The 144,179-nt window shown below is 39.1% G+C and overlaps 2 protein-coding genes across 3 annotated transcripts; one reads left to right on the forward strand and one right to left on the reverse strand.

Annotated features, from left to right (window-relative positions):
* The first annotated feature begins 2,162 nt into the window (after positions 1 to 2,162).
* Positions 2,163 to 17,274, forward strand: dnajc15 (DnaJ (Hsp40) homolog, subfamily C, member 15). The gene is made up of 6 exons (XM_036565413.1): positions 2,163 to 2,300; positions 2,804 to 2,855; positions 8,712 to 8,785; positions 10,017 to 10,093; positions 11,748 to 11,818; positions 16,572 to 17,274. The coding sequence occupies exons 1-6, from the start codon at positions 2,199 to 2,201 to the stop codon at positions 16,640 to 16,642; spliced, it is 447 nt and encodes a 148-aa protein (XP_036421306.1). The 5' UTR covers positions 2,163 to 2,198; the 3' UTR covers positions 16,643 to 17,274.
* A 5,227-nt stretch (positions 17,275 to 22,501) lies between these two features.
* Positions 22,502 to 94,419, reverse strand: enox1 (ecto-NOX disulfide-thiol exchanger 1). Of its 2 annotated transcripts, none has more exons than XM_036565432.1 (15): positions 94,366 to 94,419; positions 53,059 to 53,190; positions 52,038 to 52,172; positions 47,034 to 47,201; positions 46,695 to 46,901; positions 45,430 to 45,663; positions 41,359 to 41,571; positions 39,993 to 40,099; positions 38,315 to 38,432; positions 36,348 to 36,532; positions 34,368 to 34,475; positions 31,390 to 31,455; positions 27,889 to 27,988; positions 24,761 to 24,846; positions 22,502 to 23,433 (listed from the first exon to the last, which is right to left on the reverse strand). In XM_036565432.1, the coding sequence occupies exons 2-15, from the start codon at positions 53,066 to 53,068 to the stop codon at positions 23,302 to 23,304; spliced, it is 1,869 nt and encodes a 622-aa protein (XP_036421325.1). In that variant the 5' UTR covers positions 53,069 to 53,190; positions 94,366 to 94,419; the 3' UTR covers positions 22,502 to 23,301. The 2 variants fall into 2 exon arrangements, with proteins under 2 accessions (XP_036421325.1, XP_036421318.1); XM_036565425.1 differs by lacking the exon at positions 94,366 to 94,419 and adding an exon at positions 86,652 to 86,711 and having other exon boundaries at positions 31,396 to 31,455; positions 52,038 to 52,175.
* Positions 94,420 to 144,179: the final 49,760 nt, after the last annotated feature.

Genomic DNA, 144,179 nt, shown 5'->3' on the forward strand with positions numbered 1-144,179 from the left:
TGCACCCATTTCCTATTTTCACTTAATAGGTATCACTAACTCTCTGCCTCCATCGTCCTGACCCAGATTAATGGTTTTAATGCCAATAACTCATTAAATTACCTATAGCCATAAATATTACTGTTATTTTCTAAATGCATAAGTAGCTTATTTCAGATGTCCATTGTAGAAAATTGTATCTGTTGTATATAACTAACAATACTATCTTAAAAGTAAATTCCCCTGATTTTGATTATGATTTCTGCATAGTTCAGTCAGTACGATGTAAACAAAGTCATTGAGAGCAGTTTGATACGATAGGTGCATCATAAAGAAATCAGCTGTCACGATTTCTTAACAATGGCGATGATAGCAACCAGAGATTTTATTTGTTATCCAAAACAACCTACACAAGTCATCTTTTTTCAGTTTTACATGTAATGTTGATAATGGTAGAATAGTGATAAAACCTAAAAAAAATCTTTTGGGACTGTTTTGCCTTACAAAGCCCTACATGTTCCTCTCCACCATTAATGTATTAAAAATATACATTTTAGGCCTTATCTCAAAATTACATGTATGTCTCGGGGTTCAGGAAGCTTATTTGTATGAATTTCTATCATTTTCTGTGAGGTAGCTCTTAGTGGCATTAAAGTCTTTGGATGTCTCCTATTAGTACTGCTATGAACAATTCTGCATTGGTAAGCTTCTCTAGAATGGAACATTTCAGACCAAACCACTTTGAATTGTGCAGAAAATTGGAAAATCTACTGAATTCCTCTTTAGTGTGTGATAATATTATACATAAAGAAAAAAGCATACCATATTTTTTCTTTCATTTTTTCTTTATGTTTTACATTTATATGTTTGTATAAGGTCTGTGACATTAGATATTTACTTTTCTTTTAACCTAAATGAATAGCAGGGCTGCAGATACTAAAGGCCATGCTATCTCTTCCTAGTTCAGCCCAAATATGGACCAGACTGCAGTTCAGCCTGTGTAACTTTATAAGGCACTTTCTGTGAATAGAGTTCATTTTAGGCCTCTAAGCTCTTTAACAATTTTCCTAGCAAGTTGGTTTTGTTTCCTGTTTCATATATATAGTGCTTCACTTTCTCTCTAAACAGAAGTACTGCAATTTTTCTTTTATTATTAATTTAAACTAATGACTATTGTTACCAAATTGAAACTTGTGGTGACATAACCTACTAAATTAAATGTTTTAAGAGTATTTTTAACACAAATGACTGAATAACAGGGTTCAAACCTCAGTATCAGGGTTTAACACAGAGGTCATTCCACATTAAACTGCTATTAATGCAGTAAAAAGACATAAAGTATATGATATGGAGTAGAGGGGAAAGTTGAAAAATTCTTTTAATCAAAATGTTTCCATTAAATATTTGTTTCACACCAAATTAGCTAGCATGGTTCATTTTGGTAACAGAGTTGAATGATAAAGCTTTACTAATGCAGCCAAATATGTTTGTGAACTGAGAAAATAGAATGAATAGAAAGTGCTTGCTTGTCTCAAGGTTATTCAGCAGAAAAGAACAACATGCAACTTCCTCTATATACCTTAAAAATGAAGTGTTCATTTTTTTTGCAGGTTTGAGGAAAAAGAACAGAAAAAGAAAGGAACAGGTTTTGGTAACAGAGTTGGGCCTAAAATGCAGGACCCAGGATAAATGATTTTTTTTGTGTGTGTTAAATTAATTACATTAATCGAGAGTTGTTTGTTTTTTTTTGTTTTTTTTTGTTTTTTTTTACATTCAGTTAGATGTTAATAAATATATTTCATAGAGAAGTTCAATTTCAGTGATGGGACAGCCCAAAATCACCATATTAATGATGGATACAGACATTTTATGTGTTTTTGTGATAATTCAAAAGCTAATTGTAATACTTTTAAGTTAAAGTACAGATTCCTTCACTTTTCACAGAAAAAAACAGGTCACTTTATTGGTTTTAAATGGGACATGAACAGAACTCATGGAAATCATGGAAGGTGTCATATTAACTTAGCAACACGCTGTATTATACGTCAGTTATAAGTAAATAAATCCACTTAGTGTTATTGAAATTAATTTACATCAAAAATCAAAATATTACTACATTTACAAACTGTGTTTTGGATGACCACGAGGACAGCGAGTCTCGACGTCACGTATGTAGTTTGTCCCACTGACGGACCTGTAGATTTTCCCTGGTGTGAAACATGGCGAGTCCGGGCAGTGGCGTGGCGGTGGATGATTTAAGATATGCTGAATATGCACCCAAATCTAACACGCGGAGTGAAACAGACATCGACAGGCGCCTTGTGAGTAGATGTTTCTGTGTGACGCTCTTAAGTCGTGACCCCTACCAGCTCCTAAAACCTGTGAAGCTAATACAAGTTAGCCAGTCAACCAGCCTCAGCCTGACAGGTGTTATCCGACCGGTGACCTTCCAGGACATTTCGTCTTATCCGTTAAACTCTGGATATGAGCCTGAATCCGCTCTCTGAGTGTACACTGCTGAGGGGCTCTGATTTCCTAGCACTGTTTGTTAGTCAGATGAACTCATAATACTGTAGCATGATTAACGCTGCTGTTATGCGAGGTTACACATGTTAGCTAGCATGCTGGTACGTTAGCTTGAAGTTACCTAACCTAGCCTCTTGAAGTGAAGAGCAGGCAGTACCTTCAGCCTTCACATCATATTCCTATAACGTATTACAGAACACATTCAAAGCACATCTAATCACAGTATTACAATGAAGTACAGTTTCTGTAGTTTTGTGTCCTGTTTCATCGCTGGTTGTTTTGGTCTGTCTTTTTTCAGGGAGGAACACTCATTGCAGTGGGGCTCGGTGTTGCTGCAGCAGGCTTTGCAGGTGAGCAAAGCTGGTTTATGTTTACTGCAGCATTTCAAGTTTAACATGAATGTAAATATTCAGACTTTCTGTAACATTGTAGGGTTACAAAACGATATGATCTGCAGTAGTATTTGCCATTCACTTAACAATAAGAAGTCTGCATTAACAAGTCCTGAGTAGGTCTGCTACACTCACTGTCCTACCTTGTATCTGCACTAAATGTGCATTTTATCAGGTCCACTTAGCATGTAGTTACATATTGTCATTCTAGAAATATAGATTCTAGTCAGTCTATTTCTCTGTTTCTGTATACTTTGTTATTCCCTTTACCTCATTCATCAATGGTGAGGACCCTACAGGACCACCACTGAGCAGATATGATGGATCTTTCTCAGCACTGCAGTGATACTGAGATGGTAGTGACATGTCAGTGTGTGTTTGTGCTGCCAACGACTTTAAACACTAACGTGTCACTCCTGGACTGAGATTTAAAAATATCCAGCCTGTGAATAACAGCGTCCTGTGAGCAAAAACTGACTACTGATAAGTACTAGAGCAGTGGTTTTCAACTTGTGGGCTGTGGCCTCTGAGTGGGCTGTGGCCTCTGAGTGGGCTGTGGCCTCTGAGTGGGCTGTGGCCTCTGAGTGGGCTGTGGTGATACTGCTAGGGGGCTGTCAGTTATTATTATTATGTTTTTTCTGCAAAAATTTGTTACACTGTAGTCATTTAACCAAACCTAATTTTAAATATAACACGTAACATATTTATATAGATTTCTCAAACTGACAAAACCAAGCCTAAACCGAACTGAAGAAAATACAGCAGTGAAAACCTGGAGCCAGTGGAAACTGAAAACGATCAACTACCGCTCTGTGCTGTATACAGAGGTCTTTTCAAATGCTGATTTGATTACACTGATTACATCTGCCATTTATAACAATTACAACACCTGCCATTTCTTTAATATTCACACACTTAATAATATGAGGTGGAAAATGAACGTCCAGTGTTTTTCGGAGGACACTTCTTGGGCTTTAATTGCCCTGAATCTGCAGTGGAGCTATATTTTAAAAATGTGACTGTAGCCCTATAGCGAACCATCTTTGTATAGAAAATCAAAGGTGTAGAGAAAATAAATGTAGACCTAGTAAAAGCAAAACTGGAATAAACTTTTGTGTATTACGAGTCATATTAATGGAAAAATATATAGACAAACCTTAGTGGCAACAGGTGCAACAAAATAAAGATGAAAATATTTACAATTATTAATTGTAATTCAGTCATTTTACAGTTTAGAAAAAACAATCTGATATGAGCACATCGAGAAAGCGTAATGTATAATACAAATATGTGGAACTTATTTGCTGCAATAGATGATTCTGTTACCCAAAAATTCAACATGCTGAAGGTCAGAGCTCAATTGGGATTCATATTTTAGGTAATATTACTTTTCATGGGTTTCATTAGAGGTTCATTTTCTTGTTCATTAATAATACAGTAAGTTTAACTTTATCTGGGCTAGGCTACTGTTCATAGGCATTTTTAGACTGCAAATTCCATTACAGACACAGGTCAAACCACTGTTGTTCAAACTAAGGTAGTTCTAACTAATGAGGTTCAGACTACTGAGTTGCAATGTGTGTGTGGGCCGAAAGTTGCAAAAGGTTGGAAATCCCTGGACCAGAAGATGACCAATGCAAAGTATGAAGCAAAAGAGGAGCTGTTGAACTTTCATATTTATGAGGTTGACCATAAGGTAGATGTGTCTAATAGAGTGGACAGTGAGTGATCACAGTGTTTAAAACTCGAGCAGCACTGCTGTGTCCACTTGCACCAATACAACACCCACTAATACACCATCACCATGTCAGTGTCAATGCAGACCCAGATAGTACCTGGTGGTCCTGTTGGGGTCTTCACCATTGATGAACAGGATAAAAAAGAGCGAGGGGGTCTAAAATGTTATGTAGATAAACATATGTATTACAATCTTTAATTGAAGAACTAAAAAGTGAACCTGATTCAATTAAACTGTGATTGTAGCTGTGTACCTAATGAAGTGCTGTTGTTTTAGCACTCTTCTTTTTATGTAGTTTTATGTAGTTTGTATAAATCAACATTTATGCAGTATAGTATTTTAATGGACATACTCTGGTTTTACATATTTTAGAAATTTGGTTTTACACTAACTTGTTTATTTAGATGGATGCATAAAGGCTTACATTTAACAGTATTTATGGCACCAGAATTGTTGGCCATTTATGCCTAACTGCAGCCTAGCTCTGGAAATGGCAGATGCTGTTTTTGCAGCCTGAATTTTGATTTGCTGTATCCTGAAATTGTTCATTGATTTTTTTTTATTTTTTTTTTTTATTTGCTTTGGTTTGTTTCTTCAACTGGAAAGGTGTGCACAGTGGAGGAGAAGGAGCATGCATTCCTGTAATGAGTGTCTTTTAGAATCATACAGAGAGGCTAAAACAAACATTACAGATTTGATTAAATCTTTGTTACACACTTAAAGCCCCTATCAGGAATCTTTGCAACTTCCTGTCCGGTCGTCAGTGCTTAAGCAACAAAAGATTGCGAATGACAAGAGGGTAGCGCTTTTAATGCTGAGATGGTCGAGATACTTTTTAGTGACTGCAGACATCATGTCTACTGAGAACATTTTTGCAAAAGCTCTGTAAATACTGAGCAGGTTTCAGCTTGATGTAGGTAAAAGACACAGGGCTTAGTGCCCAAGACAAAACTTGGACATGCATTTTAATTGTAAAACATCAGGAGAAGTCACTATTTTGACTGGAAAAGCCAAGCTTAATAAATTTGGATATTTTAAAATTATTTATAATAAATTAGTTATCTATTTATAACAAATAATACAAATTTTCCTCATAATGGCAAGAACTGACAAGATCAGACAGGAGTGCATTTGTTCTGCCATGCGGTTGGGTTGGAAAGACTTAATATTGTGGAGACACTGATGAAAATGATGGTTAAGCCTCTCTTACCGAAAGTGTTTGTTCAAGTCCTCAAATGATCCTTTCCCTGGTTAATGAGGTTAAGGCTGCCATTAGAGCAAAAAAAAATCAAAGCGTCTTTACCATAAAATGAATGACTGCAACATTTGAAAGGATGAGTGTGGCTGAATAATTGAACCCAACTCTGCCATCACACTGTTTACTTTTGTTCTGTTCTGGCAGGTGTCTGTGTCCCACTCCCTACCCTCATGTAGTAGGTAATCGTTGTTAATCGTTGCTAGTCTTCCACCCATGATTGTATGAGGTCAGCATGGAATAGCTCTTGTGGTTGCTTTGAGCAAGGGACGTAATTCCTCTCCCAGTACAGTGAGGGAGCAGCTCTCTTGCCAAAAACCCAAGCAGTGTGTGGTCTGTTTGGGGGAAAGGATTTGGCTTAGAGGGGAGCAAGCCTTATACTTTGAGGTGGAAAGTAAAATAACTCTGCCCACTCAATTATATATCTTTCATCACATAGAATGTGATAAAATATTCCAAAACAATTCACATCGTATACTTCTGTAATTCTCCTTATGAAAACCTATTTCTCTTAAGGAGTTTATGTTAACAGCTCTCTTTATAGGTTTTTGTAACCTTTCTAAATATTCAGACTCATTTTACTGTGCTGTATTTGCAGTGTTTTTGTATTTGAGTGTTGGTACTGTGAAAACAGTTTTTACTTTTGATCCACTGTTAAGGTTTAGTTCAATATAAAAATGATATAAAGAGTTATTAAATAAATCGCAGAATGTGACTTTTTGTTTTGATTGTATTTCTGGATGTAAGTGTTACTATTTTTGAGTTTTCACACTTTTTTTTTCTTACATTTTAAATGTGCGTAAGAAATGTTTCTAACGTGAAAAGTGCCTTAATTGAATATGTAGGTTTGAGAGCTGTCCTTGATATAAAGTGTCTGGATCCTAAAAGAAAAGAATTCCTATCCAAAAACTGGTTATTTCAAACCCATCAATATTATGTAGCTGCACAATCGTATGAAAAAAATAATTGTGGTTGAATACAGCTAGAAAATATCCCAGAAAACTATGTTTGTTGTAGAGATGCAATTTGCAAAGCTTTAAAGCTACCCATTTCAAAACCTGACAAAAGAAGCTAAAAGAAGAGAGAGGAGTGTAAAGCCTCTTTTCCACTGTAGAGCCAGATGGTTCTCAGGGTCGTGCTGTGCCGTTCTGTGGTGGTGCAGGCTCGTGAGACCGGTTACAGTTTCTTTTTCCATCTGCTGTGCTGCTAAATCAGGACTAGGAAATACTGAAGAAAAATGACACAAAAGAGTGGCTAACTGCTAACATCCTAAACCTACACACACAATACCCACCATGAAACAAGTTTGGTTCCAGCTGTTACTCCATCGCAGTCTCTCTGCGTACACTTTTAGCATAGCTGGCTATGACTCAAAGCAGCACAGAGCAATTTTATTTTAATCTTTGTCACCAGTTATTTGAATTTGTGCTCTCAAATATGAGTCTTTAGTCCAGCAGGCTACAACAATAAAACACTACGGAACAGGTTCGATTTCGGCTTTCTTTCTCTCCAACAATAATCCACTGACTTTGCTCTTGCTGATAGAAGTTTTTATTGTCTGTACTTGTGATAACAGAGCACCAGGTAGTCAAACCAAACCTTGTGGATTTCGTTAGCTAAGTTAGCTGGGGGAGGGGAGTCGGCTAGCATTAACTTAGCTAGGAGGCTACATTTCCAAAAAACACGGGTTTAATTTCAGCTTTCTGTACCTCTGTAATCGGCCACTCAACTCCACTTCCTCAGATTTGCGTTATTATCGTCTAAACTTACATCACTGAAGCTTTTGTTGGTCAGAATTGTATCTGTCCTGTGGTGAGCACAGCTTACAGCATGCTATCTAATATTAACCAGCTGGTCTCTCTTGGTTAGCAGCACTGTTTAACATTTAGAAATTGGTGTTCGATTGAAGCTTTGTTTATTAAAAGGTGGATTTAAAATCATTAACTGCTTTCACTTATTTGGCGTCCGTGAGCGAACAGAACTTATTTGTTTTCAAGTTTGAGATAAAGCAGCAGGATGTAGTGGCACAATATCGACATAAATGAAGAACCAATCGGCAAATAACTGTCTCATTACGTCATCCCACTGAGCAGTTCTGTGGCCTTGAACACTGTGAGCTAACCGTGTCAAGAAAACCTCGCTGAGCCCGGTTTTTAAGCATTCTGTGTCGAACCATGTCCCTGCAGTGGAAAAACGGCTAATTTTTTGGGGTTTGAAGTTTTTATGGACAGATTAGTTGAGAGTGAAAAATGAGAGGAAAAGGGGGAACAAAGTCTTCAGACAGTCTAAACTATACTGCCTGGTCTTCGGAGACTTTGTAGAAACAGCATTATATTTTGCCATAAACAGAATGACAACATAATGGTCTTAAATGGAGGGATTGAACAGAGAAAGTGCAATTATGCCATAATCATAAAACGGAAATGCACATAAATAAAGTGAGAAAAACATTACTTTTATCTCAGTTTTTCATCTTGAATGAACCCTTTTGGAGTACACCACAAAAAATAACAATTTTGACTTCATAGTCCTAAGAAAGACTCTGTTTGCCCTTTCTGTTGAGTGTTGATTTGCCCTCATTTTGTTCTGGAGAGAACCGCAGACCATGGCAGTTTACCAGCACTGTGGCCGAGAAAATACTGAGGGAAGCTGAACGGAGCTCTCACCTTACTATGTATTTAGCTAGACTGCAGCGTGGTGTTGTATTTAGTTTGTCCTTTTTGCCAACTGTATTAATCCTTGAAATCAAGTTGTTAAATGGCTAGATTGGTCATTTTTTTTAATACATCCTTTTTTCTTTCCTTTTTGCATTCACTTTTAGGCCGCTACGCATTCCACTTATGGAAACCCCTTGGACAGGCCATTACAGAAACTGCCAAGAAGTTTCCCTCCACAGTAAGTAACAGGGCAAAAATCGTTAAAAGGTTTTAACTCAATATTTTTACAGATGCTTCTGTGTCCAGTGTGCATAACAGCTTTCAATTCCACACCTTTACGATTCTTGAAAATTCCTCCATGTTGGGTTCGTCCATCATGCACAGTTTCAGTTTCACGCAGTGATGATTTGTGGGTAGTGAGGATTTTTGGATTTTCCCATGCTAACCTCCATGCCTTGAGCTGTGTGGTTGTGTGTGGTATTGGTGTGTTAATCCTCCGCTGTGGGGTGAAAGGCTGCAGTGACTCATTGCAGTTTCACCCCAGGCTTGAGTTCAAACTGAGCTCCCTCAGTGCTGCAAGACAGAGTTGGTTAATCCAGGTTTTTAGGGCGCTGACTCACAGGCTCTACCGCTAACCTGGGCTAAACCCCGTCACCTGTGAGGTCATCATATTAACCGTGAGCATACAATGGTTTTACTTTCGAGTGAATCTTTTATATATATATATATATATATATATATATATATATATATATATATATATCTATATATATTTGTGTGTGTATGTATGTATGTGTGTGTGTATATATATATATATATATATATATATATATATATATATATATATATATAAGTAAAAGACGGTCACCCCTTGACCTGTGAGTTGTGTTTCATTTGAGTTTTAAATGATGATAGCTTTTTAAACAGTTGACCCACTCCTTACTTTCAGTGGGGCCACTGATTGATTTTTGTGAGCAAATTGTTTTTCTTTTTATATGTTTGATGAAAGCTTGAGGACGTGCTGAAACCATTAAAATGTTTTAATGAAGAACTTGTTGAACTAGATGGGGAAAAGTCCCAAAATGAAAAACCTGGAACGCCCATACAAGAATAAACATGACCTCCCCTCTAGGGGGCTATACTTTAACCAAACGTCTTTGGAGGCTGGTATTAACAGCAAAAGCAGCGTTCGAGTCAAGCATCCAAACTAAACCTAAAGTTCTCAAGAAATGCCACTGAAACTTTCATGGTCTTAACACATCTTTGCCTTGGGCCCACTGGACTTTGTTTTTGGCGTTCGTACTGATGTCTGGTAAATCTGTTAAAATCCCTAAATAGTGTTATTTTTCACACTGTAATACAATAGGGTGCTAGATCCAGAACCTTGAACAAAAGCAGCCTGTTGCTAAGTGTTACTGTGTCATACATTAAGGTATAGAATCTGATTTGTTCCCTTTACGTTTTGGCAGGCTTTCTCAGCATATTACAAAGGTGGATTTGAGCAGAAGATGACTAAGCGGGAAGCAAGTCTCATCTTGGGTATCAGGTAAGCATGAGAGACTTGCGTGTTCTCCGCAGCCAGAGAAGTCCACTCTCGCAGTGGTGTCTCTTTCGAATGCTTCCTTTGTCAGTTTGTCTATATGAACAAAGGCAAAATCTTTCACAACTTGTGCAGATGCTGATTCACCAAAATTCCCAGCAGGGCCTGTGGTCACATCCAAAGGCTATCTTTTTGGTTTCTTGTTGATAGTCACTCTGTGTGTCTTAGCTTTGATCCCAGTGGGGGTGACAACTGTAAACCGCAATCACGTCTTTAGCTTGTAATCTGCTCAGTCAGGGACCACCCCAATTTCTCCAGTGTAGAGGGAGGAGTAAGGAGGTCTCGTCAGGGTCCCACACTAGGTGTGACTCACCCTGACAGCGTCACACACTGTGTGGTAGGCCTTACGTCATACAACTGTGGCTCACTTAATCCTCCTGTCTGTCGCGTTGTATTTTGACTGCGTTCAACCACAATGTTACCAATATTCCTTGGCTGTGTTCCCTCAGCTTCTTCAAGCAAATCCGTCCTGGTTGGATGCTGTTGACAGTATTGATTTGTGTCTGTTTTAGTTATGGTTTGTGTTTTTGAAGAGGTTTTTGGTGCATTGTAACAGTTAAATGATTCATTCTCTGCATGTTGCCATCTTGTTTTCATTAGCCAGACTTTGGCTTTTAGATAACTGTACCTCCTAGAGAAACACTATATAATCAGCACTGTGGAAATGGCTGCGGAATCAGGCTTCCTATTTGCGGAAGGAGGCCTTCTAGAGAATCAGATATCCACAGAGACATGACACTGCAGAATTGTATTGTTTTCTTTCTTCATTCATGGTGCTAGCAGTCAGTCAGTGTTTGGCTTTCTTGTATTTTGTGGATGTCATTGCCGATCCTGTGTGGGACTTGTTAAGAATATGCTTTAGCTTTCAATGTTCTCTCTACACTTTCTCTCTCTGTGCTCTCAAAAGGCTTGGACTGTTGTTTACATCAGCACCTCTTTCTTTATGTCTTCCTCATATTTGACTTTCCATTCTACAGCATTTCACTGTTAAAAAGGTTGTGAGAAAAAGACTGGATTGATTTTGTCTCCCATCCGCCAGAGCATATAAAGCCATCTGGTGTGCTTTAGCACATAGGAGCCCTCAGCCTGTAGTACTGGGGCCTCAAACTTGTGCAGTTGGACCTGATAGTTACCACATCACATTCTGGAAAGTTCCTCTTGCGTGGTGATTAGTGGTCCAAGCCTCTAAACTCCTCAGGTCTTGGGTGCGTGTTAGGACTAATGATCTGTCATTTCTAATCATAATAACTGACTTTTTCGGTTATGACTCGCGTCCACCTTTAACCTTGGATAAATTGAGGCTTTAGTCAGGAAAGAGGTGGTTTGTTTTTCTGCATGGGTCCAGTATGCAGCGGCTAAAATATTACAGCCAACTCTTTCTGGAACCTTTTGACAGCATATGGTCTGCAGAAGTCCCTTTGATTAAGCTGATGATTTGTGTGGGGGAAAAATTAATATGGCCTGGGATACAAACGCTGAAAATTGAGTCTGAGGAATAGTTGGCGTGTGTGGCCTGCTACAGCGTGTGACGTTGCATGTTGTGACCACTAGATGGAGGTATGGGGCTTTTTAAATATTTCCATGTTTTTTCTTTCCACAGTCCAACTAGCACCAGGACAAAGGTACGAGAGGCCCACAGGAGGATCATGGTCCTAAATCACCCTGACAAAGGTTAGTACTTTTTATTTTACAATATTGTACTTTATTTACCATTTTGCTATGTTTCTTGATCATAAGATTTGGTTCTGTTTTCATGTTAAAGAAACTTTAGGGGAAAAAAATATAGTTATCAGTAATGTCAGTCCCTGTAAAGTTTGTAAAGATACAGAAGCTGGATTAATTTGTTTACAAATATTGAAATAGTCAAATAAGTAGCTTCTCTCTAACATCATACATTCTCATAAGAATCATGAGCTGTCTGAACTCTGTGCTCCACCAGATGGCAGTGTAGGGGCAGCATCTTGTGTTTTGAGTTATTTCTTACATTGAGTTTCTTACCTGTTTAATCCAAAGGAGAAAGCATAGAAAGTGTACTGCAGCCGTCTAAAGGCTACTGCATGCTAGACAAGGTGCTCTTGTAGCACATAATACACAGCACAGCTATAGCGCTTAGGAAGCCAAAAAGTGCCCTACCCAACTAAAGATTTAATGGAATAGAAGTATTTAGTGAATTTATCACATCTGGTATCAGCTAATTTTTCATATACTCACTGTTTCTGAGGTGTAAGGTATGAAGGAAAATACGGCTAGTAGCTTTAGCTGAGGTGAACTCGGACAATGAGTGTTTGTCTTAAAGACTTAAGATCGACTCCTTTTTCTGTAAAACACTTTGTTTTTGTTTTTTTTCTTTTCTTTTTTCATGGAGCGGGGTTGATATTAGTTGTGTATTTATTTTTTGAATAAAGCCTTACAAAGTCGAATATCAGTTTTGACTGACTGCACCTCCCTAAGCCTCAGCCCCCCTGAATTTATTGCATCTGTTTTGTGTGGTCATATATTAGACTAGTCCAAATGCTTCAAACACAGACAGCAAGACAGTTCATTTTTCTCTTTAAAGCATTCAACCCACAGCTGGCCAGTGATCTTGCTTTGTTTTTCTTGCTCAAGGTTAATGGCCTCCCCTCACATCTCTTTGGCTTTTCCCTCTCCTGCCTGCATTTTTCACAGTCCTGATGTATGTGTGTGTGTGAGAGAGAGTAAGTGTGTGTGCCTTCCAGCCGGTGCAGTGCTGCTCCAGGCCACTTTTACTCTGTGTGAAATGAGCAATGTGCTCCGTGATGCCTATCTGTGGCTGAAAGATAAGGCCAGTAACTGAGGGGAAGATGCCCTGCAGAGAGAGAACGAGCAACAGAGGGAAGGAGAGAGAGAGAGAGAGAGAGAGAGAGAGAGAGAGAGAGAGAGAGGGAGAGAGAGAGCTATGCGTCCGTTTACTTGTTCTGCAGAGAAATATTGCTTATTAAAACAGTACCTCTTATACCCGCATTGTAGTATCATCCTTTTTGTTATGCAGAGGGAGAAGGCGAACAAGGCATGTATCGAATTCTGTTGCAGAAGCGAACACTTACCCAATTATGCGCATCTACAAGATTTCCTGCCATGAGATGTTGGCAGCTGAGACCTCTGTGTTGGCGGTCTCAGGCCTGATAAATTATCATAAATGGTGATTGTATGCAGTCTATTGTCTTAATCAGCTGACCCTGATGTCAAACACAATTTCAATTGAAAATTACTCCATTACTTTGACTAGATCAATAGATTTTCTATATTTTGCTATGTTCTCATAGTATCACTCTTTGTTATGGTGACTGTGACTTTACACAAGCGATGATGTGAAGATCGATATTAGTAGCCATGTCACTTTTTCTTCATGCATGAGTCCGGTAATGGTTTTCTGTGCTGTAATGATGACTAACTCTAATGGCCAGAGTAATGACGTGGCATGATTGTTGAATTAGGCTTCATTAGCTTGCTAGCAGTGAGCCAATGAGGAAGTGTGAACATGACTTGGATGCCTGTCTGTGCCGAGTATAGCTGTAAAGAGCCTATATTCTGTACTATTTACTATCCAGTTCTTATTTGCAAATTAAGCTGCAAAAACAATGTTCATTGTTTCTGTGATATCATGAAAACTGGCAAATTTGCATATATTTGCCTGTTTAGTTTACAGCAGTTTAGCACACTATTATGCTGACCTAGACCTCTGAAGTCGTGCATCATTCTGTAGTCAGTGTCACGCCCATATCAGGAATTCCAGGTCTAAGCTAGTTTTCTCCGACAGAATTGAGTGGTGCTTTGCTGCTGCTGCGTCATTGGTAAACTAAAAAGCTGATACGTTTTGTCCTGTGTACATTTTTTTTCTTGGGTGTCACTGGGTCCTCTATATTACCAGGTTGTTCGATACAAATATGGCAACATACAGACTACAAGCATGATATTGCTATTGTGCACTGAAATAACATTGTATGAAAATATGTCTACTATTAAACTTCAGCACCGTTATACACCAACACAGGCTATCCAAACTGCAGCCTACAACTGCTAAAGCGTCTAAACCACCACATTTGACAAACCTTGCTGGTTTGTGTTGGGCGTATTTGGGTGAGGTTTCCAGTCTTATGATGTCAGCTTGCATGCAGTAATAGTCATATTTCTGCTCCTTAACACTCTGATAATTCAGAGGATCCACAGACGTTCAGAGGTAAAATCTGTACGGCAAAATGTATCAGCTTTGGATAGGAATAATATCAAAACAAGGAAAATGTTGGATATGTGCAATTTAAATGTTATTTGATTCCATCCTTACGAAGTATTAAGGTAATGGTTTAATATCTAATGAGCAGCCAACAGCCATGGGTCAGTTATTACATAATCACCTGATCACAGTTATTTAAGCTGACAGCAGTTACTTTGTACAGTTGTTAGCTTTCACATTCATGTTCATGGGGAATTACACTGATTTATTTCTACATAATTCAAATATTGAGATGTAAACGAAATCATTTAGAGTTGTGTTGTGTAAAAGGCCCATTCTAGAGAAGCATACCAACTCAAAGTTTCTTTGCAGTGTTTGTGCAGCCCTGGGTTGCCATGTCTGCAGTGCAAATATAGCCAGTTTATGTACAATGACCAGTGAATCTACACGTGAGTTTTTAATATGTAGTGTTAATAATGAAGACATACTGGTAAACATGAACATTTCTGACCAATTAAATTGTTGACTGCAGTTATTTATATGGCAATTAAATATGAGCTACAATTTCATGATCGTGACAGTCCTAGCTGTGGGAGCCGACCATGTTTAGTTTCCTTTATAAGGCTCTGAAAGCCACATCTGAAGATGGAACCTGAGCCTTTATACTTAAGCCGTCCTAGGCTGTGCTGTGATCTGTGCGTGTGTGTGTTTGTTTATGTGTGTTTGCGGCTTTGCCAGAGCTGTGTGTAATTAAGTCTGTCACTGCAGGCTGCGTTGCTCTGTGCCGCTCCCCCTCTGGCACACAGACAGATTAGCAGCCGCTGTCGGCCCTGCTCCCTGCTACCTGCTCACTCTCCAGCATGTTCTCCAATTTATAACCGCCACCACTCCTGACACACTCGTTGGTGAGAGCGGTGTGCAAACTAAAGCAATATGTGTGTGTGTGTTTGGGTGGGTGTTCTTGTCCACATTGTGTGCCCTACATGCTGAACAAGGTCACTGTGACACAGCACTGAGCACTCTTCCATATTGACCTGTGTGGATAAATGAGACGTCTAAATCTGAAGCTTCTCTCTCAGCTTTTGCTGCCCAAAAGCACTTCTGCTTCATGACCTGAACCTGTACTCTCCAAAAGCCCTTAATTCTCTCTGCTGTACTGTGCACTAGGAGGCACTGTAGCAGGCCATTTTGAGAATTCACACAAGGCAAATTTAACCCCTTTTCACGTTAGCCATTAAATGCACTTTCTATCTTTTTAGGGGAGCCAAGCTGAACTATACATGTTTTAAAATGGAAAATTTGGATGAAATATATGTGTACAATGGAAATATGAATGAGTTTTTGATAACCGTCCTTGTAGGTGAGCAGCAATTATACGTGTTTTAGTGTGGCAGTTGTACGTGATTTTATTTTTTAATATCAAGAAAGCTGCAGTTGTGCTGTCCATTTTCATATTATAGCTGTTTTTGTGAAAAAGCGTGCACTGCTTTTCACAGCAGGGGTTCTCACCCCTCCCCCTTAACCCCTCATTGCTCACTTGCAGCTCAACCCAGAGTCATAACATTTCACACACAGATAGCCAGCAGTATTCTAGTTAGTCTGATAAGAGTTATGGGGAAAATGGTGTATGAGTATATTAATTAATCATATCCATGTTGATTTCAATTCTACTGGTGTAGTGGCCGCTAAGGGGCCTACAGAAAGAGGCTACAGCTGTTTACTCACAGTGCACTATTATGAAATGTTTATCTCTTTGATGTTATGGCCCATTATCTTTGCACTCAAGTATATGAAATCATTTTTGAGATAATGAAACTGTTAGTAACAATGTGTGCAAGCAGACCAGCGTTAAAGGAAGAATTAGAATTAAATGGCACCGGACCTCTGAACTCAGGGCAGCTAATGACTTAAGATTGCTGCACTTAATCTACAGCAGACCGTCAGGTTCTCTTGCTGTGTCACAAAGTTGAACATTTCCATTAGGTGAGTGTTACCCTGAATACTGTATGCCATGTAATTATGAGCATGGATTAAGCTCAGTGTTTGTAGTCAGATCACACACCTCAGGGAGCTCAGTGTTCGCTTTCATGTGAACGCCTGCATTTTGCATGCTGTGTAAAGCTCCAGCTCCCACACCTTCTGCAGAATTACTAGAGGGATTGGAGGAGGGGGTGGGGTTAAAGAGAAAACACACACAAACGCATTGATGGGAAATGGTTGCTTCTCCTGCAGGTGGATCTCCATATTTGGCAGCGAAGATCAATGAAGCAAAAGATCTGCTTGAGTCTGGCCCTCGGCGTTGACCTAACTGTCTGTGCTCTTCAAAGCTCCATCCACTCAGCTGTTTCCTTTTTGCTCTCGTCCTCCGTCTCTCTCACACACCCCTTCTCTACATGAGCTCTCACTGGCCAGCATCTTCCTCTTTATGCACCCAGCCAACTCAGAGGCTCTGCATCGCTGACCTGTCAACTACTACATGGACTACTACCTCCATCAGTGTGGATCATCAGACATCAAAGGCAGATCTTTCATGTTGAAGGACCTTTGTGTTGTAGATATGACATTAAGTTATATTGAAAGTATGAGATTGTATTAAAGTAGTTAATTAATCGTTTTAAATTGCTGAAAAGATGTGCTCTGTCTGTTGTAATACAATGTTAATATTATCATCTGTTTGTCATTTTGAAGAAGTGTAAGGATGCAAAAGTGCTCGAAGTGAGCCAGATGGACCTGTGTGTGTGAGCGCTCATTAAGTTATTTTAAGGCACTAAATAAACCGTTACACATTTATCTTAAAAACAAATGCCTCATTATTGTTTTAATGATGTATGCTCTAGGGATGCCCCGTCATGTTACAGAGAAATGTAACCTATAATGATATATTATTTGTAAAGTGTTACAAATGCAATAAAATAATATGGAGACAGCCATTAGACACAGTAGCCAAGCGTCGCCTAAATATTTTGCTCTTCTGAAGTACAATACATACATACCATGATAAAATACATCAAATATTGTTTGAAATAATGGTCAAATTGAAATATATATCGGATGCAGACAGTGATTATTTTTTGAAGTAAATATTTGCTGATACTGATATAACTATCATTGTGCATCCCTAGTAATTTCTTAATTTACTGTTTGTGTGCTTGTGTATCTGTTTACTATGCAAAAGTCAGAGACCACACTTTATTTAATTTTCAGTCAAAACAGCCTTTAAGTATGAATAATTAATATTTCAGGAGATTTTTCTTAGGTGATTAGATATAAGAAAATAATCCATTTGCATAAGAAATGATAGTCAATAGAAAATAAGTGAAAAAATAGAGAGAAAATTGAATGCACCAAAACTGTCACCATCAGATAAACAGCACTGTGTTTTTTTACTGCAAGCAATACTAATGCATGGGAGTCATCTGTGATGTGGTGTACACAGTGTCCCAGGCTGATAGATGGACACAGTAAGGGGACGGTCATTTGCTGTTTGTCAGTCCCCTGTAGATTGATGTGAAGGTCTGGGCACTATACACGGCCATTGCTCAGATGTTCTTAAGCTTTGCTGCCAGTAAGCTGTTTATTGCAATATAAAAAGGGTGGATGTAAAGAAAAGAAGCAGCTGAGCTTTTGAAATAAGTATAAGGGTGTATTCATTTTAATTGAACAACAATAGTGGAACACGTTTACAATTTTTATGAGCACACTGCATGAGTGATTTAAGCACATCAAAAGAGTGATCATCCAGATGGACCAGCAAGCATTCCTCATGTTTACAGAGCCAGACCATTGCTGACTGAATATGTAATGGAAAGATTCCGATCAAGTTCTAGTCGTCCTCTGTATATCCCACTTTGATAATTACGAGCAAGTGTTTAATAAGTTAAAGCCTGCGTCAGACACCCAGTAAAATGATTGGTATGTAAAGCACAAGCCAAAACGAGCATGATCCTTCTTCAGCCTCCCTCTCAGTCTAGCGCTGATAGGTGGATTATAGCAGCTTTCCCCTCTTGGCCCAGCCCTGTTTGGGTGCTGCAGTTGATATTGATTACTTGTATGTGTACAGTAAGTATATCAGAGGTGAATGTTTTGTGCTAGTTCTGACTAAAGCCCTGTTGTTGGCTTGTGTCGCTCTGACCCCCCTGTGACTGCAGCTATTTTCAGCCTCTGCTCAAGCTGTGAAAGCTGCATGGAGTTCCTGAACAAGGCTGCTCTCTGCAGGTCCCCCTCCACCACCGTGACCTTCCATTAAGCGCTGCAAAATAAGAACAGAATCCGAACAAGGCTTTGTTTCTGACGCACACTGTCCAGTAGAGCTATTTTTCACCTTGTAAAGCCCTGGAAACAGATGTGAATGAAATATTGATGCTTCATAAAGCTCATTTTAATGACTCGTACCTTGGACATTTGTAAAATCCCACTGTACGCTGCACGTAAAACTTAATCCTTCATATATATTATAGGAACAAAAGTATCAAGATACTTTAAAATGCACCCATTGCTGACACATATTCAGTTGCTCACATAATCTCCATAAAATCTCCATGAAAAGTATTGCCAATAGAATGGTGCGCGCTGGAGCAGCTGCACATGAGCTAATCCTGAACTAATCATCCAACATCAGTAGCTGACCTTACTAAAGCTCTTGTGGCTGAATGCAACCAAATCCTCACAGCAATGTTCCAACACCCAGTGTAAAGTCTTCTTAGTGGAATGGGAGGGGGGGTCAGAAACACTGGATGAGCAGGTGCCTACAAACCTTTGGACTTTCTCAGTAGTTCTAGAATGGTTTGTCTTCTAAAGTGACAAAACAGTTATGTGTCTAGTGGCTTTTTACACTAAAGGTCAGTTTGTATGAGGCTCCGAGCACATAGGACTCTTTTGGCATCTCCACAGCTGCTGTCCATGCTGCATGTCTGATGGATCTTTGATCCCCAGATTCTGTTCTTCTCATCTTGACATTTTTCCTCATTCATCTGTGGAAGGATGTAATATTTTAAGCCTTCATGTGGTTTCAGTTACTGCGATAATGCCGTAATGGTTGAGCCTGAGTTCTGAATAAATAGCTGTAGGAAAGAGACTTCTGTTTTGGGGGTTAAACTAGTGTGGTAGAGTATGTGTAGATTGTTTAGCACTCTCTTCCACTTCCCATTCAGTCCATGCCGTTCCTCACTTTTGTCTTTAAACTCCACACAGCTGTCAGGTCAAACATCACAAGTCTCAGTTCACTGTCAGAAGCTCAAGACTTCTGAAGCAGAAGAGCAGAGCCAAAGAGCTACAAAAATCAGACTTTGTAACCTATATATCCCGCTTTGCTCAGCAGGGTGCTTGGCGTAGGGCGTTTGAGTTGAAGAAAAGGAGTTGTGTAGGCATGACTGATGTGGGGAGAAGGTCTTATGAGAAGCGGAATGTAACTGCTGGAATGAGAGTTGTCTGTTGCGTCAGCTGTAATATTGGAAACAATGCAAGCATAAGCAAGGTCTGTGTGGAGTTACACATTTAAAAGCACAACACTGGTGTCCTGCAAAAAGATGCTTTTTATACCGACTGCATAACATTTAGAATTATATAGACAGCTTGAACGTTGTTTTTCATAAAAAGCAAATAAATGCCAGAACTAATTAAGCACTGTGTAGCTTCATTAGCAGAAATCCACAACAGTTAATGCTGCTGTATTCCCAGCCTTTCCCAGTTTATTTATAGACCTCTTCAATAAACCTTATTTACAAACTGAGCTCTTTCCACAGGCTTCCTTAGAAGACCTAATGCAGTCTGTTTCCAGGCAAAAAAAAAACATGTTCCCATTGAATCACTCATCTTTATGCAAAACATGCAATTGATTGATGATGAAAATTCACTGGAATGAGTGAATATCTTTCTACAAAATTTATAGCTGATGGCGTTTAGTATGACCGTGGGGATCTGCAGTGCAGTGTACAATTCTCTGAGCTTTCACAGCCAGGCAAGGTCCCCTTGACCAATCACTGGGAGTATTTGTCTGTGTCCCGTCACCTACATCCCATTAATATGGAGACAATAGGCAGGCTGATGGCACCCACATGACAAATACAGCCTCTCCGTCTCCTTTCACGTGATGTAAGCAACAGACTGCACGGAACAATAGAACGAGCCCTGGCTAAAAGATTGGGGAGGGATCCAAAATGGAAGAGAAAGACAGGCGCTCAATCTGGGCTTGTAAACAGCCTGCTGTGTCTGTTAGCGTCTCACTGGTCATCCATCATGCTACGGATATTCAGACGCATTAGAACCTGCCTGGACGGGAAACCAAATGACCAGAGAAGAAAAATGGAAAATATGGATGTGCTTAAAGCAGCCACTGCATGACTAAAACAACAAGACTATGTGCATTTTCTTCAGCTCCAGGGGCATTTAAAATAAAGCTTATCTGTCACAGAGGAAAATCATGCTAGAGGAATAAGTGCTGGTCTGGCAATCCTCGTTTTTGTGTCCTGTGTTATTGCAGAAACACTATTTTTATTCACTGCTTTGGCCAGTTAAGAATAGCTTAGGCAAGCTGTATTTCTGTCCAACACGCCAACAACACAATGAATTCCTTTCCATGTTTTTTTGCACACTCAGTAAGTCTATGATAGGAAATTATTTGTGCAAGGTGTAGTAAATTGTTAAATGCAATTACACAGACTACAAGTTGTTTAAAAAGAATACATAGCAAAACATATATTTTGATAAGTTAAAATAGCTTAAATCTAATCAATATATCCTAATATTTTTTTCATTTTGATTTGTAAGAATATATGTAAGAAGTAGCTTATTCAACTTATTTCTAGTCCCTATTGGCAGATAATTTAGCATGTTACAAGAAATAATGCTTGAAACAAGCAAAAATATCTGCCAGTAAAATAAGACAATTTCACTTGATAAAATGACTTAAAATAATGAAAAGTCTACAAATATAAAAAAATCTTAATTTCTTACAATAATCTCAAAGTGAGGAGTGTTAGATACATTCATTAGATTTAAGATGATTTCATTTGCCAACGTATCATTGCTTGCTACATATGAAGCATTTTTACATACAAAAGTAGAGTGTAGGCCTCTTCACGTTGAAATGTGATTCATATTCGTTGTGGTTGTTGTGAAATAATGCACACTTTCATCAACTTCATGTACGAGAGCTGTCAACCTCAGAAAACAACAGAAAAATGAGCAGATGAGACATTGTGTTACTTTACAATGTGAGTATCTGCAGCTGGACATACATCCCGATTCCCTCAGATCTAATCCCAGACAGATGGGAGCTATTGTCTAAAGAGAAATCAGATGCACCAGAATTCTGGAACACAGCATTTTCACTATTGGAGCATGTTGCGTCTCACTTGCCAGTAAAACACTACCACCTAGGAGCCTCGATCTCTAATCCAAAACTAAGACTTAAGGTGAAGACACAGCGGTATCAGAGGAAGTGGTATCATGAGAGCTCAACTTGTCTGCAGTCTTTTCTTAGAAAATATGGTTTTGACCTGCTGCAGGAAATCTAAATATACCTTAGAAGATAACTCCATTATCTTATTGTTCTATTTCTGTTATTTGTTGTTGAGTGGCAATCTCTCTCTATACTCTTCAGTATGAGCACTAACATCGACCTACATCAGTTGATGTATGTCTGCTCTTTTCCTAAACTGCATTTGTATGTGATATTTTGAATATCCTAGTGCATAATTTGGGTGCAGCTAAACTATTCCCTCCTCACTGGTTTAGATTAAATACACTTTAATGCTTTTCAACACTTAGAACTGACCACTTTCTAGGCAAAGATTCAGAGTGAACAAGCATAAATGTTGGATAGCTGCTCTTTAAATGCAAGCATTAATCTGTTCTAGGAAAAACAAACCATGGTGGAGGATGGAAATATCAGGACGTGTATGTAACATAGAGACAGATCAACCTTCTCCTCCTCTTTTCAATTAATAATTAACAGCTTGTTATAATCAGAGTGATTGGGGAACCCTCTGCTTTACCCTGTCCTCATCCAGCCTGCCTGCTGAGCACTTCTGGATCAAACATAAGTCAAAATAAACATGTCAAATATGATGCAAGCGAACAGCTGTGGAGCGCTCCAAGACATTGATGGGACATAGCTTTCATCTCAGGAAGTCTAACAGCATCAGATAAAAAGTCTAATAGCATCAGATAAAAAGCTTTTAATAGATTTTTATAAAGTCATAATTTACATGAGAAGATTACAACGGTGCATTATGACACAAAGAGAATGCACGTTACATACATTGTCTACACAACGATAAAAGAAAAAAGTCCCCTCTCACACAGTGGTGAAAGGAATCTCTTCACAGGTCAGTATTGGCTGCTGCACATTAGCCATGAAGGAGCACTGGCCGGGGCTGAGGTCCCTAAAAGACCATTACGAAGACGCGCACTGATAGACTGTAGAAAAAGTATCACTTTGAACACTCTCTGTAACAGTGACCTTAAGCCTACGATACTTTGGAGAAACTGAGGCTCAAGTTTTAAAGAAAAGTCCAGTACAGTGAACGTCCCCACACACTGGTTTCTGATGGGTGCACAGGGGCCACTATCACACGCCTGTGTGTCAGTGTAGATTACCATATTCCACATTCCATATTTATAATTGAGCAGTGCTGTATTCCTAGATATCTTCCAGAGTCTTCAGGGACTCCGCCGTTGACAGGAAAAGTTATGCAACAGGGCTCAAAGTCTGAAAAGAGCTTCTTCAAGTAAATACATCTGTCCTGATTCTGTGCTGCATGTAGTGCCTCGCTCTTTCCTTTGCCATCATCAGTGTCTGTAAAGCAGAGCAGCAGGCGTGACAGCTCAAACGGATCCAGCAGGGAGCGAGAACCCTCTACTGAGTTCTTCTAAGGCTCTGGCCAGTCTCGCTGTGTCTGGATGTGTCACCGAGGCTCAGTGCCCGCAGGTCCGGCAGCCTCAGTGCCTGTGGCTCTGTTCGTCATGCTGAGTTGAGAGCCTCAAAGCCGCAGAACTTCCAGCGTTTCTCCAGTGTGGCACCCACGCCGCTGAACTCTTGCTTGAACATGTTGGGCAGCCGCACCATGAGCCTCTCCAGCTCATTGGCTGAGATCTAAGGAGGGAAGGTTCAAGTGTTTATATAAGGGATGGAAATGATTAAATGATTAACCATTATCTGCCAACTAAACAACTGTTAGACATGTGATGATGTATTGGTTAGAAAAAACGATTTCATTTAATGTTATTTTCAGTAAACAATGGTTCTTCAATAGGCAGGTTTATAATTTAAGTTGAACTTTTTGAATTGTACGCATGGGGGGTGCAATAGGCCAATGGTTCTGCTAGATAGGCCTACTAAAAAATTAAGTTCATGGCTACAAACAGTGGTGTCTGGGAACACTTCTCGAGAGGATGACAGCATAATTAGATCAGGCAACCTGTTCTGTCCATGTTCTATATTCTCTGAGAAAAAGTGTGTTGCACAGTGGTGTGAGGAAATCACGTGTGTGCAAAAAGAAGAACGTGATGAACAGTGACGGCTTTCCAGAATTACTGCCAAGCTAGCTTTGGTTATGCCATTCATGTTTGTTTTAACTTGGACTAGTAATGAGTGGTGAATATAAATTAAGAAGTTTAAAATATAAAATTTTCAGTATCCCATCATTGTATGTTGCAGTCATTTCGTTGCCTTATTATTTGATGGTCATATAATTATGAACGTGTTCTCAGCCCCACATTTTAATAAGTTCTTATGTATGGTGTGTTTAATATGGTTTTGGTTAATGCCTGGCCCCACCTATCAGTACTACTCTCCATGGTCCATACAAGGAACATGTATTAATATCTCGGTGCATAAATACAGAATCCAGTGGATGTGAGCGCTCATGAGTTTGGTATATTCTATCAAGTATTTTACAATGACTTTGAACATTGCTCAATCAGATTTGAATTATCTTTTATTTAACTGATATTTTGATGGGTTGCTTCCTTGATTTTAGGCTTGCCAGTTAACGATTAATTGACAAGTAGTGACGGTCGGGTTTTGGTCAAAAAAAAAACTGACCAACATTTGCATTCTGAATAAAAACACAATAAAAGACTAAGATTGACTCGTGTTTGATTCCCAATTGCCTATTTGCAGAATCAAAACAAATAGTCAAACTCAGTCAAATGTATTTTGATCAAGTGGCTCTGTTCAGCCTACAATTAAACTAAGCAAAGCTAATTTGAGGTCACAGGTCATGGCCTTACAGATACTCATTAGTAGGACCACCTGAGCTCAAAGGTTGTCTGGTACTGGACGACTACACTCATTTAGCTACACAGCATTCAGTCTCATGGCAATAAAACTACATTTACACATCCTCAAATCCTTTAACCAGAGCATTATATGAAATCCCAAGGTTTATTTTACTAAAGAAACCATATAATGGGTTTACCTTTGCATCGAGCCTCTGGATGTAAGACCACAGATACTCAATGTTGGCTCCAAAAGGGTGGACATGGAGGAAGGTTGATATGACTCCTGCAGAGAGAGAGCACAGAAGGTGACTGAACATTACGGTGACCAAATTTGAATGTAACAGACAGACTAGGCAATAAATGCAGCCCGCACAATCGTCAAGCTCCAGCTCAGAGCAGAACCGCCACCCCACCCCCTCTTAAGTTGATTACTTTGAAGAGGTCCTGCAAAGGTAACGTGCTGATGCAGAGGCAGAGAATATAGTGCCTTCCCTGGAGGGCCCCAAGCCAATATTTATTTCCTTGATTTATATGGCATAACACTGCCAATTACAGAGGAGCCTAATTCAATTCCCTCCGCAAGCCCTACTTTCACGGCGGCTCACTCTGGAGTGGGGAGGGGAGTTGCTGGGGTGCTTCATGATGTCTGCTCAGATTCTGAAATGAGAGGCAGAGCAGCTGTGCAGGAGCTGATAGAGCGTTTGCTGGAAGCCTATGACTCTCTCACTTCCCTGTTGTGTTACACTCTGCTGCTCCCACATAGCTAAAAATGAAAAAATCTATTTCTTAATCAATCGGTATGAAAAGAAGCAAATTTGACAGCAATCATTTTAAATAAAGGGAAGTAATATTAGCAAACAGTGCAGTGGAAAATTGACTAGAAATAATGCATGCTTGCAACAAAGAGATGTTAAGAAGCAAAGGAAGCCAGTCCAAATCAGTGAATTATTAGGAAGGGCTTCCTCTCCAGAGTTAACACTCCAGTGCGGCTGGCTGAGTGGTGCGGGAGTCTGGAGATTTAAGCAATTTGTGTTTCACTGTCAGTCTTTTCTCTCCCTCCTGCTGGAACAAGTTGAGCTTTTCTGCCGTTCTGGCTGAAGGCCTCCTAGATCAGGCTTTCTCCTCCCCAGCCCCATCTGTAGAGTATGTTTCTTCTCTGTGAACAGGGCAATATGGTGCATGTTGTGCAACCATTAGATGTGTATCTAGGTGTGTATGTTTGTGCAAGTGTGTGGAGAATTAGTGGGGGCTGTGTGGGTCAGAGCCAGCAGAGCGCCTGGCAGAGAAAGGAACAGCTCCCCTGAGTCCTCCTGACCTCACTGCTCTTCAGGATCTTCATCCAGAAACATGACAGACAGAGGCTGTGACTCCGTCCCCTAGCAACAGCATTCTCTCTCTCTGTCTGTCTGTCTGTCTCTCTCTCTCTCTCTCTCTCTCTCTCACTGACAAGATTGAGTAAAAAGACTTGATGGAAATGCAATAAATTATGATGAAAAGCAACATTCCAGAATGCAGCAGGTAACCGTTTACTAATGAAGAAATGAAAACATACCTCATCAAACAACATACTCAGTGATATTAGAAGGTAAACAGATATAAGGTACCTGTAGCAGATCTTGAGTTATGATATAGGGAATGTGATGTCATGACACAGTGTCTTTTGGGTGATCTGCCATTGTGGCAGGATATTTGGCTAGATCTGCATCTGAATAGTTAAATGAATCTTTCTTTTCTACCTACTTTCCTGTAGCACATGGACTCACTAAATATGCTGGCAGAGCTGACTAGCATGTGGAGCTACAAGGCAACCAAAAGTCAAAAGTCAGAGCAAAATCGAGGAAAGCAGACAGGAAAGAAAGTTTCATTCAACTATTCAGATGTGGATCTAGTCAAATATCTTATAGGAAGCATCACAGTGAGGGTACAGATAAATATCAAACTCAAGCTGAGTAAAATCCATCAGTACTGGAGTTAAATCTGCCATTGGCTACGTGGAATCACCCTTTGTATACTGTACATGGCCTTTGAGTGACTGAGCTACACACCAGGTAGAAAAAAATCTATGAATGAAAGATAAGGTAACAATAGCATATCCAGATCATCAGTCCATTCTGTTTGGGAGTTTGTATGGAGCCATACCATCAATCAGGCTAATTGTCTGCATATTCTATTGTTTGGAATTCTCTAGAGTTGGTACAGATGTACTGCTTCTTTATTTGATTCACTTTTTTAAGCAGGACAAGCCTAAAAAACACAATAAAACAGCACTGTCTTTATACTCTCACAGTGTATTTGTAGCATGTAAACAAAAAACAAACTCTGCTAATATAGTGGAACAGTCTTATAATACAGCGCAATGTGACGTTGTTCTCAAGCCATATTTTCCAGTACATTTTGTCCCTGCACTCTTACGATGTAAAATATAGCCATAAAATTTACCAATACAGTAAGACAAAGTTGCTCAACAGTAAAGATTTGTCTGTAAATGTGTCCTATATTTATCAGAAATATTTTACAAAAGTAGAGTTTCATTCTCTTGTTCAGAGCTGATGGAAACACAGCCTTGTTCATATAATATTTTGCAACATTTCTGTTATTCATTTGAATTTAATTTGACACATGGAAACCTGGCTGCGGTCAACTGCTATGTTCATAATTTTACTGCCTTAGAAAGAGAGGTCTGATTTTTTTTTTTGGATGTTTTAGATGTAAAAACAGTAGTCACTGAATATGACATTGTCAATTCAAATATGAATCATTTTCATATGTGGTTCTAAATTCTCATGCATATCTGATGTGTTGACCTCCCTGCCTGAACAGTCAGAGCAGAATTAATAAAAAAAATTTGTCAATCCAGCTCAATATTTCAGTTCTGTGCTGGCAGGAATTAATTGTAGGCAAAGATGGAGGACAGCTGTGACTGTGTGTGCTGCCTCCATTCTGTCGGAGCACTTCTGGATGAGCATGCTGGACGGATCGCTGTTCTTTTGCACTTGGTCAGTTTAGTAGCATGACCACTTCAGAGTAGTTGGCTATCAGACCACATCAGAAAAATCAGATTTGAACAGTAAATCTTAGCACTTTAATCTAGTACTTAACACTTCAAAAAGGTTAGTGATAGTGTAAGGCCTAAGGCATAGCACTCATAGTAAATTACATACTGTTCTCTGCCTACTATATGCTTTTAACTTTGACTCTAAGAGGAGACAGACCAAGACTCTGTCTTCCGGGCTGATCCGATATTCTACCCAATCCACCCACTGCTGCTGATGTTTTAAACATCAAGACTGTACAGCTTTATAGAGCAGAGATAGCATGTAATTACCCAGCAACAGAGCTTCTTTCTCTGATCTCAGAGGACCTCGCATGACCGCCTCATTGTTCTTCTCCCGATGGTGATAAAGCGCTGCAGTGCCATTCAAACCCTGTTCACACATACATACACACACATGTGCAGACACACAAGGATCAGGCACAGAATAAGAATTAGAATGCAGTGAACCTCCAGATAGAATTCAAAACAGAATGCAGTGAACATCCAGATGAGGCTTACAGACTAAGCAACAGCCACATTCATGCTGACCAATCTGTACTAAAAATGCAAAGCGTTCTGCTCTGCTTTCAGAGAAATCAATGTTTATTGACATTTACCAGCCTTTCCTTTGCAGAGGCTGCTCAAGATGTCAGGCCATAAGTCACACAAAAGATGAATCAAAGCATGGATCATAGCAATTGGCACAGCATACACACTGAGCTATCTATTCAGATGCCCTTTAAGACCACCTCATAAATAGAGGCAGTGGTGCATAAGGCATGTATATCTAGTCAAATTTTCATTGTAAAATTTTTCCACTTTTATGTGCAGCTGCAGCCGCATTGAAAACTCAGCTTAGGCTTATTCTTTATCAATTATTTTTGACATTGAGTATTAGCTCTTAACAAACTGCATTAACCCCACTCAACTAAGCTGGCCAGAATCAAAAGCCAAAACCATGTTGGCTTTTGTTGAGAACATGTCTTGGTGAGTGCACACAGTGCATGTATAACATGTAATAAACTAGACCAGACAAATACATTTGACCAAAAAGATATTCAAGAGAAAATATGACATACAGTACTGTACACTCAGAGACCACCCTTCAATTTCTGGTTATTCATTTTTCAGCACCATGAAAAAAGCAGAAAACATATTTAACAGAAAATTACATAGAATCCTCAACAAATAAATATAATATCAATTCTTCATTATTTAGTGTTCAGGTGTTCTGCTTTGGAGACTTGCTTTTGTTTTTTTCCACACCACACCAAAGTTCAGTCTTTTTTTTTTTTGCTTCTCGTGCTTTAAGTAATCCCAAACACATTAAATGATGTTGAGGTCTGGGCAGCCTTTTTTTTTTGATTTGCAAATTGCAAATCTTCTTCAGCTCCTCCCCCACCAGTGAAGTTATGTTCCACATGCCAAGAGCCAGTTTCTGCCAAATGGTCCCTCCACATTGCCTTTTTCGGACTAAGCCCGGCTCAGCCACCAGGTGTTCGCCAAGGAACACTACCCAGGTCTCCAGGGGTAGGTCACGGTAACCCTCACCCAGGCAGGGTACATACATATTGTGTCCATTGTTCATAGGGGATTTGTGAGGAGTCCTATTTTCTTTATTCTTAATATTTTTTGGTTCTGGAAAATTTTCACTTATTTTCTACTTTGACTTTCTCTTATTTTCTTATTTATGACTTTCTCTTATTTCTCTCCTTATGCAAGTGAATTATCTTATACCTAATCTCCTCAGAAATACACTATATTGCCAAAAACATGTGAACACCTGATCTTCACACCTTTATGACCTTATTGGACATCCCATTCCAAAAACATATACTTTACAGGATGGTAGATCTCCAGGACCAGGGTTGGTGACTTCTGGTCTACATGTTTAGACCAGACGTGTGTGGACCTAAGAGCATGAAACCGTCGAACAGGGAACATGAGTTCATAGGCAGTAAGTAAGGCAAGGCATGGTCTTAGTGAGTCAGCCTCAGCAAAGCATAATGGAGGTAAAAAAAAAATGTTTTTTTCTGTGCTGGGTTCTCCCCTCCAGACACAGCAGTTCAGATCCATCATGTTATGAAAGTTTTAAGACAGACTTTTCTATTTAGAACAGTGTGTAGGGTTGTGTGTGTGGAGCTCTGCTGCTGCCATATGTAGCTGCTCTCCCAGAGAGAGGGTGAGGACACTGAGTGACCCCAGGCTGCACATTGGCCTCCTGCTGTCACCCATGAAGAGAGACAGAGAGAGGCATTGGTGCCAAACTGGAAAATCTCCCAACAGAAACGTGCTCTAAAGACGGTTTATATCAGTAAAAGTGAATTATAATCTTATACCTAATCTCCTCAGAAATACACTATATTGCCAAAAACATGTGAACACCTGATCTTCACACATTTATGACCTTATTGGACGTCCCATTCCAAAAACATGTACATTCATGTGGAATTGGCCCTCTCTTTGTATCAGCCTCCACTCTTCTGGGAAGGCTTTCTACAAGATTTTGGAGTGTATCTGAGGGAATTTGTGGTCATTCCATCAAAAGAACATTTGTGATGTCAGGCACTGATGTTGGACGAGAAGGCCTAACTGACAATCGATGCTACAATTCATCCAAAAGGTGTTCAGTGTAGTTAAAGTCAGGGGTCTGTGCAGACAACTGAAGTACCTCCACACCAAGCTTGTCAAACAATAACTATGGACCTCACTTTGTGCACAGGGGCACAGTCATGCTGGAACTGTTACCACAAAGTTGGAAGCATATAATTGTCTAAAATGTCTTTGTATGCTCTAGCATTAACATTAAGGGGCCTTGCCCACAGCTTGAGAAATAGTCCCAGCACATTATCCCTCCTCCACCAAACTTTGTTGTTGGCACTATGCATTCAGGTCTTTAGTGTTCTCCTGGCATCCGCCAGCCAAGATTCATCCATTAGACTGCCAGACAGTGAAGCGTCACTTCATAGTACGTTTCTACTGAGTCCAGAGTCCAGCGGGGACGTGCTTTACACCACTCCAGCCGATGCTCGGCATTGCGCAGTGATCTTAGGCTTATGTGCAGCTGCTCAACCATGGAACCCTTTTTCATGAAGCTCCCAACACTCACTTCTTCTGCTCATGTTACTTCCAGGGGCAGTTTCGAACTCTATAATAAGTGATGCAGCAGAAAACAGGCAATTTTTACACGCTACACGCTTCAGCACGTGGCATCCCCACTTAGTGTCTACAGCTTCAAGACTAGTAGCAACAACAGCTCAGATGCTTCCATTTCACAGTAATAACATTTACAGTTGACCAGAGCAGTAGGGAAGAAAAAGCTTAAAAAGCTGACCTGTGGCAAAGGTGGCATCCTGTGACAGTGCCACCTTTAAAGTCACTGAGCTCTTCAGCATGACTCATTCTGCTGCCAGTGTTTGTATATGGGGATTACATGGCTATGTACTTGTGTTTATACATCTGTTAGTGATACATGTGGCTGAAACACCTGAACTCAATAATTAGGAGGTGTGTCCACATACTTTTGGCCATATGGTGTCTCCTGAATACTGAATTTGTACTTAATGGTCGTTTTAACTAGAAATAAAATATATGAAGGGTGGTCTGTGACTTTTGCACAGTACTGTCTAGAAAAATAAAATAAAAGAGCATTTCAGTAACTCAGTTTTAAGCAACTCAAGGCACATAAGCAAATCTGGTCTACATTCTCACATTTATCACTCCACAGCAGGTCTGCATTACATAAAAACAGCAAACCCAGCATGTGGTGGTGTAGTGACAGCTGAGTAATACCTTTACCTTTTCAGGGGCTTCAGCGGTGTGGTTTGTCCCCTCCACTGAGTCTGAACTGTTCAGAAGCTGTCAGGAGAAATAGACAAAAATTCACTCAATTGGTGTGCTGTAGAAGGAAGAAAATGCCAAGGAGGAAATGGTACGGGAACTTTGTGAACACTGTGACTTAACATCTTTGAAACTTTGACACTGAGTTTGTGTAGCACTTGCATAGTCATGTATATGCTTAATATTTAATGGATTTTCAGGGAACTGGAGTCTAAAAACCTTTACCCTGTTGTAGCTACACACATAATTCTTTCCATAAAATAGTACTGACAGACTCAGAGCATCTTCTCAAGGTCATAACAGTTTCTGATGTTTAGAATGTATAAAAACAGGTCCATGTTAGAGCTGAAGCAGTATATATCACCTGGCTGTTATCTCTTTGGTTAGGAGCACGATACACCACAGACTCTGCAGGAACTCCGCTACATATTGATGTTCCTATTATCTCAGTCAAATAACATTCATGCCAACCAATGTCTGCAGTCAGAGTAAACAAGCATGGCTTTTATTGTATGCTCCTGAGTAAACCACCGTGCTCACACAAATGTTGAGGTATCATGTTGAGCAGCGCAGCAGTACGGAAGCCATAACAGTGGCTTCATTTGTAGTAGCTCTGTGTGGGCTACATGAATGCACGCAACGTATAGTAAGGTATGATTTCTATATGGTCTACAACAGTGGTCGGTCACCAACTCTGGTTCGGGAGATCTACTTTCCTGCAGAGTTTCTAGTTCCAACCTTCATCTAACATGCTCATCAAGGACTTCTCAAGCAGCTAATCTGCTGGAGCAGGTGTGACAGATTTTGGTTCAAACTAGACTTTACAGGATGGTAAATCTCCAGGACCAGGGTTGGTGACGTCTGGTCTACATGTTTAGACCAGACGTGTGTGGACCTAAGAGCATGAAACCGTCGAACAGGGAACATGAGTTCATAGGCAGTAAGTAAGGCAAGGCATGGTCTTAGTGAGTCAGCCTCAGCAAAGCATAATGGAGGTAAAAAAAAAAATGTTTTTTTCTGTGCTGGGTTCTCCCCTCCAGACACAGCAGTTCAGATCCATCATGTTATGAAAGTTTTAAGACAGACTTTTCTATTTAGAACAGTGTGTAGGGTTGTGTGTGTGGAGCTCTGCTGCTGCCATATGTAGCTGCTCTCCCAGAGAGAGGGTGAGGACACTGAGTGACCCCAGGCTGCACACTGGCCTCCTACTGTCACCCATGAAGAGAGGCAGAGAGAGGCATTGGTGCCAAACTGGAAAATCTCTCACCAGAAACGTGCTCTAAAGACGGTTTATATCAGTAAAAGATAATGAAAAAGACAACTGTAAGTAGGTTAAATGGTTGCATTTCGTAAACAAGCCTCCTAGAGGACTGGGATGTAACAGATTACAAGTACTGGGAATGCATATTCAGAATACAGAAATGAAGTGTCTGTACTCAGTTCTAGTTAGATTTTGAAAAAGTGCTATTCAGAAAACAGTTACGTTTTAAACTTCTAAGAGAAAACGTTAGAATACTTACTCACTAACTAATAAAACATACCATCTTTAAATGAAACACCATCAGTTCTTGATTATTAACTATTTTAAAAGCAAACATGCTCAACAGACTCTAAAGAGGAACTCAACAAACGTCTTTTTAACAAGCACTGAAGTTCCTGTTAAAGCCTGAGTAGACTGGTAAATCAAAGTAATGAGCCCATTATTAATCCTAGTGTTACTAAGCTCTTTTGAGGGATGACTGATTTCCGTAGAGTCATAAGCTTAGCATCAGTGTTGTACTGCATGCATTTTGTGGCATGATGTTACATACATGTTATTAACTGAAAATCACATAGCCAACATTATAGTCAAAGTCACAAGATTTTGTTATTGGGACATGGTGAATTGTCTAAAGAAAATATTTAGCTATTTATTACATTTTTCTTTTATTTGTCAAAAAGTGCCCCACTTTTGCTTTATGAGACAGATGTCTGTCCTTGTGAGAGCAGCAATGGACTGAATACTGAGAATTTCAGAACTTTTTCATGAAAAGTATTAACGCTATCAAACCGAGAGTCACACTGGCAAACCACTCTGAGAATTTGCCAATGGCCTCCTTCGCTTGTTTAAATCTGCCAGAGGACTTATGGTGTGAGTATGCACACAATGGCTACAGTGAAGCATATCAGCGTGTAGAATCTGAGCTTTCTGTGTGCTACATGTTTTCTGCCACTTTACTGTTGGAGGTGCTGATTTTTTCTGTGCACACCAGCTCAGTCAGATCACAGTTCAAATTGCTAAGTGCTTTTTACTGTCTTGTTTAATCAGAGAAATTATTAAATGCTACTGGTCTGTGACATATTCCTATTCATGTGCTTTCTTTGTCAAAAATATAGTTTCTGAGACAAACTAAATATAAATCCTGTTCTTTATACATCAAATAAAAGCAACAACAATGGAGAGGAGCAGATTAAACTGCAGAAATAGCCATGTTTTTGCACCTGCCTTAAAGAGTTAACAAAAGAATTACACAAAGAAAACTGCCAACCAGTAACAGTGAGGAACAATGTGAATTAAGTAAGAATGACAGCATGCCTAAATCATCACACACTTGCCTCAAATCATGTTCAAACTATTAATAAACCTCAAATAGACTTGTTTATGCAGTTTCTGACACTATGACATACTGTTATCTATAAAACAAAAGGATATCACATAGCTAAAAATACAGCAGCAGCCATCCTGAAGCCTCAGTTTCTCTGTGCCTTTGTGCATTTTGTCTGTACTTGTGCAATGGGGTAAAAGCTTCCATTACTGGTTAGCTACATTTGCTCCAGTGCAAAACTAATGAAGCAAACACCAAACATGTTTCGGTTGATTGCAATTGAAAATTGCATAAATTTTAATTTTATCTAAACAATTCCTTCAACTTTTTATATGCTAGTCTTACCTTCTCTCTGAGGCTGAAGACCTCTCCCTCCAGGTAGCGCTGCTCATCTCGGGCCTGCTCCAGCTCCAGCTCTTTACTCTTCAGTTCCTCCTGGAGCCGCAAGAGTTGCTGTGGAGACAGGCAGCATCATGAAGAACAAAAGGCAGCAGGCAATGACATAGTACTGCCTCTAAATGTAGAGAATGAACGTAAAAAAATAAATCCCAATTAACAGCAGGGATCTAACTCAATCGCACATTGAAAACTGAAGGACACTTGAGCTCGATTGCTACCTGAAAAAGTGACTGTATGTGCATGTGCGCTCATTGATGTGAAAGAGGTAAAGGCAGGAAATATCTTAACAGATAATAAACAAGCTGCCAGTGAAAACAAGCCCATGCTATATGTTGATAAACAAATATTCTCAGCAAATCCAGATTAACACAACCATTAGATCAGAGTTTTATTACACCGTAGCTTAGTTTCTACAAATGGCACACCAATCAAAACACTGCTAATGTAGTCAGTTCTGAAGACACAGACGCAGTGTAGCCTTGTTCAAATTGCATTTTCCACCGAAAATGAGGGTACTATTAGACCTCAGTCCAGAAAATCAGACAATTTTCAGCTGAATATAGGTATGCAGGTTTCATGACATTCACTCAGATTCAAGTATTATAAAATCAAGTAGAGTAAAATGTAACCCTATCATACTTAACACCTTGCCAGAAATTCATTCAGAGATTTTGGTGATATTTCCAATTAACTCATTAAAATCTGCAGTCAGAGCTGCAGAGCTGCAGCATGTGGAATCGGAGCTTTTTGTTCGCTACCATGTTTTCTACCACTATATAAAAGAAGCATGATGCTGCCTTTACTGTTGGAAGCACTGTAATTGTCAAGTGTATGCACATATTTAGAACATAATTCAGATCATTAAGGGCTTGTTATTGCTTTGTTTCATCCGAGCAAAAATGGTAACTGTATAGGAGAAGGCGAACATGCTCTTAATTTTAATGTGAATTAATGTAATAACTGTAAGGTTTTATTCAGAGCAATTTTGGACCATTTCTGTTAGTCAGTTCGTCATAAAATGTCCACACGATATAAAGGGCAGCTCCAAATGATGTAGGAAAATTACTCAGAGATACATGGTTTTGATATGACAGTGACGATATCAAAATAAATGCAATAAGTGCATCATTACAAAATCACATTATTAAAGGAGGCTAGATTAAATGGCAGAAGCAGAAGATTTTTGCCTCAGCATTGAAAGGTTTAACCAAAAAAAGGGATGTGGACTGTAAGGTAATCAACATCATTTAAATGGGGAAAAAGCCTACCTATAACTATTTAATGCCTGTATAGCTTGTAGGGAAAATGACTTTAACATATGTTTCTGGCGACTTTTGGAATCTTAAATTGTCAGCCAGAAGGAAGCAGTTTAAACTTTGAGCGAAGAGGGTGAGAAGGAGTGTTAATTATATTCTGTTCCTTCCTGAGCACATTGATATTAAAAAGTGGTTTTCCGAACACTTTCCCAGCCATAGTGAATCTTTTGAAAAGCTTAGTTCTTGATCGGGTGCATGATGTGTGGCAAGCAAAAGGAGATACAAGATGAAACTAACAGAAGAAATACAGTGAGGGAGAGAGAGAGTGAGATGCTCCTCATGCTTTTATAGAGAGGTAGTGGAGGTTGCCTTATACAGACATTAATTCAGGTAGAGTAGATACAGAAAGCTTCCAACACTTCCACTAGCAGGTAAGCTCAGTGTAAAGAGGGTAACCATGTTGTCGTATATCAGAGTGAAATGGGTCTGGTATCGAAGGACTGAGTGAGTGTGTGTTAACAGGAGTAAAGTGTAAGTACGGGTAGCGTCTTCTCTGATGTAAATCACTGGCGCTATCAGAACTGTTTTAAAGGTATGAGTATAAGATGCATGTAAGTGTGAACACGCCTCCGGGTGTGTTAATGTGCTTGTGGGTGTGAGTGTGTGTTACCTGCTGCATGCTGTGCATGGTCTGCTGGAGGAAATGGAGCTGTTGTTCATGGGTGTGGTCTTCCTCAGAGCGGTGGGCTTTGCCCTGCTCTTTCTTCAGCAGCTCCACCTCATTCCTGTAGGCGTCCAGCTGCCAGCGCAGACTGTCATTTTCCTCTCGCAGGGCGCATGACTGCGCAGCCAAAGCTGCACACAGAGAGAGAGAGAAAGGAACTTGCTGTCAGCCATGCCAAAGATAGCACAGACATGCACATTTTATCATATTCCTGCTGCAACAAAATCTCCGAAATGGTGGCTTTGTTGAGCAAGCAAAAAAGCACAATGAGTGAAGGATAGTATTCATAAAGCTACACAAAACCTACATAACAAATTACGTACATCTATATATACATTTATAAAGGCATATTACAACAAGTGTCAGTTATCATAACCATTGCTCAGATGAAATAACATCAGAATGGACAAAAGCTGCCTTTATGACACTGACGTTTGTTGGAATAAGAAGAAAGTCTATGATAACGTCAGTTGTCATGAGGGCTTTATGAAGGTGTCATATAGTCTTATGAATGCTGCCCTTCAGTAAAGTGTTACTAAACGTTATTAACTTTAATGTATATTAATCTAATTTGATGAGATTTTTTGCATGTAACCTTTGGCCATTTCTGTTGGTCCAGCAACTTTGTCACAGACACATCATTACTGTCCAAAGAAAAACGTGATTTTTTTCTACATAATTTGAACACATCTTCTGTCTTCTCCTGTAAAGTTACTATTTTGGAGATACAAGTTTTTCTTTGGACATCAATGATACATGGGATGTACAAAATAATGCAAACATCACATAGATTACTCATAGTCAATGGCTATTTTATCAGGTATATCTGCCACATAAGTGTACTTTATAGATTGACAATTTTGTAGCCCATCTGTCGATGCACAATTTGTCACTACACCCCTACCTGTCCATCAATGAAAAAATACCACCATAGGACCACCACTGACCAGATATTATTGGAGTAGTGGACCATTCTTTGCATAGCGGTGATGCCAAAATGGTAGTGACATGTTGGTCTGTGTTGTGCTAGTACAAGTGTATCAAACACAGCAGTGCTGCTGAACATTGCTAAACACGACTAAACACAGTGTACACTTATTGTCCCTCTTTGCAGGTGCACAAAAAGGGCCAAAAGGCATTACAGTACGTTATAACTGGCTTGCAAGAAATGTATAGAAATAGGTGGATGGGGATAAGTCAGCCTCTGTTACAATATGCTGTAAGTGATCAGAATAATATATAGCATAAATGTAGCAGTATAACATTTTTGAACAGCTTTGTCCTTGTAGTATCGCTCTGCAAGGTTAATGAAACATCTAAATCAATTATTTTTCCATGTGTTGCCCTTATCATGCATTCTTTGGTTTCTGACCTGAATATTAATAAATCAGCTTCATGACAGTTTTCTGTTAAAAAAAAAACATAAAAATGAACTGAATTTGGCTATTAAATAGCCCAGTTTTTTCATGGCATGCAAAATTCTACTTAAGGATTCTGTGCTGCCATGTTATGACAGATCATGAAATATCACTAAGCTCTGAATCCCTAGACAGTTTCTACATCTGGGCTCTGCAGGAGGAATCATTCTTAATCAAATTTGAAATGGAAAACATAAAACTAGATGGTTCAATGACTCATTCTGACACCCCAGCTCAAATAAATAAATAAATATTTTCCTCGAGATTATCTGCAGGATATGACTGTTGAGTTTCAAGTAAACGCTATGCTCAGGATGGGATTCATTATTTTATAGGCTTCTAGAAAGACTGTTTGACACTGAATCACATCACCATTTTATGGCATTGAAGGTCAGAAAAAAGAATCAACATTTAATAGCTGGTAGCAACATAATTCCAATGGTAATTTTTTAAGGACAATGGCTAGTATACAAGTCCTGATTGTTGCGATCATACCTGAGTCGTCCATTCGGATCTTCTTACAGGGGTTTTCTTCCAATTCCTCATCTGACATCTCCATTTCTTCTTCCCTCCTGATTCCCATTATCTCCTCACTGTGGGCATTCCTCAGCTCCTAGCACACCATAATCATAAACACACACACAGAGACACATACACACATGCACACACCCCATTAGTGGCAGCTGTCCTAGACATCGTGCCATAACACGACTTTAATATTTAATGATTTGTTAGTTACTCCCAGAAAGAGCAATACAGCCTCAGAGACAAATGTCTATACCACAAACAACATCATATTCTAAAGAAATGTGTAACTATCTTGAGATTTACTTAGCTCCTACAGCATAAAGGAGACTGTAAAATATAAGCAATGCAAAGTATCTTTAGTCATTGGACTTAACAGCGACAAAATAACAGACAGTGGCAAGCACACAGCCTTGGTGACTGATTTGGTGAGTCTGAAACACAGCCTAAGGAAAAAGCCAAGAATGTGCCATCTCGCAGCTGTGCGTGATAACAAAAGTTTGGATGCTCCATTTGTCTGGTACTGAAAAGAGAGCGTAAAAATCACATTACACAAACTTCCAGGCGCGCCGATCCTCTGATAGTCATTATAGGGATCAGTGGCGAGGATGTTTAATGCCACTGCTGTGAAATCCTGCAGCCTAGACACAATAAATATCCTTAGTGATGCTCTGTTCTAGTTCCACATTGCCTTATCTTTGATCTGACTTTTCTAAAAGCTCTGATGCAGATAAGTAGATCATATCTGATACTACATTTCTTTCTGTCACAACAGAAAGAACTGCTGGTAACTGAAGAAAAATGATGTTATAGTATGACATACAGTTCAGCTAAAGTCCCTCAAACATCACCCCGATTTCACAGTGGTGGCATCATGACTGATTTTGGCCTGTCACTGCACCAAAGTCACCTTCAGAAAAGCAGCCTCTTACCTCTGGGTGTACTGTGAACTTAAATGGGAAGTTTCCTTTCAATGACTGGTCTTATAGAACTGCATGAATACAAATAGTGTATTTCGTTCAAAGGGGTCTCATTTTTTTTTGGTCCTCACAGAAAAAAACATCCCACTCACTCACTGCATTTATATATATTTGGGCATCGAGTTATGGAAAAGGACCATAACAAGATGATTCACAAATAAAGTACCTCTACAGTCTATAGCCAGTTTGGAGGAAGGTAAGGTTGTAGACGCTCAGAGAAAAATCATAGGCACCATGTAGATGTTTTGTGAAAATGCTGAATCTAGAAAGTGCCAAACTTCATTAGGATGGCTTTTCATAGCCAGATCAAAGAGCTATATCACTTTTTTAAGCCCTAGAGATGTAAAGAGATGTAATACAAATTTGATGAGTTATGAATAACTAATCCAAGTTTATCATTGATGACTATCATTTTAGCCCTGGAAGCATCTGTTGCCTTGGCAACTTAAGAGGTACTTGACTTTCTAGCAGATATTGACTGTGTTGCAGAGCGAGAGACCAGAATCAGAAATCCAGGATGGTTTATTTGTGAGACCACAATAGTTATGGACAGGCTACATTGGTAATGAGCATAATGAACAGCCACAAGAGCCACATTCACATTAGCAGCTGGAGCACCAATGTAGCCTGTGGAGTCAGCATGACAAGAAGGGAGGAGATGTACCAACCTCGCACTGCTTTCGCCAAATGTCTATGTTCTTGCGCTGTGCTTTTGAGAAATGGTCCCATGCCTTTTGTCTGGTGGCAGCGCTGAATACGGCCGTAATCTGCTCAACTTTGGTGGATAAGGAAGTCAGACAAGACAAGCCATTTATGTAAAGCTCTGCACCACTGCCAGCTAGAGCCACACACCAGAAACCTCCAACTGCTGTTCTAGCACCAGCGAGGTTCCTGATAGTGCCTGCTCTATTGTACTTACATCTTATTACCTGCTGAATCAAATCCTTTAGGACTGAGGAAGGCAACAGACTACAATGGGTGGAATATTCTGCTTGCAGTCAAATGCTTTGTAATAGTAGTATTAAGGAGAGTTGACAGGGAGCTTCAGTTGAAATGAATGTTCCATATTTTTGCATTACAATGACAAAGTATGAATTTTTTATTTGGTTTCAGGGTACCGAATGCTCACTGAATTTCTACCTCTTGTAAAATGTTGCCTTCTGTTTTGCTTCGATTTGACTATAAATTTCTACTGGTGTGATGTTCAGAAGACAAAACATAAGCTTAGAGACATCAAAGCTGTAATAATTAATAAACGTTCTTTACCATAACCAGTATTACTTTAATTCCTATCTCTTACTATTTCATTGACTTTAAAGAAAGATAAAAGAAAACAGTTATGTCTTTTGCTGTAGCCAAGCTGCCATGCACAGTTATGGATGTATTTCACCATCACACCTACTCAGATCGTCTTGCATTCCATCCATACATTCTGTATGAAAGTCTCAATAATGAGTTCCTCAGTGGATGTTATTGATTTGTGATCTTCTCTGTGGCTGTTATTGGTTCAAGTAGTACCTCCAGCTGCTCTGCATGTCTCAAAAGATGAGGGAATCTGATTTTGGCCTACCTGTACATTAAGTTGAACAGCTCCATCCCTGCTATGAGGACAGACTGCTTCCATTGAGACTGTACTTACCCTGGGCCATTCTCTGGGCTATGGCTAGAGTCGCAATGACTTAGGGGACTAGGTCTGAATCTCATCTTTTGCTTTTTCATTCGTTTATTGTTTACCTCTGAACGTCTGAAATTCTTCGAAAGAACAAATGAGGTGGTTGTGTCACGCATAAAAAAAGTGAACACTACTTTGTGTGTCATTACACTACAGCATAACTGCTAGATGCAGGCATTTACAAATGGCTGATCTTTACATACTGGCAATGTTGAGAAGAACATAAAAGCCTCAACGATCAGATCAGAGGCTAAGCATCCTTAAGAATCTTGCATAATCTCAGCCTGCACAAAGGATGTACCGTTGTCATGGCAACCCTAGATGAACATCTCCTGGTAAGCAGCATGCAGGCTGTGTCTTACATTGTGTGAGGATGGCGAGCAGCGAGTTCTTGAAATGCTCTTTGGCCAGTTCCATCTCCTCTTCATGCTGGGCCTTCTCGTTCATGAGGCGCCGCACGTGGCTGTTGGCCGATTGGATCATGGAGTAGAAGTGGTTGGCGGTGCGCCGGTTCACTTCACCCCTTTCTATCCACGTGAACAGCACAGCTATTGCCTCGCTGAACTTGTTGTCATCTGTAGAAAAGGTGGAAGAACATGGTTCTTACAAATTCAAATGTCAGTTTACTCTCTGGTAATGTGACAATGTAAGATTTACTCTTGAAGCTGGATTGTAGCCTATGAGTGGGTAAACAGCACAGCGTGCCTTGATGCCTTAACATGAAGTACAATTCTGGGTCGGGCGTCTGCGGCAGAGGCTTTGAGTGTGGCCTCTCTCAGGCTTCAGTAATCTGGTCTCTGCAGACCACTTTGAAATGCATTACAGAAATTGCAAGAATAATTGAAATTTGCCACCGAGCCAGAGCAGACATTATAAGGCCAGTAGTAAATTACACAACCCCCATAATGAGATCCTATATGCAACACCCTTATATTAGTTTCTCCACCCCGGACATGTGCTTTTGACCAGGAAGCTATTTCTGCGGGGAAAGGAAACAATATCCTGGACTATGAATTCCACTGTATAATAAGTGATACATCAATTACATGTTTCCCCACTGCATATATGGAAAACAGGAGGCGATAATCTCTCTATATTCTAAGCATCTGAATCCTATATGCAATTGACCAAATATTACTCTCAGCCTTGATATGTAATCTATGTTTGGCAAGGAACCCAGGGGACGTCAGGCTTCTGATGTAGTTGCTTGAGAGAGAGAGAGAGAGAGAGAGAGAGAGAGAGCGAGCAGATATGCCATTCAGGTGGCACTCTGCCTTCCCAGCTAATTAAAGCTAATAGAATTCTCCTGGTCCCAGGGCAAGAATGCCATTTGACAGGAGTAAAAATAATTCCCTCAGTCAAATGAGACTGCACAGCCACCACCCCCACCACTAATGAGGGCCATGACAGAAAATGTAAATGTGTAAATCTCCACACCCTCCCTCAAAATCCCCCAGCATCCCCCTCTGCCCTCGCTGTTACTCAACCCCTGTGACAGTCACCATGTTACCAGGTGTTTAGTGCCAACAAAAACAGAAATGCTTAGTGTCGGGTTATTGGCTTATTTTTATGAAGCTGCCACATTTATGTTTTCTGAGTCTGTATAGAGCAGTAATGAACGTGATTAATGTGCTTATTCGCTTGAAGTGAGAAAGCATTAACCAGAGGCTGTTGGAATGAATGGTATTAACAAAAACAAATAATGCCTTCAACTGCAGCGCTGAGGACAGTAGGTGGAAAAAGATGGATCAGACAACAGGGACACTGAAAGAGCCAAAAGAAAAAATGAGAAGCAGGGAGGAGAAAACACTGTATTAACACAACCACGCTTGAGAATGGCTTTCAAACGCTGCCCTCTTACTGAGAGGTGCCTTTCTGATGGCCTTCTGCCACTGTATTACACGTAAATGTTCTAGTGCGGGAGTGCACCCTGATGTTTTACACCACAGTGTCTGTAAAAGGAACAAAAGCTTCCCGTCTGTCTGCATGCTGCTCAGATTTTAAAGAGGCACTCTGATATTTGTTGCCTGTAAATATTAGCGTAGTATAAAATTAAATGGAGCAGCCTGAACCAAATTTAAACCAAGGTTTTGATAGAGAGTGAAGTGTTCCGGTGCCAGGAAGAATACTGAGTTGTGTCAGACATAGAGATGCTTTATCTGATGCCCTTTGGGCTCAATTAACATACAAGAGAGCATAGTGGAAAGGATGCGGCACACAGACAGAATGGGAAAGGCTTGACAGTGTGCCCTGATTGCTGATGAGGTGGGGGTTGCAGTTGAGTTCCCATCATCTAAATGAAAGCAGAAATCTCTCCAGAGAGGACAGAGTTTCTGAGAAGCATGGAAAAGACAGTCTTTGCCATAAACCTGCTGTCTACCTGAGGGTTCCTCTAATCAAAACAAAGCACAGGAAAATATTAGCTTTGAGCCAGGAGAGTATTTGATGAAGTACTGTGTGTGAAATGTGAAAGCATGTGATGCACTGGACATTGATGGAAACACAATAATATCAGTATAAAATCCTTAACAAAATGAAAGTGCTGGTAAGAAGAACAGCAGCATCAGCTCAGTCATTTGTTGTTTATGATGCATATTCGGTAGACAAGGAAGGCGTTAAATTTCACAGAGAATTCCACAGATTTTTCAAAATGACTTCATAATTCAGAAGGTTTTGATGTAAAATGGTGCACTGTAGAGAAAACACATTGAGTGTTTTACAGTGGTGGTGATAGGAACCAGTGGTCTTAATGTCTACATTGCAAATATAGCCAGTTTATTTGCTAGCCAACATGACCCGCGAACCTACACGTGGTATGTCATGGTGGTAAATCAGACTTTATGTGAGGTAGCTTTCAGAGGTATTAAACACTCCGGATATCTGGTTCCTATTACCACCATTGTGTACAGCCTCTAACAGATTCTGAGACAGCAAGTTTCTCCACAATGGAGCAATTCATATCAAACCTCTCTGGATGACTGTGTTTACATCTTAACAACTGAATTAGACAGACATTTTGAAAAAAACTGTGGAATTCCCCTTTAAGAATGAAGAAGGCATAGATTTAGTTTGTCTGCTGGCAAGCAACAGAGAAATGCTGGGTTCCAGGTTTAGAAAAACAATTTCTGGTACCTGGAAAATCACCCTGAGGCATGAGGTAAAAATCAATAGGGTTTATTCAAGCAACACAAAGGGAACCCACACACTGCACGAACCCAGGACAAAATTCACCTCTAAGGCTGATAATTACAAATACTTCATTTTCAGCTTCATATTTACATTTTCTATTCATTTATCAGACATATTTTTGGTATAAAATTTATAACATAAAGCTGTCCGAAAAAAAATATATATAGATGCCCAACCATCATCATCAACATCATCAACATAATCAACAACAACAACAACAATAAAAATAATAAGTATTATTATAATAATATATTTATTATAACAACATGTATTATTATATTATTATTATTGCATAAAACTACTTATGCAGCACCTTTCATACTTAAGTGCAGCTCAACATGCTTATCAAGAAATAATGAAAATTAAAACAAAGTCTAATACTCAAACGATCAAATAAATTATTAGTATAATATTAGAAGATATAGGGGAGAAATTATATAATAGAAATATATAAGACAACAAATAAAACATTTTTTATTGAAAAGCTGAAGTAAACAGACATGTCTTGAACTGATTTGAGGATGTTGACTGTTTAATTAATTAACCAACCTCTCTGCTAAAGAATGAAGTTTCAGCAGTATGTTTTTTATACTGACAGGACCTTTGAATTTTGTGAAATGATCACAACACTCCTTTGAGATCTTGACATGCTACAATGCTTTGAATTCCACACCAAACCTGGACAGTTTTATCTATGATTAACAATGCATTTAAAGCAAAGCTATTTATAAATGAGCAAACAGCTGACTGAGCTTTATACTCCCTAAAAATGAATCACTATTATCTACTAAAGTCTGGAAGAGCCTTTTGGCGCTGTGTTTAGTCTAGAGGTATGAAGCTTTTCAAGTGAATATTCACTATGGGCCACTAATGGGACCAGCTCAACACAAAAGCGCACCAGCCCTACAGAACAAACAACAGCTGTGGCTGTTTGGGTGGCAGCTGCAGAGAGTGGAGAAGACTGATCTGTGGAGCATCAAGGGACTTACAGCCAGGCAGCCAATCATTACAGTAACACCCATTACATCATCAGAGAACCGTCAGGCATGGCTGGAAGGTGTATAAAACAGCAGACACGGCAGATCAGGTCATCACACTACTCTGAACTTTGTAAAGCAGCCCAGAGCAGCTGCTAGGGAGATCTTCCACCTGAACTGTGTTTCTAAGTTATGGTAATGATGATAAATCTCCTGATGACTCCCAGCCTCAGTGATTATGGCAGCACTTTCAAAAGAAATCCATACCTTTCAGTCTTTCAGCCAACAGGCCCGCCTCGTGCTCAGAATAGTGCATGACGGGAGGGGGAGAGGGGGGTCTCAGACGATCCTCCTGGATTTTACGCCGATGACGTTCTTCTCGCGCCAGTAACCTCTGTTTGCACTCCCACTCGTACAAGTCATCCCTCGCCTGAGCAAAGTCCACATGTATGCGGCCTGAATCCTTCTTGTCCGTGCTGGAGCCGATGCGCATCCGGTAGCCTAAGATAACCCGCATCAAACACAGCCATGACAAACCCACACTCAGATCACATTCCAGTGTGCTAAAAAAAACTGGTCACCTTTCCCTTAAACCCTGCCTCATAACATTGACATAACCATGCCATAAACATGTGATAGCAGATTTTGTTTGCTGTGTTGACTTGTCATGACAGATGGTGTCTAGTTATAAAACATGGTGATGTCATGATGGATAACTACAATACACCTAGCAAAAATCAGCATATGACAAACTGTAATGACATCAAAATGTTGGCTTCTGTAATGACAAAAACTGGCAATAGTAACATTATGCTATGATAATAATGAACAAAATTTTGTGAATATTATGTGCATATAATTTTTGCCATGACATATTTACGGCATGGTATGTAGCAGGGTTCAAATCAAGTGTTACCAAAAACTCATCCAAAGATATTACGTGTTTTTACATCATTCTTTCCCAGGAGTCCCAGCACAAGTAACATTCAGATACATGCTATCCTGATCATTTAGAGGGCAGTGCTGTTTGTATTTCACTCTCAAGATGAAAAGGTTTTGGATTAAAGTATGTGTAAGTCCGCACTCCCAGCTCAATGTCAAAGCTATTAACATGCTGGATCTAAGGTAAAGCAAACTTTAGCTGGGTTACTACTAATACACATTTCAATATGATGTCTAATGACACACAATGTTGCAGAATAATGTTAGGAAAAGTCAGCTAAGTTAGCTTTTATAAATCGGCTGCTGACAGCTAGTTTGATGAATTATCCAGATTAAATAGGACCTTTAAGAGCTTAGTTTTAAAACATTCTTTGTAAAAGAATTATTGTGAAAAAGTCCTTCTCAGCATCTCTAACTGGCTGTCGCGTGAGTCTTAGCTTATCTTTCTTAGCTCAAACCTCCCGTGATCAGAAATTGTGCAGCAGACGTAAATGAAATGTGAAGTCAAGTGAAGGTGCATAATGATTTTACCGAAATAAAAGGCAAAATGCATTTTATTATGAGTTTTGTCATACAAATCAAACACAAACCAGACAGATAAAGGGCCTTGTCCACCATAAACTCCTCACTGAAGCGGATGTGGCAGAAGTTTTTCTTGCTTTTGCGGATGGCAACGATTTCCCCACATTGGTCAAACACCTCTCGGATAATCTCCTCGCTGGCATTCTCAGGAAGTCCACCAACGAAAACTGTTTTACAGCCTGGAGGCCGCTCTCTTGTGGATGGGGGTGGGAGATCTGCAGGGTACACAGGGAGAAACATCAAACATCACATTTTACTAAAGACTGAATTAGACTTTTTTTAAATAGAAAGATGTGATGCGATTTGAGATGAGATTTGCTCATGCAGAGAGCAGCATGAACTCTTACTGGGGTTTTGAGGGAAGAGCGTGCAGCTCTTGCAATGGATAATTTCCTTGATGACAGGTAGCTCAGGCTGCACAGGTGGGGGAGGCACCAGACTGATTCCTGCCATCATGGGGTTAATGGGGGTGATAATTCCCAGGCTGGGGTCAAAACCTTGGATGCATATGGAGTCTAAAGAAGAAAAACAGACAAAGTAAACAGTAATGAGTGCAGCCACTGATGAGGAGCTGAACTCCTAAAACACTAAAGCAGAACAGCAAGGAAGCCAAAGTAATCAGAGAGCCAAGCTGGTAAAACTCAGATCAGACCAGTTGCCTCATTCTTTATAATGAAGAAAAAAGGGAAAATCCATCAAAATATGTTTTTTTTAATCACATTTCCATTATATTGGGCCATGCAGGATATGCAACATAAAACCCATGGATCTAAATATATCATCGCTGTCAGAAAAAAAAAAAAAAAACTTTTTATTTAAAAATATTTATTTATGTTTTTTTTACATTAATTTGAAGATGTCAGAGGGCCTTTACAATTTGTTAAACTTTTATGATGAATGAAGCAATGGAAATACTCCAAAATTACTTCGGAAAAAATCTTGTTCCATTAAGTTCCTTTCAAAGTTAAGGCTTTTTTTGGGACAGTGATAAGTTTACAATAAACTGTGGAAAGGAATTATACTACTATGTATCCGTAAAAGCAGTTTCACTATATTTACATACATAGTTTACTCAAATATATAAAATGTATATGATAACCAAGCTTCTTCTTCTTCTACTCTTCATCTTATCTATTCAAGACTTACAGTACAAAGGATTCTTACTATTATCTTTCCTCCTAAAGAGTCTTATTCTTTTTTTTCTACTATAGAAATGAGTCATCTATCTTGATACTGCCAGCAGCCTATGATAACAGAGTAGAAATATAACCACTACTGCATTTGTGAAGAATATCTGCATGCTATCTCCTTGACACTTAAGCATGGTCTCAAATCCCAAAGAAAATGCATTCCAAAGCTGAAATATCTCCCTATCATAGCAGGCCTGGCTGATCATTGCCATAACTAAGGATTTCATAATATAAATCACATGTTAAACAACACACCCTGTTTATCCCATGATATCACAATATAAAATGTGGCATGCTAGACCTAATGTGTAACTAGATAGGAGTGGAGATTCCTGGTACTAAATCCCTATGATCAGAATCATGTGAAATGTACACATGAGCTCCAGCAGAATCGTGTGAAACTATAGATTGTAACGACTTTAACAGGTACATTGTCCAAAGCAATACGTTAAATGTATTAGTTCTTAATGTTGTTTTTCCTCCCTCAGTGAATGATTCAAGGACTGCTCATTCTTTTGGCCCAAGGCTTCTTGCTTGCTGCCAGAGACTGAAGGACGGGTTTTATTTGCCATTATTATCTTTTTTTCTCTTTCCACAGAAATTAGATCCACCATGAAGCCTCCAAGAGTCGAAGCTGCTCCACAGAAAACAGCTGCCCGTGATTAGCACGGAGGTGAGATGTCATCAATCAGAGGCCTCCACAGATACCATTATCAGCCATTTGTGGGCCACTTCAAATATCAATTCCATAAGGAAATCTCTCTCTTCCTGTACTTCTTGGCCACAGGAAAGCTCTAGCCATCCCTCATCAGGGTGCATTTGCGAGACTTGATTATCCACAGCAGTCTCAGTGATGATGTGTAACTCTGATAGGAACACAAAAACCTAATCTAACAGCAGCCGCCTCAGCAGAGAGCAGCCACTGTGCAAACAGCACTTACTGTTCATGCTCAGTCAGTTAAAACTGAGCTTCACTGCCTGCAAGGATTTTGTGGCCACATTCATGGTACATTGACGCCTCTCTGGAGAAAAAGAGCTGAAGAAAAGAGTGTTTGAAGAATACCGTGACTCTGACATGCAATTCTATCCTCTTTACAAACTGTGTTAGTTGTTAGAGCTGGGCAGAATACTTTGAAAAAAGGAATTAATTTACTTAATTCAAACTGTTACTTTTCTTTGTTTTGGCTGTTACTCCCAAAACTCCCCAAGCAGGGCTGCTGTCTGTCGTATGGGATATGAATTCCAAATGTCCAAATAACAAAATCTTGACTATATGACATGTGACATGTACATGATATGTACATAACATCATGCTATGAAATGCACACAGAAGATAGTACAGATGCTTAAGCTTAAGCTCCACTACTGAGGAGATCGTTCAGTTTACCATCCCTCAAAAGAGTTTAGAAATTAGTTGTTTATTTGATCAATTAGTCTACCTGTACTTTAGCAGGATGTTCAATATTTGTGAAGCTATATGCCTTTCACCGATTTTAAAGCTGCACTATGTAAGATTTTTTTGTTCATATTGAAAGAAGTAGAATTACGGAATAAGGAGAAAAAAAATGCTAACATACGGTGTGCATGTGCTGCTGCAAGTCATTGCGTAAGGCCTGAAATAATGATGAAGTTTTTACCATGTAAATTTACCATGACGTACATCTTGTTTATTAATATGTATTAACTTCACATGCACAAAGTCAGTATAGTTTTGGTTCAATGTTTCGGCCTTAAATGCAAAATCAACATTATTCTGATGAAGATATGATGACAACAGTCAGAACAGTAGGAACAGCAGTAATAGTAACAACAGACAATCCTCGGAAAACACATCCTTCACCGAGTTTTCATTGAGTTCACTGTGCTTGCAATCATCAGATTCATCTGCTTGTTGGGTCCGAAATGCAACCAACATCACAAAATGTTCTTCTGCATGTTGCATGGAATCACATATTTCAGAGGTCTGCAGATTTTCAAAACATACATAGTGTAGCTTTAAAATGGCTAATTAATAAAATTTGAAAGCGTTTCTTTTAAAAATTGCATTTTAAAATGTTTGTGTGCATTCTAGAAGTATTGTTCTAAAAAATTTAGAAAATAACTTTATTCTTTTTATGTAGACTGAATGCAGGCACTTCTGAATACGCATTACGAATACTTGTATTCCGTTACATCCCAACCGTGTTTGTTATTGTTCATTTTTCTTCTTCTTTCTAGAAAGATCAGCAACTTTACTCAGGCATCAGTGAACAAAAGTAGACTGGGGAGGTTATGCAAATTCTACACCCAGAGAGTTTAATGTGGCAGAAGCAGAGACTCTGGTCCTTAAGCTTTTATCCACAGATATCACACTCGCTCCAGACTGTACCATAACAAACACACATTGAGTTGTTTCCTTGTCAAAACACAGCAGTGGCTAAATAGGTCATCATAAATGTGCACCAGCGTTTCTGGAACAGCATGATTGTTTTTTTTTTTGTATTGTTTTTTTTAGCAACTCAGCTCAGGCTTCCTGAATCTTTGCATAAACCCATGCGTTCAGCCATTCAGGGTTTACACCAATTCTGACTCCAAATCTCCCAGCGTGCTCTTTTAATAGCGCTCAAAATGGAGCTTTAACAATAGCAACTCCAACGTCGAGAAAATCCGCTATATTTAGAGTCGGCTTCTTTGTGGTTCTTTACAAATCCTGCTGGATAAGTGTAGACTAAGAAATAATTGCACAAAGCATGTCCTCAAATGAAGTGGTGAAAATAAAGTTAAAATAAACAGAAATAGAAAATATTATATATATATATATATATATATATATATATATATATATATATATATAAATACCCACAGCAGAAATAGTACAAAGATGCTTTACATGTAGAAGGTTCAGAAGCAGTTTAAAACAGTATGTCAAGAGCAATTTATACGATATGTAAATGTGTCCTAGAAAATCTGGTTTAGGGAGACCAGAACAAAACCTCAACAGACAACATTTACTTTAAAAACTGACAGAGACCAGATGCCTTTTTCCAATCTTTCTTTTGAAGCTGGTACTTCTGTAAATATCACAATGGTCCTGCTGTTCAACCTGTTTGTTCTCAAAGATCAGCGAGTTTTTTAGTGTGACTGGGTCTGCTTTGAGGCCAGGCATGTGTGTGTATCACGCTTTTAGTTATTCTTATGATTCATACAATACACACAAATTAGCAGTGTGTGGAGCGAAATCACACTGGTATTTAAACACATTGGTATCTTGTGAATTGCTAGAAGGATTTTCTGCCCACCTCCACCCTCAGGCCAGAAGCAAAAGATTTGTTCAGTCATTTTTTATTGAGTCTTGAATGATTCCTCAAGAACAAAAAACCTCAAATATACAATTCAAATGTGAGCTATTCCAACTAATAACAGTCCCATAAATATGCATGATCTGTAGAATCAGCTCATGCATTTTAATCTCAGCTTAATTTGCCTCAATCCACCATGGCTCCTTGGCGTTATAATAATTACAATAGGTTGCACACTCAGCAGAGACTCTATTTGTATGAGATAGTCTACCGTTATAAATGCAGTAACAGCATAAAGCGCTGTCTGAGAGGAAAGCCAATTATATTGCTCCCCTATCATTCACTTACTGTTTCTGCCGTCCACCTCAAACACAGTCCCAGGGAACCTTACGTTCCTTGTGAATTCAGCTTAATTATAAAAAAGAGAGCATAATTATATGGACTGAGTTAACAGTTTAGCTCATAATTCTCCAATTTCCATCTTAGTGGCCAAAGAAAGATGACATTCTGCAGACCAACACCTCTCTGAATGTTTCTTCTGAGTGGAACTTGGATGTGAGGAACCAAACAGAGCTTTTTTGGACTGCGGGTGCCTCCAGTGCACTCCAGGGCCTCAGCCTTTTAGAGCTGAAACAACTGGGTACCTCACCGAAAGAATAAAGCTCAACAGACTGGAACATGGTTTAACATAAAATCCAATGTCTAGCATTGCTTCTAAAGGTCACATATTTGGCTTGGGTGGCTGGTGCCAGAGCTGCTCACTGAGGGAAACCTCAGCCTGTTTCTGTAGCTGTGTGAGAGAAGACTAGGGGTTACTGTGGTGAAAAGGCTGGGGCTGGTGAAAGGGTTAGTGTGATTCGAGACCTATGATGTATGGCTCTACCTGACACCAGCTGCTGCCCGGTTAGGCCCATGGGCATGATGCCCAAGTTGTTCATGGCTGTGGCCCAAGCGCCAGGGTCCGCCACGGGCACACTGAGGTGGCTCTGCTCTGTTCCCAATCCCCCAATGCCGTCTGCTGCTGAGAAACATAGAGAGAACACTCTTTCACAAACTACTCTTTGATCACTTCTGTCAATACTGAAGAGAACATTAAGCAAAACAAGCCATTTTGTAAACAACTTCACATCGGGCTTGTGTGGAGAAAATCAACTTGGCTAAAAAACTCTGGATACACTTTCTCCTCTAAAGAACAGGTGGCTGTCATAGATCAGCTGTTATAATGTGCTTTTTATTTAAGAACATTTTGAGTGTCAGTTTTACAACCTGTGTTCAGTGTTTACCAATTTTCTCTGCCCAGTTTTTCTATGGAAAACTTGGGTGAGTCATAGGCAGGTCAAATTTTAATGGTTTAATATAGTGCTGCGTGATATATCATCATTGCGATGTACGTCATCTGCTGAGTGCTTCAGAGTGTTTTGAAAGAGCAGTTCAAAATACAAAAAGAAATGAAATAAATATTAAGTTACTGTCTGGATCTCTGGTCTCTGTCTGGGTAATGTTGAATAATGTTGTGTAGGATTCCCTTTGGTGTAAGCAGTCCAATCAAAACATGCTATGTCAGGAGTAGCAGTACTAATAAGGCATGACCTTATTAATTGTATTAATAGAACATTAAATATTGTCTGTTATTGTGATGGTGTGATTATATTTGGAAACACGGAATGTTAACAACGCTGCCCAGCACTAGGTTTAATATCATAACATGTGTCTGCTTAACAGTTTGAGACCTCTCCCTCTTTTGATATTCCATCCTCGACACCAGGCACTGCTAAAGAGACATACAAAGCCAGGGCTCATTATGAGGTTAATAAATAATCAGAAGCCAGCTTCATTCTGCATTGTGCTGAGTCAGATGATATACTGAGGATTAACTGAGATGGTGGTGAGAGAGGGTTAGTTACCGCTGGCCATGGCAGGTCTGCTGTATCTCTGTTTCTGGAGGCCACTGCTGTCACCAGAGCCCCTGCTTGTCTGGGGCAGCTGGCCAGAGGGGAGAAAAGAACTCAAGGGCTCATCACAGCATACACACAGACCTATAACAGACACAAATACAGCCACATGAGCTCTAATGAACATCAGTTTATACAAAAATACAAAAACATGAATTCACAATGTCTGAGGTGCATGGAAATATTCAGGGCATGAAAAATACTTTAATTCAGAGTGATGTTCATTAGTATGCTCATTTTGCTATACAGATAATTACTATAATAGGTTTAATGTAATTGCAATTAGGAATACTTGTGTATATTTACACAAGTAAAGTAAATACTTACATAAAAATTTCATTTACATTCATAAATGTATATTTACAATTCATCACTGTCAGACAAAAGCTTTTATCTTCAAAATGGTAACTTTACAGGAGGAGCCAAAAACCTGCTTATCTTTTAATGTCTGTTAATAAAACAAGATTTATTCTATGTGATTTTGGACCATTTCTCTTGGCTTTCAAATTATGTAAAAATATAAAAACAACAAAAATGAAGATACAAGGTACTGTCACACTGGGAACCTAGGAGGGTTAAATATAACCCAGACCTGCTTACATAAGGGCCTTTTTGAGCCTTTCTAGACCTTACTATTGCAACTATTTAGCAGATTTTCCTGTGATTCAGACTACATAGCTCAACCAAGGATAGCCCTGAAGGACATGTAGCTCTTCAGAGCTAATCTGAAAGCTCCTGTCAGAGCCCCCTCACTGAATGACTTTCAGCTAACCTGTCAGTGGACCATCAATCTGACATATGTCATACTGCAACCCATCAGATGTCTAGTGGCATAGTCCAGTGCATGTGTTTGTGTGAGATGACCCAACCCCATCCCCCATTCCCCTCCTGACTAGCAGCTCGTCCTCTCCAGCTCACTTTCTCCTCTCTCCAATGCTCTCACTGAGCCTCGCCTCCGTCCACATGCATTATATCATCCAGGAAATCAATGTCTGAGCAAGAGGGCCATTACACTGCTTAATATGGGCACGGGTGATGGATCCCAATCGTGGAGAGAGCGACTGTGCTCTTTCCCTACAGGAGCAGCAGCAGCTGAGCTGAGAGCACAGCTGTCATCAGTATGCCAAACATGTTCCTCTCTGCCACTTTCGAGCACACTGCAGTAATGATCATTATTCAAATCTGACACACGGAAATCAACTTAGGAGCGAAACACAATTTCCTTTTAATTGAGGCAATCATATCACTACTTTCATATTAAGGGCACAACCTTAATGAGGAAATGTTTATTTATGATACCAAAAAAACATTCTGCTGAAGCAAGTTGGAGGTTCACATCCAAATATCCAGACTTCTGATAATTAAAAACTGACAGCATGCATTAAAAAATGTAATGTGCACAGAGGCAGCACTGCTCTACTAATGAGCTTGGTGATCCGAAATACTGTGCAAGCCATTAAATACACAAAAAAATTCTGGGTTATTTTTTCATCCCAAATGCTATGTGGGGCCTATTGGGTTATTTTGTGGAGTTCCTCAGTGCTGGGTAGTTAATTGTAACTGGGTTTGAGGCTGGGTCAAGCTAAGTGATAGTGGACACAATGCAGAAAAGACCACGTCCCATTCCACGACTGCCAGGTGTAGTCACTATAACCAAAAACATTATGAAGGAGGGGGATATATGAGCTGTGTTCTAAAATTCCAGGCTGTGGTGTTGGTGGGCTGCTTAGGGTTGATATGTGTCTAGGATTTTGGTTGTCTGTCCAGGAAAAAAAAATGCACAAAAAAATGCCCAGGAATGCAAGCATTTTCACATGCTACTATTTCTTATTAAGTTTAATCTGATTCTTTCTATCCAGTCAAACCATTTGTATACTTAGACTTCCCTTAATGTAGGGACAGCTGTTTCTGAAAAGTGCACTGTTGGTGACATTTTTAGGCACTGGGCAGCACTTCAATGTGATAACTGAAAAGATTGAGTTCTGTAGCTGAACTGACATTTACCATAGACTGCGCTGTGAGCATAGCTACCTGTCCACTGAAATTATTACAAAAATACAGCCACTCATTGAGTGTCTGGAAATTCTACAGGGCTGAAGTGGCAAACCTAGCTGTATTTCTAGACTACTATGTCACTGAAGGCTGTTCCAGTTATGTGCCTAAAGGCTACATTAGGCAATTTCTGAGGATGCTACAGGAGCATTTTTCATGGTCTTCTGTTTCTCATCCTTTGTGCATGCATCTGACCTGAAGAAAGTTCAAAAGAAATGCGGGTAGATGAAACCAGCTACGACATGTTATTCAAAAAGGCCAGTAAAATATATAGTTAAATACACAGTATGATGTATCTTTAGTTGTTTATCTGTTTAAGAGGGTATAAACCGAATGCAAGGTGTAAAATGTACATACTTTCAGTGAATTTTAGCATTTAAATTCAAACCATTTAATATTTGTTTGCCACATTACACTATTCACTTCAACATGTTGCTTGCCAGTTTACTATCATTCACATCGACAGTATTTTCTCCATCGAACTATGTGCTGACTCTTTTCTGATGATGTGACAAAGCAGCCTTGAAAAACTGTTCTGTTTTGCATTGTTTAATACAAATGAGGCAAAATCACTGTAATCACTTTTGTACCAATTTTGTTTTTCTATACAGCCAGCAAAGTATTGTTTCTTAACCTAGCAGTAAATTTAGTACTAATGTCACTTTTTTGCCTCATTAGCATTAGCTTAGCTAGCACAATATCATGCTATGTTTTTAGCATGTTTTACTTTATGATAGTAATTTCTTCACAAAGTTGTTGCTTATGAAATGAAAATGTAATACACTACATCTGATAATCTGTCAAACATAGGTGTTTATTACATTAAGGTTAATATATTCAAACTGACTTGCACTAGTGTTTACACTGAGCTTATGTTAGCTCCAAATAGTTAGCATTAAGAAACCTCAACCCAATTGTAAGAAAGATTAACCAATGCTACATTTTTAGTTTGGTAGGCCAGTAAACTCTGGATCAACATGCAACAGCATTTAATACTGTGACCTTCTTACCCGCTAGAACTGGTAAACCACAGTGATGCCTGCTGATGTAATAGACTGAGGGTCTGCCATTAACTGCTTAGTTTTCATTCTTCCCTCTTTTCTTTTCTTTCTTTTTTTTTCTCCTAGGTTTGAACAAACATGGTGTAGTGCCTACAACAGAACTAGCTGTGAAGGTCATTCCTACATCCCGTCATTTGGAAATTTTGGGACCTATTTTTAATATTTTAACCTAAATGTAAAAAGGATTAGTGCTATTAATTTATTTATTTATTTTGTATCCAAATGTGTATAAAATATGTATATTATTGCACATGTCCGATTTGCATTGCCAAATAAAATATTTTTTCATAAATAATACATTTAATAAATTTTATAATTATTATACATATTTAGGAGTAGGCATGTCTATAGTAGTTTGTGTTGGCCTGAACATAAATATTTTATTTAAATAATATTTTTACGGGAATGATAAAAAATAAAAATAAAAAAATGTGCCAAAAAGTGTTCTTTAGAGCAATGTTATAGAAAAATCACTCTGGGTTCCCTAAAGGACCTATCAATGGAGGGTTCTTTCAAGAACCATTTTTGTGAATGAGATATGTGAGTGAAGAACCTTTTTAATGTTTTAAAAAACCCCACATAATATGCTCCACAGCAATTTCTATTTTCTATTTTATATAAATGTTCTATAGCAAGAATTCCTTAGAATCCTTTATTATTAAAAGTGTAGAACATTCAAAGGTGATGGAAATGCAAATTGTTCATCATAATCTCTCTGTGGTAATAAACCCTCTTGAAGTCTAGATTAACTCTTATAATTATACTCTTATTTTAACTCTCATTATTCATTGTAAAACTAATCCGGAGGTTATGTAGGTATGAGAATGTGGAGCCCACATAGACCCTAAGGGTTTAAGGGGTTATTACAATAATGGCTCTTATGGGGCACCATCTCCTCTGTTCCTCTATCATTGCAGCTCACAGGAGGAGGACAATTTCCCATCACCATGTCAAGCACACTTCCCTTCACCTTGCTCCACATTCTTCCCATCCGGACACACTCCCAACTGACCAGGGACAGCAATCCCCTCCAAGCATCTTTGCTCACTTTCACGCGCCATGAAATATTTACTTCACAATTCGTGTTGCCTTCATTATTCATGAGCACACTTGACATGTCTGAATCATTCAAGTGGCATCCTGCTCTGAAATCAAGTGGGCCATTCTGAATCTGAAGCCCACCCCATGAGGGAGATGTGGAGAAAGAGAGGGACACGGAGGAAAAATATGGTGCACACATGCAAGAGCCCAGATTAATCCCAAATGCTCCTCAGGATATTCATAATAGAAGAGAAGAAAAATGGATAAATCAAATCGAACAGTGTAAATAGGTTTTATTGGCTTTCTGTCTCTTTTTTCCAGATGAAGAATCCTCTTTCTTAGAGAAAAAAAAAATCAATATAATTGTTGGTGTTTGGACAAAGTTCCCAGACTTGTGCCAGAACTGTGATCCCTTCCTCTATGTAAGGAACTCGAGGAAATGAAGATAATGTAGATAATCTGTACAGACACAGAGAGTTCCCTTAAATTCACCTACTCAATCTCAATCAATTATGCTTTGATGATTATGAGTAATTGCTTCTCTAATTACTTTGACAAATGATTTCATTACAGCAACTGGTTTAGCATCTCCCAAAGTAACATGCTTCACATATTTCACAGATGTAAAACTTTTCTGACACCAATGTAGTTCATGAGACACCAATTCTTGGACACCTGTAGATTACGAACTCCTTTGTTAGAGTTCCATATATTGGGTTTCTAAGAGGTATTCTTTTTAAGCTTGACACAGAGGAGAAATGACTGCATTTTCCAGTTTTTACCATCTGATTGCAACCATATTACCTTACTAACCTGTGGTCGAACCAGAAGCTGACACCAGTACCTCCAAAGCTGTGCAGGCAGACAGCAACACAAAATAATTCTTCAGCAGCCATCGTTACTGCTCCACTGAGCTAGCTTTCCACATACAAGGCACACACTGTGGAGACAGCAATTTAAAAAGCTCAATATTTCATCATCATGGGTGCATGTGATGCTATCTGCTAACACTTTCGGCCAGCCAGAACCTCATGAAGGATCATGAATGAATGCATAACCCATAATAACACATCTATAATGCATCAAAGATGTCAGGGCAACTCAAATCAGCTGCTCATAGCAGCACCTACGTATAACAGGAGGTTTGGTGAGCTATCCGATGTGTATGTAGAACAATCCTCATGACTTTTAACTGTCAGCTCAGAGTGGAATCCTTCATCTAGCAATGACACTATGGTAAGCAGGCCAGTGATTATCCTGAGAGTAAGGACTGTGTCAGTTCAAAATGAGAGGAGCATATAGTACGGTGCAAAAGTCAGAAACCACCCTTCATTTAATTTTTAGTACAAGTTATTCATTTATTCAGCATTTTTTCAGTATTTTTTCAATATTTAGTGTGACTTCGCCTTTATTACAGCTTCCATTCTTTTTGGGAGGCTTGTTTTTTAGTTATTCAAAGAAATCTGCAGAGATATTTTCCACACCTCCAAAGTTCAGTTTTAGAACTTGGTTGCATTTTCCCAAAAACATTCAATGATGTTGAGGTCTGGACTCTAGGGTGGACAGACTATTGTTCTGATAATACTAGAATCTTCTTTTTAATCTGCAAATTTTCTTCTTAATAGCTACACATCCTTTCAGACCCATAGCTTTGAGTTGTCTTCCCACAGTGGAAGGATGGACAGAAACACCTGTGGACTTTTTCAGATCTGAAGCAAGAGCAGAGCTTGATTTTCTCCTCTCTCTTAAAGATGAAAGTTTTAATTACTATTTATCTGATGGTGACAGTTTTGGTGGTCTACAAGGTCTTTTTCACCAGATCATCCATCTTTTGCAAAGTACTGTGGGTTTTATTTGGAATTTCCCTTCAAAATAAGTGCTTCTTTCAGGCATTCAGCTTTCCACCATCCTGTTTGACACCTGTGTTTGCTTTGCCCTGCTGCTGCACCATTTACTGAACATTTGTCTCCTATTTTAGGGTAGTCTGGCCTATATGGATTGAACACAGCTATGAAACGAATGGCAGAGGAGCACTACCCTTCATTGAAAAAGGGGTCACGACCACGATATCAGTTACTGCTTAGAGCAAATTGCACCTAATAATGCCTTTAGAAAGGCACCATTAAACTCATGTCTCCTCATGGAGAGAAACCTCATATGGTGGAGAATGAGAAACACTATGCCAAGATTCATTTAAGCCCAGCTCCCACAAGTCATTATGAAAGCACCAGCACTGTCCTGCAACAAAAGCCCAGAGAAGGTCTTGTTAGCCTGGGTGTGCTTCGATGAGGTTGTAAATATGAGCGAAAGCAACAGTGCTCAGCCTTTTTACTTCTACTTTACAGCTGTGAATTAACATCCGTATATCAACTATGCTCGGCTTAGAGCCTCTCACCGATACTAAAAATCAGTATCCATGTCTTTCCTCCTTGAGAATGCATCACAGTGTATCTGCTGCTAGAATTAATGCTGAAAATAGCGCTCTAGTAGAACAAAGAAAAGGCAGCTCTCCTGCTGCTTCCTCTGAACAAAGATGTAAGAGTGAGGATGGCTGCAGGGAATAGAGGAGCTGTGAAGTGTGCTCAATATTCACCAAGCCCTTACGGAGCCAGCCAACTGGAGACAATGCATAATGCCAGCATCCATAAGCATGACAGCATGGAGCACGCAGAACAAGTACCAGTGGACGCAGCCACTGTGGCTGAAGCAGCCCGACATAACAAGGCAGATGTACTATTGACAGGTAATGATGCAAGTGCCTGAAAAGAGAGGCGGGCATTTACTAGAGGAGTGAGTGACATACACATACCTCTTTGAGCCTGTTTCTAAAGCCTCTTTACCCGACCCTGTCTCTCTGATGTGAAGCATGCATACCTATACATCATCCTAATCCCATTAGTGAGTTGAATAATCTCGGCAATCCCTGCGTATTACAATAACGTTATTCCTAGTGGAGTGGCTACAGCATTATTCGGGATCAAGTGAGGTGGCTTTCTGACTGTCATTTCTAAGCTATTTGGTGCTGTTGGGGCTAAGTGGCCATTGAAATGGGAATGAGGGCCTTCAACATGTTAGCTTTTTTATAAAGTGATATTTAAGACACATGAGGCACCCATGAGAATAAACCAGTAGTGGCCCAGTCCTCAGCATGTGTGTCCAGATGGAATCAGAAATGTGCGTCCAGATGGAACCAGATGCTGATTTTATTCCAGTAGGCCAAAGTATAAGGGCGAAAGCAGACCAAATGCAAGAGAATATAGAAAAGAAACAGTGGGTTCAAGTGCCCATAGAGGATAAAAACAGTTAATGTTAGTAGAATTAATAATAAAAATAAATAATAATGGAGGTTACAGCGTCTTGCACACAACGTAATTGAATTCGTTCAAGTGTAACTTACTGTGGTATGGCAAAAACATGTCACTGCCTTTTTGTTAGTTTTATAGAATTGTACTCATTACAATTACGTAATAACCATGGATGGCAGATCTTTATAGGGCTACCACAAGAGGAAATGAGTCCACGGTTGTGCGCAGACATGTTGGCAGCTTTAACATTATGCTGAGTGACAGCAGAGCCTGTGTGGAGCTCAGGGGCAGGTCGTTCCAGTGCCTACTTTCACAGCGTGTGCCCCCAGAGCAACCCTGCCTGCCCACAACAGTTAGCAGACACCGATGCTTCAATGAGAGGTGAGAATGATAAAATATGCTTCCACAGAGTTGAGTGGGGAAATGTCATAAACCATATGCAGACGCTGATTCTCCCAGACATGTGGAAAATTCCCATTTCCACTGCATGCAAATGAGCACTTAGTCCAGCCACAGAGGTCAAAAAACAAACCCTGTTCCTCTAGAGACCCTCTCATTGGGTATGGCTCGCTCTCTCCATTTCAGTAGTCTTGGAAGGTGAAGAAAAATGAGTTGCAGTTGACAGAATAAATGGGGCAGTGCTGAAGTGTGCTGAGGGATGAATTCCCTTTTCTTCTGATGTGCAAAAAAAGTGTGACTGGCAGACATGGAGCAAACTGATTCAAGACAGTACAGGTTAGTGCAGCCGAAAAGGTATTCATCAGATATTTAGAAATCATTGTACACCATAAGTAGGCATGTTTAAGTCGTTCAGACTGTTGAGTTTTTTACAGTTTCCAGTTGGTAGTGGTTGGAATTTTGTTAGGCTACAGATGGAGAGGCTAGAGCTGGATTTGGATAGAATTTTGGTGGGCTACGCTTGGGGTTGGACATAAATTTGTCAGGTTTTGTTCGACAGCGTTTTGTCGGCCTACAACTGGGTTCAGACAACATTTTATCGACAGCTGGGCTTGGACAGAGTTTTGTCTGGCTTTAGTTGGGTACAGACAGGATTTTGTTGAGCTGCGGCTGAGGTTGGACAGATTTTCTAGGGGCTAGAGCCAAGTTTGGACATAATTTTGTTGGGCTATAGTTAGGTGTGGACAGAGTTCTGTCAAGCCAAAGCCAGATTTGGACAGAATTTCATTTGACTCCAGTTGGATTTGGACAGAATTTCTTCAGGCTAAAAGTGAATCTGGAAAGAATTGAATTCGACCAGAGCCAGGTTTGGACCGAATTTTGTCAGGCCGCAGCTGGGTTTGGAGAGAAATTCAGTGGGCTACAGCTGGGTTGGGACAGAATTTTCCTGGGCTATATTCAGCTTTGGTTCAAAATTACAGGCTTGATTAAACATCTAGTCTCATACGCCCCCACCCCAAAGCCATGAACATAAAATATGAACAGGGAATGAGTATGTGTGTGTGTATGTATTGCTCTCACTGCTCTCTCTCTTTATTCACTGTGTTGATGAGCAGTTGATCACAGCTGATTTTCAGTTTCTGACTGTTGATGCGGACACTGTCTCGCCACCTCTCCCAGTGCTAATCTCACTAATCAGCCTGCTAAATGCTTGCGACGCTCAGGACACTGGGCAATGTGTGGCTTTGTCATAAAAGCTTCCACACAAGGAAAGAGCCCATTAGTCTGACCGTTACAGTATGCAAAGCTAATTAGTGTGTCTATCCTGGCCTGGAGAACTGTGGTAGCAGAATAAGAGAGCCTGCAGACGGCCAGGCTGCCACTGTCAGAACAAAACTTCTCTCAGCTGTTAATGAAGACAAATGTGAGCGATTGTGTCGGTGGACGCCCAACACAAAGCAGCATGCAACAGAAGGCAACTCCTCACTTCCTCTCCTCTACTCCCCCTCTCCTCCTCTCAGGCTTTATCCTTCGGTATTCGTTCCCTTCTCTCCTCCTGCAGGCATCCTGTCTGTCTCACAGTCTCCATCACTTACTCACCCTCCGGCTCTCTCTGTGGGCCAAAGACTCACATCCCTCATCAGCACAGCTCCAGACAGCTACAACTGCAGCCGATGATGCCTTGTCTGTGTGTGGTCTTCAGCGGCATAAACACATACGATAAACTCAGTGAAGCCCACACCTTTTAGCTGTGAGGCCTCACTGGCAGCCGTCATTATTATGCTCTATTTTTCTTTCAGGGAAGCCACGACATGTTCTCTCCTTTCCTAAGGAACCCACCCATCTCTCCACGGGTCTTGTCATCTATCCGATCCCTCCATCTGTTGCGCCTGTCCGTTGACGCCTGCTCGGTGGAGAGAGAGGGCCTTGGCTGAAGGTAGAGTAAACACTATCACATGTCACTGCTTCTCAGGCCCAGGCACCACCTGTGTGCACACAAGGGAAGCCAACCTGCAGCCTTTCAAGGAAGAACCAGAGTCTTGATAAGAAACCATACAAATCTAAATGTTGACTTAAATCTCCATACAATACAAAAATGTACAACATATTTTTTGATGCATCAACGTATGGAAGAAAGTGAAGTACTCAGGGGCATTTTTCTATTTGCAAACTGAATAACATGGGGAAATTAGAGGGAAAAAAATTGGTCATTGGGTGTATTTTTCTATTTGCATTCATAATGAATAATAAAGGAAAAATATAGGGAACAATGTATTAGCCCACCTAGATGCCCCATGTTGTATATGCCATAAAATGCCTCGTCTTACATTTTGTTTAATTATTTCTCATGTGTTGCTCACTGAACTTATAGCTTGAGCTGAATGTGAGTTTACAAAACGTAAACTGTATGTAAAGATGATTATATTATTAATAATGATACAATTATGTAATTATAATATAACATACAATTAATTATGAGACTATATAGCAAAATGAAAACAGTAAGTGTGGTTATTAGTATATGAATGGGTTTCATTCCAAAATGCATTACAGACCAGTACTATGGCTTGTTGGCAGAGCTTCACACACAGAAGAAATATCAGAGCTATATTATGATTAAGCCCACGTGTAATAGAGAAATAAAATGTGCTTTGCATTATACAATATACAGCTTTTATTCTTTTCAAAAACATTTAATGTCCAAATTGTTACAAATTGATACACAGCATTTTAAAATTAATCTTCATATATTATCATGTTGACTGTATGATTGTTACTTCTATGGGATTAGCTTTAAATGGGAAATCAACTGATTTTTCAAAACATCTGTGTTATTAAATGGTTAAGATGTAAACAAAGTCATTCAGAATGGTTTGATGTGAAATGCTCCTTTTAAGAGAAACTTAGAGTCAGAATCAGAGTTTAATGCCTCTTAAAGCTCCTTCATAGAAAGTTATTGCATGAAATAGTTACGACTGTGCTGCCTGATGCCGTATAACAGTTATGAGATATTATTTTGGCCTAAAAGGTATTTTTAAAAGCCATTCATGGCAGAGAGGTATGTACAGGGTGCTGTAAGGCAAAATAGTCCCCCAACGAAAACCTATTTTACAAATAAAACTCAAAAGACGTGTGTAGGTTCACTGTTTTTTCTGAACAGTAAATAAAATGACTATATTGTGTTGCAGACATTGTGAGTCCTGGTTCTATCACCACCACTATGAAGAAATCTGAGTTGGTAAATTCCTCTAAAATGTAGCGTTTCTCATTAAACTACTCTGAATGACTTTGTTTATATCTCAACGAGTGAATTATGCAGATCTTTTCAGACACGGTTCCACTCATTACGGCTGCAGTTTGGCTGTGACGGACATCCAGGAATGGTCATGCTAGCTACCAGTCAGAACACACACACATAGTCACACGCAAACCGTGTCTCTTTCTCTCGCTCCAGTTATTAATAGAGTTGAATCAGAAAAAGATTCACACCAAACTATTAAACACCTATACCAAGCCAGCTCTGAACCATCATAAATTACCACCTTCTTCATCATGTGTGGGTTTCTTCACAGCCCCTGCATCACAACCCAATTTTATCCATCCACTGGATTCACCGCTGCTGTTGCCCCACATCTCACTGATTTACAGGGTGAATGCATTAAAAGTGCACAAGGGCAGAGCTGACCATACGCTGCGTATGCATATGTGTGTTTGTATGCTTGTGTTTGTGTGTGTGCGAGCTGCAGCAGCCTGAGGCGTGTGAGGGGGTGATAGCTCTGAGTCACAGTGAAAGTGACCAGATGGCGAGAGCAAGTTGGAGCATTCCTCCAGCCGTGACTGCTCTGCATTTTAAACACCTCCCCTCTCTCTTGCTCTCTCTCTCTCCCGCTGTCTCTCTATCACACTCAAACACACACATACACACACACACACACACACACACACACACACACATACACACACACGCACATACACACAGTGGCAGGCAGGCCCAATTAGCATCGTACTGCATTTCACACACTGCCTGTAAACCTGAGCCATGAATATTTAGAGATGAGGGTCCGCAGAGAGGCAGAAGAGAAATAGAGCAGGATTTTATTATGCCCTGAAAAAACAGACTGATGCCATTGTGGTCCTCTAATCATCTGCCATACATACATGCAATCAGAAGACAAATGCTTATGTTAACGCTTTATAGTGCAAGCTTATGATTCAATTATTAATAGATATACGTCCAACATTTCTGGGCCAATACTAATAAATAACACTTTCTTGGCCAATACTACCTATTTAATATTCTTTCACATATGAATTAGTAGTTCACACCATTCAATCCATATATGAAATGCAAGTTTAAATTTTAGAGACATTCATTATATTTTAAATAGTCATGACATAGGTAATTACTGCCTTGTAGGGTTGTTTGATTCCAGAAATTTTGGAGTCATCTCTGATTCCGATTTCAAATGATGGCGTCAATTCCAGGAGTCGATTCCATGCAATAATCTTGATTCCAAAAAACCAAGTAAATGAGAACGACATCTGGCAAAGACAAAATTAATTATATTTGACTTAACATGGAAATCTGGGGAGCTAAAGCTAGCAAAATTAACTGACTAATGGGGGCTGGTGGGGTTGTACCTGAATCTCCTCTATCAACTCCTTCAGGTGAGCAAATGCTTTGGCACTAGCAATGTTGTTTGGTTTTAAGCCAACTCTTCATGATGAATTTCACATTTTAATTTGTATTCCACTTTATGTAAAGTAAAATACAGCTGGAGTATCGATGTGTGAGATGTGGAAGGACATACTAGGTCTTACAAAAACTTACAAAAGTCAGAACTTTTGAATTGATGCTATAACGTTTGTGACTTGCCTTATTCCAATATAGGACCAATAATAATAATTTTCTCATTATTGATAAATAATATATTGGCCACTAATATATCGTGCACCCCTACTTATGAATCTTAAGACTTAAAACAAAAGATTTCAGCAACAATTAGAAAATATTCTGTATAACACTGATGTGTCATAGTATGAGGATTGAGGTATCATCCATTGCAGTGTAAAGAGTTAATAGATGCCCAGCAGTCTATAAATTAGTATGAATACTTGCATATTTACTATATCCACTGGCACTTCAATGGTTTTAGAAACCTCTAAATGTTATTGCGGAGTTTCAACAGTGAAGGAAAACCACATGAGCAAAATATCACCTTTTACAAGTTCCATAATGTGCTTGAAAGAGGAAACTTTCAAAAGACCATGATAAAATCCCCACAAAAGAAGAGCACCAGAGAGTTGGAGTAATATCATGTTTGGGTGGAATCCTCCCCAGACATGCTAATGGCTCTCACAGCTGTGCTGACTTAACACTCGGATGAGCCAGTGCGATGACAGAGTATGTCTCTCCTCGACACGCAGTTAGAGGGTATATGCACACGTCAGACGCAACATAAACCCTTCTTTACTCTGGCTTAGCTCCAGCAGCCCAGCCTGGCTCTGTTTACACAGCAGCACCAAGTCCAATTCCCACTGGGCCGCAGGAGCCATGCTGCAGGAGAGGGAGGAGGGAACCTGCTGTCCCACGCACAGATGCTCCATGATAGCATGATTGGTAAGTGTGCACCCTTTTCCAATGCTTCTCCACATCATCCCCTGTAGACACCCACCATGCCTTTGCTGCTGACTCTCCTCAGCCATTAGAGGCTCATTATAGTTTAATACTGTAGGATGTGGAGTAGGCCAGGTTTGGCTGCAAGCAATCCCCATTTTTGTCAGTCAGTCAGACTTTGAATGTTACTTGTAAATGTAAATTGAAGGAGAAATGGCACCTTGTAAAGCCATTGTCACCAGCAAGGCTGCTCCTGGAGATCTACACTGAAAGTATACTGCACAATATCATACCATACTATACAATACTAATGTGTATACTGGACTTAAAATGTGTGCATCTTCTCCACATGAATAAAATATATTACATCAACACAATTATTGTCAGAAGTAAGTACACTGAAAGATTAAATTGTGTTGATGTATTATATTTTATTCATGCGGAAATGATGTGCACATTTAAATCAAGCAAATCCTATGTATTGTTTTTCTTTCAGTATACTTCCCTTTAGGTTTCACTCAAATCGAAAATGTTACACTTGATCCTGGATCAATTGTCAAAGGATTCTGTAGACCATCATCTACTGGATCAGGTGTAGATAAGCGTTGGAGTTAAAAGACGCTTATCCTATATTTTTCTTATATTTGACTTTTTACCCTGAAGTCTACTTATGAGGTGTGTGTGATGTCATGTACCAAAACCAGCCATAATTTATTTTTATAGAATTAAATAGGCTGTGTTTGTTGTTGTGCCAATGGATATATGTAAAAAATCTCTGCTCTGATTGGCTGCCATGCATGGTGCCTTATTGAAAAACCAGTCGGGGCTAAAGCACTCCTTCATTGGAAAAGGGTGGAGCTAAACTGTGGATATATGTAAATGTGTTAGTTTTGTTATATCACAAATGCAATGAATTCAAAATGGACTGTGCAGCTTAGTTACCACATATGGACTATACAGGGAGTGATTAGTACATTCTGAAACATTAACAATATTCACATAATACATCGAACACTTTATTTTAGAAAAGTGAGGTAAGTTTTCCATGATATAAGCTCTCTACAGAAAGGTCTACAGAGGCAGGGTTGGTGGGCACTTTTAGAAAGCATTGGAAGCAGAGAAAGTAGCATCTAGCGCCTGGCTGTGGAGCAAAACTTACCCCCTCTAGTCAAGGCCCCTCTCTAATGCTGGGAAAGTGCAGTCTGAGTGACCCTTCTCCACACGGCTGCTTGCTGCTGATGGAATCTGAGAATCACCAGCCTAAATGCAGGCTGCTGTTCCTGGAGCAAGGCCAGCAGCCTCCTGCCCCTGAGCCTGGTGCTATACTCTTAAAAGGTTCCAAAAAGGGTTTCTTGCAGCAAAGCCATAGGAGAAATACTTACGCTTCCCTAAAGAAGCAAAATAAAGCTTGGTTCTTTAAAGGATGGTTCATTACTGAGCCAAAAGTGGTTATTCTATGGGATTGCTCAAAGGAACCCTTTATTTTGAAGAGTGTATAGTGGAGCATGCAGAGAGGGGAGAACAACAGCAACATAAGCTGCAGGATATGGGAGTGAAATAATGTCTGATTCGCAAGAGTCTAAGACTCTTTGGAAGACTGTCAAAAAATGCCTCGAAGCGTTCAGTGATCTTAGAGAGACGCTACAGACAAGTGTTTCATGCCGGATCCCCTCCTACCTTTTTGAGCCTGGTGCAGAGCCTGACAGAACTGCCTGTGACTCCTCTGCTGCTCCATTTGCATACTGCGCTATACCACACCGTAAGCCTCCTAGCCCAGTGGAAAAATGTCCAAGCAGGAAGGGTCGCTGTGGAATACCGCTGGACCATTTGTTACTGTACGTCAGGCCTTCTGCAGGCACGTCGCACCCAAGGCCAGCATGGTGATTTATCAGCCATCAGGCACTCAACAGAAAGCACATCTCCACTCAATGCCAGCTCCACTCAATTCAACCACTATTCACAGCCATTGTAACATGTCAGTGCTGTGCTGCAAACATGTGGACAAGCCGAGCACTCAGAAGAGCTGATTTTAGACACCAAGTTTATGCCATGCTTTCAAGTCTGTTCGGAGCTGCATTTATTAGAGGGTTGTGTATCTGCACGAAGCAGCATGACTGACAGAGTCACTGAGCTACGGCAGCACCATATGTTCCCTTCCCTTCTAATTAACTTCAAGTTTAAGCACAAGTTGTCGAGCCTCAGAATTTTGTTTCAAAGCCTGCGCACCACAGTACAAGGAGATTTGTCATCAACTTCATTAAGCACATGTTTACAATCTGATCTACAAACAATATCCAGATATGGACTCATTCTTGGCTAATGATTAGTCCCAACTCTAAAGCAAAGAGGTTTTAGACATGCAGACCCAGTGCAGTCATAACATGGCTGTGTCTTGCCCCCCCTCTGCGTTTTCATGGGAGACTGCTGGATTTCGGATATAAGGGTCTGACGATAGCCCCAGATGTTTTGGCTCTCACTTCTCCATGTCCCGGCCTGATCTACAGGCCTCTTTCCTCCAAACGCTCAGCAAGTGAGATCAGAGAAATGATGGAACGAAATGGTCTTTACCCACAATTATTTTGCACGAAGGACTCTTGGCCACTGGCATGGATAAAGGTAAGAGAGTGAGGATTTTCCACAGTCTGGCTCCCACAGCATGGCATACTATCCCAGCCATAAAAAAACGCCTGGATCAAAGCCTTGCTGTTAGGAATGGGGAAAGTCATAACGAAACACTAAAACCTTTTAAATGAGAAGTAAGCCCATAAACTAAATCCTGGGCATATTGTGATTTTTACTGAAAGGAATATTTTATTATTGCTGTTATCCATGCGCTAAACTGCCAAACTTGACCTGCCGACCTGAATCCACACAGTTTAAGCAACAGTCTGGCAGTCATATACATTTTCCCACTCAGTGATTCTTTCAGCAATTTGGATTATCAATCAAAGGTCCAGACTGTTCACAATGGCAAAAGCCATGTGGCACAGTTTATCCCTCTGTATTCCCGTAACCACTTTACACTCTGCCTAAATTACGCTGTCTAAAGAATGGCCTCGCTTAGAGGTCAACTAATCAATCTGAGGTGAGAGATTTTGTCCCTGAGGTAGACAGTCCTGGAGGTTAGGATCTACAGGCCCCACTTCTTAGAAAAGTCATGTGTGAACTCGTATAGCTACAACTGAAGAGCATGAAAGCCTTCAGTCATTCTCTATCACATGCTTTTTTATAATTAACAACAGAAGAAAAAGCCACACAGCTGTTGAAATGGTTAATTATTGCTCAAAACTGCCTCTTTATAAAACTCAAGCATCAAGCATTTTCAATAAACAGGCATATTATAGGGCATCTCACAATGAGGTTTTAAAATTCAAATGTAGCAAGCACTGAGTCTATTCAAGTCTTCTAACAGCCAAAAAACACACACACACACACCAGCAAAGCCTCGCCTTCAGAAAGAATCACTGTCTTCTGGGCTTAATAGAACTACTGTTGCATGGAGGAGCTTATTGAAAGAGTCAGTTGAAAGCTCTCATCTGATATACAACCAATTAAAAAGGAAAAACCCAGCAGGGCAAAAGAAGGAAACAGATAAGGACGTTCTAGGCCCTCAGAACACCGTCACATCTTCTTCTTTTGCACAGTCATTCAATTCTTTCCCTCAGACACATTCTTATTATAAAGGGCTTTTAAAAAGTCCTTATTGTACAGAAGTGTTATAAAGGTATGCCATTCACAATAAGCACACAGCTCTTGAGGATGGCCAGTGATAAAAAGTTTACATCACAGATAACTAACAGCTGAACACTGGCATTAATTCTAGGGGTTTGTAGTTCTTTTCCTCTGTGATTCACTGGCTGTCTTTAGAAGACGTTCACATTTCCTTGAAAAGAGGACAAAGACTGCAAGAACAACAAAGATTGCAAAAACTGGACCATTGCACAATTGGTAATTGCTTCAACGCATGCTGTAAAAATACTGATTTTGTAAGATAATTGGCAACATACCGCAAGAAACAGGACAGGATCATCGGTTTTACTAATTTCCTTTCTTTTAGAAGCCTCTAGGAATTGAATACACGTATAACCACTATATAACAAGACGCATTACAGCCCTAAACCCTAACCCTAACCACCACAAAGTGGTATATCTTTAAGAAAATGATGCCTGTACTTTGTCACTGTAAGTTTCTCCAGTGCATTAACCCTCAATACTTGTGGGTATATATATATATCAAGCATTCTGATCTTGAATATAGCTGATGAAAAGGTGCATGAAAAGGGGTGAACAAAAGCAAGGCCGAAGGGTATGGCCTAATGTACTGGCCTTTAATGGAAAGCTATTCAGGGATAAATATAATTTAAAATGCATGTGGCTGACTGGTACACTTAACAGAGTAGAAAACAAATGAAGGGGGACCAAGCGTGAGAGCACATTTGAGCATGACATGCCCTTGTCTCCACCGCTGTTGTAATAAAGCATTAACCTGAAAAGCTCTCTGTCAGGTCCTGCTCTGCCCGCCCCCCTCCCCCCCGAGGAGGTCAGGAAGTCTGGTACCTCTGCCTGAGCTTCAAAAGGGATTCTCTTTAAAATCTCAGTGTATTCAGTATGTAATAGCAAAGAGGAAGGTCAAGGACAAGCCACTCAGCTCTGAATTATTCACCCCCACTAAACAATCTCTGAAGTCCCTCCCTGCACTTGCTGTCAGCAAACCTCACACTTACCCCCCATCTTTTCATCAGACATCTGCTGAATCAGCTCGCTGCTAAAATGAGCAAGGAAAACATTTCTGCTCCAAACTGAAACGCACCACTTTTCAGACTCTCTGATGCAGATGGTTTCAGTAGTTTCAGTAAATTCAGGATCTTAGCCCAACCCTGTACTTCAGTTACTTCAGTGTAACTGCCATTAAAAATAGATGGAGAACTTTTTAAAGCTCATCGGTGTCTAACTGTATAATTCTAGCTTCTGAGAAAAGAGATGCTCTGCAAATGAGGCGTGCCTGCATACGCGATGAAATTATAATTCCATTGTGGTTAGAAAGAGAAAACAACAAAAAAAAAAAAGACCTGAGTTCTCCAAAACTGCACACCCATCAATCATAGCCAAACCAAAATGGACTATAAATCTTATCCACATATGCAGAAAGTCCCAGCAAGTCCTGAAGGAGTCATTCTAGTCCAAGCTAGTTTCAGCAGCAGTTTAGTGGGTTGTGCTTGTGTGCAAAAAGGAGGGGGAAGTTAGCTTTCTGCCAACTATTGTGCTTCTTGTTAAAGAGACAAAACGAATAAAGGATTTTTAAGCTTATGCAATATGTCATATGTCTGACAAACTTTTCAATACGGCCTATTTATTTAATAAAATGAATATTGTCTTGTTTGAGCTCAGAGTCTCAACCACAAAACTTTGGTCACCACAAAATATTCCCATATTAGTTGCTCATCCTGTTGCTTAATGCATCTCTACCAAGTGAGTGTGTTTATCCACATAGACTTCTTGCAGAGTTGAGAAAACACAGAAATAAAGGAGCAGATTTATAAGTATAGAGCATGGTACTGCCTGGTAATCTGCTCTATCATTCCAGAGGAGGTTGAGTCTGACAGGAAGATTAAGTTTCCTGGCTTAGTATTCCTTCTTACAGATAATGAAGCTGCAGTTGACGTGACCTAGAACGGCTCTAATGTTAATGCTCTTTAACATTACACAGAGCAGCGTTTTGTTGCCTTCATGATCAGAGGGGGTGTCATTTGCTTGGTTCCATGTACCAAGTGCTAATGGATTTGTACTTTTCCGACTATTGTCTAATGGTAATGCCTTCACATCTATTCATTTTATTTATTTGTTTGTTTATTTATTTATTTATTCATATTTAGTTACTAATTTGTTTTTGTGCTTACTTTCATTACGTTACCTTGCTGACAGCATCTGTACTGCTTTGTGATTAGTCACACCTCTGACTTATCTTTTATCAGTTTATTTTAAAGGGCCCATATCGTGGAAATCCACATTTTTTTCTTCCTTTGTTTTTAATTTTTAATACAAGAGTTTGCATATGAAGTATGTAAAGTTTCAAAACATACTCTCCTCTCTTAAGCCCACACAGTCCACATATGGAAATGAAGCTGCAAGCACAGCCCATTCTGAATTCACTGTTTTTGTGATGAAGTCAACACATTTACATACCCTCTCATTCAGCCTATACCAGTTCCTATCCATTCATGCTAAAGCTACAAGGAGCATTTCAGCTTGGACTGCTTTTTTAAATGAAGCACAATTCAGGGCAGCAAGTCAGAACAGAGCTCATTTATATACGTCGGTCTTAAACGCACAATAACAAAAACAGGTGGTTTAGCTTTAACAAACAAAGAAACGGTAGGGATGTGCAATAATATTGAAATAATATCAGTCTCAGCAGATAATTGCTTGCAAAAATTATCGGCGCAGGACAGATGTTTAGATTTGACAGATGTTTTAAGCAGATATTTGGTGGAGCAGAATGTTTAGGTGAGACTATGCTGAAATGTCTGCATTTTACTAATTTTACTACTTTTGTAACCCTACAATAATCAGCCTTGTATTTCTCTACAATGCAGTTCCAGGTATATGTAGCCCCAGTTTCTACATTACATAAACGTTTATGAATTGGCATTGAAATCAGCAGATATGTACATGGGAAAAATCTGATATCAGCATGGGACCACAAATGGCGCATCCTAAGAAAATGATCATGTAAACATAGTGTCTGTTTTTGGTATGCAAACCCACACAAAACACATTTTGCTGCTACTTCCCAACTTTTAAGTTGTTTGTTGGAAAGGTACTTCGCCAATGTACACTGTAAAAAATTAGAAGTCTGCTCAACTTAAAATGATATAGTATCTGATTACATGGCTTTTCTAGAGTTACTCAGCTTTGAGTTCACCCAACTCAAACCTCTTAGTGGAGTCATAAATTCTCCCAGCTACTGTTTTTAGGTCTATATCTTAGTTTAATAAACAAAATCAAATTTGCATTTTTTTACTCAGTTTCACTACTAGCTGACTTTCCATCTATCACATGGTTCCATCTGGCATTTTTCCTTTTGGGCTTCTGAATATGGACAGCTACGGCATTGCTGGGATTCAAACTCAGTCTCCTGATGCTGGGATGAATTATTAGACAGTTGCACCACATGAGACATGAGTCAAAGTTAAAACAACAAATATTTTCTACAGTGTATTAAACATTTATGGACAAAAAAGTTCCTTTCAGTTGTTCCTGAGTGGTGCAACTGACTGGGCCATCAGCCCAACAGAAGGTTGTAAGTTTGAACCCAGCAATGCCATAGCTGTCTGTAAGTGTGTACCCAAGAGGAAAAAATGTCAACTAGGATTGTGTGATGGAAAGAGTATAAAAAACAGATTTATTTTATTTACCTAACAATGCTTTACTTGGGTATGGGTTTAAGGTACTATACTCACATCTGTCTATGCTGAGTCTCTATTAAACACACACTCACACACACACACACGCAGAAGTCAGGCCTTTTTAGACAAGCAGTCATAAACACAAGACTAATCACTCGTCCTGCAAAGAAGTTTGACTTCACAAAGCACTGAAAAACTTCTCTTATCTACTCTCTCTTAATTGGGAGAGCCCAAAGAGGGTGATTCTGATGTGCTGTTTTGACATTGCTTAAAAAATGTAGGATGTCTCTGTCTAGAGATCACTATTAGAGTGGGAATAAAACATAATAATAATATAACATAATGTTGCCATAGAAATAACGAAGCAAATACGTAATAAAAAATTAACACGCTTGACAGCATGCAGACAGAAGCAGAGAGAGAGAGAGAGAGAGAGGGAAAGAGAGCAGTGCTATGTATGGATCCTCATTCACTAATATCCTTTTCCAGCATCAGTTAACATGGCCGTGGTGGAAACAGGCTGAAAAGCGCACATTTCAAATGAAAGTGTCATATTTTCCTTTGACTCAGTGCAGGTTTTGATGGCGCAAAGATGGGAGTTGGGCTGAATGAGCCGGTGGCTGACAGCTGGTCTAGACATGAGATCATGGCTGCACACAGAGCTCCACCGCAAACCCAAATGGATCCCTGAAGGCTGAATGCTTAATGTTAATGTCCCTGGGGAATTATCAGCACTTAACTCCAGCTTAAACTAGCGCCATTCAGGACTGCAGAGCTGTGAGGGAAATTATTCGAACAATCAGGCCAGTAACTACTGAGCTCAGACGGGCTGGTTACTCTAGCATGAGAGTGTGAGCACATAGAGCACATAGAGAGTGTGAGGGAGAAGGAAATAAAAGGAGAACCCAAATACAGACCCTATCCCTATCACAAACACATCAGCCTCAGGCTTTCTACTGGATACTGTTAACTGAAAGAATAGATGCAGATGCAGACCCATCTTCCTCCCCTGTTCTTTCTCTTTCCTTGTCTTCCACCCTTTCCATCTCTTTCATTAAAATCTCTTTGTCTCTTTACCTCTCTCTCTCTCTCCCTTTCACTTTTCATGTCTCTATGTTTCTCTATTTCTGTTCCTCCTCCTTTCTCTCTCTTTTTCTCTTCCCATTCTTTCTTTCCTCTCTTTCTTCCTTCCTCTCTCCCCTCACTAAAATTTCTTTCTTTATCGGCCTCCTTCTTTCCTGTCTTTTTCTGTCTCTCTTTCCTTCTCTCTCGATAAAATCTCCCTTTATCTATCCCCCTCTTTCTCTCCCTCTCCCTTCACTTGTCCTGCCTCTATCTCTCTGTTTCTCCTCCTCCCCATTTTTCTCTCTGTTTTTCTCTTCCCATTCTTTTCCTGTTCTCTATCTGAATAAAATCTTTTTATCTACTTCTCTCTCCTCTCTTTACCGCTTTCTCTTCTCATTCTCCCTCTCTCTGCTCCTTTTTCTCCTTCCCTCTCTCTTTATTTGTCTCTTTTTCTCTCTTTATCCATCTCCTGTTTTATTCCCCTCTTTTTCTGTCTACTTTTTAATTCCTCTTTTCTGTCTTTCACTCTTTCTGTCTTTCGCCTTCTCTCTTACTAAAACCTCCATTCTCCCTTTCTTTTATTCTGTTTATCAATTAGCCTCTCCTGTTCTTTTTTCTGTCCATCTCCCTATTTATCCCCCTCTCTTTTTTCTTTACTGTTTCTTCTTTTCTCCCTCTCTTTGTCTCCTTTTTATTCCTTTTTTCTGTCTTTCTCCATCTTTCTCCTTCTCTCTCTCTCTTAATCTTTTATGTCTCTCTCTTGATCTCTTCCTATTCTCGTGCTACTCTTTTTTCTCCTTTCTTCTGTCTCTCTCTCCGTCTCTCTCTCTCTCTCTCAGTGGTTGCAGGGCCTGCGTGGTTTCGCCTGCAGCTCCAGGGACTGCTGGGACAGTTGAATAATGGAATTCATGTGCAGGCCTGGGCCTCTAAAATCAGATGCAGTGTCCTGGCAGAGACGGACGAGCCTGTAGCCTTTCTCCCCCTCCTGCGCCCGGCGCCCTGTCGCCCTGCATCGCTGCCGCCACCCACGCGCTCAAATCTGAGAGGAGCGCCCGACGGCAGTCACCGTAAAACAAGTCATCAGCCCTTAGCACGGCCATGCAGCATCATCTCCCTCACTGCCCACAGCACTGTAGGACCTGCCTTAGCCAGCCACGTACACACGCCTCTCTCTGCTTTTCTACTTTCGCCCATCCCTATCTTTCTCTCTCTCCTTCTATATATCAACAAGATAAAGTGGCCTAAGAGTGACCATCTCTGGCTTTAATAGCCCCCATAAATCTCAGCAGGTTTACCACAGCACAATGGAGTGAAAGGCCAATTCATCACCTCTGCACTATGGGGGTCCCCTGCCATATCAAGATGTAAATTTCAAACCTATTACTGTTTTAACTTTTTCCTGCCTTGTGTGATGGCGTGTGATGGCATCTGTGTGTGTTTCTGTATGACTGCTACACAGCGTGGCAGTGAAATGAGGTGTGAAGGAGGAGAAAATGCAGAGTAGGGTGACAGCCAACTAATACAGCGCTAATCCACTTTTATTGCTTCCTCTCTCCAGCACCCATCAGCCCTCAGCCACTGAGGGGGTGTCACATGCACACCTGATGCTTCCCCTCGCTCTCAGCCTGTACTGCCCAGCTCAATAACACATTCACCTGATGCCTCAAACAACCTACTTGAGCTTTATACAAGTTAAACACTGACACATAGTGTTAATGCCAAGCAAATGTTAACATTCATCACAATTCACTTTTTTTCAGCAAGATGCAAGTCAAAATGATTCATGGCCTATGAACATCACTTTACATAACACTCTACTGCAAATATTCATTATGAGTCATTTCAGTCATGCTTTTCACAGCATGATAGGATACATTTTTAAAACAGACATGAAAAAAGCAACACTAATTTTGCTTTTAAAACAATGGAAACAATTTATGTCAGTATGTTCGAAACCACCTGTGAGGAACCCTTAGGGTTCCTCTCTAGGCCTTCAGAGGAGGTAATAATTTCTGTGAAATAAAAAAAATTTGTCTGCAATTTTAGTTCATTTTTACTTGGTATAATCATTATGCATGTTGTATTTAAATTTTGCAAGTGTTGTAAGATTTTTACATCATTGTGAAATTTTGGTTGGAAAGCTTATCTAGATGTTATCTAGTTAGATACAGCCAAGTTAACTCCCTCATTGGTTACGCCTTCAGGAGCCTAACTAAACTGGCCTAACATGTCAGATGAACCATTAACATAATTAGGAACTGACACTGACATCAACCAGTCACATTTGGATTTCCAACTGGTGAGAGCAATTTTGTTATATTAAATTTATGTTGTTACATTATATTAAATTAAATAAAATTTGTTATAATGTCACTCTAGATACGTCCTAGATATGTCCCTGACTGCAAGTACAAGTGGTGGCCTGACCATGTTTCAGTCAGAAGGCAGAAATGGAAAACAGCAGCCGCTCTATGCCAGAACTGAGTCACTGTAGTCACTGTAAAACTCCTACAAGTCAACATATATATATATGTCTGTTTCAAGCTTCAAATAAAACACAGAATGTCTTTTACAAGCTTCAAATGTTTATGTTTGACCTAAAAAGGCCAAAAAAAATTCACTGATTCGCCATTAGCTTAGCATCAACATCCCAGGCGCTAGCAGACATTAGCATTAGGAGTTTTTGACATTTATGACCCCAACTGAAGGACTAGCTCTGATAGTCACAGTTCACCAATGGATATCACAAATATTTTGACTGTGATCACTGTAATCAAGTCATTGTGTGTGTTGTTTCACAGCCCTGGTATCCCAAAACATTAATATTAATTAGTGTATAATGACACCCTGCTTGGTAAATAAAAAAATCTCCTGAATAATGGTCATCCAGCTCAGGCTATTCAGTTAATTAAACTGAATTGCTTAATTTTATGCACTCCTTTTTATTAACAAAGGAAAAAATAGAAAGAAACAAAAAAGAAGGAAAAGCAAAGAATTGTGCAAGCATGGCTTATGTCAAGGCATAGCTAACTTTAAAATAGAGTTTAATTCATGAAATATGATGGCTAGTGAACTGTAGCAGCGAGCGTAAAAACATTAATTCAAGCTTACCTAATGACAAGAGTAGAAAATGTTTCAAACTGAGAGGATCAATAGTTCTCCAGCCATCCCGAGTAATATTGATCCCTTTAAGAGAAGTGTTCCTGGAGCTGGGCAGCTGGGCTTGATAAAGCAGGGACAGGTGGCCGTGGTTTGCTCCTGCTGGGTCTGTGCTCTCTGCATGTGCTGTGCTGTTTGGATCAGCGTGTGTGTGTATTTGTGTGTGTGTGTGTGCGTGTGTGTGCAGTACACACCCTTCCCGAAGCTCTGGTGTGACTTTAACTTCTTAAAACCTAATGGCCTGTACAAGATCTCACATCTCAGTTTCTCACTCTCATAACTACAGAACTGTGCAACAGTCTGAGACCACCCTTCTTTTATTTAATTTCCAGTCAAAACAGCCATTAAGTACAAGCTTTTTATTTTTTAAGCATCATGAAAAGAGCGGAAAAACATTTAACGGAAGATATAACATATGTATATATATTTATATTTTCAGTATTTAGTGTGTCCAGCCTTTGCCTTTATTACAGATTTCATGAGAGACTTGCTTTCAGTCTTTCTAAGAAATCAGGGATATTTTCTACACTTCGAAAGTTCAGTCAAGTTGGTTGCATTTTCTGCTTCTCATGATCCAAGTAATCCCAAACACATTCAGTGATGCTGAGGTCTGTCCATTTCATTTGCTCAGTAACAGCTTCTTAACAGCTACACATCCTTTCAGACTCACAGTGTTGAGCTTTCTTCTCACAGTGGAAAGATGGACAGAAACTCCTGTGGATTATTTCTTATCTCCTCAGAAATATCTTTAGAAAACAAATAAGTTAAAGGCTATTCTGACTGGAAATTTAATAATTATGTCTCTGATGTTTGCACAGTACGATTTACATATTAGTTTCATGGTAATATAACTACGAATGACTACTAATAAGTGAATATAAAGTCTGAAGATTAATAACTGATAATAAGCTTAGAGTACAAAGGGTCAACATATGCAGAAGCAGAAGGTTCTGTGTAGCAGAAGGTTCTGGGTGTGGCCAAGTAGCATGCTGTTTTGGGGTGTAGCAGCAGGGCGGGAGACAGACTTGTTATGATTTACATCATCACAGAACATCAGAGTTACATTAATAGGCCAGCGCCGAAGAGCCGAGACTCTCTACAGAGGCCAACAGCTGTCATTTTGAGGATACACCTGCTATGATATGAGCGATTAAACTATAGATCTGCATTCTTAAAATTAAAGGTATAAAAAGGGTTCTTTGGACGAATAACACAAAAGAACAAATAACCTTACAACGGGTGATCTGAAGAACCATGTTAAAATGTGCAAGTGTGATGAACCTTTCAAAGAACCTACATTCTGTAAAGGTCTTACACCAATTAAAGCCAATTAAACTATACATCGAACCAAGACCCACCAAGGAACCATTACTTTTAAGGGGGTACATTATGAGGCTTACAGAAAGACTGAAATATTGTCAGTGTGCATAAATCATACAGGACAAAGTGCTTATCTTTCACTGTGTGGTTGCGTGTGAAGCTCTGTGGACCTGCTGGCAGCTCGCTGTAGGGCTCTAGACCCTACATCTGAGATCAGACCTAAAGGACCTATATGCACTTTGTCACTGAGCCAAGAATCAATCGCCTGTGAAGATTGCTGAGGGCAATCTAAGCTGAGAGAAGAAGAGCACAAAATAGCGTGACTTTGGCATATTCACATCACAGTGGAACGAGGCTGTGAGGAATGTGGCAAGTTGCTAATGGTAGAAACTGCATGCTTTGATATTTTGTGGAAAGAAGTATCAGAAACCACTCCTGTGAAATCAGATTCGAGTGGTGATTGAGTGCAGGGACATTTGTGCCAGAAATGCACATATGGTAGAGCTCGGCTATGGTCAGGCGACCCACATCTACATCAGTGAGAACTGTGCAGCATATCTGTGCATATGGAAAAGAACAGGGCCTGCTCTCAAAAACTAGGAGAAAACGCCTCATTAGCAAGAGGCATTGGGTGAGAAGTGCATTTTTCAGTCATTACATTATGCACACTGGGACAGTAATTTAGAGAAACACACAGAAATCTTACCAAGCATGTACACATAAACAAGCACAAGCTTGCTCCTTTTAAATGAACAAAAATTTTTCACAAAAATTTCACAAAAGATTTGGCAAATTTTTATGACAAACTAGTGTCTCACTCACAAGACGATGAAAACCTGCATATATTCTTCAAGCATCAAGGAAAACAAACCTGATGAAGCTAGTTTAAGGCAACAGATTAAAATGTCAGGGAAAAATCCAGCAACATTCCTCTCACCTCTAATAAATCGGCAGGATTATACTTCGTGTCCAATTCTTTAGTTTTACACAGGAGCTACAAGACTAATGCAGCTAATAAGCAATGGCATACAACAATTAGCACTGTGCAAACTGCATAACTACATCATCACAGACTTGCCTCAAACCGCTAATCTCAAACAGACTTGCTTGTAAGATTTTGTAAAAGTGTATAACACACTACTATTGATAAAATGGACAAAAGTATTTGTCATAACTAGAAACAGTAGTAGCCATGTATGTGCACAGATCCCAGGGTCCCTGCCTCTTTGCCGTGCTGTCTTGGTTCACCAGTAGTTTTTTTTTTTTTTTAATGCCTATTCATCAAGATCTGTTTCAGTGAAGCAAAGCTCAGCCCCACCCCAGAAACAGAACTTGTGGGTCAGCTCTGTTTCCACAATCTTCATCATTCTTGGGCAGTAGCCACTATCTGAGGAGATTTCACATCAGTCAGATTTGAATGCTTAACCACAACACTGGAAATCCAGCCAAAAAGTACTGATATTATCTTTAAGAAACTGTCACTTTGATCAACATCCAAACATTATGTTGGCAGTAAGAGGCACTAAAATAGGGATTTACTATAGGATCTGTGTACATATTAAATATATATATTGTTATGAAGGAGGAGCCAGTTGACTGATTGGAAAATTAATATAGAAGCTTGTGATGCTCATAACACGGCATCTGTTTACAAAAAAGTCACGCCCTTCAATGATGAAAGATGAAAATCCAATCAACTTGCTGGTTGAGCTGCAAGTGAGAAAAGCACCCCCCCACACATTGTCGAAATATGCACAGTAGCCAGAACAACTTGAAAGAATGTGTTCTTGAGTGTTATTTCTGCCAAACGATACAAACTATTTATGTTTTTTTTTGTCAGATTTTATCAGTCATTTCAAACACGTTGTGAGACAATCATGTGGCTTTTAGTTTCAGGTTTATCTCTGGTTCCATGTTGCTCCACCTAAATGGACCTGCTAATAGGTGAAGTACACGCTTTCATTACCTGTTAGCTACATTAGCCTCAATACTCCAGTGCAAAGCTAAATAAGCAAACTTGGCTGATCAGCTACATTGGGAATAAATTATTATTATTTTTTATTTTTTTTCCAAACTACCGCTTAAACAATGCAGTAGCAGAGGTGTTGCAGTGGCAGGCTCAAGACGTAGAGGAATGCTCACAGATAAAGAGCCATCAGCTTGGAGCCCAGACAGGGTCCCTTCCTCTATTCCTTTTCATTCATCATAATGTCCATGGAGAGAGAAGGCCCCTCCTAATGAGCAGCTTCTATAGCTGGACCAACTAGAGCCTCTCTGGGAGCCGAGAGGTGGGGCTGGTGCTTTAGTCATGATCAATCACCCACAGGCAGGCAGGGATATGCACCTCGCTGCTCTCATACTAGTTAACATCACACACCAGCACTTATCCCACTGACACAATCAATTTTTCACCAAACCCTCATATCAATCATTCCTTAATTATACATGCAGGGTAAACAACAGATTGTTGTACTGCTCTAGTCTCAGATAGCCTTTCCTTCTAATGCGCTTTAGAGAACATATAGTCTTGTAAAGTATGAAAGTGATCTCATAACATGAATATCAACCAAGTGGACAGCATAGACTGAATATTAGCCAGTAATTTTGCTGGGCAGTAGAATGTGGAAGTGCAGTAATCGCTCTCAGGAAATGTTATGCTATACTTAACTTCCCGTCAAGGTTCTTTGAGTCCAGCTATGGAAGTATTCGCAGAGCTATTGAGACCATGTGTATCAGGTTGTACATCTCAATCAACACAGCAAAAGGCAGTTTGAAAGGGGATTATGCTAAAAGCTCTGAGGAACCCTAGGAACCCTGCTATGCAAACCACATTTGGACCTCAAAAGCACATATAGCCTCAAATACCCTTTTTCTTCGAAGAAAAGGCAAAAGCAGAGAACTTGGAGTTCTCTTTCACTCTGTCGCAAGGAAATTAAGGGAAACTGCCACCACTTCCACTGGTCATTACTTGAGTAATCTTGGATGGCTGGGAGCCTGCTGAGTGCAGGGGCGTTCATCACCATTTCCAGACAAGTCCAAACATCCAAACACAAGGTAAGCACTCAGAAATTTACCGCATTACCCAAGCATTCAAATGTTTCCATCCACCATTAACTTCAAAACAAAAAACAGATGGAGCTCCTCAGGGTGCCCGAAGAAGTCCTCACGGTATAATCAGCAGAAGAGGAAGTCTGAAAATACTGGGCATCGTATGCTGTCAGCAGTAATGTATAGGTTCTAATTCAAATTTAATCACGCATGCTGTTCAACGTACAAACGTATCTTGAATCAATTCGGGAAATGCGATCTGAGTAGCATATGCACGGTTACTTCTCATTTCTCCATTTTGCACAAGAGGTGCGATTGATTTTTGTGTTCTCTGTATTAAACCATGAATAAATAGACCACAGACTGTATCAAAAGCTTAGCAGTGCGTTTACATCTTCTAGCACATAAGTGGCCTTCAAAATACGTGGCAGCTGACTCCTTTTATCTTCATATGCATTGCAATACCCTTTTGAACTTCTGCTATTCTCCATACAGCCGAAACAGACCTTGATAAAGAATTCAGATGTCCTGGCTATAGGCAGTTTAAATACTGGTTACTCAAAACATGACAGCAATCAGAAATCAGACAAGAGGGCTACTAGGCCTCATCTGGAATTCAATGAGCTAGTTTAAGGTATTGCAAGATCTTCATAAACTGACAAATTTGACATGAGTGTCACCAAGTTTTACCATGAAAAGAAGCCTCAGTGCCAGCAGTTATGATTTCTACCATAATGCCTAATGTCTGTGGAATCACTGTGGAATTGAGGGGAATGAGTTTGGCTGTGTGCACCATTCAACTGAAGAAAGTGGTCATATGACTCTCAAGTACTAGATCTAACTTATGCACCCATGAGAACATTTTCACCACATTGCCACATACCTGTGGTCATTTGATTTACAAGAAGAAAATGATTGATGTATATTTGAAACCGGGGATTGAAACTTCAGGAAATATCATCTGGAAATCAAGGCTAACTAGCCATTCCTGTTTATGCACAGGCTTTTCAAAGGCCATTGCCTGTTGTTGTCTCATGCCAAACTTGCAGAAAATCAGCCCCTTAAATGCCATCAGTTGCTCCAGTTTTCCATTCCTTTGTCCTATAACTTCAGAATAACCCAGGTTGCAGTGTAATTACTGAATAATAAGCCATAAGATAGTGGTTCTTAAAACAGTACTCAGGGCTTTATCTCTATGTGTTGGGAGTTGAAGTCTAGCAAAAATGTGGACCTTCTGGGGGGCCATCAGCATTTATGAAAGTGCTAGTTTTTCTTTATTGCGGTAGTATTATGTATGCAATTTCTGATGTGAAGACAGCTCCAGTTTATAGCTGTTTATTTTATCGCAGCAAGACCATCTGTAAAGAGATAAGAACTGTTTTCACAACAAGGGGTTCTTCTTCCCTTTTCGCCCCTCATTGCTCACTAGCAGCTCCATGCAGAGTCACAACATTTCACACACAGATAGCCAGCTTAACTCCTTAAATGGCCTTAAAAGTTTTATTATACACTTCTATAACCTAAGAATAGCTCAGCCACTTGCCATTAAAGTCTCTGTAGTTATTGAATAATAAGACCTAGTATGTAATAAGCCTAGGATTTTAAGGGGTTAACCTCAAAGCAGTGTTATAGGGGAAAATAATTTCACTAGGGTGCCTGCAGAAAGAGGTTAAACAACATAGCACAACTTACATTTAATAGCACAGCTATAAAAACAATCAGTAATATAAAGTGGTATAAATATATCCTGAACAACAGATTTGGCTTTGGAGCCTTTAGTCTCAATACAACACATATTATAAGAATGGAGAAAAATTTATACAGGCTGAACAAAGGAACGCCACCCCTGTCTCCCCTCACTCCCCAAAGAACTACATTAGTATACAGAATCGGTATATTCCCATGGGAATATGCTGAGTCTCCATCCAATAAAGAGGATTATAGATTTTACCCTGTGCGGCTAAGTGTTACCAAAGAAATATCCGCCTTCTGCAAAAGTCATTAGAATTTAAACCATTATTTCCTTTGGATATCACTGTACTGTTCTGCATGCATTACCTTCAGAATGAATGGAGACAGCTTTTGCACTGATATTATACAGCACGCTCTTATTTGCCTGATGCCTGGAGTGTGTATCTGCTAAATGTGGAACAGGAATGTGTGTGCGTGTGAGAGACAGAGAGAGATAGATTGATAGCAAGAGAGATAGAGAGACAGATAGAGAGCTGGATGGAAAGACAGAGTGTGAGAATGTGTGCTACTCTGTAGCTCTCAGGCTGTAGATTTCACATGCTGCCTCAGTGTCACTGTGATGGGGGAGGGATAATGTTACACTTATTTTTGACACCCTCGGGAGGTGGTTGCTAAAACATTAATGGGGAAACACCACAGTGACAGGAGAAAACTCAGTCTGAACACTGGATGCTTTCTGTGTGTACACGCAAATAATAGTATAATAGTATCATAGTATCATTATGCATGCTGCACTTAACTGAGAGGAATCACAACAGAAATATAGCATAAAATCATTTTCTCTATTAAGAGGCCACCAGTGTTCAAATAAAACAATGTGTCAACACAATCTGGAGTGACCCAACATTCCCCAGCAAAATGGTCCATGGCACACATGAAATCAAATATGTTTTCATTTAGACTGCGAAGCCACTGACAGACATTTGTTTTTACAGACACGGCCCCCATCCCAAAGTAATTATTTTGTGGAAATCCAGCAAAAAAAAATTGGAGTCTAAACAGGGTTTCTTTCTGTGGCATGCCTCGCTAGTGAGTAATTTTTCCAAATGTCAGTAAAATTACAGAGGCAGTTAGGTCTGCACCTCCAGTTTTCATGCTAGGCTCCTTTCCCTCTGGAGAAGGAACTCCATTGCACTGAGAAACAATAGACTCTGTAGCATTCAGGTGCTGCCGCTCCGTCACGCTCGAAGAAAAACTGAAGGAGTGTGCCTATGCAAATCGTTTGAGGTAGATTGAGCAGGGAAAGGCACTGTCCCCAGTTTCATTATTTATTCTCTAAACTTCTGGCTTCTTGCTAGCACTTCCAGGGAACACATGTCTTGACATGAGTTTGCACCCTCCCCCCAACACAAAAATGCCCAGTCAAAGTCACACCCCAATTAAGATTAAAAGAATCCAAGGACATGCTTGTGCATTGTTGCTAAGCAACCTGTTAATTTTCCACTGAAAAGTGTCAGATCTGTGGCAGGTACATGTGTATATCAGTCTGAGCGCACTGATCTATTCCTCTTATTGGTGAACACAGAATCAGCTCTGCTCATGCACAGTAGGCTATTTTGAATTGTTGTATTTACAGCAAAGGAACCATGGCATGTAATAACAACAAAAGGTTTATTTACACACACATTTTGGTGAATATATAGAACTATGCAAAAGATGAATAAAACGTTCGTTAATTTCATTTCCTCCCTTTGTCTTTATTACAGCTTCCATTATTTTTCTGGCGATTTGTTTTCAGTTTTTCAAAAAAATAAAAATACGCAGGAATATTTTTTTCACACCTCCAAAGTTCAGCCTCAGAAGTTGGTTGCATTTTCTGCTCCTCACAATCCAAGTAATCCCCACATTCAGTGTTGTTGAAGAGGTCTGGACTCTGGGGTGGTCAGTCCATTGATCTGAGAACACCAGCAGCTTCTTTATTTGATTTGATGTCTATTTTCTTTTCTCAGTAATGGCTCCTTAACAACTACACATCATGTCAGACCCATAGCACTGAGTTGTCTTCTCACAGTGGATGGATGCACCTTTGGATTATTTAATATCAAGAGCAGAATTAGATTTTCTCCTCTCTCTCAAAGATGAAAGATTTAAGTACTGTTTATCTAATGGGTGCAGTTTTGGTGGTCTTCCGGGCCTTCATCCTTTGGATTTCCACTTTCTTATGCAAGTGCATTATCTTATATCTAATTTCCTCATAAACATCTCATGAAAACCAATAATGTGTACTTAATGGCCATTTTGACTGGTGGTCTATGACTTTTTCCACAGTACTGCATTATTTGAAACAATGACATTTAGAAGATAAGATAGAAACACTGACCTGCCCATATTGCTAAGCTCCAACAACAATTCCACATCACTATAAAGTGGGTCATGAACAGTGTCATGCTTTGTCATACGTGGACTTCAGGCATTTTCTCCATTTTTAATCCATGTATCGCTCAGGGTGCATGCACACGCTTGAACAGAAGGGCACATCAGATGGTGGAGATTCATAGTTTAACTCCAGCAATCCGCGCAGGCTGTATTTATGTTGTCAGGAGTGAGTTAATGTCAGAGGCTGAAGGAGGTGATGCAGCACTGCTATACAGCTTTAAGGTCCAATGCACAGTTCAGTGCTCTTCTACCCACCCCGACCCTCAGTAATACAGAGAGAGGCTGTAGCCCTGCAGTCCGCAGATGATTCACATTTTTCTCACTCTTAGTTATAAGTCCAGCCCCTTCGGGTCATATCAATTCCCCAAGCAATCTAGGTGAAAGGAAGTGGGCCAGAGATGAGACAGTGACCAGGAGATGTACTCTGCACGAGCACAGTCGCTGCTGACACAGTCACCGCTGTTCAAATGACAAAAAACAAAACTTGAATGTAAGAAGCAATGTTTGTTATTTGAAGCCAAGCCACGGCTTGAGCCAGAGATGAAAGAGGATTCTCTTCATATCAGTCAGTCATTCCATCCAACTAGAAGACAAAGGCAGCCCAGCACAATCCCCTGATTACTGGCCACTGCTGTCTAGAGAAATCCCATCACAGACATGTGAGCGTAGAGAGTATTGGAGTTGCAGCCCAATCAGACCCACTAAGCTCTTCATCACCTCGCCATCACCTCCAGCTGCAGAGGGAGAGAGGTAGGCAGTATTAAGCAGACAGGGAGGAGCTGAGGCTGAGAGCAAGTGGTCCAGTGCTGGACGTATGACCTACTCTTCTTCAGCAGCCTCCCACCATCCCCCACGTTTATCACTCTTTGTCCTTGCAGCAGAGTAGAGAAGAGATCAGAGCTGCCCTTGAAGAGGTTGTGCATAAAAAGGGAAGGACTGATATGGAATTAATGGGCTGATAATGACAACAGATAACCTTGTTGTGGCTGCTATCAATACCAGTAGTCAATAATTTTACTTTTTCTGCATTTTAAAACTCTATAATGCACTCATGCAGTGCAGTGAGCATAAGGCTAAAAATCTAATAAGGTTAAAAATCTACAGAGAGATAATTGATTATTCACTCATTTTACACACTGTAGCTAAATCAGGCATGATGTAAACATTTCAATACTTAGCAGACAATGGCAGATGAATGTAATGCTAAGAGCCTCACCTTGAGACTCTCATTGGTATTGCAATGGTGTTTCGGCCTTGAGGAGGAATCAAACACTTCATCATTCATGTGCAGGGCTGTGATGTTATACACTATGCTATATATTTCACTGAACAAAAGCTGAGTCTGGGACACCCACCACTCACCACTCGTGACTACACGGGCATCAGTGCATGCATAAGCACAAACAGGGCACCAAGTTATGGGTTGCAATTATCAACTGTAATTTCAATATTAAACCAATAATAGCAAAATTTCCTCAATTTGTGAAAATGTGATTCGGTCATAGATCTTTCCAGCCGTGATATTATTCATAGTAACACACAACCTCGAGTGTTTAAGTGCTTTCATACAACAGTTCTGCAAAAGTGCATCAAACATGCTTTAATATTAGTAATTCCTTCTGTTAGGGATAGACCTGTATAACTGTTGCATCAGGTTCAGCTAAGCCAGTTTCAACCAGTCTGTAAATGATTTTACAGCCCATCTTGTTTTCTGAATTGTATTCTGTAAATTTCTAGCTAATTCCAGTTTGTTTAGTTGTTCTGCTGTCATAGCTGCTGACCAAAAAGCTTGCTTATGGTCAACAACAGGTTCAAAATTTTGTGGAGTCCTGCTGTTACACTCAGAATCCGACCAAACGAACTGCAGGTCAAATACCATCTTATAGAAGTTATCCAATGAGTCCATTTTCTGTTTTTGTATGTGCTAAAGTAGAAACAAATGGTTAATTGCAGCATAAAGTGAATCGTTATTTGCCAACCGGATCAGAAGAATCATGCGGTTATTGTGAAAAGGCTGTGCTGTTATCACAAATAGGCCTACATGGAATGGATATAACAGTTCTCAACCAATCCGTTTGTGTAGTCAGAACTATCTGTTCCACAACTGGCGAAATATGTTGCACCCACATAATACAGTCCATTCTTAAAAATAAAATGTCAAAAATGGTTATTTGCAGCAATGCCAAGGAAAAAACTACTTCCAGCCTTTCAGTGGAGTTTTTAAGAAGCATTTTTATAAATGAGATGTGTGAAGAACCTTTTTAAAGTTTAAGAACCTCCATATAATGTAAAAGTTCTATACTGATTAAAGCTTTTTACTAGAACTGTACATCCAAGCCAACAGCCATTTACGAGCTTTTATGGTAAAGAGGATGAAGGTCTTCTATGGACACAGCAAAAACCATTAGCATCCACAGGACTGAGCACTGTTGCATTATCCAACAATATAAAATCTACAAAACTGGGGGACATTTTATGCACCCGTGTGAACATCTCACTTATGCAGGAACTTTTTCCCCTCCTCTCTGCCAAGCAATGGGAATGGCAGATTAAAGCTTGCCTTTTCTTCTCTTTGTTCCCTCTAGAGGAAGAAAAAGACTAAAATAATCTCTCTTCTTTCCAGAGGAAAAATCCCATTCTTTCCTGTAAGAGCCCATTTCTCACTGTCACGGTGCCACCAGGCTTTGGACACACTGGGTTTGGACACACTGAGCCTCTGGCTGAAAGGACAGCTGTGACCCTGCGTCACACCGGAGAGGGTCTTCCACTCAGCCTAGCCAATGCTCTTCTGTCAAAGTGACCCCTAATCACAACACACAGCACCTGCTAAGAGAACCTCATGGGCTCATCTGCAGTAATCCTGCTCCGCATGCACATCACTGCTGCAGCGCTGCACCTGCACACCACTACAGCCTCATGCTTGCATGTTGCATAAAACACCACGTCTTAACCTTTGGGTCGCAAGCACAGAACATAAACAATGCACACAGATAAACAAGAAAATCCTCTTTGGAACAGCCCGAAACAGCAAAAAGAAAACAACCAGGTCCACGTAGTGAGCTTCAGACCAAACCACTTATCTCTCATCCTAATAATCCAGACTGGACTTCCAATCATTTTCATTCACATAGTGCTGCGTGATTCATTTGAGCCTATGACAGTAAATTCTCATTTATTTTTGTGTCTTCAGTAGGGGTGGGCAATACGATGATATAATATCATCATTGTGATAAATTATGTTACAGTACGCTTTTCTGAACATATTGTGGATATTGTACATAAGTCCTATTTTAAAACACTGACTAAGAAACTACTAAAAAGCAGTTTCCATAAATCTTAACACAATTTCACTCCTTCAATTTTACTCTTTAGTCTTTTAGTCCTCTAAACTTGTTTCAGTGCAAGATCAGTAAGCCAGAATAGCAGGTGTTTAAGCCTTCTCACTATGCTAACTTTAGCCTCTGGTGGTAACATACAGCTGTTTATTGTGTATCATGAAAATGTCTCCAAGTGTTGTGATGTTGTATATTTTTCATATTGCCCACTCTAATCGTCAGCATTCATAGTGCAAGGTTTGTCAGGTTTATAGTCAGGAGTACTTTTATTATTTACATTGATCCACCCATGGAACTTCTATTTATTCATATGAACTAAACCACAATGCATTGTGAATAACAGCCCTGCATTTGTACGTGACAGTGACAATTACAGCCTCAAATAGAATCATTTCCACAGCACTGTAAAAATAAAACATGGAGCCGAATTAAATTCATAGATGTGTGTAGTCTGCTAAATGTTCCAACAGCTAATCCCCAGACAGTGAAATGTGCAGAGACACAGGAAAACCAGCTTTGTCCACACTACTATGGTGCAGTACTGACTGCTTGTGTATACAGAGGCAGCAGTATATGCTTGTGTCTGTGATAAGCTCTTTCCGGTCATGGGCTGGTAATAGGAAGACTGAAGGTCTGCTCTTATCTGCAGCACCCTCGTTTATCCCTCTAACTCTGAGAGTCCCAGCCAACACACCTCTCAAGACAAATGAAAACATAATTGAGGTCATGTGGTGCTTTTTTCTTAACAGAAAATAGTCCATCGCAACCACTAATGTAGGCACTTGTTATCTGACACAGAGATTAAAGGAGGTGAGAAAACTACCCATTTTAACAGGCAGCCATATTTGTTCGATACTAAACTATCATTGAGGGAAATTTAAATAGGGCATTAAGTGCTACCCATGGCTAATTAACTTCAGCACTTAAAATGTGTAATTGCAATAAAAAAAACTAGTTGAGCTGAAAGGAAAAGCAGCCAATTCAAACCTTGCAAATATTTCTTTTATAAGAATGAAAGTAATGTATATTTTCATTGCATTTCAAAGTACTGTGTTGGGTATTTTGTATTCCATAGTTTTCTGAGAGATATACAGTCTTCTGTGTCCTGAATCACAGCTGGCCCCCCCCTCAGAGTTTCGCTTTATCTCTCGTTGTCGTACACTAAACCAGTCGCCTTTATTCCAGCAACTGAGAAGCAGCAAATTGCATTTCCTGCTTGCTTTTCCATGGATGTCCATATAAATTAAATTAACCTGATTTGATGCCAAGCGTTACTGGAAGGCTCCACAGCTCCTATAAAATACAGCTTATAGCAGCGCACACACCACCACAAAAAGTATCCCCACATCAAAGGGCACTTTCATATCTGCTGTGCTGAAAAGCAATAAGAAATGGTGGCCCCTGAGGACAAAGAGCAGCTGTGACCAAAGCCATTCTAATCTGGCACAATGGATGACGCTGGCCTCATCTGTGATGATCATAGTTGATGAATGGAAGAGCAGACACCCAAGGATGACTATATCTGATGCGGTGACACTAATGACGCCAGGCTCCACTAACCAGAGGAGACAGCTGGTGGTGGCGGCCAGCGGCGAGGGGAAAAGCATGCCATGGCAAATACCATCACCTTCCCGGCGTCCTACATCTCTGAGCGAAAGCTAGCCATCGACATGACCTCAGCTTTCATCTGCGTGCGGCTAAAAGGAGAGCATGCAGCTCCTTTCTATTTCAGCATTTAACAACAGACCTTTGGAGGAAATGCAAACCATGTGATGCAACACAATGCACCCACAGCAGTGTAATTTTTCTCCAGCTGATATTTACACAAGCACTTCAGTCGCTTTCGCATGCAGAGCCAGCGGAAAATGTTAATAAAAATGCAGGCTATTAAAAAAAAAAAAAAGAGGCAGCCATGTATCTGCAGAGCTGTAAGCGAGCCTAATTGGACACCCTTTGGATCGATGGAAAACACAGCTGGGTTTTTTGAAAAGACAAGGCCAGCAGGAAGACCTTCCAGTCTCGTAGCTGAATTAACATTTTTAAAACTCCAGAACCAGGCAAATGTAATGTACTACATTAAAATGCCACCGCAATTACTGACAATAATTTAATTTCAGTGGGACTAGAAGGCATTGGTAAGGTTTCGCTTTTGCAGCATGACAGTATTTATAAACAGTATGAGTGGGAGAATATTTGCCAGGAAGGGTAATGTAAATGGTCAGTCAAAACCTGGCATGTCACCTTTTGTTTGTGCCAAAACACAAACATAACAATGATGTGCTATATTATAACATATTAGAGAACTGTGTCCCACAGTGTCCTTTGTGTTTTTTACTGCATAAGTAATTTTGGACAAACACTACTTATTGGTGTACATTTGATATCAATAAAGCAACACTAGACAGAATAGAAAGGACATATACTGGCTCCAAATAGTTACCTATAAACAGACAACAGAACCATGGAAGTTTTAACAATGGACAAATTAGATAAGATGCTATGTGGGTTCAGATACATTTTAAGTATCTTGTTCCAAAACATATTAAACTTTTCCTTTTTTGGCATGATACATGTTTTTCAGTGTAGGTTTACACATACAAGAAATATCGATATCTTTTTTGATTATACCACTTTATTTTGATTATACCTCCACATGCATATAGGTGCATTTTGTATTTCTACAATTACAGACTGTAGTCAATCTGTTTCTCTGCATACTTTTTAGCCCCCTTTCACCCTGTTCTTCGATGGTCAGCACCCCCACAGGACCACCACAGAGCAGGTATTATTTGGGCAGTGGATCATTGTCAGCACTGCATTGACACTGATGTGGTGGTAACATTTTAGTGTGTGTTGCGCTGGTACAAGTGGAGCAGACACAGCAGTGCTGCTGGAGTTTTTAAACATCTCACTGTCACTGCTGGACTGAGAATAGTCCACCAACCAAAAATATCTAGCCAACAGTGACCTGATGACCACTGGTGAAGGACTAGAGGATGACCAACACAAACTGTGCAGCAACAGGTGAGCTACTGTCTCTGACTTTACATCTACAAAGTAGACCAACAAAGTAGGAGTATCTGACAGAGTGGACATTGCATCAGTGCAACACATACTAACACACCACCAAAACGTCAGTGTCACTGCAGTGATGATCCACCACCCAAATAATACCTGCACTGTGGTGGTCCTCTGAGGGTCCTGACTGCCAAAGAACAGGAAAAAAGGGGGCTAACAAAGTATGCACAGACATAGATTAACTACAGTCTGTAATGCAGAACTGCAAAGTGCACCTATATAGTAAGAGGACCTGATAAAATGTATAATGTATTGAAGCTGATGTGTGGACAAGTGGTGTGATGTGTGGACAAGTGGTGTGGTGTGTAGATATAACACAACCTTAAAAGATATATCACAAGACTTAAAACGGTTCTATTTTACATTCGTGAGAGCCTTGAAAGTGCGAAAAGTACATTAAGAGGTTTAAAGAGAGTTTCAGCCCTGAGCCTGAATGAGTGCGGAGTTGTTTGGCCCTGTAGCCTAGCAGATCGCAGAACCCTCTCCATGGTGCTGAAGCGTCTCCCAGGTGACCGTGTCATCAAGGCCATCAGCCAATCAGATGCTGCTCGGTTCAATCACTGTGGTTCATTAGAGCTGCTCTTACTCTTTAATGGCTCATTAAAAAACACAGCGCTCTTTGAAGCTGATGACGTACCTTGCGAGATGAAAGAGAACTGCAGATCACAGAGGGCCGCTGAGGAGGACTGGGCTTAATTATAACGACTGCTGTCAGATTCCTCAAGCTCGTCCAGAAAACTGTGCCTTCTACATAAAACTTAGAGAACAGCTGCCACGACAGAAGTCACTGTTACTGCTCGTGTACAGCGCACAGACTATGTTGCTAATTCGCAGAGACTCACATAGATTAGACCACAGAAACAACAGCCCTGGGTCCGAGAGCACTTTGCTGCTGCACATGTTCCACCACGAACACCTCGTCCTCAACATTTCAGTAATTAACACCGAAAACATTCAACACGTTACAGATTATCTGGCTTCTCCCTCAGCAAAGTAACCTACCGCACGCTGTCCGAGCCTGTGCGGGGTTATTCGTGCTAAAATCCACCACCAGCTCGTCTTTAACTTTGCCTGTCCGGTTAATGAAGAGATACACAGTCCATTCCTGAGCTCACTGCACGCCGTGTAAAACAATAGCGCGCTGAAGTCTACAGGCAGTCGAGGCAGCGTCGCAGGCAGCACGAAAACACAGACGGGTCCGCGCTAACCGCGAGCTTTAACGGCGAAGGAAGCGAGAGCTCTTACCGTCCCCAGACGAGTTCCCGCTGAACGTCGAGCCGCCGTTCCCGCCTGAGCTGCTGGAGTAGAGAGCCGAACGGCTGATGTGGAGCTCCGCCGCTGCGCCACAGCTCGCACCGCCTTCAGCCTGGCGGGGGCGCGCGCCACCCAGCAGCGGGCACGCGCACCGAGCAGCAAGGACGGTTCAGGTGTTTCAGCGCGTTCACGAGCAGCTCCTCAAACCCCCCTCAGGACTCAGTACACGAGGAACCATGTGCTCACTGTGTCCATCTAAAATATGCTAATCTGCATGTACAGCTAATTTACTGATATTATATCTGATTTTTTGTACTGGAGATAATCTGTAGCCAGATAAATGTGTAAATGTGGAGGGAAAAAACAGCCATAAAAAATCGTGGTAAAATATTTTATAGATTTAATCCAATGTCTTTTACCCTTGATGTCTCTTTAATTTATTGGGCTTCTTACTGGGCCTAAACTAATCGATATAACGTCTATCAAATAACATAAAGCTGCTAAACATGCTAATGTTTTAGATGCAGCGTGTGTATACGAGCCTAGATATTCAATGAATATGAACATAATGATAGTCATTGGTTGTTCACGTCAGTGTGTTACGAAATATTTAACGTAAAATCTCATAAGTATTTGAGGCTGTTTATACAAAAGCAGATTTACTGGAAATACTGAAATACTGACCGAGCGGATCTCCATTGAGAACAGTCTTCAGCTGATCAGAGCTCAAAACACTCCGGAGCATTTCTGGTCCCTTTACTCCCCCTGGTGGTCACACAAAATATGATCATAAGGACAGGCATTTCATTCATAAGCTCAGATTACATAATATAGGCATATTATCATGTGTTAAATAGCATCATCTGTTGGTCTAAATTGATAGTCCTCTACAGTCTGATTAGTAGAGATGGTGCTGTATATGGCACTACTGTGTGAACAACATAGTGTGGATGAAAATTACCTTGTGTAGGTGTATGCAAAAGTTTGAACACCCCTGGTCAAATTACATGTTTTGTTGATTTTCTATAAATGAAAATAAGTCAACACTTCATTTACAGAGAACACACGTAAATATGCCATTTTCTTCACATCTTAGTGCAAAATGTCTGTTTTCTTTACTATTTATTTATTTATTTAGGTGAGTTCAACATATTGGGGAAAAAACAAAATCTAAAATATCCTATAACTTTTGCACAGACCACATTTTATGTTTTTCTTCCCAATGTGCTGAATTCAGCAAAAATAAAAACAAAAAAAGTAAAGTAACAGTAACAGTAACGTGCAGAAATGTATTCCCTGTAGAAGAAATTTTAACTTATTTTCACTTAGGAAAAAAAAAACATGTAATTTGCCACCCAAACATTTGCATGCGAATTCTTGTGTTACCTGATGACTTGTTTTTGTAGCAGTTTTAAAGACTACAAAGCAGTGGGGATTTGTTATTGTGTGAAAATGGATTCATGGATCTATTTGGCAAACAGGCAAATAAACCCGACCCTGTGAGTCTGACAGGAGAAACAGCAGTGTGTGTTACAGCATGCAGTAATAAACTGTAATGAAACATTGTAAGAGAGAGTGCATGTTTATCTGTGCGCATGCTCTAAAACAGAAGACCATCGCCCTGAAATAGGCTCATTTACTCCAGTAATGCGCTACACTGTGTAGAACCAAGGCTTGAATTGGCCCTTTTCACATTTCTGCATTTTTTCTGCCGGAAGTAGTCGTTGCAGAGTAACACTGCTTCCGCTAAAGCAATTACAATAGCAATAATGACGAGTTGAGCATGTACAGATCACTCAAGTATTAGAGCTTGAAACAAAAAGTCTTATCTCAGTTTCAATGGTTTGTCAGCTGATGATGGGCAGAGGAAAATGAGTTTGTGCAGTTAATAAGAGAAACTATGGAGTTAAATCAGTGTCACCAGAACCTGAACCTGAATTCGTAATGCTGAACAGGAATTGTACCAAATGTGGTATTGTACCAAACTGGACAAATCTGGTTTTAAAACTGGCTCCCAGTTAAAACTGACTTTCAGGTAATTCTCTGAAGCTGAGTCTGAAACCCTACGGAGTCCTCCCGGCTTCTAACTGCTTTACCCTTAACGCTCCTTCAGATGGGGTCTTTTCGGTGTGGAAAATAATTTTAGTGTATATCAGTATTTTTCCCACAGAAGCAGTCAAACCTTAAGTCCAAGGTCGGAGGAAGGTATTCAAAATCCAAAAAAGACAAGAGAAAGTGTTTAAAATTTAAGGTCTAAGTCGATGAAAAGTTTCCAAAACCAAAGTCCAAACAGCTCTAAAGCGTTCAAAACTCAGTGCTCAATATCTGAAATTTTGAAACGCTGTATTTCGGCAGAGAAATGTTAGAACCACAGTTCAGCAGAGCGTGACGTGCCCTTTCTGAAAGCACTGGATGGCATCGCCAGCCTACAGGGAACCAGAGATACGGACCCCTGAATCTCACAAATTTGGGTCCGTCTAAGGTGCACGCTTAGGCGGCCTCGCCGAGAAGCTCACTCCGCGAGACTATCGGCTAGTATCATAAAGATAAATAATCCCACTCAACGTTTTTAATATAGATGACGAATCATTTGCTGTGGGTTACGTAGCTGGCTAATTAACCTAGCTAGCTGTTTAGCGTTAGCTGTAAGTTAGCTAAAGCTTGCCGCAGATTTTCTGGACAGGCTAACGATAGCGTTTTCATGTTGTTTTGTTTTTTACATGGTTGCTTCTTTGGTAGCTAAATATCAACGTAGTTTTGACACAGGTAATCTTTGCTGCAATGAAAGACTGAAAACGCGTGCCTTTTTACATTCAAAGGGAAAAGAAGTTCCCCAGAATGGGTGGATTAATAGCTAGTTAGTTATGTCTCATCCAACAATCTTAGCTAGCTAGCTAAGTTACCTCAGGCCCGAGTACACCAACGGGACAAATACGAACAAAGACTGGCACTGTGATGTTTCCCTTTGTCCTTAAATATTCAGAAAAGACCTGACGAGCAAAATAAATTGGGGTGAAGGGGGAGAGAACACTCTAGAACCTTTAAACTACCAAGCATGGACGTGGCACACAAACTGTATGTTTGTGTTTGTCCCGTCTGTGTACTCTGGCTTGAGGTTTTCGAGTTAAAGAACACTGGTTTGGTTATGAATGTCTTAATGACGAGCTTAAATTCTTTCCTGGTGAAGGTGCTAAGTTAGCTAACAAACCAGTTGCTGTTCTGAGTAAAGAAGTAAAGCTCGGGGGACAAGCCTCTCAAAATTGGTGGTTGCTACGTTTTTTGCCTGTTCTGCTGTATAACAAAATTGTGGACACAGACGATGCTGTGTGGCAGATGCTGCTTCCGTTGAGTAAAGTACAGCCTCAATGCCATAAAGTTGGGATGTCTACAAATTGTGGACATGTCTACAAATTGTGGAACAATGTTAGAAAAATGTTCCTCAACGTAAAAATGTGAAGACTTTGGATATCCCATCATCTACAGTACATAATATCATCAAAAAAGATTAAGAGAATCTGGAGAAATTCCTGTATGCAAGGGACAAGGCTGGTGGTCAGTATTGGATGCTTGTGATCTTGAGGCCCTCAGGTGGCACTTCACTGAAAACAGGCATAATTATGTAGTGGAAATCACTGCATGGGCTCAGGAACACTTCCAGAAATCATTGCTCTGTGGTCAGATTAAACAAAATTTGAAATTCTTTTTGGAAACCACAGATGCTGTGTCCTGCAGACTCAAGAGGAGAGGGACCATCTAGCTTCTTATCAGTGCCAAGTTCAAAAGCCTGCATCACTGATGGTATGGGGTTGCATTAGTGCCTATGGCGTGGGCAGCTTACCCATCTGGGAAGGCACTATCAAGGCTGAACAGTATATAAAGGTTTTAGAACAACATATGCTCCCATCCAGACAATGTTACTTTCAGGAAAGTCTTTGCATATTTCAGCAAGACAATGCTAAACCACATACTGCATCCATAACAACAGCATGGCTTCGCAGAAGAAGAGTCTGGGTGCTGAACTGGCCTGCCTGCAGTCCAGACCTTTCACCAACAGAAAATATTTGGTACATCATGAAAAAACTGGCAAAGAAGACCCAGGACTGTTGAGCAGCTAGAATCCTACATCAGACAAGAATGGGACAACATTCCTCTCCCAAAACTCCAGCAACCTCACTTCCCAGACGTTTACAGACTGTTGTTAAAAGAAGAGGGGATGCTACACAATGGTAGACATGACCCTGTCCCAACTTTTTTGAGATGCGTTGCTGCCATCAAATTCTGAATGAGTTAATGCTTTTCATGAAATGGTAAAATGTCTCACTTTCAACATCTGATATGTGTTTTATGTTCTATTGTAAATAAAATGTGGGTCTATGAGATTTGCAAATCACATTCTGTTTTTATTTATGTTTATTTACATTTTACACAGTTGAGGGTATGTGGAACTGGGAAAGATGTTTCCACAGTACAGATTAAGACCAAAACATCACTACCTTCTTCACTATGCTGACTTAACTGTACACTGTGCACTTACACGGACCTGGACGTTACGTTTTGAAAACAAGCACAGCTACTTTAAAAGGTATGTCAGATCAAACCATAATGTGAAAAATGTGACAAAGTCACTTGCAGAGCGGCATCAGCTGTTTCAGGCTTTTATGTCCAGTGGTAGTGTGTTGACAAACCAGGGCCAAGGCCAGGCAGCAGACAAACAGACTAAACCAACCATCTGCTAGCTGCCTTGAGACGCCACATAGGTTCCACCCAATCTGGGTCTGTGTCTGATCAAAAATCCTAGAAAAGTTTGCTTTAGTAACTTGATTAATATCAGATCAGTTATACCAGTTTGCAGTGACAGCACCTTTGGTCTAAAACTAGGACTGCTTAACAAAAGATCTCTTACATCTAAGGCTGTCGTTGTAAATGAAATTATTACCGATCATGATTCTGATGCTCTGTGCCTTACAGAAACGTGGATTAGACCCCACAGGCTACAGTTATGCGCATAGCCCTTGTTTAAGCAGCTGGGGTTGAGGTATAGCAACCATCTATACACAGGCTTTAGGCATGAGCCAGAAAGTAGGATACAAATTCTCTTCTTTTGAAATTCTATTTATTAATATAAGTGATCGAGGAACAAATAGGAATTCCTTTTCACTAATTACAATCTATAGGCCGCCGGGGCCGTATTTTCAGTTCTTACAGGAATTTTCTGACTTTCTAAGTTTAATAACATTTTCAAATAAAGTGATAATTGTCGGAGATATTAATATTCACTTTGATAAACCTCAAGATGCACTAAGTAAGGTGTTTATATCTATCTTAAACTCTGTAGGTTTTACTCAAAACTATAAAGGGACCCACTCATTATTGCAGCCACACTTTAGACTTAATTCTGACCTTCGGTGTAAACATAGATCATTTAGCCGTTCTCCTCCAAAGCACAGCAGTCTCAGATCATTACTTAATCTCATATGAAATCTGCTTTAGTAGTACGTTCATCACCATGCTATCGTGTTATCAGAAACCTCACACAGTTGTCAGATTCTATCAGATAATGTGGCTCCATTAAAAACTAAGATAATAAGGCAGAAAAAGCTTGCCCCATGGTACAATGATTATACCCGAGCTTTAAAACAGACTGTCAGACAACTAGAGTGAAAATGCCTGACTAAACTAGAAGTATCCCAGTCCGCCTGGAGGGAGAGCCTTTTAGACTATAGAAGAGCACTTACTGCAGCACGCTCAACCTATCTATCCTCTCTCAATGAAATAAGAATAATCCTATATTATTATTTAGCACAATTTCTAAACTGACCAAGAACCAAACTGTTGCCGAACCCCAGATGCCATTAGCCTACAGCAGCAATAATTTTATGAATTTCTTTAGTGATAAAATTGAAAAAAGTTAGGCAGAAAATTCAGAATGTAGTTACATTCTAAAAACTTGCTGCCTTGTAATGCCAATCTAGATCTTGAGAATATTGTAACTACTGCAGAGAGGCTGGAATTGTTTACCTTACTTCAACAAAATGAACTAGCTAAAATTATTTCCTCCACAACATTCCAACAGTTTTAAAAAAGAAATTTGGCTAGAAATAACCAAGCCTATTCTGTCAATAATAAACTCCCTTCTTAGCCTTGGCTATATCCCAAAACCTCTTAAACTAGCAGTAATTAGGCCTCTGATTAAGAAAGCTAACCATGATCCCTGCAAACTATCGACTTAAAGACCTATCTCGAATCTTCCTTCAATGTCAAAGATCTTGAAAAAAGTTGTGGCAAAACAAGTTCTTATCTGCATAGGAATCATATACATGAAAAATGTCTGTCTGGTTTTAGGCCACATCATAGTACAGAGACAGCATTAGTGAAAATTGTAAACAATATCTGACCAAGGAAATGTATCTTTGCTAGTCTTCCTTGATCTTAGTGTGTTATTTAACACGATAGACCACTCTATCTTACTAGATAGTAAATGGTAAACATAAATGTAAACGGTGAATCATCTGTACTTGCAAAAGTAAAGTATGGTGTTCCACAAGGCTCTGTTTTAGGACCTATATTATTCACAATATATATGCTACCACTGGGTACCATTATCAGTAAACATGGCATCAATGTCCACTGCTATGCCAATGACACACAGTTATATATATCAAGCAAACCAGATGATAAACTTCAGTTTAGAAAGATTGAGGACTGTATAAAAGACATAAAAGACTGGATGTCGAGTAACTTTCTCCTACTTAACTCAGATTAAACTGAGGTTCTGCTTCTTGGTCCAAGCTGATTTAATGCTTAAACTTAATAGTTTCTCAGTTGCATCAGGTACATCTGTAAAAGAACATTGGTGTCACAATAGATCCTGAGCTGTCATTTGATACACATATAACGAATATTACTAGAATAGTATTCCTGCATCTCCGCAATATCGCTAAATTAAATGTAGAATTATGCGGTTCTGTCTGCAAACAAACCCAAACTAGTATAAAAACTTCACTAAGCTTCAAATTCTCTTATCATAAATACTTAAAATACATGAAATGTAGGTAAACATAAATGCAGCGATTTCACAAATAAAGTTTATTTTTATGTTTTCCCATCAACATTAATAGCATCTTGACAAAGATGAGAATTATATAGAAACATAAAGAAAATAAAAAACAGCTTAGTTTCACATATAAATCTATTGTACTACATCAGCAAGATTTACTGTGGGGAAAAGAATTGTACTACGTACAATACACGTATATGCAAAAAGCAGTATGATGCAATAAATACACTGTGATCAGTCATTACAAGAGGAAAAAAGAAGCATGAAAAACAAAAAAGTGTTTAGTAATAAATATGTATTCATTGCAGTATATCAACATTAGAACTTTTTTTCTCTGCCATTGTGTATATCTTGCTGTTGTCTCTTTTTCTGTGCTGCTTCTGCTCCGTGTTTCTTGCTGCAGTTATCCTCCCGATTTCTGAAATTAAAAATTTAAACTGTACTTTTTTTTACTTGTACTTTTTTGAAAAAAAAAAAAAATACAGGCTATATAAGCCATATATTACACTTTTCTAGTGTTTCTACTAAATATTTTTTCTACGTTTATATTTATAGTGCTTAACCCTTTGTTTAATGTGCAGTGTTTTATGAAATAATAGTATTCTAAACTTGTTTAAAGGGTTTGGCTGGATTTATTTTACTGCAGTTGACTAAAGGAAGGTTGTCATTTTATCAGGCAGTAGAAGTATTTTAAATCCGTAAACTGTATTTAAAGTTGCTTAGAAACATAAACTAACAAGTTTGTTTGTTTTATTTATTCTGCTTTCAGGACCACAGAGTAATTTGGAGCCATGCAATGACCCAATTAGGACACAGCTCTATTTGGCTTGTCCAGGCTTCTTGACATCTGCATCACCTTCTACAGGCACACGAGACTACCCAGTAAGCTTGTCAAGGTATTGAATTAAAAAAGAGGCCAATGCCAGCGCTCAGAAGAGAGATGATTCACATCGTGGTTGATAATCTTCTTGCCAGTGGATCTTGTCCAGGTAGAATGACACTAAGGCAAGTTGCCCAGCAGATAGTGGAATGATTTCCCAAATCTTTCTCTGCTGCCAGTGCAGACATTGTTGTAGGAAGTGGTTATGATTCTTTGATGCTGCAAATGGAGAACTGTGTTGAAAATTGTCTAAGACAAACTTGAAACTAAAACAGCCTTATCTCAGTTTCAATGTGATTCAACTCCAACTATGGAGTTAAATCAGTGTCACCAGAACCTGAACCTGAATTCATGATTCTGAACCTGAATTTCTGATGCTGATCCTGAATTTGTGATGCTTTTTCAGGTTGAGAAATTCAGGTTAAGAACTTCAGAGAAACATCCGGGGCACTCGGGAAGAGCAAACAGGCGTAGAAATAATCAAACTCACACCTGGCCAATCACTAAACATCTCTGGGAGTGGGTTCTTTGTCACTGAGTACATGCTGATGAAGGACCATGGCAGAAGAGCAAACCAGTAGAACGTTTCCAAGTCACTTATTCTTAAGTTTTATTTTTATGTTTTGTTGATTGGAAATTAAATAAATGAAAGGGTGGTTTCTGACTTTTGAACAGTACTGTATTTACCTCTGTCAAACACTGGGACATATATGGTATAGAACAATGCATAGAGAAAAGTTGCAGAGATTGTTGGTGTCTCTGGTGGGTTTAGAAAAATATCAATATATCATTGTTTTAGAAAATTTTGCTTTTGTTAGCCTTTATGCTGCTCTCTAGTCTAGTTAATGTTACGAATGTTGCTCACTCAAACATTTGTAAACTAAAGTTACAGTCTACAAGAGTGTATAAAACCCTTTTCCATTTATTAAAACTACAGTATTCTCTTTTATATATCCTCCGAAATAGCTGATGCTGAACACAAGCACTAATCACCTTTTCCCCATCACCCCCAAAAACAATTTTAACCTTGCCTATGTATATATATATATATATATATATATATATATATATATATATATATATATATGTACTTGGGACAACACACTTTGATGATGATGTTGATGGACTCAGGACAACACACACACTCAAAAAAATGATTTATGGCCATCATAAACATTAAGCAAATATTTTAGCTTATTTAACATAGAAATACACTTTACTTATTTATATTCATTAGAAGCAGCCCAATTTGGAAAAATCCAAAACTGATTTAACTGAATTGTTAACTGAACTGAAAGACCTCTTAGAGTTTTCCACTAAATCTTATTAGGAGGCAGTGCGCATGTTCAGTAGTAACAGGAAACGCATCATCAACCAGGAAATTGGTTCTGCTGGCATGGTGGACATGACATGGCTCTTTATTTTTACAATCTCCCGCCATCCTTTGTTATTCAGTGCAGCTGCAATGAAACAGTGAAGTGCATTAATTTCAATAGTGTTGTTAATGTATTTGACCGTATATTAATGTTTCATTAGGCTTATTTTGAGAGAGACTCTAGACAACACCAGTGAACTAGCTAGCTAGCATCCTTGCTAGGTCTGCTGTCATGGTAATGGGTACAAAAGGTGATTAAATAATCAATGGGAGTGATTTATTGTGAAGCACAGTAAATAAAGATGTATTCCATTAATATTCAAATCAACAGGTCATGGTTTTTGTAACTGTAGGTGACCTCGACATGTTAGCATGGCATGAAGTGACTGATAGCGTTAGCTAGGTTAGCTAACCTGCATGATGGTCAGCATGAGAGCTGCACCTCAGGAAGAACACTGTGCACATAAACATCTGCTTTAATTAGTAGTTCAGTTGTGAGTGAATAGAAATTCTAAACCAGGGAATTTGATCACAGCTGAAATATATAAAGCTATGTTTATTTCTTTCACATTAGACTATAAAGTTTATGGGTCTTCTCCTCAGCAAACACTGTTTAATACAGTTTGGACTGCAATAAATGGCTGTGAATTTAACGTCATTTAATACATTAACAGTCTAAGTAACTGTGCTGTGAATACAGAAGGTACTGTTAACTCTTTAGAAATACATAAATGTTATGTTAAAGAATTGCATAAATCCTACAAATACTTCTAATTTAAACGTTATTTAATTCATTCACGTTTATTAACATGATGGAGAAACATAAATTATAATACCATTTTTCACATTGGATTTATGTATTTAAATTGAATGGAAAATTGATGTAATTAAAATACATGAGTTTTAACTTACGGGCTTAAATATTTATCATCTTTCAAAAGGTGAATGCCAAGATATTTCATGCTGGACTTGGAATACCATGAACTTCCACTAGAGAAGAATTATGAACTGGTAGTAGTTCACATTTTTTAAGATCTGCCCTATTTTCTTGTTTTTCAAAAAACTGAAAAATGTGTTAATATTTACAGCACTTTGACTAAGAAAATACATCATTTATCACCTGTAAACTTCCAACACACGTTTTTAAAAGTGTTTATCATATCCTGATTATTAAAGGCATCTTTCTATTGAAATCAACATTTTAAAACATTTATTTTCAAAGGATCTACTGTGACACCTTATTTATGCATTTGTTTTTTATTCATTCCTCCATTCTTTCTTTCAGTGTCCTTCTTTTTCACTCCTTCTTTCTCCACAGCGCAGACAGAAGCTCATTCATCTTCTTCACCTTGATCTGCTTTTTTCCCTCTTCGTCCTTCTGGAGGTCGACTCTTGCTCCTTCTTCAGCCTCCTCGTTCTCCTTTCTCAGCACTGCTCCAAGCAGCTCTATCTGCCTCAGCACGTCGCTCTCCAAGGCCGTTTTCTGCTCTCTCTGCGCTTCATGAGCTCTGTCGAGGTGCTCTCTCTCTCTCTCTCTCTCTCTCTGCTTTCTCAGCTGCCTCAAGCCGCTCATTCACTCGAGCAGTCACAGCGTTTGCTCCCTCACATGCGCTTAAAAAGAGCTCCTCCAGCTTCTGCTGTCCTTCTCTGCGTGCTGCCTGCACTGCATCAGGTGTTGAATGTTGCACACGATCGACAGCACTGCTTAACCCTGCTATGAGACTCGTAGCACTTTTACGAGTTCTTCAACTACTGGACCCATTTTTCAGGACACTGAACTGAACTTCAGGCAGACTAATCCGGCCACCGCGGTGCGTCCATCCAATCAGTAGATAGCTGGTGTTTGCGCGATAAGTGTTCACAATGCAATGTGTGAAACATTCGTTCCGTATTCCAGCGTTCCGGTGGGGCATGGAGGAAAAGCTCAGGTTTCCCTGTCCTTTTTGATCCTTCCCTGCCAAATTACAGGAACTCGGATCAACGAAATAATGCATAGAGAAAAGTTGCAGAGATTGTTGCTGTCTCTGGTGGGTTCTGAAAAATATTAATATATCATTTTATTATAAAATTTGTTATCTGATGTGCTGCTCTCTGGTTTAGTTCATGTTACGAAGCTCACTCAAACATTTGGGTCATTCTACAGAAACGTCCACTTTCCTGTCTCTCCATAGGAGTCACTGGTGTTACCAAATCCTGGTTGGTGTTACACATAAGAAAGGTAACACCAGAGACAGTAACACCAGTGACATTTTAATGAAAAATTGCATTCTACAAAATAGCTGCTACAAAGCATCAAATCATTTGTTTTCATCATGTCATTTAATTTATATATTCCATAGTCATGTATAGACTATTGTAGTTAAAATTGCAGAAAAACGTTTTTTTTCTTCAAAATATGGCACTTAGCATTTACACATGACTGTGGGGACAAGCACTTCTATGGTGCTTGGAATTATAGATAATTGATTTAAAAACCAATATTGCTAAATTGATGGCTCAAGAAGCTGTAATTGTTAAAATAACTTATTGTTTTATTTTAAAATATAAATTAATTGTAACCCTAACATGTTTTTGAAATGTAATGCTAGGGACACAAAAATGGACGTTTCTGTAGAATGACCCATTTGTAAACTAAAGTTACAGTTTACAAGATTGTATAAAACCCTTTTCCATTTATTAAAACTACAGTATCCTCTTTTATATTGATGCCTACAAGTTCATTTTTAAAGTCACTTGCACTGTTTCATAGAAGTAAAATGGTCATATTTTTTGCTTATTGATTGATTGTATAACTGTTAAGAAGAGTAACTGTTCATTCCTTTGTCTTAATTCAAATCGTTTTACAAGCCAAAAGGGTAAAAGAGGGTTTTTTGTCTTTTCCTAATGTGTAAGCTCTTTATGGTAAATTCTGACAGTTTATTTGCTGTTTGAATTTTGTCTTATTTTGAAAAGAGGAAAAGAATACTACTGTATTACTGTCTACTACTGTCTGACTAATACATGTTCGGCTTACACTTCACACAGGTTGCTACTGTGACCCAGATATTTCCTAAAGCCCACCTTGCCACATCTTTAGCACACATACACACTGATCATCACTTTCAGCTAGATAGGCACCAACATACTACACAGGTGGGTATTGAGACTAAAAGTATCAGGGGTGGGGACACAGATCTTGTCACTTACTTGATCATCAGATAAAGTGTTACATACAACCCCCAATGGGTGGAGACACCCCCCCCAAACACACACCTGCATGGTCATTACAGAAGACTATTTATCCCCACCTTTATCAGCCTGCACTGGAGTTTTTTATGGACCCCAGCCTCCTCAGTCCCATGTGAGTGGGTATTTTCAAAAGCTGGAGAAATTGTAAATAAAAAATACAACCAACTTAGCCCCATCACAGTGGAAAAACATCTTATTTCTGAACAAAAACTGAATAATACATGGTCATGTCCACAATCATGACCATCCACCATTAAATAAAATGATCCCTGCCCACTGCAAAAGCACTTTCACTGCCCTGTGCACAAGCACTACTTTAACATCCATGAGCACAAAATTTGGTCACGTTAAGTACATCATACATGAAGCCCACATGAGCCTTGCCTATGTAAAAATAGGCAATGGACTAGGGCTGTGATATATATATAAGTAGGTTATCAAAAGTCTGTTTGTCAAAAAAAAATTAGTAGAAAAAAATGTAGACATACAGAATAATCACATAACAATAAGTGCCAATCAGCAATGGTGTGAATGTAATAATAATTACAACAGAATAGTTTTTCCAGTGTGCCTCATCAAGATGTGTTCTGGGTGTATTCTAAATTTACTCTGAATACATTACTGTTTAATGCATTGTAATAGAATACATTCCATTACTCAGCCATTACTGCTTTTTCTAAGCATTCTGCTCAACCTCAGATATTTGTACCCAACACAACAATAAGATTTTGAAGACGTGCACAACAAACCATTCAGTTTTATCAGTTGTTTTAACTGAAACAACAAATGTTGTTTTAATGCACTGGAAAAGAGTTTTAAAATCTGTTTAAAAATCCACCAGATACACGAAGCACTTTGTGGTTTTGGCCACCAGATGCCACTAATGTGCGCTGTGTCATGAAGCTTTGAGTAATGAACCTTTTTACCATACAGTTAGGAGGAAAGCCTAGGTGCTTCAGAAATCTTCGGTTTGCTGTCACTAGCAAAGAGTGTAATGAAGAGTGCTGGGCTGGTCCAGACAGGTGTTCTTCCAGGTCATGTCAAAGGGGAAAGAGCCCTGAACGTCTCCTGAGACGGTGGCTTTGGTGACCCTTTATAAAGGAGTGCCATGTGGCCAATCATGGACCTGCGTTTAATACGACAAGCGAGGGAAAAACACAAAAGGCAGACACAGGAACGTTGATGCGACCAGGGGCCGTAATACTCCCAACCTTAAGAATAAACATCTTATGTTTATAACACAAAATCTGCAGTTGCCGCCATAATTCTAAGACTTGTTCAATTTTACAAATCTATCACTAAGGCCACCCTAAAACCTATGCTCAAATGACTGATGCAAAAACAAAAGCTAAAATGTTAGGCCAAGTATTGCTAGTCACTAATGCTGATCACACTTTTTTCTGAATTTCCATAGGCAGACAGTAAACAAATCTAAATATCACTCACATATCCAAAGTTTACCAAGTGAACACTAAATGAACCTACTCTCCCTGAGGGCAACCAGGGAGTACAACACACATTCTAAGACAAAGCTAACAAAATCAGGGTGCAACACAAATACTTCCCAGCAGAGAGATGAACTACATGAAAAGAAAGCTGAGCTAATGGAAGCAACATAAGCAACCTATCCTATACATAAAAACCTATCTGACCAAAGTGGGTCAAAACTCAAAAGCATTCACAAAGACATAAACCACAAGGGTCAAATGACTGTATCAGATCTTTTATACAAAAGAACCCACAAAGATGTCAGATGACTGAATCAGGTCTCTATAAAACCAAATCCTACAAATGTCAGATGACCGAATCAGATTTGTTTCATAATCAAAATCCTACACACTTCCACCTCATTACTCCTTCGATGTAAGTGTTCAAAGCCCTTAAATTCCTAAACCAAATCAAAACGGAAAAACAAATAACATAACTTTGATGTGCTGGGAGAAATTACCCCTGATAAAGCAACAACAAAGTTTAAAATATTGAATCCGTAATAATTGTAGGTGAAGTACATCGTTATAACCATGTAAACAGAGAAACCGAATGTACAAATTGCCGAGAACAATATGAAGTGTTGTGTTGGAATGCATTCATCAAGTTTCTAAAGCTAGGCAAATGCTACAGCCACACTGTAAAAAATGTGACCAATGGTTACTTAAAAAAAATATGGTAACAAGTGACACGTAATATAATTGAATATATTTTAATTACCTAAACTTTGATTAAAATGCATTAAATAAGTGAACTAAATTTAAGCAAAAGAATTAAGTAAAGGTTAATAAAAGCAACAGTTAAAATGTGTTGTATTTAGTAATAGTATGCCACACTATGAGTTAATGTAGCCCACAAATATTGAGTAAATACAAATGAATTTAACAAGGAAAATTTTGTAAGAAGTGTCTGAGCAAAATTGCTTTATATTTACTCAATATCTGGGGAAAATGTATTTACATTTACTAAATATCTGGGAAAAACTGCTTTATATTTACTACACTTTACTACAGCTGTGGTTGCCAGAACTTCACCGTAAAAAATAGAGCAGCAAGGTATGAGACATTACAGTATGCTTTTTTGGCAACTGTAAATTTAACTGTTGAGAACTGTTGTTTGTTTATGGTTAATTACTGTGAAAAAAGCATATATTATAAATCTGTATACAGTACATTGTTTTAGAAACAACAGATATATTAACATAATTACAGTCTATCATTGATACACAGTACAACTGTATGACACATTACAGTATTTTATTGCAAAGTTCAACTTTACAGTAAATTACCAGAAGCTGTGGTCTCATTGTTGCTCCTCTAGTGCACCTGTTGTTAATTTCATTAACACCAAAGCAGCTGAAACTGATGAACAACCCCCCCTGCTACTTAACTGACCAGATCAATATCCCAGAAGTTGAATTGATTTGATGCTATACTCTGATTAAAAAGTGTTCCTGTAATTTTTGTGAGCAGTGTATATAACTAACTCTCTGTACTACTTTTACTTCTGATACTTAAGCTATGTTTAAAGTCAACCTGAAATCAACGTTGCTTTTGTTAGTTCATGCTTATCTTTTTCACTTTGCTAGTTATCTTGCTAATGTCCAAAGTCCACAATTCATTTGTGTGTGTGTATATATATGAAAAAAATCCTATTTTACCATAATCTTGAAGTCTAATGACTTTCGTAAATAAATAAAATAAAAAATAACCAACAGTATTGTTTCTATTCATTACGATTTCTGACTAAAGTTTATTTTAAAAGCAAGAACTTTTGTAAGTAAAAACAAATAGAATACTTTTCCTTTAAATAAAGCTATATTTAATAAAGAAAATGTCTACTTTTGCTCAAGTTCAGAAGTTTTGTACTTCGTTCATTCCTGGTGAAAAGGCTCCTGAAGCTGCCAATGCAGGGAGTGGGTAGGGGTAAAAGAAAAAGAGATCCTGAAAGGGGATTTTTTTGACGTTTGTTTGTATACCATGGAAGCAGATATATGCACCCTCAATAAGACAAACATTTAAAAACGTCACAAAACTGTTCTTTCCCAAAGGTTATTACAGTCTGTCAACAGTCAGTCATGAGAAACACTCATTAAGTTTAAAACGCTGACTTCAATTAAAGACAGACATATTCATCTTAAACGACTGCAATTGTAGAAAAAAACAGTGTAAACAAACCAGCAGCATGTCAGAGAAAAATAGGTAAATAAAAGTTGCTTCCATGCCTGAGAAATGCTGGTGGTAGATGTAGGAAACGTGTAGGTAACTGCAAGAAGAAAAGATATGGTTAAAGACATAAGAAGAAAGAACAGATTTCACAAACTTTAGTGTGATATAGGATTGTTAGTATGTAAAATCACTTGGCTGCTAGTTGCCAAATCGCAGCTCTGTTGACCTTATTAACTTCTTGTTTTAACTGTACCAGTCACTCCAGGTCTCTGTCTCAGATTTCTGTTTTCATTCTCTAAACTTGTGTGAGAAAAGCATCGAACATGCTCTGGGGTGTGTGAGCCAGTTAGCCTGCTGGCCAAGCTAACAGCCCCACACATCACACACCGTAGTTAGCAAGCTAGTTTCTGCGTTTCTGTCATTCAAACACCAGTCAGTCTCTCCACATCTCCCGTTCAGATTTGAGCCCATCATGGTCAGCACAGGTTAGCCCTTTAACGTAGCTATTAACTTAGCCTAAGCTCGTGCATACGTAGCTAAGCTAGGTTATTTAGCTAGCTAGCAACTCTAACAAGTGTACACACTAGTTTATTATACCTTAAATTCGACACCATCCCACTTTAAAATTGTAATTTAAAAAGGTGCCTTTCTCATATTTTGTGACAGTAAAGTAATCTAAAAGAGGCAACTCACTAGCAAGCTAGCTAGCTAACTTAACTGTTAGCAAGTGATGCTAATTTTCATTTCGTCTCTGTCCGTACCTCAACAGCAAAATCTGTATTTTAAGTCCAGGCCATGCTTCTATGCTAATCAAAACTAAAATGCATTTGCTAGCTGCTAGCTTAAATTTGACTTACAGCGCAGGAAATTTGACATGTTTGGTAAGCTGAAGTAACTTGAATGGGCAACTGCCACAGCAACATACATGGGAATTATTTGTTTCCTAGCAATATTTAAGAAGGTCTTACCTTTGGGAAGTTGGAGGACTGCAACCCCTGAAACGTGTAGTCACTGGTGTCCATGAGGCACAGAATGTGTTGGGCGAAAGTGTTTGCAATTAAAACCAAAGACCTCCCAATGAGTAAAATCTATCAATTTCCTGCATCGTTGTTGTTCCTGATAAAACATAAGTAAGTTCTACTCAGTGTATCACAGCTAATTTTATTCAACCAAAACTGTGCAAAATGCAATTAATAAATCATTCAAATTTATTGGATTCAGCTCAGTTTGATTTCTAACTAAACATAGTCTTTTCTATTATGTAGAGATTACTGTTAGTTATTTAGTAAATATTAATTAACCCCAGTCCCACTTTTTACAGTGCATAACTAAAACGAGCAAATGAACAAGACCTTCAAATCACCACACCAAAAAGACAAATGACCAATGTTATAACACTAAAATCTGTCTACACCTAAATTCAAAACATGAATGGAAGACTAAAAGCAACATTAGGCCTCTGACTAATTGACCTAACCTAAACTAATGCAAATGAAAAACACAACTTGTCAAAAAGCTGTCTGCGTGTGTGGATTAGCATTTACAAAGGGTGATTTTGTCCGGTAAAACATTTTCCTTTTAAACTCCAACATTTTAAAAAGCTGATCAAAAGCAGGCACATATAGCACAATGGCTATCAAATTATAAACAGTAAACTGACAGTTTTCATAAAAGTTCAAAGTTTAACAGTATATGTCAATTCCAGTTCATGATTTCTAAAACAGTAGCTTCGGCAGTGTCACAGTCCACACTTAACAATAAAACAAAGCTAGCTGAGGAGGAACTATACTCACAAGACTGAAATAACATGACTGGCATGAGAACCAGCAATTTGCTGACAAGATTGCCGCTAGGAAAGCGGGAGAGTACGGCTGGGCAATTAATCGAAAAATAATCGAAATCGACATTCAGAATTATTTCGTTTTTTTTTTTTTTAATTCTATTAACCTTCCCCACTCTGTGTGTTCATGTACTGTCCCCTTAAACATTTTAACAAGCACAAAGCAAGTTGTCACCAATTTCATTTCTGTTAATGTTCAAAACTTCTCTCAGCCCGCTCAAAACAAATCCAGGTCTTAATACAGGACAGTGAGACTGTTTATTTAATAAAGTTCACGGTAACACCTGCTGTTTAAAATGGCAGTCTGCAGTTTTCATCTTTATGGTGAATTTTATTAATTTTTACAGTTTATATTAAGTCATAGTTTGTATTAAACCACAATGAGTAGTCTGGGTGACATTAAGTGCCAGATGTGTTCTGGCTGTGTTGAGAGAAGGTTTTGGGCACATATTGATAGACATAACATATGCTGTTAAAAAAAATGGATGCCTTTACTCGAGAGAACTTTGGTGTGGCAGTTGTGGTTTAGGAGGCCATTGTACTACATAACCTCAAAGATGCTTATGGGTATCATCTTTTGTGTGAATCTCGAGTATCCACAAGCTGTGAAGTATTGCTTTGAGTTTCTACAGCAAGTGTTGATGATCAAACCAGACCAAGCCTCTGCACAAATACATTGAGAAACAAGCTTCTAAGGTACAAACTATAAAACATCTGGCTACTTGGCTGTCACTAGCTGTTAGTGATTGACATGTGTATTTCATGCTTTTGTTTGTTGAATGTTTTCATCTTGATGGAATTTACATGTTTAGTTCTGTCTTGTAAGAAGATTTTTTTTTTCTCATTGTTAACATGGGTAAACACACGCACACACATTCTTGAACATACATACTATCACGTAAACAGCCAGATACTAATGCACACACTCCGATACACTTAGTTGAACTCAAACACACTCTCACACAAATGCAAGAAAAAAATGCACTGAAGAATTAAATATTTGCTAAGTTGCCTTTTACAAACTTTTCCCTTGACTTGTTATATGGAAAGATTTCTTGTTATGTAGAATTTTGTTCAATGCGTTGTTGCATTTCAGCAAACCATCTGCACTCAAACTCTTTCTCATGCACTTACACGTTCTTATGCAGCGAGCAGGTCTTGGACATTGAAATGTATATTTCAAGATTTAGTGAAATGTTTTAATGTTTTAGTTTATATTGGCTTTTAACATGTCACTTTTGAAAGAATTTATTTTTGTACTGTCTTTGTGAATATGGAAGCACAGACACTCATACACTAGAACATTTACTTATTGTTATTATCATTTATATTATCATTGTTAACATAATGTAAGCAAACACTCAGATACTCATAATGGAGTATTTACTTTGACATGCGCACACACACACACACACACACACACACACACACATATATATATATACATACATATACTCACAAGATTAAAAGAATAGTTTAGTGAAACAAATTCAGGGGTGTAAAGAGTACTGAAAATCCCTACTCAATTAGAATTGACAATTTCAAAGCAAAAGCAAAGTAATACGACCGACGCACCTCACATGAAATACGGTATACGGTAAGAAAGACGACCGACGCACTCCACAGACTGCCAACAACGTTATTTAATTAAACACCACAAGTAACCAAACCCTACACTACTACAAAACTCCAGCGTTAGACTTACAGTAACTAGTGCTTCGTAGGTTATAGCAAGCTTAAGAGTAAAAGCCTCAAATGTATTCATCTGCTGGTAATTGAGCTAACGTTAGCTAGCTACCTAGCGCGAGGCTGAAGTTCAAATTTTCCGTTCCACCTTAAATGGCCCAGCAGTTACATGGCGGTGTATGGGACTGCAGAATGCAACTGCTGTAGTATTTAAGGTGGAACGGAAAATTCGATACGAAGCCATCTTCAGCGTCGTCTTGGTAAGCTAAGTAGCTGGCAGGTAAAATGAAAAAAAAAAATCTCTTCAACTTCGCTGTACATCAAGCATTAAAACTGTAAATCTCAAGATACGAAGAACTCGGGGGTTTGTGGTTCATATTCTTAGATGCATCGCGATGCGGACTTGGACGATTCTGAATCAATTTACAAATGTAAAAAATCGATTTTCTATATTTTAATTGATAATGTAATATTGACGGAACGTAAAAGGCGGAACTTGGAAGTGCGGAAGTGCAGCGCCCGGACAGTCTGTGGCGGCACATAACAAAAACACTACTGGATGAGTGAGAATCCGACCGGCTCTCTCTGTATTAAAGCCAGGTTAGAACAGCAGTCACAACCCAAATGATAAGACAAGCCATTTTGTCCTTTCAATAAAAAATCAGACCACCTTGGGAGCCTCAACACTTAATGTCCAGTATGTCTCAATGTGTCATAATGTCCTAGAATAGGCTAAAAAATCTAAACGAAAACGTGGACTTACTCTGCTCTGCTTTAAGCTTTAGCTATAGCCGCTTTCCTCCCATCTCCGCCAGAAAACTTTTCCTCAAAAGTTGAATAGTTTCTTGTAAACTGACTCTCAGCGTTTTACTATTTTACGAGGCTGAAGTCGCTTCTTATTCTCCAGTTTCTTGTTTGAATTTTCCCGTTCCACCTTAAATGGTGCCTGAGGTGCCAGAACGTAAACACTGCACCATTTAAGGTGGAAAGGGAAAATTAGAAAGAGAAGCCGACATCTTCACAACTTTTTAGTGTTTGACAGTCTCTCATTGCAGATTTAATGTAACAGGAAACCAACTGCCCTGCTTATAAATGCTAATAAGTACATTCGTCTCCACATGTTCAAGCAAGCGATGTTAAAGCTTCCACCCAAACAGGAAGTGAATTACAAACTCTGTCGCAACTTTTATTGCCAAGGATTTGGGTCTGTTCTGTGTCTTTGAGAACCAGGGCTTTCGCGCTTTGCTGCCGAGATACAGCGTCCCGTGTCGAACATATTTTAGTGACACAGCGACCCCCCTACTCTCTACAACCAGACCCAATCCGAAAAATCACTGAATTAAATGGGTAGAATAGCTGTCACGTGCTGCGTGGACATCCGTTGCCACTGGATCTTATTTCACCGTAACTGCGCATTTTATCGCAGATGAGTGGCAGCAGCGTCTCATGTGCTCCAAACAAGAACAGTGAATGAGAGTCTTCTGGTTCACTTGCCACATCACTTCCATTTGTTTCATTAATACAAGATATTGGAAGTAAATTCACTATGGACTATTACAAATACTTTGCTTTAAAAGTACAAAGCTGTCACACAGTGAAAAAAAGAAATCCTGTATAGAAAAAAAGATGCATCAGTAATCGTTTTATAATCGCATCGCAGCCTCTAAATCGTAATCGAATCGGGAGGTGCCTAGAGATTCCCACTATTCCCACCCCTGGTATGTAGTAAGCCTGGGATTTTAAAGGGTTAATAATGTTGTCCCTAAACTGTAGGAAGCTCCTCCACCTTCGTAACACATCAAACTTTACGAGTCATTTCGCGACCACCACCCGCTACTTTTTAGAGAATGCAAGGTTAACTTTAACGGAGAAGTCTGTGGGGACGTCGAAATAGAAGAAATGTCATGGTTTGTGTGGTTTAACTTATGCTTATGGTTCGTTAATCATATAAAATGAAGCTTTTAGCAATCGGTGAATCAACTGTGAATCGAAACTAAAGCTTTTAACACATTTCTGTGGAGCAGAGTCTCCAGAATGAGCTTTGAGTTAACAGTCACACAAGCTCTGGAACGAGACGCTGCAGAGGTTCAATCTGCACAGCTCCCCTTTCTTGTCTAGCTTGCAGTGTTTACTATATGAGAGGAGAATAACACTGTCTCAAACCACTCAATGTCCCCTACATAGGGCACTACTGTTCAAACAAGCACGATCATCATTAACAAGCAGCTGAGTTTTAGATTTGTAACCTGTTGTTAATGTTGATTATAGATGACTTAGTCGAACGTTTCTTGCACTCTTTGGGTGAAGGATTTGCTATTTCATGATCCACGAAGTGCACTACATAGGGAAGATAGTGTGCTTTGAGACGGGACCTCGCGCGAGTAAACGCTGTGTGCTGCTTTTAGGAAAAGCAGAGTTTCAGAGATTGAACTTCAGGAGTGTTTCTGCCGCAGCTCAGATGCATGTTAATTTTAAGTTATGTTTTATTTTTAAAATGCTTTCAGAGAAGCAGCTCCACAGGTGAAGACACACTGTGTGAGTTCTACACTGTCTGCAGCTCACAGCGCGGTCACGCAATTCCTCTGTGATTTTGGCTGTTTTTCCTGGTGCACTGTGTTGATTAGGGGTACAGCGCCACAACAGCACAATAATGCTGCAGTTGCAGTTCAGACAGAAATCCCCCGAGTGCAACACTTCTTAGAAGTAGTAATTTTCCATTAAGACCCACCTCAGAATTGGTCGAGATTTAATTCTCTATGCAGGGAAATCCCTAGTTATTGTAATTAATAATAATAATAATAATAATAATAATAATATTAATAATAATAACTGTAATAATAATACATTTGCTGCTCTTTTGTTTACAGAGTAGTACAAGTATTGTAAGTAATACAGAAGTAATACTAAAAATGTATTGACCTCATTTTTTAATGTTTATGCAAACAAAAAGTGCATATTGCTGCCAATTCTATTTGTGTTAATATAAAAGTTAGTGAAACGAGTTTGTTTGTGTCAGTATTTATTTTTTTATTTATTTTACTTTTCAAAACATTTTAACAATATCGCGATAATACCGATAATCGTGATAATTTTAGTCATGATAATCGTGATATGAAATTTTAATATCGTTTCATCTCTACTCCAAACACGTCTTGACCGGTCAATTACATATGGGGTAAGGGGAGAATGGGGTTCATTTGATTTTTGCTGAACTATTCCTTCAATTACACTAAACTGAATGTTGAAGCTGTTGTCCATCATATTCCATTTGTAAATGGCACCTGTTTGGAATGCTGCCTTTTTCTTTTACACCTTTGTGTGTAAAAGTCACGTTAATAAGTCATCTTAAACTTGTGTTGCTAAGTTGAAACAACACACACTTTACAGTAATATCAACTTGTAAAAAAGATTTGCTGTGACACCGTATTTATTCATTTGTTCATTCATTCATTCATTCATTTCCTTTTTTCGCTTTGTTTCTCCATAGCGCAGACAGTCTTCTCCAGAAGCTCATTTTTCCTGACTTCATCTCCTGCATCTTCTTCTCTCCCTCCTTGATCTGCTTTTTTAGCTCCTTAGCCTTCTTTTTCTGCTCCTTCCTTTCTGTCTCACCTCTTCTCATTTCTATCTCCAAATCCCTCAACCTCTGCTCTATCACGGCCTTGCGATAGGACATGCCCTCCACGAGCTCCTTTTCTCTCATCATCTCCTCCTTTTCTGCTCTCCACCTATCTCTTTCATTCAGCATCTCCATCTTCATTTTGAGGATTGTGCTTTTCAGCTGCCAGTTTTCGTCCTCCCGGCCCTCCAGGTCGCTCCGCATGGCCGCGTTCCGCTCCCTCTCCTCTATAAGAGCACTCTCGAGGTGTTCCTTCTCCTCTTTAAAATCACTTTCGAGGTGCTCCCTCTCCAGTTTAAGAACACTCTCGAGGTACTCCATCTTCACTTTAAGAGCACTCTCGAGGTGCTCCCTCTCCACTTCAGGAGCACTCTCGGACCGTTCAAGCTCTTCAGCATTCATCGCGTTTAGATTAGACAACGCAAGTGCAAAAAGATTTGCACGAGCTCCTTCAGTTTCTCCCGTCCTTCTCTGCGTGCTTTCTGCACTGCATCAGACGTGCATTTCTGCACATGACCGGCATCACTGTTTAGCCTTGCGAAGTAAATGGAAGCACTTGTTTTGAATTCTTCTAGTACATCAATTTTTCAGGACACTGCACTAGATAAATTACTGGAAACAAAACGCTTTCAGTTCTCACAGACTGATGAACGCAAAGAGCGCAGTATTGCACAGCTGAGGCGCAACAATGGAAAGAGGAGGTTTTTCACTCCTATATATAAAACCTCGATTCGGTGACGTCATCACCCACGTGACGTGTTCAACGACGTGATGACGACGAATTTTAAGCATACACTTTTAAAAACAAAATAAAATCCTCAAGAAAACTCTTAAGCTCACAAATATAAACACAAAGTCGCGAATTTAAATAATCGGAAGTGAATAAAACTCAGACACTAGGTGGTGATGTACCCACACTAACAGCGCTGGAGAGCTCAGTTCATTTCACTGATTCTGCTCCTACAACGAACCACTGATCACACAAAGAAACGACCGTATAGGTCGATTATTCCAGTTTTCAAAAAACAGGAATCTAATTGAACGTCTGTTGTGTGCAGCGCCCCCACTGGCCTGCGGAAGAATTGACAATGTCAGCAATGTAAAGCCCGATTTTAGCCCGTTTTTAACCGACTGAATTTCAGCAGACTGAGTTGAACTGCGAGGTATAAATAAATACAGTGTTTTTTGTCTTCGCAGAGCTGTCTGTACACCACCTGCTCTTCAGCTTCAGTGCACAGTGTAGCACAAGTCAGCGAAGCTGTTGTAACAGGGTTTGACAGTGGCTGAATCCCCAACAGCCCATCCTTCCTATGCAGTGCACTAAGTTCTGGCTTCTACACCAAAATAGTGCACTGTTTGTCCAGTATGGAACTGTGCACACATGGCTGTATCTCAGAAGGCTATTTATTAGACACGTGGTGCACTTTATGGGTGCAGGATCAACTATTTTAATATGTGGTGCACTATATAGGGAACAGGGAGCCATTTGAGATTCAGTCAGTCTTTTTGATCAGGACTTGGAGGCGCAGCGTGTTGTTTTGAATGAAATATCGAAAGCCAATGGTGCCAAAACGTCTCCAGACTTTTCACCTACAGACGGCAATATCATCACTGTATGAACGTAAAAGAAATACTTGTACAGACGGAAATAACGTCTCAAAGCCGTTTTAAAGCTGCAAATCTAAAAATTATCTATTATTTTCCAAAGTGTGCTGATGCCCCCTAGGGGGACTGGCTGGGGTCTGGTTGGATGAGAAGTGTCCATTATACTTCGTAGTGAACAAAAAAGTGCACTGTATTGCAGTTACCAGTGAGAGTCTTCTTTTTGTTCTTCTGAAAATCTTTATCTTGCAGCTGATGGTGTAGGAGTGTGTGTGTGTGTGTTTTGGCAACTTCTAATAAATACATTCTCCATTTTACCCAAAGCTACAAATAATTAGTACTTGTTTTATTATTATTATTATTATTATTATTATTATTATTATTATTATTATTTTATTAGTACTTGTTTTAAGGTTGTTTTCCCTTGCATGGTTACAGTGACTTCCTCTTTGGAGAGACAAAAAAAAACTACTATCCAAACAACTGTGCATCAGATGTCATTCATCAGTGGTCACACGCACACAAACACACACACACACACACACACACACACACACACACACACACACACACACACACACACACAGACACACACACACACACATATATTTCTTTTTTTGGCTGGACTGTTCTCACCTTGGCAGTAACACTGACATGTAATAACTCCAGCAACGTAGCGTTTAATTTAACGCTAAGTAGATAGCCAGGTTAACGTTTGTTAGATTTGAGCGGCAGCTGTTCTTCACGCAAAACATTCAAACTGATCCTTGTTTATCGAAGGCTTCTATAGTTTAATAATCGACACTGATGATACACTTCACAATAAACAGTAAATTAACAAAACATATATATAAAATAAAAAACCTACCTCTTAACCTAAAGCTAACGCACCCCACATACAGGTGTCACCTCGCCTGAAATGAGCCAACGCCTTTTATTTCAGCAGCAGCTCCGTCTAATGCCAAAGCCCGCAGAGCAGCAGGGGAGGCACCAAGTATTGACTCAGCTACGTACAAAAGAAGGAACAGAATATCAGATTCCTCAGTCATGCGAAAAAGTCCTTACTTTGTCAAAGGAAGAGCATTTATGATATATGATGCCTATGCAAAAGTTATTAAAGTTCTTGTTTATCTTTTTTCTTCAGCTCTGTTCATCTGAACGGTGAGTCCAGTAATGTTCAACAATGAGGAGTCAGTAAGATAGTTATTCCATAATTATTCCATAGTTATTCCAGTTCATGATACCAGAAAAGATCTAGGCTGAATCTCAAATGGCTCTATACTCCTTATGTGCACTATGTAGCTCATTAAATAACGTCTTCTACACAAAAATAGTCCATTGTGTGTGTAATATAAAACCATTTATTTTCAGACACAAGCTGCACGACTCCATGTTTTAATATTAAATTAATTGAAACAAATTAATTCTTAAATTAAACTTTTGCATTTTTTTGTAGTCAGCAAAAATTGTTCCAAAGCCCGTTAGACTTATATCATTAAAAAACAAGAAAAATGTGTAGAACATGGGTCATTCAAAGACAAACAAGGTTTTATTATTGAGCATGTTTACTTTTGTACATTAAATAACATAAATATCAATCCTTAATTTTATACTTTTGAATGTCCAGAAAACAAGGCATTCGGAATTGGTGCATACAGTGAGAAGGATTTAGAGAAAACTAACAGATTTGCTATTACCAATATAGCAAGACAAAAAACACCTGAAAAGTTTCAAAGCCCTTAGGAATTATTAGGCCATCTACATGGTTGACTCCCAAAATATTACAGATATAGAGCTGGGCAGCATGATATTATTTGTTGTCATTGTGATAAATTACATCACAATATGTCAGATTATCTTTTTTTCTGCTTTCACATTTATGTTTTTTTAACACACATCCCAGCTGCATGTATGATTAAAAAGAGAGCATAATTAGTCCTATTTCACTGAATTTAATGCAGCAAAAGTGTGTGAAACGTTAAATACAAATAATTAGATTCATAGTTTCTGATACTATTTCAGAAAAAATTCAGATATCAGAAAAAATATAAATTGGGTATTGTGAAAACTCCTTTAAATATTCATATTACATTTTTGCCATATCACTCAATTCTAATCTGATTTTTACCCAATATAATAAATAATTATTTGACAAAAACATATGATACATAATAATTTGACATAAAATATATATATATATATATATATATATATATATATATATATATATATATATAATCCCATCTCTATAACGAACAAACAGTTTAAATAATCAAGGTAATTGATAAAAAACTATGGGAATCTAAAATAATGGCTGCTGGAAAAGAAGACAATTGGAGCAGTCTTGAGTGTTACGGATTCTTATAGGTTACTCTAACTTCGCAATTTTTTTTTTAATAAATATCCACTATTTCCTATGTTACCTCTTATAACAAGGACATAGAAGGACATTCTCACAAAAACATTTCAGAAATCAATTTGGACTAATTCAGAAACAATATTTCATTTGGTGTCATAGGTGAAAATGTTTGATTTATGTAGAGGTTTTACTTGCTTATGTTGGTTACAATTGAACTGTCCTGTTCATGTAAACGCAGAATGAAAGAATTCTGAGAAGGAGAATCAGGGAGGTCAGTATAGGAGAGAGCTGAAAAAAATATAGCAGATGACCTTTACTAACTAAAAGGAATGTTATCTGGGAGGCCATGTTAGGGTTTATTATTTCCTTATTTTTCTTTGTTTTTTTTTAGGGTTCTCAAATTCCAAACTTGAATGGTATTAAGTGCTTAAGATGCCACTTTAATAGATGCAGTTGCTAAAAGCCACAGTTTGTGCTTAAACTATTTAATTGATTTTGCATGTTCCTAGAGGATGTTGACTCACTAGTAAAAGCTTTCAAAATAGTCTGAAATACAGGGAGATTCACTCGAAAGGGGCCCTGAATATTCTGTAATAACTCTCGCTAGGACGAAGCAGTCTGAACAAAACAATATGCAATGTGCTCCTCAGTATATGGAGCTTCGAACAAGCTGGGATGCTTCTGCATCGAGTGATGAGATTGGTGCCATTGGTCAGGCAAGGAATGTTCAGGAACATGGAGTGCCTCGTCGAAATGTGTCTGGCAAAAAATGGAGACCACTTCAAGCATTGCAGGTAGTGCAATCAATTACACATACGTCAAGGTAGGTACCGTATTTTTTTAGTTCAGATTGCTTCATCCTAACGGGAGTTACAACAGAATATTCGGGGCCTCTTTCGAGTGAATCTCCCTGTATGTTTAAAGTATGGTCATGTTATGTGTTAAGTAAGTTACAAGATCCTTTTACATTGTCTTCATGGTCAAACTGAAGATATTGGCCATGTGTTTTGCCTGTTTAACTGTACATATACAGTATATGAAAACTGCAAGATGGGATTCCACACTTTGGCCGATTATTTTAGGTTAGTTATGTGAATTAACCCTTTTTAGGCTAATAAAGATTGAAACAAAAGCAAATTATGAAAATAATGGACAGAAAACTTAAGGTAAATAAAAGCAAGTCCAAGTAATTCAAGTTCTGACTTTAATACATTCATGTTCAGTGCCATGTTTCCTTCAAGTGTCCTGCATCTGAGGACATCTGCTGAGTGCTTTTCTTTTTTCTTTTATTTTTTTTAATTGGACTAACATTTGAGCAATTCCTCATAAACGGTTCTTGTGCCACAGCTTTAGTGATGAATTATATAAATGTTTGAAAACATTACTAATATGTATTAACCTATACATAACAACTTTATGGAATAACATTAATGTTTTTACCAACCAGTTGCTACTATATAGATTAAACTGTTTTCTTTATAATTAAAATAAAAGAGGGTTGCTGATGCTGTTATATGTGTATTTATTTAAATTTATGAACAGTTTATATACATTTTTTATGTCCCATTGTAGATTGGATCAGTCCCATGTGAAAAAAACATGGCTCACATCTTGTTAAGCTTGTACATGAAGACAATATGGAAGGACTTTGTACATAAAATGACCACACTTTTAACATATTTCACACAATTTGTCACATTTGTACTACTGAGTCAACATCACCATCCAGGCACTTCAGAGTAGCCAAAAATGTAACCTTCTTGTTGTATTCTCATTTTCATGAAATATCTTGGTTTTACAGACCTCCAGTTTTAATGCAATTAAAGTCACTGAAATGTAGCAGTTCAAGTCCAGTGAATAATCTTAAATGGTACAAATGTAAGCGGTAAACTGCACTGTGTTTAAAAAACAAACAAACAAACAAAGAAACATGTAAATTTTGGGGTTATAAAAATGGTCTTTTCAGGGACAAAAGTCATTGGTTAAGAACATACAGCTATTCTGTAGCAGTGGAAGTAATTTAAGCTTTGAAAGTTCAGGCAAACAATCCAGGTGTCTCAAAATTTGCTGATTACTCACAAACCCTTTGTGTTTGTATAAAAGCAGCACTGGAAGAGACTGTGTTACTGCGCTGTCTAGGGCAGGATTTGGACAATATTGCATGTCAGGATGCTCTCATAATGGCTACAAAAAGGCAATGAACAAATGAAGACTGTTCCACAGATTATTCCAACTCTTAAAAATGCACCTCAGTCCTTTAGAGCAGCTGCAGGTAAAGCCGGGGTGTCGGTGAGAACAGTTTCCTAAAGCATCAAAAGGCTCTTTGGAAACTAGAGGAAGCTGAAAGGAAGAGGCCTGGCAGAGCCAAATCCATAACAGCATCAGAAGACCAGTTTCTGAGAGATTGTGTGACCAATAATATCCCTCTGCAGAGCCACAGAGCCACAGTTTCATGTCAGCAGTTTTAGGCCAGTGGTATTCAGCACATGCACCGATACTTGTTTTGGTTTTTCTTAGCTAGTGTTAGGCTAATCAACATTTCAGTTGTTTTAGGTTGGTTTCTAATAAATTTGTGATGAATTTGTGATGGGCTAAATTTATTTTTTAAGCTAAAACAAAAAAAAGGTTTTTTGAACATGTTCCTGCTGAAAAATACATAGTTGATGGTTTTGTAATGTGTTTTGGTTTTTTAAATGGATTGATATCACAATGTAAAGGATCCTAATGGTTTAACAGGTGACCAAACACTGGGATCTAAAGGTGTTCTACAGGAAACTAGTGGTCGCCATTGGAAACCATGAAGCCAATTCCCATCAAAAAGCAATTATGGTTTTAGTCCTAATGGGTTCTAATGGTCCTTTTTCAGCAGGGTAGACAGTCACATGGTAATGATAACACAATCTACAGCTTATGTGGCCTGTGTAAGCTAATGGGTTATGTAGGCTCAATTACCTTTAATATGTGGCATTTATATGTACACTTAACTACATGTGCAGGAATAAAACTTTACTTTAAACAGGCTTTAACTGAGCATAATATTACGCTTTAAGCTAAAATGGGGTAAATATTACACAAACTTTAGCTTCTGTGGCCTAAATAAGCCAACAAGCCATGGGGTTATGTAGACACCCCAGTTTTGCTCATATATTGGCAACAATATCCCTTCCTGGATGGTAATATACATAGCGACACATACAACCAGCACAAACAGTCACTCGTAACGCTCAACTTTCCTATAAGGACTTAGTTTACATGGCACAATCGCGCTGTCATACTGCACATGCGTTCCACTGGCTTGAAACTGCTGAAGTGAAAATGCAGGTGTACATCTGCGGCTCTGCGACTCTACAGTCAGACCTTTCTCTGTGTGACGGGCATCTCACCTGACCACACCTTGTACCTCAGCTTAACACTGATGTAAGTAAGCAAGTCTCAGGTTCCGTAGTGAAGAGAAGACTGCAGGTTTGATCGGTTGAGTGGCCATGAGAAAGATAGCAAAATGAGATAAAAAGGCACTGCCAGTGGACTACTGAAAAAAACTTTTGACTTTTGACTGATAGTGTCGTATCGCTCAAGTTTGGAAATGTTGTTTTTTGTTATTTTTTCATGTTGAAGACTCCACAAGAACAAATTCAGCCTTCTGTGTAGACTGCTGAACATTTAGGAGAAAACATGTATTTTATGTTGCTGGAAATAAACACAGGTTCTCCACTAAGGCGTTTTTAAAGTTTTTTAAAAAGTTTTTAAAAAATATGGATATTTAAATTCAGCTGTGAAATACAACCCCAACAACATTTATCATATTTTTCATTTCAGAATGCACCAAATGTTTTCAGTGGCGATAGGTCTGGACTGCAGGCAGGCTCTCTTTTAATACGGAACCATGCTGTTGTAATACATGCAGAATGTGGTTTGACATTTTCTTGCTGAAATAATCAAGGCCCTCCCTGACAAAGACGACGTCTGGATGGCAGCCACTAATGCACCCCTATACCATCATGGATGTTGGCTTTTGAACCGTGCACTGATATCAAGCTGAGTGGTCTTTAGCCGGGAGGACACAGTGTCCATGATTACATGATTTCCAAAAAGAATTCCAATTTTGATTCGTTGGACCACAGGACACTTTTCCACTTCTCCCCAGTCCATTTTAAATGTCAGGCCCAGAGAAGGTGGCAGCGCTTCTGGATCCTGTTTATATATGGTTTCTTCTTCGCGTTTTAAAACAGTTCGAACTGTTTTCACAGACTGTGGTTTTCAGAAGTGTTTCTGAGCCCATGCAGTGATTTCCACTACAGAATCATGTCTGTTGTAGTGCAGTGCCGCCTGAGGGCCCAAAGATTATGGCCAGCTAATACTTTTTTTCGGTCTTGTCCCTTGCAGACAGAGATTTCTCCAGATTCTCTGAATCTTTTAATGACATTATGTACCATAGATGATGAAAAGCAGAAGTTCTTTTCTATTTTATGTTGAGAAATGTTATTCTTGAATTGTTGCACTATTTGCCCGTGCAGTCTTTCACAGAGTGGTAAACCCCTCCCCATCTTTACTTCTGAAAGACTCAGCCTCTCTGGGATGCTCTTTTTATACCCAATCATGTTACTGACCTTTTGCCAATCAACCACCAGGTGTTTTTTTTTACCATTACACCACTTTACCAGCGTTTTGTTGCCCCGTCCCAACTTTTTTGTTCTTGGCATCAACTTCAAAATAAAACAATAAAATTCCTCAGTTTCAACATTTGATATGTTGTCTTTGTACTATCTTTAATGAAATATTTGGTTTAAGTGGTTGTACTTTGGTTGTACTTAACAGACTTTGCTTTTGGGGCACAAGCGACAAATGAAAAACAAATGAACAAAATTTGACACATGCAGCCACATATTTCCAGGATTCTGTCTGGTTTGACACTGAATGACTTGAAATTTGAAGCTACACCTCTGCATAACTAATCATTTACAGATAAAATCAAAATAGCAAACGTGAATTTTAAATGCTTGTTCAAAAATTAAGATTTAATTTTAATTCAGTAGCTCTTAAAAATAGCAGTGATAGTCACATCAGATTTTGAGATCAAACACAGTTTGTAATCTTGTATTGTTTACTTGAGTTTACAGTGGATTTGGTAGTATTCAGACCCTTTCTTGTGTTACAGTCTTAATTTAAAATGGGTAAAATACTTTTTTATCATCGGCCTACATACAGTAACCTATACAAGGCAAAAACATATTTCTGAAGTTTTTGCAAATTCATTGTCTTGGCTATGTTCTTTAGACTGTTGTGTTGAAAAGGAACGTTCACTCCAGTTCAGTGTTATATGTTCCCTGGTTTGTTTAGAGAAACTCTTTGTATTGACTACATTAATCCTTTCTTAAGTTCTGACCAGTCCCCTCATGATGCTGCCATGCTTCACAGTAGGTATGGTTTGATGAGCTAGTAATGAGCAGTACCTGTTTTCCAGTTCCATGTTTGTCACATTTGGAATACATCAAATGGACAATCAAAGCAAAAAGGATAAATCTGAGCTCAGGACTAGAGAACTATAAGGTTGTGTGCTCTCGCTTGTCTGTTCTGTTACATTATACATGAGGACAATCACCAAGACAAATTCCTTTTTGTGTTGCATACTTGGCTAAATAAACTGATTGATTCTGATTCAGTCTGCAGCACCAGATTGTCAGTTTTTTTTTTTTCATATGCAAAACCTCATAATTTTATTTTCCTTAACGGTTATGAGTTATTATATAAAGACTGACTACCAAAACGTGCTTGGGTGTTTTCCAAATTTATAAATGGTAAAGTGAGTTCGGTGGGTTAGCATGGAAGGACCCCTGGGAACCAGCTGATGTCTTTCAACAAGGTACATTTTCTTATTTCAGTCTTCAGTAGAAATAGCCATATGTTGATTGTTCTCAAAATGTTTTATGACTGTCACAAAGAATTACCTTATTGTTATTTTTGCTGATGTGTATGTAGTAGCATTCATATTTGAAGAGCTGGAATCTCTTTGACAAATTTCCTGTCAGTACATGGAAACATGGTCTGGATAGACCTCAGATATAAACCAGTTTCAACAACGTTACCAGTGATGCATGATTTGTTGCTTGACTAGGATGGTGCACTATTTTGCTGTATTTGTGAGCCCCTCTCCTTTTGTTTCTCTTTGTTTCAGGGAAATAATGAACCAGAAACAGACACTGAAACAACAACAACAACAACAAAAAAATGGTAATCATATGAACTGCATGTAATGTTCAAAATAAACAGTTGTTTTCACAGATGTTCTGTTAAGACATTCAATAAACAGTACTAGCTGCTAATTCCAGATATTAGAAAAGGTATATATACAGTTGGCAAGCATGTTGTTCACAAATCTATAATGAGGTATTCATACAACATATTAAAAACATTTTTGCTTAAGTAGGACAGGGAAGTCTTTCTTCAACAAACTCATGAACTTCATCTCAATGTCTGTGCTGCAGTTGAGGTCAGATATGTTTGATGCTATGGTGTATGCTGAGGCAGAAATTTCAAGAACCAAAAACGATCACTAAATTCAACATGGTGGCCAGTTCTGTTAATGAAGTCAGCCTCAACACACTGGAGACGACTGCAGAGAGGAGAATAATGTCCACACTGCTCATCGTCCCAACTCATCTCACTCTGGCCCAGGCAGTAGAGCAGAATAAATGTGCATATTTGCATGTAAGATACAGTAAATCTGTCATCCCCTCAGCTTCATATGCATTGAAGTTTATCATTCATGTATGTTTGAACACTACCGTATATGATGGCAGTCTTAGTTAGCAATCACACCTAACAAGGTAGATAATTGATTGTGATTCAATTTTTTTAACCTGGCCTATGTTTAGAAACCATGGGCAATACACCTTAGGGTAGGTATTTATTTGTTGATAGGTATTTAGTTGATAGGCTATTGACATAATCTTATGTCGTCATCAAACTTTCTCCAAAGGCTAAGAACTAATCCATGTCGATTCTTTACATGAACAAAATTGAACCTAATTTTAACTGAACATTGAACAATATTATACTGCATGAAATAATGATGTGGGCCAGATGCATTAGTGCTTAATAGTGCCAGAACAAAAAGGACAGTATCTTATCCACCTTTAAGCCATCATAGTCAGAAATGACTCACTCAAACACTACTTAAACCAGTAGATCTAGTTTAAAGTTTTTGGCAACAGCATCTGGACCACTTCTGAACTGTCATGGTGGTGGTGTGTTAGTGTGTGTTGTGCTGGTACGAGTGGATCAGACACAGCAGTGCTGCTGGAGTTTTTAAACACTGTGTCCACTCACTGTCCACTCTATTAGACTCTCCTACCTTGTCAGTCCACTTTGTAGATGTAAAGTCAGAGACGATAGCTCATCTCCTGCTGTACAGTATGAGCTAACCGTCCTCTAGTCCTTCATCAGTGGTCACAGGACGATACTGTTGGCTGGATATTTTTGGTTGGTGGACTATTCTCAGTCCAGCAGTGACACTGAGGTGTTTAAAAACTCCAGCAGCACTGCTGTGTCTGATCCACTCGTACCAGCACAACACACACTAACACACCACCACCACATCAGTGTCACTGTAGTGCTGAGAATGACCCACCACCCAAATAATACCTGCTCTGTGAGGGTCCATGGGGGTCCTGACCACTCAAGAACAGGGTAAAAGGGGGCTAACAAAGTATGCAGAGAAACAGATGGACTACAGTCTGTAACTGTAGAATTACAAGGTGCACCTATATAGTAAGTGGAGCTGATAAAATGGACAATGAGCATAGAAACAAGGAGGTGGTCATAATGTTATGCCTGATTGGTGTATATAGCTTTACAGGTCCTATAACTTTGCGCTTACCCTACAATTAAGGTAATTTGTATGCATGTATGTTTATCAGAAATGTAATTTTTAACCATAGAGAGGGAAAAAAGGAATGCATACCATTATTGTTTGTGACCTCTAAAGTCTGTGCAGCTAGTTCCTGAACCGTCACCACTGCCTGGCTAAGGTAAGGTAAGAGGTTTTGACACCTCTTTGACAAGACGGACTGTTCCTCTTCTAAATGCTTCACCAGCATCACCTGATCAAAGACTTTTCTTTTTGTTCTCAAGGCCCCTTTTGACAGAGGAAAGAGAAAGAACACTAAGTGGACTGAAAAAGCAAATAAATGGAAAGCATGCACAAATGAATGATGAGATGTTGCAGACCATCTCCATTTGATTCCCAAGGTAGAATGAAGGCCTCAGACAAGCTGCCTCCAGATCAATCTTGTCCTCATCAGCTACCATGGTGTTGTATTGTGCAAGACTGTCTTTCAGTCTGCCCTTAAGCTCTTCCAATCTCCTTCTTTTGGACTTCCTTATCCAATTGTAAAGTTTGAGAGGGGACAAGTATGGTTTCAGCAAAACTCGAAGTGATAAAATTCATTTACCTAAAAAAGGTTTGTCACATACCGGAAAACATAATCAAAAAGAAAACGTGGTAGAAAAAGGAAGGAAGCCACACACTTAGTTTAACATTGTACATGCAAGTCAGTAATTTAAATGTACACATATATATTATTATTATATATATATTATTCCAACCAGTTGACTGCAGAGTTATCATATCAGCTCTAACTAAAGGAGATGAAACAGAAAGCACATTAGAATTGGACAAAGTTTATTCATATTCATATTGGGGAGAGTAGGGGCACAACCTAATTTAGGGTACAATATAATATCTTCTCATACTCTTATTCCAACATCTGCAAATTTTGACAGCAATTAGAGATATAATTCACCTTGAAGACATTTTTGTAACATAAAACCTTAAAAAAACAACAATTTCATCAGTAATTTAAAGCATATAACTCATATAAAAGTTATGTTAGCCTACAGTTGATATATACTGTAAAAGCCTGAGGTCATCATTACAATGCTCAGTTATGTTACCCTAAGGTTGATATATACTGTAAAAGCGTGAGGTCATCATTATAATGCTCAGTTATGTTACCCTAAGGTTGATATATACTGTAAAAGCCTGAGGTCATCATTATAATGCTCAGTTATGTTACCCTAAGGTTGAAATATACTGTAAAACCCTGAGGTCATCATTATAATGCTCAGTTATGTTACCCTAAGGTTGATATCTACTGTAAAAGCGTGAGGTCATAATTATAATGCTCAGTTATGTTACCCTAAGGTTGATATATACTGTAAAAGCCTGAGGTCATCATTATAATGCTCACTTATGTTAGTCTAAGGTTGATATATGGTTTCTTTTTTTTTTGTTGATGGTGAAGTTATTTCAAAAACAAACAGAGGAGCTGCACAATGCATGCAGAGGGGCAAAGAAAAAAAATGAAAAGCAGGAGTTGCGCACATGATGATGTCAGACATTATACTGTCTGTGATTGGACAAGAGAAACTTTAACATTTGGAAAATGTTAGTCTGAGGATAATGGTCACCAAAATCAGGAGGTGCATGATGATGATGATGATGATGATAATTATGGACTCAGGACAACACACATGATGATGTTAATGGACTCAGGACAATAAACATGATGATGACAATGATGATGGATTCAGGGAAATTCAGATGAAGATGATGATGATGATAAATAAAGGAAAACACACACGCTGATGAAAGACTTGGAACAACACACATGATGATGATGGACAACACACACGTTATTAAACTGTAAAAAATGGGTCATCAGATCAACCTAAAAAATTACTTCATGTGGTAACTGTAACATCTGTTCACTCTTTCGCCTAGTCTTTCTGTGTTTTTGCCTTTTTCTTGGTTTCCTAGTGCTGTGTATTTTTGTTTATCTGACATGTGCTTTTGTTGTCATGTTGGCTCCTCCCTTGTCCCGCCCTGTCTTCACCTGTTCTTTGTCTCCCTGCCCCGCCCTCTTATTGGTCTCAGGTGTTTCTCGTTTTCTGTTGGTATTTATACCCCTGTGTTTGCTCAGTCCCGGTGTCTTGCATTGTGTCTATATACCCTGCTGTGGTTGCTTGTGTAGTGTTGGTTTACTTTGTTTTGTCATGGATTTATCGGTTCCACTCACCACTGGCTCTGTGTTTTTGGACTTTGAACCTCCTTTAATTAAAAGCAACTTGCACTTGCATCCTGCCTCAAAGCCTCCTTCGTTACAGAATGCAAGACCAAACAAGGATGCAGCGAGTTTTGTTCTCCCCCAAGTCAGCCGGTTTCTGATTTCCCTGACCAGCCGGCCTCCGAGTCTCCAGACCTGCCTATAGTTCCTATGTCTCCTGTTCCTGCTCCCAGGGCCTCTCCGGTTCCTGTTCCTGCTCCCAGGGCCTCTCCGGTTCCTGTTCCTGCTCCGAGGGCCTCTCCGGTTCCTGTTCCTGCTCCCAGGGCCTCTCCGGTTCCTGTTCCTGCTCCCAGGGCCTCTCCGGTTCCTGTTCCCAGGGCCGTTCCTGTTCCTGCTCCGAGGGCCTCTCCGGTTCCTGTTCCTGCTCCGAGGGCCTCTCCGGTTCCAGCGCCGGCCCCTCAGCGCCCCGCTCCAGCGCCGGCCCCTCAGCGCCCTGCTCCCGCTTCAGTTCCACATCACGTTCCATGGTCTCCTCCACATCCTGTTCCAGTCCCTGCTCAGCCACCTTTTCAGTTCCCTGCCAGACCACACTTCCAGCTCTCTGTCTGACACCAATTCTGTGTTTCCTTCTGTGTTTGCCCAATCTCCACTCCATAGTTTTGTTTCTGTCCCCATCACCTTGTATATCCCTGTACCAGTCTCCATCAGTGTTCCTGTTTTTGTGTCTGGTCTTTTGGTACCCATCCCTGTTAATGTGTCTGTCCCTGTACCAGTGACCCTGTCTGTTCTTGTACCCATGTCTATGTTGAATTCCTCTCCTGTTCTGCCATTTGTCCAGCCTCCTACCCAGTCTTTTCTCCAGTCACCTGTCTGTCCCCCTGTCCAGTCCTTTATCCCATCTTCTGTCCAGCCTGTAGTCCCGCCTCCTGTTTTGTCTTCTGTCCAGTCTCCAGCTCAGTCTCCTGTCTTGTCTGCTGTCTTGTCTCAGGTCCAGTTTCCTCTGTTCTCCAGTGCCATCTTCAGTTTTCCCTTCTGTCTCATCTCCAGTCCAGTCTCCTGTTCTTGTTCCACTTTCATCTAAAGTTTCGTCTCCAGTCTTGTCTCATGTTTCCTCTTCTGTCCAGCCTCATAATCCATGTCTTGTCCCGTCCTTTGTTCAGTCCACAGTCCAGTCTCCCATCCAGCACTTTGTCTAGTCTTATGTCCAGTCTTTTGACTAGTTTCCTGTCCATTCCCCTGTCCAGTTTCCTGTGCATTCCTGTCTAGTTTCTTAGGTCTGTCTCTTGTCCAGCTCTTGTTTTCAGCCTTCCCCTCTGAGACAGCTCCCGTGGTGTGTTCCTTTCTGCGCCTCGGGAGCTGCGCGTTAGAGGGGGGGCTTCTGTAACATCTGTTCACTCTTTCGCCTGGTCTTTCTGTGTTTTTGCCTTTTTCTTGGTTTCCTAGTGCTGTGTATTTTTGTTTCTGACATGTGCTTTTGTTGTCATGTTGGCTCCTCCCTTGTCCTGCCCTGTCTTCACCTGTTCTTTGTCTCCCTGCCCCGCCCTCTTATTGGTCTCAGGTGTTTCTCGTTTTCTGTTGGTATTTATACCCCTGTGTTTGCTCAGTCCCGGTGTCTTGCATTGTCTATATACCCTGCTCTGGTCTCTTGTGTAGTGTTGGATTACTTTGTTTTGTCATGGATTTATCGGTTCCACTCACCACTGGCTCTATGTTTTTGGACTTTGAACCTCCTTTAATTAAAAGCAACTTGCACTTGCATCCTGCCTCAAAGCCTCCTTCATTACAGTAACAAGTAAATTAACTAGTTTTATCCAACCTAAATAAATACTTTGAATGAACAATTCTTCCAATCAATGTAATTTTTTTGAGTTAAATTAGTTCAGTTGCTTGTTACCACATTAATGTTGAAGTAACCAGGACTTGATGAAGAGCGCTTGATGATGATCTTAGACTCAGGATAACACACACGATGACAAACATGCTCTCAATACATGTAATCATCAAAATAATGATGATGGGCTCATGACAACACATGATGACTGATAATGATGATAATCTCATGACAATGTGATGATGATGATGAAGGACTCAGGATCACACAAAGATAATGAAGGACACAACAATACACATGATGATGATGGACTCAGAAAAACACACATAATGGGAATGATGAATTCAGGACAATACACACAATGATGGAATCATGACAACACACTTGGTGATGATGATGATAGACAACACATTTGATGACAATGGTGTTCTCAGGAGAACATATCTGATGGACTTGGGACAGCATACATACTTATGAAGATAAAGGACTCACATGATGATGGATCCAGAACAACACACATTATGATGACAGACTTAGAACAACACAGATAATGACAATGGATTCAAAATAACACACATGATGATGATGATGATGATGATGGTTCTCAGCACAACACACATGATGATGATGGACTTAGGACGACACAAATAATAATATGGACTCAGAACAACAAACACGATGATGAAAATGATAATGGATTTAGGGAAACAGATGAATGATAATAAAGGATTCAGAACAAGATACAATGATGATGATGATGATGATGGACTTAGAGCAACACACATATTATTACACTGTAAAAAATGGGTCGTCAGATCATCTTACAACCTATCCTAATCTTACAACCAATCTAATTTTTTTATTATTATTTAATTATTTCACTTGCTTGTTACTGCATGAAATTTAAATGAATTTTTGAAGTACTCAGGACAGAGCACTTAATAATGATCATAGACTCAGGAAAACACACACTGACGAACATGCTCTCAGGACAACACACATGATGATGCATTCAGGGAAACAGATGAAGATGATAATGATAATAGAGGGCAACACAAAGGACGACAAAGGACTCAAGACAGGATGATAGACTAAGGTCAATGAACGTGATGATAGAATAATGATGACGGACCCAGGAAAACACATGTGATGACAATGATAACGATGCTAATGAACTCAGGACAATAGGATGATGATGATGATGATGATGATGATGATGATCGACAACACACATGATGATGATGGACTCAGGACAAGACATTTGATGATCATAATGGACTCAGGACAAGACATTTGATGAAGATGATGGATTCAGGACAACACACATGATGACAATGATGGACTCAAGATAATACACTTGACGATGATGATGGACTCAGGATAACACACATGATGATGATGATGGACTCAGGACAAGACATTTGATGATGATGATGATGATGGACTCAGGACAAGACATTTAATGATGATGATGGACTCCATGATGATGTCATCCGTGACAATGTGCCCTTTGTGACGTCACCCAGAAAAGAAAGTTCTACAAAAGATGTCACTCAAAAAACAGCCTGAACACTAAGGGGGTCCTGCTATAGGCCTGTACATGGAGGTAATTTTAAGCCAACACTTTAAAAACAAAATAAAATCCTCAAGAAAAGTCTTAAGCTCATAAATAGAAACACAAAGTCACGAATATAAATAATAGGAAGTGAATAAAACTCAGTTTCCCAAAAGAAAGTCGGTGCAGTTCCTCGATCAAACGCCAGGTGGTGATGTACCCACACTAACAGCACTGGAGAGCTCAGTTCATTTCACTGATTCTGTTCCTACGAACGAACTGTTCGGTTCAGTAAATCGAACATCCGAAACGCTGCTTCCACTCACTGCTCACTACATTGCAGAGGGGAACCTTCAGAGCCTTTTAGGTCTATGTGAAATCATAAAAATAAATAACCCGTCTGTAATTTCTACTTTATTCTTACCCAATTAAATCATCACACTTGTTACACTCAGATCCTGCATGTATTGTGGTAATGCTCATATTTAATTTCATTTTTGTTGGAAACAAAAGAGTTGAAAGGGGGAAAATGTCCAGTGAGGATGTTTTTCTTTGTTCTGATCTGGTCCATATACTATAAAACAAAAAGAACTAGTGGATGTGGCCTAGATTAGGCCCATACACTATAAAACGAGTACTACTAACAGATGTGGCCCAGATGAGGCCCATATATTGTAAAGTGAGTGGAACTAAGGGATTTGGCCCAGCTCTGACCCAGATACTGTAAAGTGTGCAAGTTTAATGGCTGTGTTCCAGATCTGGCTCATATACGGCACACAGTTATGGCTGGGCACCCACCATGGTCCCCGGCCCAGATGTGGCCCTGCAGGATGCCACACTCATTTACTGCAGAACATGCAAAATATTAGTAATATTTCTTCTTAATAATCAATATTTGTCAAAAGCCATTTCAGAATGGAAACTCCATATTGCTTTTTGTTAAATAAATAAGCAGCATATAATAAATAGGCAGCTGGCCATTCCACAGACCACATGCTTTGAGTCAAAGAATACTATGTTTCATTTTTCTCAATATTTCTGCATGAATTTTGAACTATTGTGAACAAAATAATTCTTGAGTGGGGTGGAGAGACCACTGAAATACAGAGTAAATCTGGCATTTCCCTTGTAGCACTGTTCAAGTGGGTTTAGAATATAATCTTTCAGACATTTTATTTTAAATCAGAAATGACAAAAATGTCTGAGAAATTATACTAAAGCGGTCCATGGAATAAAAACAGATGTGTATGTCCCTAAAGTATATGTGTCAGTCCATTCAGTGTGCCTTTATAAAATACATACATGGGATCAAGCCAACCATGTATAAGACACTGTTTCACAATTTAGGTTAAGGAACAGCCATATTTTTTGATTCTGTACGCAATAATTAGTATGACTGCTAGGGGATTTTTAAATAAATACAACACCAAATAAACTGCTGTTTTGCTTATGATTTTAAGTACATGATTTTATTCTACAATATGTTAAACATGGGCCCTTTCTGGGGTGTACATTGGATCCCACATTTGAGAGGAGGTGGGCTTTTAAATCCACCTATGGTGGTAGTAACCTAAGAAGTTATATAGACTTTTATTTGGTTCCATCATGAGCTTAAGTGGGTATATTATAATCATAACTCATAATACCTATTTTCACTGGTGCAGAATCAACAAAACAAAAATATTGAGAAGGTAGTAAGATTGTTTATTGTACATCACAATTCTAAACATTTTCAAAGTACAAAACTATTAATGCACAAAAGGAAATACTACTGTAGATGAACCTCGATTCAATGGCTAGGGGATACATAAGTTAAACCAACTAGTATTTTTTACTGAAAAATTAGAAGCAAGGGCTTAATTCAACTAATTTATTAATAGTATTTTTATTTGTTGTTATTTACGTAACCTATAGATCTGATCATAATACTAAATAGTGACAATTATTCTGTGACCTTAATAATAATAATAATCATAAAGTTTCCAAAACATTTGTTCTAAAACGTAGCACACATGAACATTCCTGAAATTTTACATAAATCAAAACCTGTCCACTTCCTGATGCCTGAGGAAAAAGCATTCAGCTATCATTTACTTCTTTAACGAATTTCCAGATAACACAGTTTTTGTGTCAAACTGCACAAAAACCCCTTTCCCTGGCAATGTGAAATAACACCACAGTCAGCTTTTCCATCAGATCCCTCTGCAGACTGAATGTGCTCGGTTAATTTGGAAGTTGATCCACTGTAAGCAGTCAGAGAACCCCAATAACAGCTTGTCTGAAATAGATGGGATTTACTTTAGAAACTGAATAATGAGGCAAGAACTCCACAACTGCAAGATCTGTAAACAACAAGAATGTTTTTTTCTAACAAACATTAAAATTGTCAGTTTCTCTAACAAACATTAAACTCATAATCAAAATTAAGCTACTTACAGGTCGAACAAATATAAGGCACTCCTGACAATGAACCTTCATATGAACCAGGAAATACAACCCTCCTATATATATATATATATATATATATATATATATATATATATATATATATATATATATATATATATACAGTTATGCGTTTAATATATGTGTACATTTTTAGGTATCATTTCACCCGCTTCAGGTGACCTACATGTGTCTTCTGAATTTCATATGTAATGTTGATAATAGTGGCAAATCTAAAAAAATATTTTTTATTTCGGTCCTATTTTATAACATCAAACTAATACTTGCTAGGTAGGTTAGCTCACTATATTTGTTAGCATTTGAGGTTAAAGTAAACAGTAAGATAGACGCACAATGTAAGCTCAGCACTCTTTGTCCATAATTTTATTAGGCTCAATTTTCTACTACTTTCAGCTTGACGTAAACTACATTAAACATTAACCTAGTTGCCGTTTTAGCTCAGTAACCTGAAGTAAAATTAGGTTAGCTAAAGTTAGCTAGCACGGGGATTTAGTTAGCCACATGATAGCAATAGTGATGGCCTGTGCAAATTAGAGTGTTTATTTTCTGTAACGTTAACTGTTAACTTATATGATGGTAAAGTCCCATGTAGTGTTAAATTACATTTATTCTGAATGCCTTTCTCTCTGTATAGTTTTCATCCCACATTGCTTTCAAATTCGGCTTCCAGTACAAAATCTTATGGAAATGTGAGTATTCCATTTATTTTTTTTCCACATGTATGAATGATTTGTGAATGATTTGGACAAATGAAAGGAAATTAGAATTAGAGCCCAGTTTTACTAGTACTATACGTAATAGTTAAAAATTATAGGGGCTGGGCTATCAGGCTGATAAATTGAGGAGGTATTCCATGGAAGAATTTGTCTTCTAACTGGGATTTGTCTTCCTGCTGGTAAAGGTAGGCTCTGAGTTGAGACTTTCTTTATCTTAGACTCTGTTAGTTACAAGGCTGTCTTGTGGAACCTAGTGCTTAATTGTAATCCCATGTGGTTTCCAGTTTCTGCTTTCAAAAATAAATCTTGTGGAACTGGAGGTATTCCTTTTCTACACCTTGGTGAAATAAAATTAAAGGATATTAAAGTTCAGCTATGTTCATGACTTTTTGATATGACTGTAAAACCTTTTCTGATAAGTCTTTTTAGATTTTAAAATACATTCATCACATCTCTGTTCCGGTTTCAGCCCAGTTCTGCTTCCACCGCAAAGTCTTGTGGAACTGTAAAAGTATTACAGAATTACCCTTAAAGATTTTTCCATGCTGCATATGAAGAAATGAAATTAGAACCCAGCTTTATTTATGAGTGCAGTAAATGGTGGTAAAGTCTCCCATGATGTGGAAATGCATTAATTGTGAATCATAGTTTTCTCTCTGTTCAGGTTTTCATTTCGCTCCCAAGTTCTCCTTCCACCATAAAATACTATAAGTATTCCTTTTACAGGTATGTCCATGCCATGTATGAAGAAATAAAATGAAATTAAATTAAAACCCAACTTTGTTCATGAGTGCTGCATATGATGGTAAAGTCTCCGGTGGTGTATTCATTCTGAATCATGACTTTCTCTCTGTTCGGTTTTCAGGCGACATTGCTTTCAAGTTCTGCTGCCATGACAAAATCTTGTAGAACTGTAAGTATTCCATTAAGAGTTTTCAACCACCATGTATGAAAGATTTGTCTGAATGATTAGGTTATCAAAAATGAAATAACTCAGCTTTCTGTATGAGTGCAGAATATAAGTCTTCCGTGATGGTGAAATGCAGACATTGTGAATCATTGCCCTCTCTCTGGTCAGTTTTCATCCCAGGTTGCCCCCAAGTTCTGCTTCTACCACAAAATCTTGTGTAACTGTAAGTATTCCTTTTAAAGACTTTTTGATGCCATGCATAAAGAAACAAAATTAAGTTGTGAGTGCTGTATATGACAGTAAAGACTTCTTTGGTTTTGAAATATGTTTATTGTGAATCATGGCTTGGTCTCTGTTAAGTTTTCAAAGGACATTGCCTCCATGTTTTGCATCCACTACAAAATATTGTGGAACTGTAAGTATTCTTTGAAAGATTTTTCCACACTATTTGTGAATGATTTCTCTGACTGAGTTGGTTATCAGAAATGAAATTAGAACCCAGCTTTGCTTAGGAGTTACGTATATGATGGTAAAGTGTTGTATAATGTTGAAATACCTTCATTATATTTTAGTTTTCTTAGACTAAATTTACTTCAAAAGTTATTCCTCCCATTTTCAGTGAGCTACTTAACCACAAAGACATTTTTTCATTACCTTTTCCCCCATTCTTCCCAAGAGCAACAGTAATAATGGAGCTGACTCTAGGGGTCAGGTTCCTGGACAGGGATTAAGCTTAGTCTTCGAATACACAGCACTCAGATGGAAATTCTTCATTGTAAAGAAAATTTTGTACAGGAGTAGTTGTAACGCCTGTTCAGGAAACTGACCATAGAAGTTAATTCAAGGTATGGGTACACAAAATTTCATCACTTTAAACCAAACTGATCAAATTCTGTGGAACTTTTTGAAAGGCTGGCCCTAAGAATATGAATACTCAAGTATTCATTCTGTAAAAAAGAGTAAAGTAGCCAAATAAAAATAAAAGCAACTAGCAAAAACAAACTAAAACTTAAAATGTAATGGTGATAAATGATAATTCCGATTATGTATACCCTTAGCATATTATGCGCGTATCATATACATGATAAAACTGCCACATAAAAACTGTACAGAAGGCTATGATCTTGGATGCTGCCACTTTCTGGTTATGTTTTGAACTGCAGTAATGAACATACTTAAAATTATGGTTAATTACGAAATGTAAATATAATTTTTTAAAGCGTATTTTCAAGCATGAGTATTCGGGTACTTGTTTGGAAATACCAACAAGTATTCAAAGTCTGTAAAATGTTGTTTGGGCCAGCCCGTTTTTTCCTTATCATACAAAATGCAGTTGTTAGACATGAATGGGTTAATATGGAATTAGTACTGATAGCATATCCAAGCATATTTCTATGTAAATTATTTACACCCATTAAACACAGTTCTGATGATCACATTTCCCACAGGAAAAGTGGGGGAGGAGAATTGTGTGACATTGCGGCAGGCAGATATCATGGCTGTACATAAAATCACCTATTTTATGTCATCTTCATATCACAGTGTCAAGTTTCAAGCAAAAATCAAAACAGCTTTTGATTCAGTTCATATGAAGGTTCATTGTCAGGAGTGCCGTACATTTGTTCGACCTGTAAGTAGCTTAATTTTGATTATGGGTTTCTTAATGTTTGTTAGAAAAAAACATTCTTGTTTTTTACAGATCTTGCAGTTGTGGAGTTCTTGCCTCATTATTCAGTTTCTAAAGTAAATCCCATCTATTTCAGACAAGCTGTTATTGGGGTTCTCTGACTGTCCGTAAAGGCATCTTATATGCAATTGCTGGGGACAATTTAGGGTCTCACAGCATTGGTGGCTTTGTTGAGAATTTCAGTTTCAGCAGTCACTTTTGCAGGTATTGTGACATAGATCGTGATATATTTCAAGCTACACCCTATTCAAAGGGCTCACCTAGAACAGTTGAATCTTATAAGCAGAATGTGGAAAATGTAAGGTTGTCTAGTATGAATTCTGAATGTGGTGTGAAGTTTGATTCAGTTTTCAATAATCTCTCACATTTTCATGTTTGTCATGGATTGCCGCCTTGCTTAGGCCATGATCTCTTTGAAGGTGTAGTGTCCTCTGATGTTGCCTAATACATCAGCCGTTTAGTGGCAGAGAAGCACTTCACATACACCATGTTAAACCAGCGTATTAGTCATTTTAAATACTGAATGATGCAAATGACAAGCCAAATGAAGTGCACGCAGGATCTGAGAAACTCAGTGGACATGCTGTCCAGAACTGGTGTTTGCTTAGGCTTATTCCACTGTTAGTTGGTGACACGATTAAAGATCCATCAGAAAATGAGGTATGGCAACTGTACTTCAGCTTAGGCAAATTGTAGAAATGATTTGTGCTCCTGCCATCTCAATGGGGCAGATTGCTTATTTGTCAGTTTTGAAAAGTGAATACATAGATTCTCGTTCAAAAGCATTTCCTAAACATCCACTGAAGCCAAAGCATCACTACCTTTGCCATTATCCGGAACTAATTACTCACTTTGGGCCTCTCACTCGCCTGTGGACATTAAGGTTTGAGAGTAAGTACACATACTTCAAACAGTGTGCCAGAAGACTACACAACTTCAAAAATTTGTGTGCTACTTTAGCTAAACGGCATCAGCTTCTGCAAGCTTATTTAAGCGCTGGTCATTTCTTTCCACCTGAAGTTCTTGCAGAAAGGGGGACAAACTTTTACCCGAATGATTACAGTGACAAAATCAAGGATTGTGTAGGTGATCATTTCCAGCCGGGGAACACTTTAGCTACATATGAGGTGTTTGTGAAAGGTACACAGTATAAGAAGAACATGTTTGTTGCTCTTAATCAAAATGACCAGGGTCTAGTGGTTGGAAAAATAGAGTTGATATTAATTCACAACAATTCCGATATAAGTTTTCTTGTGGATCTCCATCAGACAAATTGTCTTACTGATCAAGGTGTTCATTATGTTATTGCTCAACAGGAACCATATGTTTGTGTAAGTCAGCGCAGTCTGTTGGATTACTATCCTCGGTCCAGCTATACCTTATGTGGCTTACCTGTAATTGTCTTGCATCACTCCCATCTCTCCTTATAGACATGTCAGAATTGACCAGACTGATTAAGGAGGCTATCGTCTCAGTTCTCCCTAATCTTCCAGAAGAAACCCTCTGCCAAATGGTTGAAAAGTTGATAGGCCAGGGACTAGAAAGTACAGACGATTTGGCTTTTGTGAGAGAGGAGGACATTTTTGTCATGTTTATAATTCCACCAGAGGAAACAGAAGCAGGGACGGAAGAGAAGAGGCTACGGATGGCTGAACTTCATTCAGAGTGTGGTTCAGCTGCTGCTGATAAAGCTGAAGTCGACAGTCTCCTGAGGAGCACCTACTGCTTGCAGCGTAGGGCAATTAATGCTGATCCAGTTCCTGCCATAAGAGATCTCCGAGCACAGTGGCTGTTGTTATTTGTGCAGAAGTCTTTATATTAACATTTTGAGCTGCTTACCGGTGTCCCCATCAGAAAAATGGAGCAAGCAGTTGAGGAAAGAGGCAGACTAATTATTGACTACTTCAAGACCAAACCAACCAATGATGTTGTTAAGAAAGTCCTTGGCACACACGGAGAAGAAGAGGTTGCAGCTCTCGTCATTGAACTGCTCATGGCACATTTTAAGGAAAAAACAGAGGACCTCATACTTAAGACAGAGGTACCTAATGCATTTTATGTTGGGATAAAGTTAAATAATCTTTGTACAGCCATCTGATATCCAGTGATGTTTTTTCATTAATTTAGCCTGACAGCTGAACCTGTTACTTAGAGGGGTAGTTTACGTTTTTTGTTTCAAGCGCAACTTGCCCAGCTCTGTACACAAAATTGATTTGATGACTGATGATTTCCAAAAGCATCTACAATATAAGACTGTACATGAGACTGAGTATTTGTTGTTGTGGGTTGGTGTATTGTTATATTATCAACACCTGGAGGATTTTGATTTTATAAAATTTATGTTTTCCAGATATTGACAAATTAGTTAGCATGCAGAGTTGGGTAAATTGTGCTCAAATGTGAAATAAGGTGAACTTCCTGTTTGAATATTTTTAGTTTATTGTACCCCTTAGTGCTGCTAGACTCTTTGGCATAAAGAATTTCTTTAGAAATTAAAAACTAGGCTGTATGTCTGGTCACCACTCAGTTTGTTTACAGTTTGTTTTGCATTGTCTTTTTATCTTACAGGAGACAGCTAGTGCTGCAAACATTGAAAGGACCCTTGACCTGGCAGAGAGCCCACGGTTGATCATTCTTGGTATGGCAGACTCACTATCTTGCAAGGACATGCTAAGAAGTTATGTTTGAGTTAATGAATGAATTAATCAATTTTGTTGCTTTTAGGTGAAAGGCTTAGTGGACAGAAATGGATGGTTGGAATTGAAGGCCAGGTTGTGTGTGAAGGGGTGCAGTCCACATTTTCATCTGGACTGGCAGCACTCTTTATGTGCTATTACAACTTTAACCTCCAGTATCAAGAGGGTGCTGCCTGTACTCTTGAATTCATACAAAGGTAAAAATATGGTAATTACCATTCAAATTACTAGGTGTACAAATAAGTTTTAAAGCATTTTGTGTAACGTATAATTATAATTCAAAATTCAAACATTCTCCTGCTCTGTTGCCATTTTATTTAAAAAAAACCCTAAAAATTAAGTATTAATACACTATATGTTCACGATCGCTAACATCGAAATCACCATCTTTAAATCATCTAAACCAAAACTCATACGTACTTTTGGATACAGTATTATCCCCAAGAACAGAACAAATCACATGTTTTTGCAGCACTTTTTCCTTGATAGAACTCATAACGAATGCAGTGAGCAATAAATTCTTTCTCACTAAAGTTTTAGGTTATTTTTTGTTGAATAAAATGACAAATGTCATTTAA

This window comes from Colossoma macropomum, unplaced genomic scaffold (genome assembly GCF_904425465.1).
Source record: "Colossoma macropomum unplaced genomic scaffold, Colossoma_macropomum, whole genome shotgun sequence".
Classification (NCBI taxonomy): domain Eukaryota; kingdom Metazoa; phylum Chordata; class Actinopteri; order Characiformes; family Serrasalmidae; genus Colossoma; species Colossoma macropomum.

Coding starts and splice junctions, on each gene's coding strand:
- dnajc15 (XM_036565413.1), top strand. CDS start 2,199: ATGGCGAGTCCGGGCAGTGGCGTGGCGGTGGATGATTTAAGATATGCT. Junction 2,856..8,711: donor TGCTGCAGCAGGCTTTGCAG/GTGAGCAAAGCT, acceptor ATTCACTTTTAG/GCCGCTACGCATTCCACTTA. Junction 8,786..10,016: donor CCAAGAAGTTTCCCTCCACA/GTAAGTAACAGG, acceptor ACGTTTTGGCAG/GCTTTCTCAGCATATTACAA.
- enox1 (XM_036565425.1), bottom strand. CDS start 86,706: ATGACCCACTTTATAGTGATGTGGAATTGTTGTTGGAGCTTAGCAATA. Junction 52,176..53,058: donor CAGACCTGCCATGGCCAGCG/GTAACTAACCCT, acceptor TATGTTTCTCAG/CAGCAGACGGCATTGGGGGA. Junction 46,902..47,033: donor GCTCTTCCCTCAAAACCCCA/GTAAGAGTTCAT, acceptor TGTACCCTGCAG/ATCTCCCACCCCCATCCACA.